The 135,788-nt window shown below is 47.6% G+C and overlaps 1 protein-coding gene across 4 annotated transcripts; it reads left to right on the forward strand.

Annotated features, from left to right (window-relative positions):
• The first annotated feature begins 12,941 nt into the window (after positions 1-12,941).
• CADM3 (cell adhesion molecule 3) lies at positions 12,942-112,653 on the forward strand. 4 transcript variants are annotated; one of them, XM_083716332.1, is made up of 10 exons: positions 12,942-13,370; positions 80,259-80,399; positions 84,228-84,380; positions 85,003-85,140; positions 85,379-85,549; positions 90,219-90,309; positions 92,020-92,189; positions 96,087-96,212; positions 97,452-104,744; positions 105,220-112,653. In XM_083716332.1, exons 1-9 carry the CDS (start codon positions 13,289-13,291, stop codon positions 97,598-97,600), a joined length of 1,221 nt encoding a protein of 406 aa, XP_083572458.1. In that variant the 5' UTR covers positions 12,942-13,288; the 3' UTR covers positions 97,601-104,744; positions 105,220-112,653. The 4 variants fall into 4 exon arrangements, with proteins under 4 accessions (XP_083572458.1, XP_083572459.1, XP_083572460.1 ...); XM_083716333.1 differs by having other exon boundaries at positions 97,482-104,744; XM_083716334.1 differs by lacking the exon at positions 96,087-96,212.
• Positions 112,654-135,788: the final 23,135 nt, after the last annotated feature.

Here is a 135,788-nt window from a genome sequence, read left to right on the forward strand (position 1 = left end):
GAGGTAACGTCTCTTGTCCTGATTTCTGGTTTGTTTCATTCCTAAGCTTTATCTTCTCCCACCCTATCTTCTGAGAACTATTTTTTCACCTAGTTTGTTTGTTTACAGAGTAAGCTCTCCACACTTTTGCCAGGCTGGTAAGTGGGTGTGGATTAGCCAGCGATGTCCTTCTACCCAGCTCTCCCGACCACCAAACATGTGGCTGAGTGGACCAACAGAAAGACCCCAAAGGGAATTTCTAAGAGTGGCAGTGATGGTGGGGGAGCAAGGTTGCATTGGTACTCTTTGCACAGTAGGCTAGTTTCTACCCTGACTCTCACACCCCTCTCCAGCCTCCATCCAGGCAACCAAAACACATGGCCAAGAGTTCAAGAACAAATTCCAGCTCAGGGAGCTTTTTAAAGTGAGGCCAGTGAGGAGGGCCACAGTCTGCCCCTGGGCTTGAGGTTCACAGCCCCTGATGCCGAGAGTCCACTTTGCAGCACTTCAAGCAGAAGAGAGAGCTTGAGGTCTTATCGTGGAGAGGACAGAAGGCTTGGTAATGGGCATGCCAGCTTGGAACAAGGTCCCATCGCTCAAAAGGCATGCTTGGGGCTTTGACACTGTGTGCATCTGACTCCTTCATCCTCCTGTCATAGATGTCTGCCCAGGGAATGATTATCACCAACAGCCATTAGGGCTGGGATGGAGGGAAAATTAAAAACAGTTTCAATCAAAGCCACCTGCAGAGCTCTGTCTTCCTCTCTCTCTCTCTCCCCTCCCCACTGGGCTTCCCTAACTGGGCTTCCTGCCAGCTCTCCCTCCCTCCCTCTCTCCCTCCCCCTGCAAATTCCCTGGCACCAGTTTCCAAGCAACAATATTTGAGATACGGCTATGAACACATGATGATTATTTTATTATATGTTTCTCCCGTCGCGTCACTGAGAGATCCCCGACGTGAAATCTGCCAAGTTAAGCACTCTGGAAATACATGCTGGGGTGGAAAGAGAGGATAATAGGTCCAGGAGCAGGGCGGGGGGTTCCTCTCCCTGCCAGCCCTCCTGCCTGAAGACTCTCCTTGGCATGTCTTGTATCCACAAGGGAGAGGAAGCATTGAAGAATGTAGCTTAGCAGATCTCTGCCTAGGGATTGTCTGAGGAACAGCAATCTCTGAGATCCTCACACCAGAAGACGGCAATGACCCTGAGGTTGTCCTTCCACATTTCTCAAAGGAGGACACTATTCACCGCTTCCTCCCACTTCACTCGTCTTGGAGCTTCCAGAAAAATGGGAAATCTAAAGATGACTCAGCAAAGCAGAACCTGCCCCTTTTAATTCCAGCTACCTGACAGACTTGGGATGCTCATCTGCTTCCCCACTCAATCAAACACAGAGCAACAACCTTCTTCCTTGGGAGCTGTCTGTGGTCCTGAACATCACCAGCCTGCACACCACAATAACTGTCCATGGTCCTGCACATCATTACCTGCTCCTGGCTGCTGGTGAACTCATATCCTGGATCAACCTCCTCCAGGTGTCTCCACTGCCCATCATCACAGCATGTTTTGGCAAGAGAGGAATCCGAGAGGAGCTGCGGTTTTGTCTTGTGACAGCCTCACAATACTTTCCTCAATGCAGATTTTAGCATGGGAGTCGGAGGTGACATCTTTGCATTGTGATCCAGTAAAAGGGCCTTGCAAACAACTGCAAACCAACCCCTTGCAGGAGCTCCAGGGGTAGAACCACAGAGCTGCATGCTACCTCTCAGGATACAGATTGGAGCATGTATCATACAGTAAAGGATTCCTAGGCTCCAGAGGGGCTCCAGATGCCCAGGCTGGAATTGCCTTGCCCTGATCCAGGAGAACTATAAAGGGTTGCTGCCTATGGTCCAGTTGTGATGCCTGCATACAAGGTTCCTTCAATACTTAAGGAACAGAAGACTGAGGTAGGTTTAGGGCAGGGGTGGAGAAACCTCAGGCTCAGCAGCCAAATGTGACCCCCCCCAGGACTCTGTAGCTGGTCCTTGGCTACACCTCCTACCAAAACACAGGCCTAACTAGCCCCACTCCTTCCCTCCTCAAGTGCTTTCAATTCGCTGGAATACAACCTTGAATGCCAATGATGACTCTTGCTGGCTTGTCTAGACGAAAAATTGTCAGGGTTCTGCTAGCGTGCAGAAACTAGCCTACTGTATGATAATATTATTAATAATAATAATAAGTTGTTGTTGTTATTTATTATTATTGTTGTTGTTGTTGTTGTTGTTGTTGTTATTAATACCCCACCCATCTGGCTGGGTTTCCCCAACCACTCTGGGAGGCTTCCAACAGAATATTAAAATACAATAGTCTATTAAACATTAAAAGCTTCCCTAAACAGGGATGCCTTCAGATATCTTCTAAAAGTCTGGTAGTTGTTTTTCTCTTTGACATCTGGTGGGAGGGCATTCCACAGGGTGGGTGCCACTACCGAGAAGGCCCTCTGCCTGGTTCCCTGTAACTTGGCTTCTCGCAGCGAGGGAACCGCCAGAAGGCCCTTGGCATTGGACCTACAAAGGTCACATTTATATCTGTTGCTCCATCTCCTTTTGCCTGTGACCCTGCACATCACAGGCATGCGGCCCTTGCTTGCCCAGATGAGAATGTGTCCCTCAGTCTGAGTTGGATATCTTTGAGAGACACTAGGCTAGCTAAAGTTGTTCAGCTGATGACATACCACCAGCAGAGAAACCCACAAGCATTGGCTTGTGAGATCAGAAGCCTTTGGATTTTTGTCGGGTGGGGTGGGTTGGGTTGACATCACTGGACCCCCATTGCACCAGGAGCTTTCAGTCATGCCATGATGTATGGCCTGTGAGCTGTGCCGGCCTGTGAGCTGTGCCGGCTAATCCAGCAACTTTCAAAATGACAACTCCCGAGGAATGTTATTTATTGTGCTCTCCTAGCGGAGGAACTGTACACATATTTACCAGGACAGCCAAGCAGAAGCAGCAAACACTCTCTTTGACTGTGCCAAGCGGACTGCTTCTGTTTGCCTCCCCCTCTCCTCTGGAAAGACTAAGCCTCAGCCTCCCTCTCCACTGTGGCTGCTTCAAAGGAGGATGGAGAGACAGGCACTTCCTAAACGCACCTGGCTGATCCAGCAGCCAGCTGCTCTTCTCCTAACAAGCTCTTCACCTTGGTAAGTACATGGATAGCTCCATGACGTTGTGCGTAAGAACAGCTCTGCTAGCTCAGGCCAATGGCCTTTCTAGTTTTCTCTGTGGCCAACCAGATCCCTCTCGGAAGCCCACAAGCAGGGCCAGAGTGCAACAGCAACTATCCCCTCCTGCAGTTTCAGAATCATGCTCCCTTTGGCAGTGGAGGTAGAGCATAACCATTGTGGCTAGCAGCCTTTGATAGCCTTATCTTTCCTGACTTTGTAAGAGAGATGCACACAAGGAAAAAAGAGTGGGGAGGGAGGAGGAAACATGAAAGCTCAGGCCTTCCCTTAAAGTCACAGTTCTTATAACGACCAGATGGTGGAATGGCTGCCACTATGTGACCGTCGAGGGAGGCCAAAGGTAGCTGGTGTCTCAGCAGAGCCAAAGGAGAGGTCCTGATTCCCTCCTCTCCATCTGCTTTGCAGCTTGCTTTAAAAACCACACACACACAACAGCTTTTTTATTGGAAAGAAAAGCATTTTCATATAACCTTTACAGGAAAGAAAAATGTTCTAAAATATAACAACTGAAACATGGTAGGGGAAACCCAGAGTCAGTATATCATTATAATAGGGCTTAAGTTACTTACCCTGCAAAGATATCTGATCAGAATGACATATGTCTCTTAGGAAAACATTTAACCAATGGCTCATTATTTACAATCGAGATGAATAGATAGCAATACTCCAAAATGCTTCTTCTACGGTGGTGCTCTCTAAATGCAGTTTCCAATAACGTAATCCAACCAATTTTTTCTCTTTTTTAAAGAGAAACTTAAAATCTGCCAACGGATTTAATTGGGTGCACTAAAGGAACGGCCTGCATTCAAATTAAATTTTCAGAAATGTAAAATCTGCCAGCAGATTTAATCAAGCACATTAAAAAAACCCTCGTAAAAATACGTCTAATCAATGAGTCAATGAGCAGCACAATCCTCAGCCACGTTGACTCAGGAGGAAGCCCCTTTGCTTTGTTTGGGCTCAGCTGAAGGTCTTTGGGTATGTGATTGCGCACTTCACAGGGCTGCCACAAAATGTTTTGTTCCCTGAGGTAAAGGGAAAGATGGTCCCTTTCTCATTCCACTGCGAGAGAGCCAGTGTGTTGTGGTTAGAGGGCTGGGCTAAGGCCAGGGTTCAAATCCCCACTCAGCCGTGAAGGTCAGGGGTGACCTTGGGCCAGACACTCACTCACGGCTTAACCTACCTCACAGGGTTGTTGTGAGAATAAAATGATGAGCAGGGAGAACCATATATTTTGCATTGAGCTCCTTGAAGGAAACATGGGATAGAAACAAAACAATACTCATCATCAACTTGCTCTGCTTCAAATGATGTATACATTTCATCTACTCACCTCAAAACTGGTAGGTATCCAGAAAAGGTGCAGAAAATGATAACGTTTTTAAAAAAACTTTCACTGACCGTTCAGATCAAACTCCAATAGAATATAGCCATAAACCAAAAGACGACTCTGCATTCACCATTTCGGCATAAGATTACCTCAATTGGGACTTATGACTGGTGAACAAACACTACATAATATTGTCCACCCAGAGTAGAAGCATATGCAACATGAGAGTGGGAGGGAAGTAGAATTGAATGTCCATACATGATCAATACCAAATAAAATCAGACTTAGTGCTGACCTGCCAGCCGTGGTTCTGTGTCTTGATATACATCAAGAATGGCAATCGCACGGCTGCATGGTCCATAGGTTCAGATCCTCCAAGTGACCCTGTTTTCCAGGGACACGCCCAGATTTGCAGAAGTACAGTGGTGCCCCGCAAGACGAATGCCTCGCTAAACGAAAAACCCGCAAGACGAAAAGACTTGCGGAACAAATTAATTTCGTCTTGCGAGGCACCACTGTAAATGATTTGATCCCGGAATGTCCTGCTTTTCCTGAGGATTTTCCTACTTTCATCTGAGAAATGTTGGAGGGTATGGAGTTATGCGACCCCTGAACCAAGGAGATAAGTGAATATGCAACCTTTAGAAGACATCTCAAGGCAGCTCTGTGCAGGGAGTTTTTAAATGTTCAATTATTTTTTATATATGTTGGAAGCCGCCCCAAGTGGCTGGGGCAACCCAGTCAGATGGGCAGGGTATAAAGAATGAAATGATGGTGATGGAATAGGACGCCCCATTTTCATCAGAGACATGTTGGTGGGTATGTAGGTTTAGGTTTGTCTCTTGGTACTCTTAATGAGTGGGTTAGCTTTCCAGAGCTGGTGGTGTGCAGGGTAACAAACGTGATATGGATTAGAGCATCTTCCTTCTAAGGAAAGGCTGAATGTAGGGGGAAGAAATGTATTTATAGTTTTCAATCCATAAAGCATTTCAAGTAGTTAGCTTCTTAACCAGTGGACATGTCCCTTCCCAAGTGCCATCATTTCTCTGCTCCAGATTATACCTAGCACTGCAATTTTTGGTATCTGTGGAACAGCACATAAATTGAAGTCAAAATCCGAAGCGAGGGAAATGGAAAACTACAAGGACAAAGGTTTGCTTCTGGGTAAATGGATGCAGATTCTCCAGCCACCTTCTGTGGCTTTGCCCTTCCCCTTTCTCACAACACTGGGTCAGGCCCAGTGGCATAGCATGGGGGGTGCAGGGGGGGGCCAGTCGCACCGGGCGCAACATCTGGGGGTTAGGGTTAGGGGGTGCAAATCCACGGGTTAGGGGGCGCAAATCCATGGGTTAGGGGGTGCAAATTACTTGCCTTGCCCCGGGTGCTGACAACCCACGTTACGCCACAGGTCAGGCCAATGGCCCATCTCGTCCAGCATCCTGTTCTCGCAGTGGCCAACCAGATGCCTGTGGAGAACCTGCAAACAGCATTCGGGCAAAAGAGTCCTCTCTCCTCCTGTGGCTTCCAGGAACTGGTATTCAGAAACATGGCTGCCTCAAACTATGGAATGCAGAGCATAGCTAGCGTGGCTAGTAAAACTGTTTGGAATGAGATGGCTAAGGAGCCCCCTGGCCACCCATGGGAAAACCTAGAAAAGGCAAAACTGCCCCATTGTTGGGATCCACCAGGCAAATGGCCTATCTTGCCCAGCATCCTAAGAAAAATCAGTGCTAAGATGGTCAATGAGATATCAGCCACCACAGAAGCCCACAAGTCAGGTCTGAAGTTCATAGGCTTGCCAGTACTTTTCCAGCAAATAAATATTCCCTTGTGTTGGTGCTGACCTTCAAAGCCCTAAATGGCCTTGGCCCAGTATACCTGAAGGAGCGTCTCCATCCCCATTGTTCAACACTAAGGTCCAGCTCTGAGGGCCTTCTGGTGGTTCCCTCCCTGTGAGAAGTGAGGTTACAGGGAACCAGGGCCTTCTTGGTGGTGGTGCCTGTCCTGTGGAACACCCTCCCAGCAGATGTCAATAAACAACTATTTTACTTTTAAAAGACAACTGAAGGCGGCCCTGTTTAGGAAGTTTTTAATGCCTGTTGCTGTGTTGTTTTTAATATTCAGTTGGAAGCCGCCCAGAGTGGCCTGGAAACCCAGCCAGATGAGCGGGGTATAAATAATAATTATTATTATTATTATTATTATTATTATTATTATTATTATTGTATAGAAATAGGGTAGAATGGCATTTAAATCAAAACGTCAGCCTTGGTAGTGGGGCAGTGTCCTATACTCCACTGGAGGGCAGCAGTAGGGGGTGCTGGCCAGACCAGCTCTTCAGATATTTGAAGACAGCAGTTACATCACATCTTCTTCAAGCTAAACACACCAAATTCCCTCCAAACTTCCTCGAGGGCTTACCTTCCAGGCCCTTGATCATCTTGGTCACCCTCCTCTGTACATGTCTCAGCTTGTTCTCAAACTCCAGTGCCCAGTTTACACACTTGCACACATAGGTGTGTATTAGGAGACGTTTGTTCTAAAATGCCGATGAATTTTCATGAGGATTTTTTATTATTAAAAAAAAAACAACACCTGCTAATTGCTGTGGAAAGGTGAGAAACTGAAGTTAAGATTGGGAAAAACGAGAAGCCAAAAGAAAGCAACCTCAAGAGATTCATAGACTTCTATCCTCAACTCACTTCCTCTCCTGCCCTTTGGAGCTTTGCAGGCAGCCCAACTGCATTTCTTCCTGTGATTGTATCTAGTGTAACTTCCATTTAACCTGATTCTATAGCCTATTTCCCCCCAAGGTCTGGCCTTTGGAAGGGGATATTGCGTGCAGACCTGAATCCACTCCACGGGGAATAGTTCTCGCATCAATCACCTGGCTGGACTTGCAGTCACTGGTTAAAGCAAGTCTGATGTCGGCAGACAGCGTTCTTGGACAGTTGTTAAGATCCCGTTGTGCGGATGCTGCTGGTCAAGGCTCTCTTTTCTGCCTCTCCAATGACTAATAGTTGGACACACATAAAACATGAAATTTTTAGTCTCAGGGTTGCGAGTTCGAGCCCCATGTTGGGCAAAAAGATTCGTACGTTGGACTAAATGACCCTTGTGGTCCTTCCCAACTTTATGGTTCTATGATTCAGGGCCCCACCATTCCCAGAGTGGCTTAACATTTCATTTCCCTTTCCAGGGAACTTGGGGAATTGTAGCTCTGCGAGAGGAGCCAGGATCTCCTGACCACTCTCAGCACCCTTAACAAACTACAGCTCCCAGGATTCTTTGGGGGTGTGGTGCTGCTTTGAATGTATAGTACAGATGGAGATTGAGCAGAGTTAGCCTTGGATGCAGCCCCCAGCCAGCATTCTGTGTTCACTGAGCATGCTCAGTCCTCACTGGGCTCTTTTTGCTTTGTAGAGATCCATACTCAAAGAACTGAGGTTGCTATTATTATAAATGATGTGTGCAGGGAAGTGGAGTGGGTAAGTTATCTTGGATTAACCAGGCCTGGCAAAACATATTTCAAATTCCGAAATATTGTCAAGCCTTCCCCCAAGACAGCCCCCTCCCCACCTGATTGCTAGAATCCTATATGCAAAATATTGGATGAGGATTGCTGAGATGAATTGATATATGTGGGTTCCTGCTTCCAAAGCAAAAAAATTACTGATTTCATCAGGTCCAGACACAATAGGAAAAACATTAGAGCCGTCAACTGCTCTTAAAGAATGTTGAGTTGATAAATCATCAGCTCCTTAGTTGGGGAATGGAAGTAATTAATTGATTGAATTTAAATGAACGTGTTGGCTGCCACAACTTCAATAGGCACGTGATATATAGGTTTATAGACACCTGGCAGGAGCAGGACCCTCTATATTTTGTTGGACTACAACTTCCATCATCCTTGACGATTGGTGATGCTGATGGGAGCTGACACTTGGAGGGCCAGTTGTAAGGAGAGGGGTCAGAGGAAAATGACATGCCCAGAGAAGAGAGCAACAATTCACATAGAAGGAATACATATGCAAAATATACACAGCGACCCATTACAATGGCAGCGACAGGTAATAACGAAATAATCAATCTCACAAGGTTAAGTTTAGCATCTGTAGTGGGAAAGGAAACCCATGTCCCCCTTTTTAAAAAATAACATTTTTATTGAAAGTTTTTTTTAACATATTAAACACTAAAATTCAAATTCATTTATAAGAAAATAATAAAAAGCAATATATCAAAATGGAGAAATATATATATATCTCCTTACAAAACACAATTGTATGAGAAAGAGAAAAAAATAGAGAAAGAATAACTAAAATAACCCTTTATCACATTTATATTGTGCATATCATATCATTTATCCACACTGGTAATGACCAAACAATCAGCCTGACAATGTTGAGTTTAGCATCAGTAGTGCGAAAGGAAACCCACGTCTCTCTTAAGGCCTTAATGAATAGCGTTCTCTTATTTTGCGTGCACCCTAGCTCTTAAAGGAATTGTGGCTGTTGGCACTTTATAGCATTTATCGGTAATTTCCCTCCGGCTCCAGTGCGTACATCAACAGCCCCGCTCTACCCACAAATGTGCCGATACTGGGTCTGACGATCAAGAAGGTGATTTCTGCATGTGCTGTAGAGGGAAGTGAGGGGCAGATGGGGCTTGTCAACCTGGGAAGGAATCCCATCTAGGAGAAGGAAAGCTCTGGTCCTAAACCTCTGTTGCCTTGCGGGAGAAGAAAAGACTAAGGAATGGAGTCCTTAAGATGGTTGGATGGTGCCTTGTACGCCTCCTTCCAGCAACTCCTGCAGCCCAGCTGGTGGCAAACATCTTGCTCTGCTTTTCTGTGGACCACATCAGTGAGGTCAAGAGGAGGGTCTTGTTGTCTAGGCATCCCAGGCCCACCCCCATACACACTGCCCAGGCTTGCACCCTGCGGAGTACACTTCGGTGATGCTAATGTTATGATTTGACCTCACCCCTTGAGGCACACTCCATTGTCTCTCAAGACAGATGGATGTCCACAGTTTTTACACAACACGCACACACCCCTCTGTGTTCTCCATCCAGGGAAGCAAGAGGCACTCTCTGAGTTCAAGGGCACCCACAGCCAGGTGGGAATGAAGCAGAGCCAATGAAGGGGCATGGCATGGGGGGGCGAGTTTCAAAGACCTCTGGGCCTGAGATTCCCCATCTTTGTTCCAGAGGATGCAAAACGTGTTGGCCAAGCTGTCAGTCAGAGGACTGGGAGATAAAGAAGCTGTTCTGTTGCCACAGCTGCCCCCACCCCAATAAACTGCTCAGAGAATTTCTCCACTCCCTGAGGGAATTCCATGCAACGGGTCCCTTCTTTACTCCTAAGCAAACTTCCAGGCAGTTTTCTCTGCTCCATAGTGGCGATATCTGTGTTTGCTTTCTCCCTGTCGTCTGGGGTTTGCCTGGAGGTGAGCATCCCTGCATCTTTTGAAGACTGATATGCACTGGTGTGTGTGTGTTTCTGCATGCTGGAAGATCTCCTGCTATTTATTGTTGTTTGTTATATCCTCACTCACCACCTCCTCCCACAGCTCCAGATGCTCTAGGGCTGAATCGCAGAGGTTTGTTGCAGTAAGATCATCTTCAGCAACCGCTGGGTGTGCTACTCTCCCCCCCATCCTGCCTCCCCCCTGCTGCTTTTAGAGTAGCAGTGTGGATTTGCAGGTGTAGAGACCAGCAAGGAAGATCTAGAAGGGGAAATCCTCTTTCCTGTGACCTTGTAGGAAAAGGAAAAGGGGAAACAGTAGTTTTTTTTGGGGGGGTTAGGGAACAGCTGTTTATAAAAGGCTTCCACTTGTGATGCAGAACAGCGCTTAGCTATATTAGGGAGGTGTGAATCCCGCCCTCCAAATTTTGTGAGTCTTACACATTTCTTTTTTTGTTCCCTCCCTTAAATTTCCCCAGTGATATTCTCAGGGAGAGAAATTCAGTTGATGGGGGACATGATGAGGTTTGTAACAAGATGGAGAACCCAGATAGGCAACAAATTTGTTTTCTTCCTCTCCCATTACACTCCAGGTAAGAATAACCCATTGAAATTGATGGGCAGTAAGTCTAAGACAGGAAGCTGGTGTCTAATGAGCTTACGGAACTGACTGCCACCGTATGTGGCGATGACTACTCTTAGATGGTTTTTCATTATTTTAAAAAGGGTTTTTAAAAAAATTAAATAAATAAAACTCCCAGTGCATAGGTCTAGTTGTTAATAACAGAAGTGGCTCACTGACTGGGACGGAGCTACTATGCCAGCTTCTCTGGGTCACTGTTGCTTGGCGCGAGGGATGTGGGCAGGCAGAAAGTGGGAGCATTCAGGAAGCATGGGCATAGCCAGGATTTTTGTCAGGGTGGGTCAGGACATTTTTTTGGGGGGGGGCAGAACTGACGTGATTGCTCACTTAAGAAATTCTATTGTTTTACTTGATCTAGGGTGGGGGCAGCTACCCCCACCTCTTTTTAGCGACACCCATGCCAGGAAGCTCTTTTGCTCAAGTGTGCATGAACTATTGAGAAAGAACATTACGACTCAGTAGTGAGAGGAAAGCACTTTGCACATGCTCAGAATACTCCCTTCATCCATCCAGGGGTTAGCCCTGGCAAAGATGGTGGTGAATAATACCCGTTACGCATTCTGAGCTGGTTGTTGTTAGTATTCATCCTTGTTTATCTTTTGGCCTGACTCTTTAGGACCGGGTTGGGGGGCATCGTCCTCTTAATGGATGCCTGAACTGAACCACATCTATCTTCTTCCACAAGCCCTCTATTCAGCCCTGTATAGGGAGGTTTTTAATATTAGATGTTTTACTGTGTTTGATGTTTTAATTTGCTCGAAGCCGCCCAGCGTGGCTGGTCAGATGGGTGGCAAATAAATAAATAAATAGTCAAAGTAGCAGTAGTAGAATTATTTTACAGCTCAGTTGAAGCCCCCAAACTCTTAAGGTCTGCATATAGTAGAGGCACCTCCTTCCTGATTTTTACATAGCCCTGCCCTGGTTCCTACTGTATTTCTTGGCCTGCATCTCCAGTGTAGGAGAAGGATGGAACAGGAAGACACTTAGAAAAACTGCAAGCTGCCTTATACTGAGCCAAACCACCGGTCCAATTGAGTTCAACAGTGTCTACATTGATGAGCAGCAGCTGTTCAGAGTTTCAGACTGATGTCTTTCCCCTCCAGCCCTACTACCTCTGATGCACTGTATGCCACACAGTGGGAGCTTACTTTCCAGCAAACACACTCAGGGTCAGGCTGTCGGTGTTCAAGGGCTGAATCCAGGCCTCTCAACCCAGTTCAGACTGAGCCTCGGTGAGTCCAGCTGCAGCTAATCTGGCAACAAGCCCTACTTGACTCTTGGTTTTGACACCTGGGACAAATAACCTCCTTGCCCTAAGGCAAGCCCGGCCCTGCTCCTGAAGGCAATGTTTTCTGCACCCGGGAATGAGGGACCTGTGGGCAGTCAGATCCTGCTAAACTCCAACTCCCAGCAGCCCCAGCCAGCATGGGCAATGGCCAGGGATGATGGGAATTGTAGTCCAACACACACACACACCCTTCCTCAGCTTGGCTTCAAATTAGTGGGTTCAATCTGGCCACACGTCGCACCTTCCAGCCTGAAGAGGGTCGGATCCAGGGTGCCAACCTGAATAAAATATTGGGGTGGGGGAGATAAACCCCACCCAGCATAATCGATTACATGGCACGGTGCACGCACTCACACTATCAACTTTGGGGGCCCGGGCCCCTTACATATTTTATTGGGGGGCGAAGACCCCTCGGCGCCTAGGAGTTGGCTCCTATGGTCAGATCTAAGTGGCTTTCTTTGTCCTTTGCCATCAAGGTGGCCAGCCGCCCAGGGGTCAGGCCAAGAGCTCCCCTCGGGCTCCCCCCACCCTTTTTGGACGACGGGGAGGGCTGCTTTTCCAATATCCAGCCCTGGAGGGGATCAGCAGCAGCAGCCCCGATATCAGCAACAGCATTCCACTCCCTCGGGGGAATGGAGCCATCTGGACTGCACCAACTCTCCTCTAAAAGGGGGGAGGGGGAACGGGGAGGACAACAAGAGAGAATGTGGGTACCCAGCTAGACCTGCCTGCAGGGAGGAAGCTCTGAAACTGGGAGGGGTGAAACCGGTGCAAAACATTGCAAGCTCCTGACCCCTCTCTCCAGTTCCATTCCAAGCCCCCCCCCAACCCCTCCTAAATTTGTACTGGTATAGGGGGTGGGGTAAGGGAGGGGAGGCTGGCGTCTCCCCTCCCCTCTCCTCTTTCCTACCTCTCCTCTCCTCTCTCTCCCTCCCGTCTTTCCTCGTCCTCCCCCCTCCTCCGAGGCCGAATGGTCTCGCCCTGGTGCTCTATTTAATCCCAGCTACTGCCGCATCCCTTCTCTCCCTCTTTAGTCAATACAGCAGCATCTATTTTGCCTGGCCCCTCGCTCGCCCGCCCGCCTCTCTCCGCGCCTGGGGTTTGTGCCACTGCGGTTTGGATCCAGAGAGAGAGCGAGACAGAGGGATCCACCGGGGAGAATTAAAGAGGCAGCGCGCCAGCGTTGATTTCCCCCCTTTTTCCCCCAGTGGGGAGGGGGAAGGACTTTAAGTTTGCTAGAAACCCAGGAAGAAGACGATTTCCCCTCCTCTCCCCCTTCGCCTTCCTGCCTTCCTCTTCCCTCTTCCTCCCCCTCCCTCCCCCCGAAGGCAACCACCGGGACCCCCCACCCTCCCCAAGATGCTCTCTCCGGCTTGCAACGTCTTAATCCTCCTGGGGTCTTTCCTGATCGCCGCCAGCCAAGGGAACCTGTCTCACGATCGTGAGTTTCTGCCTAGCAAGAGGCATCCCTTTTATTTTAAAAGGGGGGGGGGGAGAGCAGATTGAGGATGTGGTGGTGGGCGATAAGGCATCGATGTGTATTATTGTGTTGGATATATATATATATATATTTAAGGCGCGGGGAGAGAAACAAAGGAAGGTCCGGGATGGCAAGGGTTAAACAGCCAAGAGGGTCTTTGGGGATCGCGTTCCGTGGCTCGGGGCTGCGGTGGGAACCTATAGATGCGCATCATTTTTATTTATTTATCTCGAAAGCGCCGCACCGTCCGTTGTGGCTTGTGGGGCTGCGGGGTGTTTATTTATTTTATTTTTTTGTCACGGTGGGTTTCCGCGTTTAAGACAATCGAGGCTGCTGGTTTTCGCTATCCCACAAAAGACGGTCCCTCGTCCTTTTCTGGGAGCGTGCGATAAAATGTGCCAGTCTCCCGACTCCAGTGTGCCAAAATGTGCCAATCGCCTGGCTCTTTCGAGAGAAGGGGTGCCCCCCCCATCGAATGCAACCTGCCTGATTTCCTTCCTCCCTCTCTCGGTAAAAGGGATATTCTCGCACCATAAAAGCCAATCTCCTGGGATGAACGGATGGCCCGTTTAATGGGCGGCCCACCTGTTTTAAAAGGGCGTTGGAAGGGATGTCCCCATCCTTGTCCAATAACGGGGCAAAGCGGTTGGCCGGGACACCCTGGAAGCCAAAGGGGTCCCTAGTCTGTTTTTCGGGGGGGGGGAGAGAAGGGTGGCTGGGAGCTGTGTGGGGAATAAGAGGGGATGGCAGCCGCCCAGACTGCTGTGTTGATGTGTCTGGGGTGGGGTGGCAAAGCTGCAGGAACGCTGCCAGATCTAATGTATGCAAACACACCCACATTGGGAGTGAGCGGGCGCTTAAGAGCGGGGAGGGGCAGGTGGGTGGCGGAAGAAAGGAGGCGATGCTGGGTGGGTGGGTACTTCGCCTTGCCAGCAACATCAACAAGCCGAGTGGGGCTGGCTGCCTGGCTGGCTAGGGACGCTGCCGCAGCAACAGACGCAAGGCTGGCAAGGCGAGGGGCAGAGGGCGATGGCACCGGCTCCGCTAGCCTCCTCTTGCCAAGGCGGCGTGGGCTTGGCACCCGGCAGGGCCGCCTGCAGGTCGCGTCGCTGGCTTTGTTTGGGTGGGCGAGCAGCACATTCTTGTGCAAGGAGGTGGCTGAGCCAATTTCTCCATCATTTTTTTTTTTAATCACAATAACTACTCTGCCCCCTCCTTGAAGTCTGGCCGCAGTGGCGTCCACGGAGTTGGAAGCTCGGATATTGCAGTGACAGGGGACACTAGGGCGGGGGACCGGCCTGGGAGGGGCCAGGCAATAATAAATAAGAGCACATGGCTTCCATCCCACCCAGGCATCGATCGCGCCCGCCGCTGCTTCGCATCATCCGTGCATCTGGGAAAGTAGAGCCGTTGCCTTTGGAAGCTCTCGGGAAGGCAGTCGGTCTTGACTGGGCGGAGGCGGGAGCGCGGGGCGCTAACAAGGGCGTTTATCTATTGTCTTGTTGCCGTTCTGGGCAAAGGCAGCGATGGCATGTTGCAAAAGTAGGAGTAGGCATTAATGACCATAACAGTGGGACGTAGGAGTCTCCTTGCAAAGGTGCATATGGCTTCAGTTGGGCGGTTTGTTGTTTTGTAACATTACAAGCATTTTTTAAAAAAAACAACAACACCACACACACAAATACACTGGCAGTGAAGGCCGAGGCAGAACAGTACGGAAGCTTGGAGGAAAAAAAGAATATTCCACATTGCAACAACTAGGCAGCTGGAGAGCACGAGAGAACTGAGCTTCCCCTGTTGGATTCTGAGCTTGACCAACTTGGAAAAGCTGCCTGCACAGAGATGAAGAGCTATTTCTGCAGGTTCTTTGCTGGCTGTGTGGGTCGGGTGGTGGGGGATGAAGTGTTCGAGGGGCTGGTCTTTAGGAGGGGCTGCAAGCTGCACACCCACACCCCAGAAATGGGAGGGGAGAAGGCGCTTCATTTGTGGTGCTGCTGTGCTGAGCGGAGGGTGTTGCGGTTATGTAGGTCAGAGAGGGAGGGCCTCCCCCCCCACCTCTGAGTACATCCTTAATAGCTCCCTACTGGTTTGGACTGTGGGGGGTGGGGGGCGTCAGGTTGCTAAAAGCGGGAGCATCTGGCCAGCTTGCACTCTGGGACTGCAGAAGAGAACAGCCTGCTTCTGCTGTTGACTGATTTAGGTGATGCAGAGTGCCCGTTCGATGCCAACCGTCCCCTTCTCTCTCCAGCTGGTTGGGATGGATTGCCATCCATCATCTGCCCAGCAGTATGCTAGAAATGCTGATGGCCTTCAAAAATCAATTTTTTAAGGGAGGGGTGTCATGTTTGATGGGGCAGCTAGCAAGCCTACAATGTCCTCTTTGGGATGCAGTCCAAGATTTTCTGGCAGTGCAGGGTTCTTAGAACTGTTCCTTGTTTTTGCTCCCCCCAACCTCCTCCCAAGTACCCAATAAGAGCCCTGCTGGATTGGACCCAAGGCCTATCTAGTCCTGCAAACTATTGACCCACAGTGATCAGATCCCTCTGAGATGCCTACCACCAACCTTCAACTGCTGTTCTTCCCCAGGGACTGATCTTCAGAGACAACGCTGTCTCTGGTCCTGGAGACAGGACACTGCCCCACCATTGCTAGTAGCCACTGGGAGCTATATACTCCATGCATGCATCTAATCATCTCTTAAAGCCACCCAGGCCTGTTGTGGCCGTTGCCACATCTTGTTGCAGAAAGCTCCATAGTTGATCATAACTAGATGCCTGCCTGCCAGCCCAAACCAGTCCATCTTTAAGCATTCTTGGTCTGCCAGCATAGGAAGCTGCTTTATAGAATCATAGAATTGCAGAGTTGGAAGGAACCCTGAGAGTCATCTAGTCCAACCCCCTGCAATGCCGGTAGCTTTTGCCCAACATGGGGCTCAAACCCACAACCCTGAGAATAAGAGTCTCATGCTCTACTGACTGAGCTATCCAGGAAGCTAATGAAGCAGACCACTGGCCCATCTTGTTTAAGATTGTCAGGACAGACTGCTGTGAGTGCAGCTGAGTCCACTTTGCTGAATTAGGTTTGCGCAACAGGGAACCGACCCAACACAGAACACAGGGGTGGCCCACCAGTAGCTGAATAAAACTGTTCTGGGAAGCTAGTCTGGGACAAGGAAAGGGGGTGTAAGGGAGAGGAACATCTGGCAAGAATCAGTGTGTTGCTGGTGGACTCCATTTGTCATGGGTGGGATCCTTTTTATGCATAGGACATGGGAGTATAGGAAGCTACCGACTTGGTAGCTCTGTATTGCCTACATCAGGGTTTCTCAAAAATGGATCTCCAACTGTTTTTGGACCACAACTCCCACCATCCCTAGCTAGCAGGACCAGTGGTCAGGGATGATGAGAAAAACACCTGGAGACCCGTTTGGTCCACACCGACAGGCTACTGCTCTCCAGGATTTCAGACTAGGGGACTCTCCCAAGAGCCCTACCTGTAGAATGGCATGGATTGAACTCAGGACCTTCTGTGTGCAAAGGCACATGCCCTCCTACTGAGCTGCAGCCCTCCCTCAAGACTTGCTCTCATGTCACACACAGAGGTTGCAAGTGGAGGTGTCACCTGACTCATGGTGCTTTATGGCAAGGGTTCCCCTCCCAATGTGGTTAGACTCCCAACTCCCATCATCCATACTGGCTGAGGCTGATGGGAGCTGGAGTCCACATATGAAGGGTGACAGGTTCCCTGCCCCTGATACAGAGGAAAGGATGGGTAGAAAATAATAATATGATCACAGGTAGTTATCTGGGCACATGTTGTTATTTGCATTCAAAATATACAGTGATGGTATCAGTCCTTTAATCCTCACTGTTTTTGGAACATGCAGAGTGTACAACGTGGCCATTGGGAATTTTGTGTTGCATATGTATGTGGAAGTCTGAGGGCTGTATCTGCATTTGAACAGAGTGGACCCACTGAAATGAGTGGAGCCGCGTTAATCATTTCCATTAGGTCTACTCTGAGTAGGAGTACCACTTAATCCACTGCAGGGCAAGGGGCATGAAAGTGCAATGCACAAAATGTAGGTTGACCCAATAATTTTAAGACTACCTTCAGTATGATCTATACATGCCTACTCACAAGTAAGCCGTGCGGGGCCCAGTGGGACTTAACTCCTAAACCAAGTGGGTATCGTTTTATAGCTTTAACGTATTTAAAGCAGTTGACTAAAGGAGAATGAAATATTTGCCCAAGTATATGTCAATCACCCCAGTTTCTTTTTCCTCATTAGTGGAAATACTAGGAAGTGGGTTCAGGGACACTCCTTACCGGACTGGTTTGGTTAAACGCTACTGGTGCATGAAATGCATTTATATAAAATCACAGAACTGTAGAGTTGGAAGGGATCTAGTCCAACCACACAAATGTTACCGGTTATTCAAAACAGATCCCCCTTTGTCATTCCTTCCCAGCATGTTGCCCTTAGCGGTCATAGAATGAGCAGAAGTTAAACAGACCTGGCTTTCTGTGGTGTGGGACTGTAACAGAATGTCACCTGTTGATTTTCTGCCTGTTGTGCTGTTATTGTTTCCTGTCATCTAAGCTGAGGGAGCTTGAGAGTGGAAGACAACTTGGCAACATCACTTGTTTAATTTCTACACATAGGAAAGTTGTTTCTGCCTTTTCAGTCTAACCTACTTCACAGGGTTGTTGGGGAGGACCACATGAACCAACCTGAGCACCTTGGCGGACAGGTGAACTTAAATGCCTTAGAGCTCTGGAATCCATCTTGCATCAAGGCCACTGGGCTTAGCTCTGTTCTTAAGCACAGATGAAGGCGGACTGATGGGTTGGGCCAAAGATCTTTCTAGCCGAGTCTCCTGTTTATCCCCCGTGGCCTCTGGCAACCCCCCAGGGAAGACACAATAGCAACCTGCCTCCCTTTCTGTAACACAGCAGATAGAGCTGGGCAAATCCATCAATTTTGGTTTTTCATTTTGCTGCAGTTCAGTCATTTCCCCATCGGGTTGTGATTTCCCCCCCTTTTTCTTTAAAAAAGTTAGTAGTGAAAATTTAGCATTTTAGTGTGAATTTCTCCTTAGATACACACTTATTTATTTATTTATTGGTATGCAATTTTGCCTAATATATACAGTTTTTGCAAATCATGTTTCCCCCTAATATAAAACATTTCCTTGCCATTGTTTTCATTAATATATGCACCGTGACATACATGCACAAGTTGCTTTTGCACTTCGCCATAGAACAACACTGCAATATTTGCAGAAGCACAAATTTCAGAGGGTGCCTGGATTTTGGTCCTCATTATCCTTTTGGGAAATGAAAAATGAGGCAGGATTGATTTCAACTGCCAATGGAATTGAATTCCCCCTCATTGCTATTTAGGGTGGAAGAGCCTAGTGCTCTCCAGGAGTGGTTAGACTACAAGTCCCATCATCCCTGGTCAGAATGGCCAGTGGCCAGGCATCATGGTAACTGGAGTCCAACTGCACCCTAAGGCCATCAGATTGCCTCTCCTGTTCCACATAGCTTTTCCAGGCTAGATAGAAGGGTCTAGACTTCTGTAAAGCTGTGTCTCTCCCCACCCTCTGTTGCCGTTCTGTACTGTGGAATGTTCCAGCAAGTTCCTCTTGGCACGTCTCCAAAAGCCTTCAGGGGAAAAAACCCAAAAAACCCTAGAACAAAACATCTAAACCACCGAGGCAGAAAACAAAGCACTGGAGCCAATGGGATTCTGAAGGGCTCTTGTCCTTTCTGTGGGAGAAAGAACAAGGTCACATTCAGTCTGTATTGACTCTAGGAGAAGGATCTGAAACGAGGGAGAGAATAGCAGCGACATGGGCTTGTTTCTTGGCTAGGTCCTGAGGTTGAGGGCAATTGTGGATGAGACAGGCCTAGGATAGCTCTGTCCTCCAAAAGAGGACTGCCTCTTCCACTTCTATATCTATGTGATGGGGCCATGCTTTCTAAATCAGTCCAGAGTGAATGCTAATTTATGGGGGGGGGGAATGTCCCAACCCCTTTCCTGTTTGGTTGATGGCTGCTGCTTCTGCACCATTTTTAATTTGGAGGGGTGTGGTCATCTTCAGGCAGTGTGATTCCAGCCAATCAGGGATCACAGTGTGATTCCAGCCAATTGGGGGCCATGCAGACTGCTGCTTCCGTACCATTTTACTTGGAGGGGTGTGTACATCTTCCAGGGTTTGTGATTCCAGCCAATCGAGGATCGCAGTGTGATTTCAGCCAATCAGGGGCCACACCAACTGCTGCTTCCTCACCATTTTATTTTGAGGGGTGTGTGCATCTTCCAGGCAGTGTCATCTCAGCCAATCAGGGGCCACATGGACAGCACTTCTGCTCTGCAATGCCCTGCTTACTGACACCAGGCAGCCCCCCCCCCCAATTGTTTTAGAAAAGTTTTCAGGAGGTGGCATTTTCAACAAGCCTGTCCAGAGGACACACAATTTAGCTGCCTTGATTTGTTTCAAAGTTTTTATTGATGCTGCTGCTGTACTTAATGATGGTGGTTTTAATGCAGATTTATTTTTAATTGGTTTGTGAGGGGTTTGTTTCCAGCCACAGTAGGTTGTATCTAATTAAGCTCAGAGTAGATTGATTGAAAATGGTGGGTTGAAGTTGGCCAACTTTGTGAAAGACAATGAGTGCACTTGGAGCAGGACTAACATTCAGTATATTTCACACACCGCTTAGAGACCAAGTGGATCAAGCTATTTGTAAATATTAAAAATAAAATAAGATGATGCGGGACTACCAATTGACTTTGGCTATGTGATGAAGTCACATAGCCAGTAGAGAGAGAGAGAGAGAGAGAGAGAGAGAGAGAGAGAGAGGAAGTGGTTCTTCTTGGGTTAACACTGCCCTTACTCTGAATGGGCCAGCACTTACCCCTTTCCACAGCACCCCTTGAAAAATTGCTGAACGGGGGTTACTTTTCATGGAATATATAGCCCAGCTCTTGTCTCATCTCCACTGTCAGGTATGGATAAAGGCTGTGGACTTAGCAGTGAAGAGGTGCTTTCAGGACATCTCTTTTACTCTCTGTCAGGCTTGCTTATCGGGCTTCCGATGACTCCTTATTTGCCTCCCAACCCATATCGCTCCATTTGTCTCTCTCTCTTTGCTCCTTCTCTTGATCCATCTGCCTTTCCCATTAAGTCAGTACAGAGAGTGCCTCAATTAAGACAAGCTACCAAAGTTGCAAGAGGAGCAGCAGAAGGCTGTAAAGGGAGCCCAGAGGAAGGAGCAGCCAAGTTTTCCTTTTGCCAACGCCTGTGCCGCCAGGACTCCAATCCCGGGCTGCTCCTGGCCCCTTCCCAGTATTTAGCTTCCTTCCTTCCAGTTTCTAGACCTTTAAGTGCTTCAGAAAGCAGACCCCCTCCTCCTTCCCCTTTCAGGGGTCAACTTTGAGAAGTCGGCCATACTTGCTGGGAGTTGTAGTTCAGCAATGCCTGGAGGGCTGAAGATTCCCCGTACCTGATTTACAACACAGAATCGTAGGCGCTGGAAGAGGACCTCAAGAGTCATCTAGTCTAACCCCCTGCAATGCAGGAATCGCAGCACATCCCCAAACATGTAAAACCAATCGCATACCCTTGCAGTTCCAAATTTCAAGGGAGCTGCAGCCAATATCTATCAGCCACCAGGTAAAAAGAACTGTCTTTAAATCTCCCACTCCCAAAAGTCCATACATTTGCACTTTTGATTGTCCAAAAATTGGTATCCCCCACTCCTTGCAATGCCCTATCCCTGCTGATGGGCCTGAGCAAACATGCCTCTTTCTTCCTGCTGCAAATGTAGCTGGAATCTGTGCATCTTGCAGTGGCCAAATTGCTTATGAACTCCACCCTTCCGGCACTTCAGTATTCAGCGTGGTTTAGCAGGTGGGTCTGAAAACGGTCGGCTTTTCTGTTACCCACTTAACCCTCCAGACAGAAGAGTGTTTTTCAGCAATTGTATGACGATGTCAAGCCGCACACCACACAACAAGCCAACCTTTAATGAAATGATGCAGAGCAAATATCACTGGGATCAAGGAATCTGCAACGACAGCCCTCTCTTCTACCAGGCTTTCCACCCCCTCATCCCCTGCCTTTCCACAAACCATTGCAGAGCAAAGTTGCTGTTTGACAGTGACAGTCTGGCTTGGAGCCTGCCGGTTCTGAACGTCTGGGAGTGGTGACATTTCTTAATGTCTACCCGGACACTGAGGTCCAGCACCAAGGGCCTTCTAAGTTACAGGGAACCTAAGTTACAGGGAACCAGGCAGAGGTTTTCTTGGCAGTGGCACCTGCCCTGTGGAACGCCCTCCCACCCGATGTCAAAGAGAACAACAACTACCAGACTTTTAGAAGACATCTGAAGGCAGCCCTGTTTAGGGAAGCTTTTAATGTTTGATGCATTACTGTATTTTAATATTTTGATGGAAGCTGCCCAGAGTGGCTGGGGAAGCCCAGCCAGATGGGCGGGGTATAAATTATTATTATTATTATTATTATTCAGATAGTCTTGCTCTCTTTTTAAAAATTACCTCCAAATTCCAAGTGAGAAAATAGGAAGAGAATCCCTGCTGGATCAGGCCAAAGGGGCCCATCTAGTCCAGCATCCTGTTCTCACAGTGGCCAACCAGATGCCTATTTGAGAAGCCCACAAGCGGGACCAGGGTGCAACAGCAACTCTCCCCTCCTGCAGTTTACAGCAAGTGCATACCAGAGCATACCCTCCAACATTTCTTAATGAAAACAGGAACGTCCTATTCCATAATAACAGTAGTAGTAGTAGTAGTAGTAGTAGTGGTAGTAGTAGTAGTAGTAGTAGTAGTAGTGGGTGGCTTCCAACATATATGAAAACATAATTAAACATTATTATTATTTTTTAAAAAACCCTTCCCTATACAGGGCTGCCCTCAGATGTCTTCTAAAGGTTGTTTAGAAGTTACTCATCTCCTTGGCTCAGGAGTCGCATAACCCCATACTCTCCAACTTTTATTTCTCTGATTAAAATAAGGACGTGCTAAGTAAAAGCCAGATATTCCAGGATCAAATTGGGAGGGCTGCTGTAAATCTGAGACTGTCCCTGGAAAACAGGGGCACTTGGAGGATCTGTTCAGAGGCCTGCTGCCTTCAACCACGGAGGCCGGGCATAGCCATTGTGACGTGTGCAGAAGCATTAGGACAAACTAAAGGAAGTCCTTCTTCACACAGTTGAACTATGGAACGTGATCCCATAAGGTGTGCTGATGGCTGCTCATTTGGAGGATTTGACCAATTCATGGAGAATGAGGCTATGAGGCTCTGCCTTCACTGTCAGAGGCAGCATGGCTCTGAATATCTCTTGCTGGGAATTATGGGGAGAGTTACTGTTGGGCTTCGGCCCTGCTTGTGGGCTTCCCATTGGGGCCTCTATTTGGCCACTGCAAGAGAAGGATGCTGGACCAGATGGGCCTTCAGACTGATCCATCAGCCAGGTCCTCCTTACATTCTTACAGACCCTGATAGATGGCCACCCAACCTCTGCTTATAAACCTCCATTGAAGGAGCGTCCAGCGCCTTTCGAGGGAGTGTGTTCCACTGCCCAGCAGCTCTCTAAACACTGATCTCTTAACAGTGGTGCTGTGTGAAGGGGCACAGTCCTCTGAGAGGAAAACACTGCCCAATTCCCCTTTAAATGCAGACCTGTGACTTAGACTTCATTACCATCAGGCGGAGAGAGGGCAGTGGATTAAATCAAGACTTTGAATTCCCAGGTACACCCCTCCTCTCCCCATCATGACCCCCTGCTGGCTAATGTATTTTCTGCTCTTGATGAGATTTAAGCTGTCAGTTTTGCAAACCGGAATGGGCAAAGGAGATGAGGTGAGGGGGGGGCGGGCAGCTCCCTCCCCGGCCCCTAAACCCACGTTCCTCCAGGGGCATCAGGCAAGCGAAGGAGAGAGAGAGAGAGCAGACTGTGAGCGGTATGGCTGGATCTCTGCGTGTTTTTTCAGTTTAGAGAGAAGGCAGGTCAGAGGAGACCTGGTCGAGCTGTGTGAAATGGAATGGAGGAAAACAAACAGGGGGGAGTTTCTCCTGCTTTCTTTCGTCATGCTGGAACTCGGGGCCATCCAACGAAGCTGAACCTTTGAAGATTCAGGACTGAGGGAGAATTTTCTTCAGACGTTGCAAAGAGGAAACTGTACACTTTGTTCCCATGATGTATATTGATGGCTTTAAAAGGGGGCTGTGCCAATTTGTTGGAGGTCAATGGCTACTAGCCACAGGATGGCTACATTTTATTTGAGCTGTTGGAGGAAATATGCATCTAAATACAGTGGTACCTCAGGTTAAGGACTTAATTCGTTCTGGAGGTCTGTTCTGAACCTGAAACTGTTCTTAACCTGAGGTAACACTTTAGCTAATGGGGCCTCCCGCTGCCGCCATGCAATTTCTGTTCTCATCCTGAAGCGAAGTTCTTAACCCGAGGTACTATTTCTGGGTTAGTGGAGTCTGGAACCTGAAGCATCTGTAACCTAAAGCATCTGTAACCCGAGGTACCACTGTACCAGTATCTGGTTAGCCAGATTGATTCGTATGTTGTCAGCGGATTTTTGTTGTTGTCTTGTTGGGCTGTGTGTGTGATAAAGGGAAATCATACTGGGGTGAAGGCGTCGTCTTCTATTTGTCCCCAGGTCAGTTTCAGTTTATTGGTCAGTTTTTTTTTCTAATAAGGCTGTTTCCCATACTATTTGATACCATTGGTCCATGCTTACTCCTGACAGGTCTCTCCAGTGTCTGGCTATGATGCTTCTGGCTGCTGAGAGTAGGTGGGTTGTGAGCTCTCAAAAACAATTTTTACTACAGCCAGTCAAAGACAACCAACCACACTCTAGGCTACCTCCAGCCTCTCTCACCACCCAAGAAATACAACAAGTGAATAGTAAGAGAACACACACAAATGACGCTGACACAAAACTCCACACATACACTAAGTAGAAGAATAGAAGCATTGCCACCCAATCCCCCTCCCCCTTTTCTTCCTAACCTAACACTGTATGTAACACTGATGTCTCACAACAAATGAAACTGATCTGTAGAAAACACACCTTGAAAAAGGAGACAATGCACATGTTTTTGTAAACTAAGAAATCTTTAATAAAAATATATTTAAAAAATAAATAAATAAAAATAAACAGCAGTATCTGGGAATCTTAAGTGTGGAGAGTGGTTTTGCACTCAGGCTAACCTTATGGGCTTCCCATGGGTATCTGGCTGACTTCTGCAAGAGCAGTGGGCTGGATTAGATGGGCAGTGCTGTTAGGTTTTTCTACCTTCCAGATCTTCTTCCATTTTGTGGGAAGGATTTCAGACCCTCCAAGTGCCCCTATTATCCAGGGACAGTCCTGCATTTACAGCAGCCATTGTGGTTTCTGATCTGATCCCAGAATGTCCCGCTTTTCCTTAGGACATGCCTATTTTCATTGGAGAAATGTTGGAAGGTGTGGAGTTATCCGACCCCCAAGCCATAATGTTTAATGTTTTACAGTATTAGGTTTTTATATATGTTGGAAGCCGCCCAGAGTGGCTGAGGAAACCCAGTCAGATGGACAGGGTATAGATAATAACATTATTATTATTGCAAAGGATGTCCCTATTTTCATTGGAGAAATGTTGGAGGGTATGGGATGTTCATTGCCCAAATGTTGATTTTTATCTTTGTATGAAATGAGTTACATTTATAATGTTCCCTTCCTCTAAGAAGAACAGAGTGGGTTTTAAGCCTCACAACAACCTTGTGAGGTAGGTTAAATGGAGACCAGTGGTTCAGTCGGGCAGCTTGTTGCATCTCTGAATGGAGTTGCATCAGGGTCAGAGACCTTCTGTTTGCTTGTGATTAATTATTTTTATTTAGGAAGATCCGTAGAGTGCTAAATCAAAAACTAAAATCTCTAAACGGTTTATGTAAAATGGTTTATGTTTTTCATTAGAAGTAGCAAATCGAAGGAAACCTTTAAAAAGCAGCAAGCAGACTAACATGATCAACATGTAGATAAAATCAATGGATTTTAAAAACAGATAAATGTCACAAAACGACATGTCTGAGTAGGCTTACCTAAACAAGAGGTTTTCAGCAGACCTTGGAAACAGCCAAGTGAAGGCGCCTGCCTAAGTCAATAGGCGAGGAGTTCCAGAGAGAGTCCATAGCTGCTGCTTGCCAGGCTAAAATATTGATTATTGTTAATGCAAAATGAACATTATATGGCGCTTGTGAAAGTGCCAGTTCCACAGAGTGAAGCAGTCCAAGTGGGTGCACGTAGGGAAAGATGATTGTTCAAGTAAACGGGCCCTAAGCTGTTGTGGGTTTTGTATATTTAATAGTGACACTTTGAATATGGCCAGGGAACAAATTGGCAGCCATCGCAGATCTCTGAGCACAAGTGGAATATGCTGCCACGGCCTCCCTTCTGTCAGCAATCACGCTGCAGCATTCTACACTATATATCTATTTTATTTTAAGGTACTTATGCAGCAGTTATCTGGCAAGCCTCACAAAGCAGCTGTTTAATGCTATCTCCCATCAGCTTTATGGCTAGGGGGAACATTTAAACTTGAGTTTCTCGCAGGCAAACTAAATGCTTTGGCCGCTGCATCGCACCGTAGCTCGGGGCAGAGCATCTGCTGATGCGGAAGGTTCTGGGTTCAATCCCTGCCATCTCCAGTTAGAGCTGGAAAGGACTCATGCCTGGAGAGCTGCTGCTGCTGCCAGTCTGTGTAGACAGTACTGAGCTAGATGGAGCAATGCTCTGACTCTGTATAAGACAGCTTCCTGGGTCCTTACCAGCTGTCCTGTTGCATCACTTCCTCCTCCACTCGCACCCACATGCTTGCAGGGGGGAGAAAATGCTTGCAGGATAGTGTCCTGCAGTGTTCTTGATACTATGCAAGCCTCCCTAGAATCATGAGATCTAGAAGCTTAAAAAAAAGGCTAAGGAAAAGAATTCTTCACCAAGCATTCTGCACCAAACAGCATATTCTTCATGGCTTCTGGGAAGGACATCAACTTTTTTCTTTTCACCTTTACACAGGGGCAAAAAACCTGAGCTTCTCCAATTTTGGCTCAGCAGATTATGGCCAATCTTCTGTCTATTCTCTCCTCCCCCCCACCCTCTTTTTCAGTAGCAGCAAATCTCTATGTGGCTGGCTGGCAGCCACTGTGGGGAGCCTGACATGCAGTTAGCTGCTCATATTGAGGCTTTTGCAAAAGAGCTGTTATTCCATCAACAACACAGCAGCGCAGTAGATCTCTGGAGCAAGGATGGAGAGCATCCCTGTAGACATTTCTAAGAAATGGTTTTCTGGAATGAGAGGCCTATGTGGTGTATGTTTTGTGCTCCCCTTGTGCTTGGGTGGGCCTGCTGTGATAGAAGCTCCCACACCCACAGCCCACAAATTCATACATTGCGTTCTCTTGCCCCAAAAATGGGAAATGGTAGACTCATTTAGTGGTTAGGTGAATGGTGGTGGTGAATTTTGTGCTGCCTGTGGGCTGGCTTCTATGCCTCCCCCCCCCCCCGTACCTGCTAAACCTGTCGATCTGTCAGTGAAAAGATTATTGTATAAAGCTACTCACAAGCTGTTGGTATTCTTGCTGCAATTAAACTGCAGAGCGTGTTACTTTGCTGTTTCAACCTGGGCAGAGTTAAAGGGTGGAATATGCTCCCACAAAAGGCAGCGATGGCCGTAAACTTTGATGGCTTCAAAAAAGGATTAGACAAAACCACGGAGGACTGGACTATCAGTGGCTACTAGCCACAATGCCTATGCGCTACCTCCACTGTCGGAGACATTCTGCCTCTGAATAGCGGACACTGGGAATCAAAGTGGGGAGATTTTCTGTTGTGCTCAGGTCTTCCTATTGCAGACTTCCAAGAGGCATTTTTTTGGCCACTCTGAAAACAGGATGCTGGACTAGATGGGCCTTTGGCCTGATCCAGCAGCCAGTCTCTTCTTAATCATCTTATTTGTAGTGGAAGGTGAACTCATCCAAATCCACTGCACTTTTAAGCAGGAGTAAACTGGATCAGTTTCCTTTGCCTGTTTAGAAAATTGATCCAAACTCTGGGTTGGGTCTGTAGACCTTGCAATGGCCTTGTCACCATCCCCGTGACATCATCATTATGAGTCACCATCCAGAGTCTTTGAGAGGGGTGTTTGCACAGCAAACACTGCCTTCCTTGTTGCCCACCGCTCTGCCCAACATTCTGTAGTTGAGTAGGGGATAAAATACACAGGAAAGGGGTCCTTCGTTCCCTGTGGGAACACTGCAGAACTGGCTGAGGCCTTGGAGAACAGTTCCCAGGATCTCTGGGCTCCACAGCAAGCTTATAATGACATTCCTAGATGCAGTGCTTGAGAACAACGTGCGGGAGGCCAGCAAGAAGCATTTTTATTTATTTATTGCTAAATAGGCCCAAGCTAGCTGAAAGTGACCAGTCAGCTATCTTGGTAAGTCTCATTAGCATCAACGGGAAATCACCAATTTCCGGAAAGGAAAACAATCTCTCCCCAATCATGTTCACAGGGTATGTCTGCCTTCTTGTGCCAGAGTCTAGGCATCACTCTGGATTTGGGGTCTTTGGAAAGCACTGAGATATTTTGAGTGGTAAAGAAAGGCAAGGTTCTCCGGCTCATAGTGTGGTACGTTCTGGAGGAGAGACAGGGTGGGGTTGAGAGAGCTAACGTACAAGCATTTGTGGATTTGCTTGATGCTGAGCAGCACACAAGCGCATTGATATCATTGTGTCTCAGGTGACTGGGTTGTTTTGCCTGTGGTTTACGGCGCACTAGGGACAAGCGGATTACTTCCACCCCGTTTATTTTAATGTTTCTCCGGTACATTGTGCCATGTGTGCCACTCCTTTGTGGAATGCCCATTTTAACAAGGTGAGTTTCAGCCATGTAATTCCAGAAATTGAGCATGTGCAGTTGGCCTTGGCCCCCAGTTCATTCGCTTCCTGCACACACCACACACACACACACACGCACAAAAAGAATCTGGATGCAGACATGCGGACCATCACACCAAGGCTGGTTTTCTTTTGAAATCAGCATATGTGTGTTTGTGTGTGTGTGTGCAGCAAGACATGCCAGAACCAAATGCTGTAGCAGGCTACACCTGAAAACTCTGCACAAAATCCAGAAGTTAAATAAACAAGGCAATGGAAGACAATAGAGGATTCCTACTAGAGCCAAAAAAATATTGAAACAATTTCTGCACTTTTCTTTGCCAAATTTTCTCTGAATGTCATTCTTTGTGGGGGCTGGTTCCCCCATCCCCTACAGTGCCTTGGAATGCTGCTAGGCCCCCAGAGCATTGTGGGGGATGCAAAATGGCAGCCGTCCTCAGCCAACACAGTTGCTGTTTCCATTATGCAAAAACCCAACAACTGACCTGGCGGGGGCGGGGGGAGAGACCCAATGTGTGGCAAAGTGGTTAGAATTCTTCGATTAGGATCTTGGAGGCCAGGGTTTCAATTTCCACTTGTTCATTTTTCACATTGGGTGACCTTCGGCTAGTCACAGCCTCTTCTTCTCAGCCCAGCCTGAGATGAACCAACGCAGCTAAAAGCAAAATCCAAGGCAAATTTGTAGGGATTTTTGTTTGTGTGTGTGAGTGAAAACATACATGCTTTCGGATGTTTGGCATGTGTCTAAATACACCTGGGCTCTAAACCTGGGGGCAGAGCCTGCTTGGCTCAGACATGGCTCATTCCAAGTGGAAGTGCAATTTTGCTAGCTCCAGGCATTGCTTCCCTATCCTAGCTTGGAGTAATGACAGTCCGCTGAGATCTCCCCCCGCCCTTTCCCTGGAGTCATCAGTTTCCCAGCAGAACTTGTTTGCTGAAGAGATTGAGTTTTGTAGCGGCAGAACCTACACGCTCTGCCATTCATAGCTCTGCTGACGTTCACATTCCCTGGGTGGATAGGCGGGTGGATGAAGCAGCTGCTTTTATTTCCAGCCTGTCTCCCCCCACAAAAAAAAATTGAAATCCCTCCATGATTGAGTGATTGCACTGAAATATATTTTCCAGTCTTTTTCTGAGACAAATCACACAACCGTTGTGACTTAACCTTTGACTCCGTTTGCAAATGCATGGTGGTGTAGTAACATAGGAAGCTGCCTTATACAGAATTGGACCGTTGGTCCATTTGGCATGGTATGGTCTACACTGACTGGCAGCAGCTCTCCAAGGTTTGCGGGAGAGGCCATTTCCAGCTCTACCTGGAGATGCCAGGGGTTGAATTTGATCCTGGGACCTTCTACATGGAAGGCAGAGGCTCTTCCACCCAGCTAAGACCATTCCCCAAATAAGTTTCTGGCCCTCATGGTTCTGAATAAAGGACTGTATTAAATAGGAATGTGTCAGGGCTGGTTCAGTTGCAAGTCAGCACGGAGACTCAGAAACGAGCAGCAAAGTTTATTCTTTATTCAGGGAAATGGAATACAAACAGAGAAACTCAAGGTGAGACTGGCCCCAATGAAGAAGTTGCCAGAACTTATGGTCTAGGCCTCCCACTTTCCTCTAAGCCTCCTCCCCACCAAGCTGTTTTCCCTGTAGTTGTAAACTCCACCAGGTGGGGCCCCCTGAAACCTCTGGGCTTATTATTGTTCTGCTACATGCAAAAGTCTGAGGCTTTGGAGACAAGGTGGGGGGGGGAGCTGAATGCCTTAGGACCAGCAGACTCCTGTGAATCTGTCGCAGCCTCGGTCTCCACCTCCTCCTCAGCAGCCTTGCCTGTGTCCGCAGTGCTTTCTGCCCCTTCTTCCTCTCTCTCACCCAAGCCTGTTGCTTCTTCAGCATCCAACCATTCTGCTTCCCCTTCATTCTCTGACCTGTCTCCCATGTCCCACCACCCTCTCCCTGGCTCAGAGCCTTCCTCTGCTGAGGCTTCCCTAGGGGATTCTCATTGTCCAGCCAGTGCCCGACAGAATGTAGACCTTCTACTGAGTCACATCATTGGTCCATATGGTTCAGTATGGCCTATGCTGACTGACAGCAGTTCTCCAACCCTGGAGGCAGGGTTGGGTGGTCCGACCAGGAGATGCAAGGGATTAAACTTGGGATCTTCTGCCTGCAAACCAAATGCTCTCCCACTGATCTCCAGGCCACTCCCCTGAACTTCAGGGATCAAGCGCCACCACAGGCAGAGAGTCTGGGTGCTGGATTGCTTTTTTCCAGAGGCATGGCAGGTGCCATGACAGAGCTGTTGTCGTCTGTGGAGTACACACACATATTTATTGCCTGTGGTCAAAATATATATATGTGAAGGTTTCTTTTTTTAAAAAAAAAAACTTTACAAAAACAGTTATTTGACCAGTGAGGGTAGCAGGAGAAAACAAAACAAAGAGTCCACAGACTGCCACTAACAATGGATTTATTGCACCACGCTTGGTCTCTACTCAAAGATTTCAGACGTTGCCTCCAGAATATTGTAGAGCCAGGAAAAGCGGGAACTAAGCTGCCTTCGCACTGTACTTTTAAAGCACAATTGTGCCACTTTAAACAGTTGTGGTTTCCCCCCAAAGGATCCTGGGAGCTGCTAAGGGTGCTGAGCATTGTGAGGAGACCCCTGTTCCTCTGCCAGAACTACAATTTCCAGAGTGAATCCCTATTCACAGGGAACCCTGGGAACTGTAGCTCTGTGAGGTGAATAAAGGTCTCCTTAATAACTCCCAGTACCCTTAATAAATGACAGTTCCCAGAATTATTTGGGGGAAGCCATGACTGTTTAAATTGGTATCATAGTGCTTTAAATGTGGTATCACAGTGCTTTAAATGTATGGTGAGGTTATGGCCCAAATTGATGGTGTCGGAGTGTGTGTGTAAAATCTGAGGACAGGGTGGGGCAGGGCCTTCTGACTAATACATTTGCTGCTCCAGTGCCTCTTGCATGTGCTACTTACCAGAGCTTCTGAGCTGTGAGAGACAGAAGTGGTAGCAAACCAGTGAGTAAGCTCTGACCTCCGAGGACCTAATGTTTGAGCTACTTCAATGGCCAGTTCCAAGCCAGGAGATTCAGCTGCAGATTCAGCTTTTGCGACATTATAAAGTGTGGGGAGGAAACATGTACCTTTGCCCTGCCTTAACCCCTCTTGTCTATTTTATGGTGTGTAAAATGTGTTGGGCTGACTCCAGCCGAGGCTTGCTCTGAGTCGATCCATTGGGAGCAATGGGTGGGGAGTGGGTCTCCTCTGAGTAGGACAAGCATGGGATGCAACCCAGCTGCCTCGAGAAGTTCAGTTGGCAGGCATGGTATAAATATGCCACATAATTTTTTAAAAAAATAATATGGGGCATTGCAGTTTAGTGGAAAAGAAGCCTGAATACTGTGGTGTAGGCAATGATGGCTGCCGCATAGCAAGAGCCAGTATGGTGTAGTGGTTAGAGTGCTGGACTAGGACCTGGGAGACTAGGGTTCAAATCTCTATTTGGCCATGAAGCTCATTAGGTGACCATAGGCCAGTTGCTGCCTCTCAGCCTGACCTGGGTAAAGGCAAAGGGACCCCTGACCATTAAGTCCAGTCGTGACCGACTCTGGGGTTACGGCGCTCATCTCACTTTATTGGCCGAGGGAGCCGGTGTACAGCTTCCGGGTCATGTAGCCAGCATGACTAAGCCGCTTCTGGCAAACCAGAGCATCGCATGGAAACACCATTTACCTTCCTGCCAGAGCGGTACTTATTTATCTACTTGCAGTTTGACATGCTTTTGAACTGCTAGGTTGGCAAGAGCAGGGACCGAGCAACAGGAGCTCACCCTGTCACGGAGATTCGAACCATCGACCTTCTGATCAAGTCCTAGGCCCTGTGGTTTAACCCACAGCGCCACCCATGTCCCTTGCCAGCCTGACCTACCTAAGCTTATAAATATGTATTGTAAAAAAAAAAAAGTCTTATGCCTTAATAAGGTGTTGGAAATAACTTGCAGCTGCCATCTTTTATTTCGCTGTGTTGGAAATGGTGCTCTAAATGTAAAGCTTTGCTGTGAGGATTAAATGAGGAGGGGGGAGAACCAATGTATGCCACCTTGAAGAAAAAGTTGGGATATAAATGCAATAAATAAGTTAACAGATAATGGTTCCCATTTCTCTCTCCCTATCCCTCTCATAACACTACAAAAACCCCTCCCTGCATTTTTTGTGTGAAGGGGTATATCATACAATGACCTCACCAGCATCCCAATCTTGGGTGTTGAGCAACTCCGCATTATGTGTGGGAAATCTCTGGCCTACAGAGCTAGGGGCAGGGGTGGGTTCCCATAGGCCAGCTAAGAGGGTCACATTTGGCCCACAGGTCAGAGGTTCCCAACCCTTCCTATACACATTTATCTGGTAGGAAGTACCTTTAAGGGCTGTGGCTCAGTGACAGAGTATCTGCTCTGTAGGCAGGAGGTTCTAGGTTCAATCCCTGGTATCTGAGAACATCTTCCACCTTCTGAAACCCAAGGGAGCCACTTCCATTCAAGCCCTGTCTACACTGTACATCAATAGCAGTATCATATCACTTTGAACCGGGACTTCTTCTTTTTTCAGCCGGAGCTCACCAGAGCTCAGCTCCAGCACCTCTGAGGTGCTCAGTTCTTGAGTACTCTTAACAAACTACAGATCCCAGAATTCTTTGGGGGAATCCATGGCTGCTGAAAGCAATATCAGGCCACTTCAGTGTGGACAATGCTGATTTAGATGAACTAATGGTTTGGCTCTGTATTAGGTAACCTTGTGTGTTCCTATGAACTCGGTGGGACTTGCTTCTGAATAGACATTCCTAAGCTTGTACTCTAAGCTTTCAAACAACAAAAGAGAGGAAATTATGCTTCTCTCCCTCCACCCTTTCTAACTCACTCGGGGGGGGGGGGGAGTAATGCTTCCATTTGGATTCAGATAGGCACCCATCTCGTCTTGGTTTGCCAGCAGAAAGGTGCATGAGCTGAAACAGGTTTCCCAATCTCCAGTCAATTTCAGCCATCCGAGATGGATGGCAGTGCTGCGTCTGGTTTGCGGTAATGAGACTCACAATCCAGCACTTATCTGGGGGAGTGTCAGCAAAATCAGATTATAATGATGCATGGAAGGAAGTTCTTCTGCACAGTCGCTCTGATTTTGTTAACCCTCAGTGCTGCTTGAGAATTGTGCTTGGAGGTACCCCTCATCACTATCCCAATATACCAGCAAACACACACACACACACACACACACACAGAGAGAGAGAGAGAGAGAGAGAGAGAGAGATTTTCAGCTGTCCAAAGTATAGGCATTGCCTACAAATCCAATAAAACAGAGGTAAAGGTAAAGGTAAAGGGACTGCTGACCGTTAGGTCCAGTCACTGACGATTCTCGGTTTGTGGCGCTCATCTCGCTCTATAGGCCGAGGGAGCCGGCGTACAGCATGACTAAGTCACTTCTGGCGAAACCAAAGAAGCACACGGAAACGCCATTTACCTTCCTGTCGGAGCAGTATCTATTTATCTACTTGCACTTGACATGCTTTTGAACTGCTAGATTGGCAGGAAAAATAGAGGTATAGAACCTTTTTCAGCCTGAGGGCCGCATTCCATGCAGGGGAAGCTTCTGGGGGCCACACGTCCATGCTGAGTAGGGTCAGAGGACTGGATTGCTACTTTCTGAAGCTAACGAGGGAATGCAGTAGGGAATGGGGAACTTATGGGCCTCCAGATATTTCTGGACTCCATCTCCCATCATCCAGTGGTGGCTGGTGCCCATTGGGACTGGTGGGGCATCAAGCTGGGAGCCCCAGCAGTAAGTTGAGTCAGAGTCAATGACAGGCAGTGACCACGCATGCTACTTTAGTCCCCATCCACCTCCCCAATGAGATACACGAGGAAAACCCTGAGACAAAGTGGGTGGTGCCGGGTTGCAGACAGAGCTTCCCACTTGCCAGTCCAAACCCTGACATTGGCCTGAGTGCGTTTGCCGCAGGTGGTGCTGGCTTCCAGGTGGATGCCATGCCAGCTCCCCCCCCCCCCAGCACCACTGCCGCCATGGCTGGCTCCTTCCCTTGGATCAGCTTGCAACGCCGCTGTGTTTTGTTCAGCTAATTGGTGTAAAAAGAAGTGTAAACACAATAGGGACTCTCCGCCAGGATGTCTATCTGCCAAGCTACTGGCAGGGAAGTGTTGCTGGTGACAAGGGAAGCAGATCAGGTTTCTCCTTCTGCTTTTAACACGCTCTCTTGAAATCCAGAAAGAGGCAAGCTGGAGATCTTCTTGGGAGCTCTTGTGGAGATGAGTCAGATCATTTGTCTATCTAGCTTGGCATTGTCTACTCTGACTGGCAGCAACTCTCTGTGTTCTCAGGAAGAGAAAGCTTGTTCATGCCAGCTGTTTTTGGACCACAGCTCCTGTTATCCCTAGCTAGCAGGACCAGTGGTTGGGGATGATGGGAACTGTAGTCCAAAAACAGATTGGAGACCCAAGTTTGGGAAACCCTGTGTTACCTGCTACTTGTGAGCCCTTTTCTGTGGAGATGCTGGTGGGGCTTGAACCTGGGACCTTCTGCATGCAAAGCAGATGCTCTACCACTGAGCTACTGTCTCTCATTTGGAACCCAGGAGTTTGTCTTCCACTAAGTGAGGCCAGATGCCCATCTATCCCAGCACTGTTACTATAGTGGTTCTCCAGGGTCTTGGGCAGAAAAACAGCCTTTTCTGCCACCTTCTGTCTCAGGGGTAGTCCATGTAGTCTCCTCCAGATGATGCTGGACCACAGCTCCCATCATCCCTGTCTATTGGTCATGCTTGCTGGGGCTGATGGGAGTTGAAGTCCGGCAACACAGGGCAGCGATAGGCTTTGGCTTCCCTGCTGTACATGTAATACATGAAGCCTGATTGGCTGGGACATGCATCTACGAGAAGAGTGGAGCACCCATGGCTTTCCAGATTTGCTGGAGAACAACTCCCATCCTTGTCCAATGGCAGCACTGGTTGGGGCTGTTGGGAATTGGAGCCCAACAACATTGAGAGTTTTGGATACCCCTGTTTTATCTGATTCTTTTCTTTTTAAGAAACAAACAAAAACTCCAGTTCTTTCCCACTGAGCTCTGGACCTTTCCCCTATTTAGCATGGCATCCTTAAGAATATGCTTCGTAGCAATTTGTTTTTTAAAAAATTAAATTTGGCACCCCAACAACCCATGCTTCAGCAATTCGAGCAATGTGTGTGTTTAACTTATTCTGAGATATATAAACACTGTTTAACTGCTTCTGATGATTTTGCTTTCTGGATTCTAAGAGTTCAGCATGCAATGCTTATAGCTACAACACAGAATTTTACAGTTATGTCCCAAGAGGAATGCAGTCCTCAGGATGGAAAAGATTGCCCACCCCTGCTCTACAGGTCTCTCTCTCTCCCCCACACACTCACATATCAGACCCTCAAGTTTCTCCACAATATTACTGTGCAAATCAGAGCTGGCAGAACATTTCCTGTGATGGACTGGAGACTTCAGTACCCTGGATAGCTCTCTTCTTTGGCTGAGAGTAAAGATGAAAGTGGGGACGCAGGTGGCGCTGTGGGTTAAAGCCTCAGCGCCTAGGACTTGCCGATCGAAAGGTCGGCGGTTCGAATCCCTGCGGCGGGGTGCGCTCCCGCTGCTCGGTCCCAGCGCTTGCCAACCTAGCAGTTCGAAAGCACCTCCGGGTGCAAGTAGATAAATAGGGACCGCTTACCAGCGGGAAGGTAAACGGCGTTTCCGTGTGCGGCTCTGGCTCGCCAGAGCAGCGATGTCACGCTGGCCATGTGACCCGGAAGTGTCTCCGGACAGCGCTGGCCCCTGGCCTCTTGAGTGAGATGGGCGCACAACCCCAGAGTCTGTCAAGACTGGCCCGTACGGGCAGGGGTACCTTTACCTTTACCTTTAAAGATGAAAGTAACTTGTGAAAAATAACTTTCCCTTCTGTCCTTCCTTCCTTCTAAAAAGGAATAAATTAAACACAAGAAGAGCCATTCTGGAACAAATGGAAATAACAGCCTCACCTCTGATTTCCCTGTTCCTTCAAAATCCATAAGTGTTGCGCAAAGGCAACATCTCTCTCACTTTTTAAAGCCCCCAGCCTCAAGTGATATTCAATGGTAGACCACCTATGAAACTGAAGGTTTCTTGTAGCTATTATAGTTAATACCCATCAATGGACCTCACCACCTCTAGGCATCTATTTATTTTATAGATTTAGAAACCACTTCAGAGCCAGTAGCTATCAAAGGTGGGTTGCAATAAAATAAAATGTGGTAAAATACCTAAGTGACGGGATCTTTTTAAAACCAATTTCTACAACTGGGCAGTTCTTTATTTCCAAAAATGACTAGGTCACACTTCAGGGGAATCCTTAAAAAAACAACAACACACACTACAGTAGTTGCTGAAACATCAAGATCCTGGGCACCTGTTTAATTTCAACTGATTCCAGAGGGCTGGAGCTGTAACACTAAAAGCCCCCTTTTTAGTACAAACTGAAGTACACCTCAGGATCACATGGTGCTCTCAGCCACGACCCATCCCAGGAGCACAGTTGGTAGGCAGGGATATATGGGATGAGGTGGTCCTTTGATCAGGGGTGGCCAATTCCCAAGAGACTGTGATCTACTCAGAGTTGAAAACTGGCAGTGATCAAAGGGGGTTCAGATCAAAGTTGTTGAGCTTTTTTCAGGGAAGAAACCCTGTTTTGGGGGGTTCAGGTCAGAGTTTTGGAGCTTTTATAGGGAGGAAGAAAGCCCCATTTTGGGGGGTGCAGGGCTTCTTTGGGGGGGGAGCCAGTGATCTACCAGTGATCTACCACAGACGTTCAGTGATCTACCGACCTGTTGGACGTGCCTGCTCTAGATAAACTAGTCCCAAGTTGTTTAAGGCTCTAAATACTAAAAGGAAGCCCGGCTGCTGGTAGCGTAGTTGCGTATTTGCCAAATCCTCTTTAATAGCCTTGTAAGCCGGTGGCCGTCAATTCCCTTGTACTGCTGCAGTCAATTCCATGAATTAACAGCCAAGTTGCACGAGGAGGGTTTTTCTCTTTCCCGTTTCCTGAACGAGGCAGAGCTTTGGGGCTGAATCAACAAGGGAAGGACTGCGGAGTGGAGCTGGGGCCTCTTCCCACTCCCCTCCGCTTTCTCCTTCCAACACCTGCTATCTCTCTGCTCCTGTTAATTGCCTATCGATTGCTAATTACTAGGCATTTTCCAATCGTTTAGTTCTTGTTAGGCGTGGCACGGATCTGCCAGCTTGACTGCTCTCCTGGAACATGTCCCCTCCCGCCCGGCGGTCCGCCTGGGCGCTCTGCTCTTAACTCACGGGATGTGCAAAGATTTAGCCCCCGTCTTGAATCTTACAGCTCTTGCCTGTCTTTTATAGTGTGGATGAGGAGGGGGGGGGCGCGTTTTCTCTCTCTATGTGCAGGGACAATCAAATAAGCATGTCTCTGAGGGAAGTGCTTTTTATTTTTTGGGGAAAGACTGCTGTGCTTTCTAAAAAAAAAAAAAAATTTAAGGCCCCACTTACTCCAGTCTTTTATTCTGAAGTCACAGCAGGTGATCCTTGGCTGAAGTGATTCATCCATGAATTGGCTCAGTGCTTTATATTTAAACATGCCCCCACAAAAAAGGCTCACCCAATTTCAGTTCTTTGAAAGGAGTAATGTTTCTAGTCCATATGACTACAGATGGTTTTGTTTTTTATTTAAAGTGCACACTTGGAGGAGAGAGCAGCTGAAATTAAACATATGGTCCATGGTGAGAAGGGGGGGGGGAGAGGAAGAGACTCGCCAGTCCTCTGCCCACCCATCCCAGCCATCAACCACACGTTGAATCAAGGTTTTAAACCCTGTTTGAAAGAGTTCAGGTATATCTTAGTTGGTAGAACATGAAACTCTTAATCTCCAGGTTGTGGGTTTGAGTCCCATGTTGGGTGAAATATTCCTGTGCTGCAGGGTGGTGGGACTAGATCAGTGATGTCCAAACTTGGCCCTGTTGGCTATTTGCAGTATAGTAGCACTGCAGAGAGCTTGCTGGGGAGACCATGCATTAAAAAGGGACTCAAAAAGTACTTAAACAAGGTTTTAATAAGAAAAAGAAAAACTCCATTTACACTAAATACATCAACAAACATGACCCAACCACCAACCCATCCCCCAGGGTAATGGGGGAGCTAGATGCTGCTCCTTATACACTACACCCAATTGCTGACACAGCTTAATCAATACAACTCAGCAGTACCTGCTATGTTTCACAGCTGTAAAGCTGGGTCTCGTTATTTTGCTCTGGCCCCTTAAAGACATACACATCGGGTGGAACAATGATGAACCTTTACATTTAAAGAAACCATTCAACAGGCCCTCCAGCTGTTTTGGGACTACAGTTCCCATCATCCCTGACCACTGGTCCTGTTAGCTAGGGATGATGGGAGTTGTAGTCCCAAAACAGCTGGAGGGCCAAGTTTGGACATCACTGGACTAGATGATCCTCATGGTCACTTCCAATACAATTTTGTGATTCTATGCATTCAGGAGGAGGGGGAACTGCTGGCTGCATGTTTAACTGGAGTTTGAGAAGACAACATTCTTGTAGATGTAAAGGAGATAAGCTTCTTTTCAAAGAAATGATGTACCCCATCTGAGGTGCTCAATTAGCCCCAAAAATGTATTGGAGGGAGGAGGGCTTGAATAGCCCTAGCTTGTTGTGTCAATAAATTCTTTTGTATGTGCAGTCAAGAAGTCCACCTGTCTCGTAATTCGAACCCATTCAATTAGGTCGGGAGGAGACTTGCCCCTTTTTGCAGGAAACCTTACAAATCCTCCAGCTCTCCCCTCGCACAAGCTCCCAGTTGCTCTCCTCTCCCCGCAGCATCTGATGCTGTCTCTGGAGATCATCTGATGAAGGGCCCGCCAGCAAAAAAAACCAGAGAGCGGATGGCAGCGAGCAATTTGAATATCGCTGAACCACAAAATCAGCTGATACTGCAGTGTTCCAGAGAGAGCAGCTTGGCTCCTCTCCTCTGCCTTGGTCATCACGCACAAGCCTTGGCAGTGAACCTTTTCACGAACTTGCAGGAGGTGGCCAAAGCTGTAATTTTAAGGCGCTGCAATTAGGAGCTCTCTATTAACGACCTGGATGGTGGAGTAGAGGCGATGCGCCTCAAATCTGCAAATGAAACTGAACCAGGAGGGGCAGCTTACAAGAACCTTTTTGAGCTCGAAGGCTACATTTCCTTCCAGGCAAGTTTTTTGAGGGCCTCATGCCAAGCTTCCCCAGTAATTTGTTCATCTCTTTGCTGTGCATACAGAGCTACAAATAGGGGGCGGGCATACAAAAGGCTCTTTCTAAATAATCATTTAAAATGGGAGTAGCATTTACGGAGAAACTGAAATGTCAAGAGATGTATGGAGGGAAGAGGTGAGGCCTACAACACTGAGACTCGGTGCCGGCTTGGTCATTGGGGAGAGTGAGGCAACTGCTTCAGGTGGCATTTTTGCGGAAGATACAGGAAGTTGTGGCAAGATGTCTGACCAGCGGTAAGGGAACATTTTTTTACCCCAAGGCCCATGTTCTCTTCTTTTGAGGGATGTGGCTTGGAGAGAGTTCTGAGAGGCCTAGAGGGGCCACATTTGGCCCACAGTCCTGTGGTTTCTTACCCCTTGCCTTAGAAAGCAGATACAGGCTAATTTGGAAGGTGATCAACTCTCCTTTTTTGACGGTTTTTGCATTGGGGGCTCTATAGGCAACAGTGGGAGGCTGGAGTACCTGTGGGCAAACCTTTCCATTTTGATTTCTTTCAGTTTCTCATTTTTGCATCAGTTTGTGATTTATTCATTTTTAAGCCCACGTGAAAATTTGTATGCAATTGCATGCCCATTTTCCCTAATGTATGTATTTTTGTATGCAATTTTTCCCAGTGCACACACTTTTGCATGTTGTTTCCACTAATACATTTTTTTGCACACACTTTCCTCTAATATATGCATTTGGGGTTTTTAAGCACTGCGCCGCAAGATTAGGAGAAACGTGAATTTCAAAGGAGAGCTGGAGTTCACTTTGCATATGATTTATTCATTAAATTAATATCCCACTTTTCATTCCAAAGGAGCCCAGGCTGCATCAGGTAGTAGGGGTGTATGCACAAGCCCTGAGATTTACCTTATATCTCCTTTTATCTGCTCCATTTCTGATCCACTCTGTAATTCTTAGCTGCTCTATGGAAAAAGAAGCACACTTATGGGGACTCTTAAAAACAGCTATAACTCCCCCCCCCCCCTTTCTGGCAGAAGCAAATTAAATTTGCAGGCAGAGGAATCCCTCTGGAGTGAATTAAGCCTGTCAAATTGCAGACAAATAGGTCCAGAGGCTTTTTGACAAGGGCCCTATTGACCTCCCTGACCAACCATGTAGGCCTTAGCTGTTGGGGAGAAGGCTCCAAAGCAATCCTGCCTCTCTTTTACTTCTGGGTCCTCCTCTCCATTCGTAGCGGGACCTCAGGGGATCCCTCCTCATTTCATTTCCCCTTGTCCTTATATGCAGCTCTCAAAGTCACACACGCCTCCTTTCTCTGCCCTGAATTCCCATGTGTCTCCTTGCTCTTGTCCCTGTTGCCAGGGACACCGGCATGATGCACTTCACTCTGCCTCTTCACCATAGCCATAGCTGCTGGGCTTTCTCTTTGGCGAACTGGGAATGTTTGATCATAGCTTTTCCAGCCCAAGGGCCAAGTTCCCTTCTGGGCAGGCTTCTGAGGGCCAGCTGCCCATAGGGGATAGGGCCAGAGGCACAAGTGGGTGGAGCGATTAATGCGGATTGGACCTTTGTACAGTATTATAGGTTCTACAGACACAACACTCCTTTCTGTTCCCCGTCCAGCCAAGCAAGAGCCATTTTCAGAATCCATGTTCCAACCAGGTGAAAGGAGGGTGTGAGGCAGGTCCAATAAGAGGGTGTGGTCTGTGGATAGTCCCAAGGGCCTGTAGGACCTGAAGTTTTCCACCTGTTACTTAGATCCTGCTCCATCCCAAAGTCCTGCTCCATCTCTCTCGACCTCCACTTCTGTAGGCTTGCTAGGTCTATAGAACTCCAATGCTTGGGACTCGTGGCAAGGTGGCTCCTATTTTAGAATATTTTAAGCAGGGCTTTAGGTAATTTGATAGAGAAGGAGAGGTCTATCAGGCTCTAGCCTCAATGCCTTTGTAGAATTTCTAGGTTCAGGGGCAGACTGCCTCTGATTTCTGGCCACTAAGGGTCACAGATTTCCCTCCCCACCTCTCAAGCTCTGTGGGTTTTCCAGATGCATCTGGCAGTGTCCCTGTAGGAAACAGGTTCAAATCCCCCCTCAGCCATGAAGATCACGAAGTGACCTTAAGCCAGTCTCTGTCTCTCAGCCTAACCTACCTCACGAGGTTGTTGTGAGGTTAAAATGGAGAGATGTGAACCATGTTGCATGCTGTCTTGAGCTCCTCGGGGGGGGGGAAAGGCAGGATATAAAGGACAAGGATTAGAAATCCCACAAATAAATTAATGGGGGGGAGGGGTGTCCAAAAGAGACAGAAAGGTGAGAGCCAGTGTGGTGTAGTGGTTAAGAGTGGTGGACTCGTAATCTGGTGAACCGGGTTCGCTTCCCCGCTCCTCCACCTGCAGCTGCTGGGTGACCTTGGGCTAGTCACGCTTCTCTGAAGTCTCTCAGCCCCACTCACCTCACAGAGTGTTTGCTGTGGGGAAAGAAGGGAAAGGAGAATGTTAGCCGCTTTGAGACTCCTACAGGTAGTGATAAAGCGGGATATCAAATCCAAACTCTTCTTCTTCTGCTCCTCCTCCCTTGGGCTCTAACTTGACCCACTACTGTTAAGAATTTAAACAGCCTTCTGGACCAGGCCAGTAGCCCATCTAGTGCAGCATCCCTAATGGGCAACCTGTAAGCAGAGTCTGGGCACAACAGCAAGTCTCCCCTCCTGTGGTTTCTAGCAGCTGGTACTCAGAAGAAGACTGCCTCTGGCAGCAGAGTTGTACAGCCCCAGGCAGATCACACCCTGAGGAAAAGTGGCCCTAGAGCAGAAAAAAGCAAGTGTCACCACGCCTAACATACATAAAGCTTCTTAAGCACTGAAAATGACCAAATATCAACATCTGGACCAGTTTGGGCATGAAGGTGCCTGGAGATCTGTTTCATTTGGGCAATGCTCTGCTCCAGCTGCCACATGGGCCGCTGACCAGTGCTGCTGCTGCCAAGCCACTTTGAATCATCAGGCGCTGATGTGGCTGGAAGGACACCCTGTCAGCTCTTGCTGGAGAAGCAGCTGGTGAGTCACGCTGGAGGATCCGGGAGGAAGGGGAAGGCCAAAGACTAATCCTGTGGTGAAATACACACACGTGACCGTGCTTTTCAGCTCCCCCAGCTCCCTGGCATTACGTAGCCCACTTCTGTCCTGGCGCCGTGAGCCTGCTGAGCTGTTGTGTCATGCCAAAGTGGCTCCAAGCAAGGGCTCGCTGATGTTACAGGGGAAGGTGTCTCCCACTGGACAACGTGTGTGTGTTTTTCAGAAGGTGATACATGTTTCTTTTCCACATCGCCGTTGGCATCCTCCCCAGAGGGGATTGCACTTTGTAAAAACGAGGCAGAGATGCCACGGTGCTTTAGAGAGCTCTGAGAGCCTGGAAGTTGCTTGTAGACATGGTTGGGCCAAAATAAAGGGGTGTAACAGCGTCTCTTCCAACCTTGGTTTCCAGACATTGATGGGTTGAGAGCTCCCATCACCCCTGACCATTGGCTAGGCTGGCTGGAGATGATGGGAGTTGGAGTCCAGTAATAATCTGGGAGTGCAAGGTTGAAGGACCCTGGAATAGGATGGGATGTTGTTGGCTGACAATGTTGGGGCATAGGAGGCTGTCCCATCACTAGGGCAAGGCAGTTTGAGCATATAGCTCTGTCAGGGCTCTGGCGAGTGTGTGGAAGAGGTGAGGGGGCCAGTGATTTATGGTGTTTTGTGCCACCTGCAAGGCAGGAGGAAGGGGAGGAGCCCAAGCAGTCAGAGAGAGGGGAAGGGGCACAGGATGTGTCAGAAGCAGAGAAAGAGGCCCGTGGTGCACCCTCTCCCTATGGGCAGCTCGCCCTGCCCCTGGGACCCTGCCCCAGGTGCCCAAGCAGCTTCCCCCACCGCTGGGTGGCAAGACAGAGTCCTCTCACTGCCTGCCCAAGGCCTTGCTTCTAGCCTGAGTATCTATCCAGCCTTCTTCCTACATCAGTTTTTTGGGCCTCACACTACAGGGAAGCAGTGTGTCCGTTTCAGAGGTCACCCAGCACAGTCCAATTAAAGTAGCCTCTCCCTCACCCTCCTTTGGGCTTTCAAAAATTAAAAGCAGAAAAAAAGGATCAATGTTTTCTTAATTAAACCCCTGGCGCTCCTTTGCATCATTCACCCACCCTCTGAATATTCATGAGGGAAGCAGGCAGTGTGGTGATGCTCACCTCGCTTCAGACTGAGACACTGATGCATTGTCTCTTGAGCATGACTGCGGAGACCAGGAGCATTGGGGCAGGAGCATTGGCAACAAGACGAAACCTTCCAGAATGGGGCAACCATAAAGAGATTTGTTTTGAACTTCCTTATCTTCGCCTGTCTTCTCTCACACACTTCCCTCCGGGTATTTTCCACAGCACAGCTGAATTTTCTCGGGGGCATTTTTCTGAGAAATCCTTCCAGGTGTATCATTTTCTCTCACACACATACAGAGTAGCAGAAGATCACTTTGCAGAATTTTCTCCAGATATTCCCACCATTCCCCCTCCTCATGGCCACCATTTCCTCCACGACAACCACCATCATGATGCTCTGGAATGATGCCAGCTCTGGTAGTCACTGGAACTTAGGAAGCTGCCTTATACAGGGTCAGATAATCAGGCTCCATCTACCTGAGGACAGTCTACACAGCTCTCTGGGATAGGGTTGCCATATTTCAATTAAAAACCAGCCCAAAAGACCCCAAAATTGTTCATTTCAATGGGTCTGCTTTGGGTAGTTATTAATTGGAACAACCACATACAGAAAAAGAAAATGTTCTTTCAGTTGTAAGCACATACGGTAAATTGATATTAAATCTATAATAAATCATTTTAAATGGATAAAGCCTATGATAAAATCTCCATAAAAATAATGTAATTTTTATTTATACTTTATTTTTATCTATACAATTATGTTCCTTTTGTCCCATCTATATACATTTCTATTAAATCTGTAAAAAAGTGACTTTAAATGGATGAATAAATTGTTAAAGCCTTTGATAAGATCTATATCAAATAACAAATTATTGACGTAAAATTATATTATCTCGGTGTCAAATAATTCCAGTTTAAACATTTGCTTCCAGTAACTGACAAAGGGGAACCGTGTATCTTCAAATTGCTTTTTTATTTCTGTCTTGCATCTCTTAATTCCACTAACTGCAGAAATTTCTCCATCTTTGCGGCATTCCACACCTTGTTAAACTGTCCTCTTTTGGTGGGAAATTGAGCAGATCACCGTGTTGTTGCTAGCAGCAGTAGACAATTCCTACTGAAGTTAACAAACCTAACTTAGTCGTGTTCATTCAATATCAGTGGGTGTGCTCTGGGGTAAAACTAAGTTGAATATCACCCTAAGATTCCAGCAGAAGTTTTGAACCTTATTTCTCAAATTCCCAAACAATACTTACATGAAATTTAATGATATGGAATAACCTGTCTTGCGGGTTCTGTAGCTCTTACTAGTATGGTGCCTATGGACTGACTTCCAAGTTAATGTAACTCTGTTGTAACTGTCATGATCCTGGCACTGAACTCCCCTCTTTGGGGAATGAGCTGTGGATTTGGAGTGGGAGATGTATTGTAGGGGGTTGGACTAGATAGCCATTTGGGTTCCTTCCAGTTCTGTGAATCTATAGAACTGCCCTTGGGTCCAGCGCCGGATGTCCATTCTAAGACAGAAGCACTTGCAGCAGAGTAGCCCATTGTGCCAGTACCTCTCTAGTCCAGGGAGGTCATGTCTCACTCCCAGCTCAGAAGCCCTAGTGGAACTGAGATTTCCTCTGTTGCATCAGAGACTGACTGCTAAAGCAGGAAAACAGCGTTAGCTGCTCAGTAGAGCCTCATCTCCTGTTTTAAGGCTCAGTCTGGGGATTGCCAGTGTTGAAACAACATTTTAGCTCAGCTCTCATGGAGTCTCAAGCTGGAGCCTTCCTGGAGGTTTCCAAGATGCATGCAAAGCCTTGTCTCTTACCCTGATTGCCCAAACCTGAAGCCCCCGCCCCCCATGACTAATAACAGAACCGTAACATGTCAAAAATTAAAGTTGAACCAAAACAGGTATGTATACATGTGTGTTTCCTGCAGTGAGTGCCCCACACCTCAGGCATCCTCCTAAAGGGGTCCAAAGTGTTTGGCTCCTGAACTAGGAATCATTACCCTCAGTCTCAATTGAATGCCTTCTGCGATGTCATCACATAGCCAAATTTGATTGGTTACATGGCAGTGTGATGCTATCCTCTTCGCAACATGCTCCCTTATTGGCTAGGATGACTAATCCTAGTACAGAGACACAGCTTTTTAAAACAAAGATTAGGCTTGTGTGAGCTCTCTTTGGCTCACTTTCGAATTGGACTTGGCAAATTTGAGCCTGTTTTGAAAACAAAATGAGACAACAGCTCATTTCACCCCCTTCCTCTCGCAAGCCCCGTTCCAAATATTTGGATTCTGCTGTGCTCGCAACAACATTGTCAAGAGCCTGATGGGATCTGAATGCTTCTGTTTACACACACACACACACACACACACACACACACACACACACTGGTGAGACCATGTTCCTATTCTACTGCTCCCTTCCCTCTGGCCTAGACTTGCAGTGGTGGCAACATCACCAGCAACACTAAAGAGGTCATGGTGGGTGGGTGGAGCTGTATATATGCAGCCAATGCCACACGTGCATTTGCTGAATAAATGTTTGGTCTGCTAGGACTGGTAATAGTGAGTTATTTTGAGTTACCAAAATAGCTGTGAACCGTCCTGAGACCTCTGGGTATAGGACGGTATATAAATGCAAACAACAACAACAACAACATGCTGTTAGAATTGCAATTATATGTGGACTATATCAAAGGGAGGGACACTGGTGGCGCTGTGGGTTAAACCACAGAGCCTAGGACTTGAAGATCAGAAGGTCAGCGGTTCAAATCCCCGCAATGGGGTGAGCTCCCATTGCTTGGTCCCTGCTTCTGCCAACCTAGCAGTTCGAAAGCACGTCAAAGTGCAAGTAGGTAAATAGGTACTGCTCTGGCGGGAAGGTAAACGGTGTTTCCGTGCGCTGCTCTGGTTCGCCAGAAGCGGCTTAGTCATGCTGGCCACATGACCCGGAAGCTGTACGCCAGCTCCCTCAGCCAATAAAGCGAGATGAGCGCTGCAACCCCAGAGTCGGCCACGACTGGACCTAATGATCAGGGGTCCCTTTACCTTTACCTATATCAAAGGGAATGGTGGGTTGTCTTTTTCACTGCCACCACTTCTAGCCCACCTTTTAGGGTGCATACCACTTATGAAAATCAGAAGCCTGCCAGATGTTGTTGGATTTCAGCTTCAGTTATCCCTGATCATTGGGCACGCTGGCTGGGGGTTTGGAGTCCCATCAGCATCTGAGTGGCCACAGGTTCCTCCATCTCTGTGTTAGGTCTTTGCATTTGGGAGCTCCCAGATGAAAGGAGCTGTCCATGGTTCTGACAGTCTCAGCCACCTCAAGCAGCTGCCTGCCAACCTTGCTGCTTCTCTCCCTCCATCTACCGGTGCTCCATCTTTCCTTTTCTTTTTTTGTTCCATTCCTTTCATCACTCGGCTGATGCTCGCAACCCGGCATGTCCCATTTCTCTGCAATGCTGTTAGAGGCCGCTCATTGGAGAACTAATGAAGCCATTTTTCAGGTTCTTCTCCCTCCACTTCTTTGTCATCTCCATTGACAGCTCTGATTTGTAACCTCTGTCGGTCCATGACCTTCTCCCTCTGTTGGACACCTGATGGTGAAGAACATAAGAGCTGCCATGTTGGGTCAAAGCCATGGTCCATCTTAGCAGTGTGTTCCATCCTTCAGCAAAGGTGTGCTGGGTACCCTAGTGAAATTCACCAGCAGAACAGTGTTATGGGTTGAGAACCAGGACATAGGAGAAGCATCATTCAGACAACTGGATGGATTTAAACCAGAGAGTACTAAGGTGATGATAGGAACTATTATTATTATATAATAACAATATAATATCAGTGCTTTGGTGATGGTGCTCACCAGTACAGTGTACCATCCATGTTTTTTGCCACCTATGGCAGCCATTATTTGTGGCACCCATGACACTTTTACCAATATATGAGTACCAGCACTTTATTTTTTAAAAAAGTTGTTGTTGTTGTTAGCATTTGTATTAAATTTCTAACCTGACCTTCCTCCCGATGGAGCCCAGGGAGACAAATGCCAAAGTGGTTAAACAATGCCATTAAAAATAAAACAAAAACATATTTAAAACCTTTAAAACAATTCAAAGCAGCTAAAAATATTAAGAGCCTCTAAAAACATGTAAATGTTCTGCATCTAGGAATGCCACTCAGAGTTAAAGAAATGACTTGATTAGTAGTGTGAGTTTTAATTAAGTTGTTTTGCTATTAGTTAATAAATACGATGCAGACACACACACACAATTGCATTATTACAATTTCCGCCCAACCAGCGGGATAAAATTTCAGGTTTTCAGATCACAGATTTAAAGGGCAACTGAGATGTTTTAAGGGGTTGGAGCAATTTCCCTAAGAAGAAAGGTTACAACTTCGAGGGGAGGAGGGCTAGCTTGGTTTAGAAAAAACAGGGAAGTGTGTAAAGTAAAACTCTCCCCACAGCTCCCCTCCTACTGCATTTCCCCTCCTGAAAAAAATACTCCTTGTTTTGCAGAATATTTGGGGGGAACTGGGAGGCTTGGCGGAAACCTCAGTTCCTGGAAACCACAGGAGTGGGGAGAGGGCCCTTGGGCTCGAGTCCTGCTCGTGGGCTTCCAACAGGCATCTGGTTGGCCACCATAAGAACTGGCCAACCAGCCACCAGTATTGGCCACCAACCTGATCTAGCAGGTTCTTCTGTTCTTATGGGTGAGATTTTGGCCCAGTCTTAGGCTGCTCTTCTGACCTTGATATAGGTTGGGATAGGGAACCTCAGACCTGGAAGCTGGATGTGGCCCTTCCATCCTTTCCATCTGGCCCTCTCCCTGGGCCACACCCTACTGGACTTGCTTCATGCTCTGGGTGTTTTTGTTTGGCTGGGATGTGCCCTTGAGCTTCTTCCTTGCCTGGATGAAGGAGGTGTGTGTAGACTGTGCAACAAGTGACAGTTACATTACTTGCTCCATCCACTTTAGCCTCTGGTCTTGCCCACCACTGGCACATTGGCTGCTTGGCAAGGAGGGCTGCCTTCCAGCTGAACAATCCATGGTTTGGTTGGTACACAACCCAGTCTGGCAGGTGTTTCCCCATCCCCAGGAGATGGCAAGAAGGTGCCAGCAGCTCATCCCTGGCAACAGTTGCTGGCAAAACAGTGATGGTTGTTTCCCTGACTTATTTTTTTCAGCGCATCTCTAGAGCTTCCAGAGGTTACATCACAATCTGATTTCCACCCACCCACACCCTGTGCCTCATGGGAACTGGGGGAAGGGCTATGTCAGTTGCCCCCATTCTGCTCTTTTATTATTGGTTAGCATTGTTCTGAACACTGACCCACACCTCCCAAGTTCTGGTTACAGGTGTGACCTGTTTGTGTGTTTGTGATGAGGATCAAGATTCACAGACGTGTTGTTGATTTCCAAAAAGCGTTTGCTAGACTGGAATTAGTCATTACTGGCTGAAATCCCACTGCTTTCAACAGGGGTTGAGTTGCTACAAATCGTAGGTGGGTTAAGAAGGATTGGCCCTACCATTGTAGGCAGTGAAGGGGGCTGCCCTGTGGGGCAGGTGCTATGGGCTGCGGAACAGATGGAGCTGTGGGTGTCATGCAGCCTGCCCTGTCCTCTGACAGGACAGAGATGTCATCCGATTGCTAGAGCTGAAGTGTGATTCAATGGCCAGTCTGGATGGCTTTTGATGTTGTTGGTGTCTGTCTGTCTCAGGAGACAATGGAGGAGTACACCTTTGGGGGTGAGGTCAAGCTTTTGGATGGTTGCAGCACCTGCTGTGGCTGTAGAGACCGATCCAGGAGAGACATGTTTAGGGCAGATGAAGGCAACTGGTTGTGCTGCTGCAGATGCACCTGGGCAAGTCTTCTCTCTGCACTCCTCCCAGCGGCCATTCCTCCTTTGATCACACTATTGATGCACAACTTGACTGCCTGTCTCCAGGCACTTTGGTCGTCTGCAAGGGATTCCGACATGGCAGGGTTGATATTTCCAGGGTTGATTTTGCCAGCCTTCGTGTTTGCAGACATCTGGAGCGGAAAGGGTGTCATCTTGCCCTCGGCCTCTGCAGAGATTTGGCAGGTACCCTGAGAAGAGCTCTGTTGAATCAAGCCAATGGCTCATCTAGTCTAGCATCATATTCTTACAGGGGCCAAACACAGACCTGTGGGAAGCCTGCAAACAGAACATGAGCTCAAGAGCATTCTATGATTCCCAGTAACTGGTACTCAGCACCACAATGCCTCTGAAAGAGAAGACATCACCTGGGGACTTTTTTTAAAATGCCAAGAGACCTTGGCAGCCGTTAATTTTTTATTTTTCACTGGCAAGTCACCTTAATGATTCTCTGGACTTTTTTTGTTTTTCTTTAATTGTATTTTATGTTTTAACTTTGTAAAGGTAAAGGGTAAAGGGACCCCTGACCATTAGGTCCAGTCACGGACAACTCTGGGGTTGCGGTGCTCATCTTGCTTTGCTGGCCGAGGGAGCCGGCATACAGCTTCCGGGTCATGTGGCCAGCATGACGAAGCCGCTTCTGGCAAACCAGAGCAGCGCACGGAAACGCTGTTTACCTTCCCGCCGGAGCGATACCTTTTTATTTACTTGCACTTGGCTGTGCTTTTGAACTGCTAGGTTGGCAGGAGCAGGGACCGAGCAACAGGAGCTCACCCCGTTGCGGGGATTCGAACCACCGACCTTCTGATCGGCAGGCCCTAGGCTCTGTGGTTTAACCCACAGCGCCACCCGTGTCCCTATTTTAACTTTGTACATCACCCCAATATTTACTTGACACGGAATATTTCTACAAATATATAAAGGGGGAACTTTGGCTCCAGCAGCAGGTCTCACTTTGTTGCTGAGGGTCTTGGGTCTGCGTTTTCCCACCTTCTCTGTGCCCCTTCTGCTCCTTCGGCGCTGGAATCCCAGCGTGGCTGAAGCCCGCAGTTGCATTCGGAGGCGAGCTTACATCCCTGTCGCTGCCGTGACCCCATTCTGTCAAGGGCCAGTGGGTTACAGCCAGGGAGCTCTTTTAATTAAATCTAGCTGGCAAGTGGGGAAGGGAGCTTCAGCGCTCCCATCTGTTAGTTAAAGCTGTCAGCCTTGCGAGCTGCTCGAGGCCGAACAGCGGATTTGGGTCACGCCTGAGGGTGGCAGGCAGTTGGGCGCGCTCAGTGAAGACGAGGAGAGTATGGAGGGGAGGGAGGTTTTGAGCAGAGGCAGCCTCTCCCCACCCCACCCCACCCCCCATCAGTGTATGGAAACCTCAGAATCTCCCTGCACAAAATAGGGGGCAAGGGGGTGGGATCCCTGCACTCCAGCTGAAAGGTATTTGCTGCTCCAAAATGCCCTGCAGTGGTTTCTTCTCGCCGCATCCAATGCGCTCCGGTTTTATCCGTTCTGTGCCAACACTGATGTGGAGAGGAGCCAGGTTTGCAACAGTTTCATCAGAATACGAAGGGCTTGTGCCCCTTCCGATGATATTTTTTTGGGGGTGGGGGGGTGGAAATAGCATTGCAAACTGTTTGAGGAATTGCTCGATTCTCTGTAGCTACGATCGCCAAGCAGGAAGCGCTGTCTTTCCTCTGCTGGGCTTAATTTTCCCAGCTTATTTCATCAATGCACTCCGTGGTGGAGAGAAATTGAATTTCCCTGAAGTTTTGTGGGGGGTCTTTGTGTTTTGCTTCACCTTGGTTTTAAAGCAGGCCCAAATGGCCAAGAGGGTGTATTTTGTTTTGTGCTTTGAAATCATCCAGGTGTTGGCTGTAGGATTTGTGAGGTAGCCTCCAAGCAATGTTTCCTGGGTCCAGAGCGCCATGGGAACAACACTACAATACATAGCTTTTTTTTTTTAACACTACAAAAAAGGGGTGCTCAGCCACTTAGTCCAGTAAGCCAGCTCATTAAAAAGTGGGGTGGGTGTGGAATCCCTTCCTCTCCAAAAGCAGGTCCCAATTCCTCTTTTCTGGGGAGGGGGAGGCTGGGGACATGTCTTTAACATCAGCACACAGCAAATATGTCTGGCTACATGTATGTAACTGTTGGAACTCCATCATATCCAGTCTGTTGTCCCTGGTTGACTGGGATCATTTGACAAGGGATGAAATAGAGGAGAGTGAAATGACAGGCAAGGGTGTGTGGCAAATGAGAGATGCTGGATGCAAATAGTTTCAAAAAGACATGAAAATTGCAGAAGGACTTCTTCCCCCAACCCAGGGATTCCCTCTGGAAAATGTATTTACTATTATTACTATTATTATTAAATTTGTATACCACCCTCATCCAAAGACCACGGGGCAGTTCAGAAACATAAAAATACAAAAGGAAAACACAAAATACACAGGAAAACAAGAACAAAACAAGCCAATAACCCCCCTTCCCAAAGGCACAGTTAAAAGGCCACAGGATGTTAATCAGCCAAATGCTTGTTGGAAGAGAAATCTGCTGTCCTTGCTGCCATTTTGTGGGTGCTGCCACACAGTCCACGTAAAGGAGGCTTCTGCAGGGTGACATGTGATAGCTTTCCAAACTGTGTGTCAAGACACGTTAGTACGCTGGCTTCAGTGTGTGACGCTCCCTGTGCTCCTCCCAGGGCTGGAAAGGGGTTCGTTTAACCTCTGGGTTGCTAGTAAAACTGAATTACAGTGTTGCAAAATGATGCATGACTAAAAAGTGTATCATCAACATGAAAAGTTTGGAAAACTCTGCCCTGAGGGTTCATGAAGGACCATCTGATCCCATATGAACCCTCCTCAACCTCCTAAGAGCTTGGTCCAAGCTCTTCCTCATCACTTTTCCCCACCTTCTAAAGTGAGCTGACGGCAAGAATGAATAAAGCCTTTTGAAGATTCCTGCATTGCGGGGGGTTGGACTAGATGATCCTTGGGGTACCTTCCGACTGTACAATGCCATGATTCATAAAACCTGCTAATCATCTTCTTCTTCTTCTTCTTTGACGAGGTGGGTATGTGAATCTAAGGCTGGCGCAGCTTCTCCTGCTTTTCATGGGATATGCTGGAGCTGCTGTTTCTGAACTGCACATATTGATCACTTGATTTGTTATTGTTAAGCTTTCATTGTGATGCTATATTTTGTTAGCTGCCTCGGGAATTGCCAAGATGAAGAGGGTAGAAATATTCAAAATAAATCAATATGTCAGCGCCGTGATGTGAGCTTGCCTCTGCACCCGTTTTAATGGCTGCTCAAACAATACATTGGTAAACAACTCACTCATTTATTACAGTGACATTGTAAGCCCCCAATGCCTTCTCCTTCAAACGGGAATACCCTATTAAAGGGTGGGCTTGTACTTAGGGAAGAAGAGGCACCCACCAGCATTTCAGAACAGGGCCAGAATTCTTTTCTACTCATTTTTGTTTATCGCCTTTTTGAAACACCGCCTTTTCCTCCAAGCGGCTCAAGGCATTGTTCCCCCACGCTCCCCATTTGCTCCTCACAACCACCCTGGGAGTAGGTTAGGCTGAGAGGCTGTGACTGGCCCAAGGTCACCCAGCTGGAGCTGGTAGGAGTTGGAGTTCCAAGAACATTTGGAGGGCCACAGGTGAGCTAGCCTTGGAATAGACAACGCTGGCACAGGTGGACCCATAACAAGATAAAAGGAGCACCTGTAGGGCCAGGTCAGCATCCTGTTTGCTCCATGGCCAACCAGATGCCTATGGAAAGCCTGCAAGCAGGATCTGAGCACAAGAGCCCACCTTGGTTCTGTGGTTTCCAGCAACTGATATTCAGAAGCATTGCTGCCTCTGACAGTGGAGAGGGAACATAGCTTTCTCCTCCATCAATTTGTCTAAACCTCCTGTAAGGCCATCCAAATTTGTGTCTGTCATTCCATCTTTTGCGTTGACGAATTTCATAGTTTAGCTATGAGCTGCATGTCTGTCCTGAACCTTCCACCATTCAGCTTCGTTGGAAGCCCTTGCGTTCTAGTGCTGAGTGAGTGAGAGAGAATGCTTTCCTTTATCCACTTCCTCCAAACCATACATGGTTTTACACGCCTCCATCATGCCTGGCCTTGGTATGATGCAGCTATAGGGAAGGGATTGCCAAGGGGAAAACCAGAAAGCGGACTGGGGCAGAGTATAGCTTCCAGCTCAAGGGAAGTAATTGTATCTCCCTATTCTGCCTTGGTTATGTGGAGCTCCAGGGCAGGGAATTTAAAATTTCTATATAAGGGCAGGCACACCTTTGTTCTGGGTTCCTCCTCCTTTTCTGCATGTGAGGGGAGCACCCTGTTGCAATAGAGCAATAAAGATCAGGCTTACTAGCTGCTTTGCTTCTCAATATTCTCTGGTTGGCCTCTGTTATTTTCTCCTACCAATAGGGAACCTATATAAGGACTCTGTATGGGCTCTTGGATACCCCATAAGGGAAAAAGGGGCAGATTTTTTGTTTAGAAGAAGAAGAGTTTGGATTTGATATCCCGCTTTATCACTACCCGAAGGAGTCTCAAAGTGGCTAACATTCTCCTTTCCCTTCCTTCCCTACAACAAACACTCTGTGAGGTGAGTGAGGCTGAGAGACTTCAAAGAAGTGTGACTAGCCCAAGGTCACCCAGCAACTGCATGTGGAGGAGCGGAGACGTGAACCCGGTTCCCCAGATTACGAGTCTACCGCTCTTAACCACTACACCACACTGTAGTTAGAACCAAGCTAGAGCACTGCATCACAGTGCTGGGCACCTCAGGTTAAGAAGGATATTGACAAGCTGGAACGTGTTCAGAGGAAAGTGACCCAGATGGAATCATAGACTTGGGAGGGACCACAAGTGCCATCTAATTCAACCCCCTGCAAGGCAGGAAACCTTCACCCATTGTGGGGCTCAGACCCACAACCCTGAAATTAAGAGCCTTATGCTTTACTGATTGAGCTACCAAGGCATGAGGGAAGGGTCTGTAAAGCAAGCCTGATGAGGAACGGTTGAGGGAGTTTCATATGTTTAGCCTGGAGAAGAGGAGACTGAGAAGTGATATGATAGCCATCTTCAAATATCTCCAGTGGCGTAGCGTGGGGAGTGCAGGGGGGGCCGGCCGCACTGGGCGCAACATCTGGGGGTTAGGGGGCGCAAATCCATGGGTTAGGGGGCGCAAATCCGCGGGTTAGGGGGTGCAAATGACTTGTCTTGCCCCGGGTGCTGACAACCCACGCTACGCCACTGAATATCTCACATGGAAGTTGGAGCAAGCTTGTTTTCTGCTGCTCCGTGATGGTAGGGCTCAAGCCAATGGATTCAAGTTGCAAGAAAGAAGATTCCGATGACACATTAGAAAGCACTTTCTGGCAGCGAAAGTTGTTTTGACAGTGGAACAGACTCCCTTGGAAGGTGATGGACTCTCCTTCGCTGGGAGTTTATTTTTTTAAAGCAGAGGTGGGATGGCCACCTGTCAGGTAGCTGCGATTCCTGCATTGCAGGGCGTTGTGCTAGACTAGATGACCCTTAGTGTCCCTTCCAGCTCGGCAGTTCTATGATTCTATGAGAGTTAAGCAGCTCTCCAGCAAACACCTCCCACCTCGTCGCTTTGCACCTCGTAGTGTTAACTTCAGCACCTCTGGCAGCTGTGACGATTAAGCCGTGTGCTCGAACTGGAGGCATCTCTGGTCCTCTAACACTGCCTGGGCGCTGTGAAAAGCTTTGCCATTGTGGATGGCGCGGCGGCGGCACTTCCGCCCCCCTCCCGCTGGTGCCTGAATGGATTGTCTCCACTGGGCTCGTTTGATCTTGACGTGTGAACCGCTTCGGAGTGGCTGGGAGGACTGTGAAAGGAGTGTGTGTGACTCAGCGGAGTGGGAGGCGGTGGGTAGGATCATAACCGAAGGGGCGGAGGAGTCCTCGGGTCAGAAAGCGGTGATCTCATGGCAATTAGCTCAGAGTCCTTTATTCAGGGAGGCCGAGTCCTCTCGGGAAGGGCTGGGGGGGCGGGGGAAGTTTGCCAAGTTCCCGAACCTGCCAAAACAAAAAAAGGCCCTGCAAGGCGGTCAGGAAGCCATTCTAGCAGAGAACTGGTGAATGCAAAACACACAAAGCTGCACATGCTAAAGCAATTTTTGGTCACCTGCAGTACTATCCCTTTCTTTTTCCTGTAGGGCTAGCTGCAGTCGTCAACAGTCGTCAACAGGTTTACCATACCCATTGAGCCAATCACCCATCTCCTACTACCCTTCTGAGAAAAACCCCACCCCACCCTCCCACGATATATAAGGGTCTGGTGACTTCTGTTTCAGCGTATCTGAAGAAGTGTGCATGCACATGAAAGCTTATACCTAGAATAAACTTAGTTGGTCTCTAAGGTGCTACTGGACTATTTTTTAACATATATATATATTTACATATAGCTAGGGTTGCATTAGAGTCTCCGGAGAGCAGGGAGGCTGCGTCAGGACTGACATAAGGCAATGAACTCTCCTTCCTGGGAGGTTTTTAAGCAAAAGTGAGGTGGCCACTGTAATGGTTCTAGGGGTTGCTCATGCGTAAATCGGCGCCACACCTGGCTGGGTTGCCTGAGTGAACCCTTTCTGTCCGGACAGCCACTCGCCCGTGGCTGTCTCAATTGCTGGCAGAATCTGTCAGTGGGCGTTTCTTGAACTTCTTCCAGCAAAGAAGCTCTTTGACGCCTAGTCTCCGCCTAATCTCCCTGCGCGGAAGCCTTCTGCGCAGGGAGGGTGTGGGCAGCGGAGGACCCATGCTCTCCCCGCTGGTCTCCGGCGAGGAGTCCTGGAGCCCCCTCGCCGATTCCCCCATCTGCCCCCCTTCTCCACTGGTGCTACGCTGATTTCCTTCCCCAGAAGATGGGCTGCTTCTCTCCCTCCCGGGATGCTCTCTGGAATCCCTCTGGAGCCCTCCCTCTCCCTCTGGCTCTGATGGCAGTTCCCTGACAGCCACCTGTCAGGGATTCTTGAGATGCGATTCTCGGGTTGCAGGGTGTTGGGCTAGAGATGACCCGTTGGGTCCCTTCCAACTCTACAATTCTATGGAAAGGAAGTACTTCTTCAGGCAGCTATGGAATTACTGCAAGAGGTAATTTATTATTTGTACCCCAACCCACCCTGGGCGGCTTCCAACAAAGATTAAAAATACATTAAAATGTCACACATTAAAAACTTCCCTGAACAGGGCTGCCTTCAGATGTCTTCTAAATGTCAGGTAGTTGTTTATCTCTTTGACATCTGATGGGAGGGTGTTCCACGGGGCGGGTGCCACTACCGAGAAGGCCCTCTGCCTGGTTCCTTGTAGCTTTGCTTCTCGCAGTGAGGGAACCGCCAGAAGGCCCTCGGCGCAGGACCTCAGTGTCCGGGCAGAATGATGGGGGCAGAGACCCTCCTTCAGGTATACTGGGCCAAGGCCGTTTGGGCCTTTAAAGGTCAACACCAACACTTTGAATTGTGCTTTGAAACGAGGGTTAGACAAATGCAGGTGATCAGTGGCTACTAGCCAGGATGGCTAAATTCTCCATCTGCTGCTGGAGGCTGTATATGTTTCTGAAAGGCAGTTGCTGGGAGTCACAGGTGGGGAGAGTTACTCTTGCTCTCAGGCCCTCCCATGGGCATCTTCGTGGCCTCTACGAGGGCAGGACGCTGGGCTAAATGGGGTCTCACAAAGTCCAGCAGCAGCTTTTTGAACCCCTGCTCAGATGGTGAAGCTCACACAGGATGCTTGTTTGTCAGAATGTGTGTGTGTGTGTGTGTGTGTGTGTGTGTAGAAAGTAGCTGAATTAAAACCAACTTGCACTAAGCACAATCACTAACAACCTTTAAAACAAATACAAGACTGGCCCAGCTGATCTTGCCCCACCAAAAGAAGCCACAGATACTTAGAAACTCTTCAAACTTAAGGCCAAAAGCTTGGGGACAAAAATGGCCCTGAACCCAAAACCTGGCAGAGAGGGTGCCAGGTGAGCCTCTCTGGGGAAAGACTTCTGCATGAAGTTAAAGCTGACATTTGACTGCATCTCCCACTTTTGCCACTAGCTCTGCTCGGCACTGGCGTGTGACCCCAGAAAGGAACATGGCCCTCAGGTTGAAGAGGGCTCCCCACGCCTGCTTTGTATACAGGTCTATACCCCCATCTCTACCCACTCCCAAGATGTCAAGGGATGGCTGCTTGCTTCTTCTTTTCTCCCTGAGCTCCCAGTGAGATTCGATGACTTCCTTGAAGGTGGTGGACCTTCCTTCACTGGGTGTCCCTGTGTCAAGGATACTGTAGCTGTGATACTCTAGCATTGCAATGAGTTGGACTGGATGACTCTTGGGGCCCTTCCAACTCTACAATTCTTTTAAGGTATAAGGTATCCAGCAAAGTTTTGCTCAGAGAAGACTCACTGAAATGGATGAACCTAAGTTCAGCCTATTTATTAACTCCAGTGGGTCTTCTCTGACCAGGACTAGGGAGCTGGGTATGTTCAGCACCATTTTGCTAGAGAAAGAGGTGCCATAACTGAGTTCTGGCTGAAAAAAAATAATGCCCTGAGTATGTTTAACCGGGGCAAGAGGAGACTGAGAGGTGATATGATAGCCATCTTTAAATATCTGAAGTTCTCTTACATGGAAGAAGGAGAAAGCTTGTTTTCTGCTGCTCCAGAGGGGAGGATCCCCAACCAATGGATTTAAATCGCAAGAAAGGAAATTCTAACATCAGAAAGAACTTACCAGATAGTAAGAGCTGTTTGGCAGTGGAACAGACAAACTTGGAAGATGGTAGCCTCTCTTTCATTGATGGTTTCTAAGCAGAGGTTGGGTGGTCATCTGCCAGGGATTCTTTAGTTGTGATTCCTGCATTGTACAGGGTTGGACTAGACGATCCTTGGGAACCCCTCCAACTCTACAATTCGATGATTGGATGACTAGCACTGGATGCAACCCATAATCTGGGCTTGGAGCTAACCCTGCCTCTCCAAAGTCCCCGACCAACCCTTCCCAGCCAAATTGCATCTCATTAGGACTCTTAAGAAGCCAATAAGCATGAAAGGGTATGTGGGTTTTTTCTTCTTCCCCAGAACTCTTCCTTGGGATGATAACAATGCTGCCTCTTTGTTGACAAGCCCAAAGGAAGATGAAAGGAACAGAGATAGATGTGGGGCTCGCTGGGATTCTGTGCGTCGCATTTGCTATGGCACCTGTCAGATGCCCAGTGCTTATAATTAATTCAAATTGGCTGGGATGTGGGAGCTGTCATATCGGCACTAGACTAGCTGCAGGGCTATCAACAACAAACAAAAGAAAGAGGGGATGGGGAGAGAACGCCAGCCTCCGTGTGGGTGGGTGGGTGGGTTGGCAGGAATGGAAGATGTCTATAGTCAAGACTGTGGGAGTCGGCACCAGAGCTCTTTTGATGCTGCATTCCTCACTGACAAACCAGGACCGCAGAACTGGAGGTGGGAGGCAGGATGGATGGGCGAGAAAACCCTCATTACGCTGATCACCAAAATAGTACCTGGGCCAGATGGTTGGTGGAGGATGTCAGGGCCACCAGTAGGAGGAGCCTGTGAACCTTTCACTCATGGAAATAGGGATGGGCTGACAACCCACCAACCCCGGTGCTGATGCCAAGAGTCAAGGCCCCTCCCTCTCAATTATTCCACATCACTGAAGACTCTTATTCTCACACTGGTATGTCATTCTTCATTTACCAGCTGCAGAAGCCTGTCCTCCCTATTGATTAAAAGCCAACAAGCCAATGGAGGTGCTTTTTAATAATATTAATAATAATAATAATAATAATAATAATAATAGTAGTAGTAGTAGTAGTAGTAGTTTGTTTGTTTATGTTGCAAAGAGCAAACATGAACAATGTAGGAAAAAGAAGACCACAGCAGCAAAGCATTTCAGTTCATAATACTGTAAGGAAAAGAAGACATCTGTAATCTAAGCCAAAAATAAAAATAAACGAAGAAAAATGGATATAATGGACAGGATAAGCCTCAGAAGGTTTTTAGGGATGTCAAAGGTATCTTGGGGGAGTCGTTGATCTAGATCAGTGTTTCCAAAACTTGGGTCTCCAGCTGTTTTTGGACTACAACTCTCATCATCTCTGACCACGGGTCTTGCTAGCTAGGGATGATGGGAGTTGTGGTCCAAAAACAGCTGGAGACCCAAGCCTGGGAAACACTGATCTAGAATGAAGGTAGCCAATAGGGTGCTTTCCAGATGGCTCTGGCACCCTGGTTTGGCAGGATGAATCTCTGTTTTTGGTCCCTCACACCCCACATCTTCCCCAGCACTTCCAAGGGGCAGCTCCCAAACTCTGAGCCCCAGCACTCTCCTCCACCCCACAAGGTTTCAACAGAACCTCCCCGCAAAGAGAGACTGTGCCGTTTGTGTTCTTGGAGCAACATCTGGGCTGAGGATGGGGATTCCCAGAGAGATGCTGAGAATAGATTGACCTAAATGTGCAAATGGATGGAGCCTGGGGAATTAAGAGGACAGATTAAGGTCAGGGCTTCGTGCTGTGTGTGTGTGTGTTTGGCTCTGTGTTTTCTTTCACTTAATCTGGGCAATCCTTTACAAGCAAACCCCCACCTTCACTTCGGTGGGACAGTCCTCTGAGTCATAAGAAACAGCCTTCTGCTAAATCAGATGGTGGGTCCATCTGGAGCAAATTATCATCACCATCATCATCATCAACACATGTCTCAAGGCATTGTACAAAATTCAATAAAAGCATCTTAAAAACAATTCAAAGCAACACAGAAAATACATGCAGATAAACTTAAAACCAATGCAAAATAGGCACCCATGGCAGGGACCTTTTTATCCCTATGGAAAAGCTTGTGGGAATAAAAAGGTTTTCCGTTGTTTCTGGAAAGTGCACATAATGGGTGGGGTGCCTGTCCTATCTAAGAGCAGACCCCCCGGAAATTAACAAAGATGGCTTAGGTCCATTAATTTCAACCCACAGGATTGTGATGATAAAAGGGAGAGGTGAGCAGGAGAACCATATGTGCCAGCTTGAGCTCCTTGGAGGAACGGTGGGATATAAATGTGATAAATAATAGTAGACGGAAGGATAGCTCAGTCAGTAAGAGCAGAAGACTCTTAATCTCAGAGTCGTGGGTTTGAGCCCCATGTTGGGCAAAAGATTCCTACATTGCAAGGGGGGGTTGGACTAGATGAGCTTCATGGTCCCTTCCAGCTTTAAAATTCTGTGATTCCATGAAACGGGGCTAGGGGGTGCCAGGAATTTGGCAGTGGCCCAACAGGCCTTGGTGATTGCCTGACAATGCCAACCCTAGAAGATGGTCCTGCTTGGAGACCTTTGAATCGGAGGCTCAGCAAGGCATCAAATAATAAATTTTCTGGGGTCCGCATTACCCACCCACCCCCAATTCTATTCCTCCCTGGAAGGTCTTTCTTCTGCCTCAAGAACCCCAAGCCAAAATGGAGAATTTAACTGAGAATAAGGTTATGGTTTCCAAAGGAAAGCGAAGGGAACATTAAGATGCATAAGGGAGGTAGGGTGGGTGACGGAGAACAGTGGAGGAAATATTACAATGCCATTATGTAAATCGGCAGATTGCCCTTATCTAAGACTGCACCATGCTTTGCACCCGTCATGGCATCTAAAAAAGCAGCAGCAGCAGCTAATTGACAAATTGGGGTGAGTTCGGGGAATGGCAGCAGGGTAGATTAAGTGTCTGGAGAAACACCCAGACAATCATATTATTTACCATTTCAATAACGGCTTTCTGAGCAGTGCTGAAACAAACAGCATTTTCCAGTGTGTTTTTTCTTCTTCTTTTCATTATTATTTCAGATTCGAGGAATGCAATTTGCATTTTTCCCACTCGGCTTATTCACACAGTTGCTATTCTGAATAATGCTAGGATCCAAAAGGCAGTGCTGTCATTTTGCTGACTGAGGAGGGCTCAGAATGGCATGTCCTCCTTTCCACTTTTAGAATTAGCTCTGGGAGGAATGTAAGGACATAAGAAGAGCTTGCTGGATCATGCCCATGGCCCATCTAGTCCCGCATCCTGTTCTCACAGTGGCCAACCAGATGTCCCAGGCAGATGATTCAGTGGGGCAGGGCTCCCCTTATCTTCTTACATTCTCATTCTCCATTGGTCCCTTGAATAAATGTGCTTTACTGTGCTATAGAAGGGATGTGGGTGGTGCTGTGGGTTAAACCACAGAGCCTAGGGTTTGCCAATCAAGTCGGCGGTTCGAATCCGCGCAACGGGGTGAGCTCCCGTTGCCCGGTCCCTCCTCCTGTCAACCTAGTAATTCGAAAGCACAAAAGTGCAAGTAGATAAATAGGTACCGCTCTGGTGGGAAGGTAAGCGGCGTTTCTGTGTGCTGCTCTGGTTCACCAGAAGCGGCTTCGTCATGCTGGCCACATGACCTGGAAGCTGTACGCCGGCTCCCTCGGCCAGTAAAGCGAGATGCGTGCCACAACCCCAGAGTCGCTCACGACTGTACCTAATGGTCAGGGGCCCCTTTACCTTTACCTTTACTGTGTTAGGCTGCAGGTAGGGGGAAAGTTAGACCAGTCTGGCGGGATGGTTACCTTCACGAAGCCACTGAACAAGCTGGTGTCTCGATTTTTTCAGCCACCAGTTTGCAAGGATGTAAAAAGGCATTGCTTTCCGTTGCACCCCATATGTTCCGCACGCAGCAGCATTTCCGTTCTGCTTCAATTTGGATTCTGCAAAAGCAATGCTATTCGGCTCACCGTTCACTGTGACCAAATTTAATAACATAATGAATTGTGTGATTGCTATATGATTCCACACCACTCTTTTTATGTGAAGGGGAGAAAGGCATCAATGATGTACCGAAATAAATAACGACAGTGAATAGCGGATTTGGGGGGAGCGTGGGGGGAGGAAATGACAAGAGCCGATACCGATCACATCTGCCTACCTGATTTCCGTTCCTGTTTGCAGACAGACACGCAAGCTGATGCAATTTCCGGGACAGCTTCCCATTTTGATGGAATTCTCTGACAACCCTATCAGCTTGACAAGAGTCTGAATTGCTCTATACTGAAAAGAATAGTCCATGGTCCTAGTGCGGTGGCAGGGGAGACACCTTGGACCAGGAATTGCTTAAGTAGCAGAAAGCAGAGAGTTCTCTGAATGGAAAGATTGAGAAAGTGGAGTCCTCCAAGAATCAGTATTGGGACCCATGTTTTTTAACTTGTTCATAAACAATCTAAAGCAGGCATCCCCAAACTTGGCCCTCCAGCAGTTTTGGGACTACAATTCCTATCATCCCTGACCACTGGTCCTGTTAGCTAGGGATGATGGGAGTTGTAGTCCCAAAACAGCTGGAAGGCTGAGTTTGGGGATGCCTGATCTAGAATTTGGAGTGAGCAATGAAGTGGCCAGGTTTGCTGATGGTTGTCCAGGGTCCTTGGAACGAAAAGAGGATTGTGAAGAGCTCCAAAGTGACTTCTCCAAACTGAATGAATGGGCGGTAAAATGGCAAATGCATTTCAGTGTAAGTGTAGCATGATGCACATCGAGGAAAAATAAAATCTTAATTTTGTATATACAAGCCTGGATCCTGAACTGGCAGTGACTGACCAAGAACAAGCTCATGGGGTCATAGTGGTTAGGTTGGGGAATATGTTGGCCCAGTGGGCTTCAGTGGTGAAAAGGGAGAATTCCATGCAAGGAATCATTAGGAAAGGAATTGGAAATAAATTCTGCTGATATCCTAATGTCATTGTACAAATCTATGGTGCATCTGCATTTGGAATACTGTGTCCAGTTGTGGTCATAATTTATATCTAGGGCTGGGAAGAAAAATAAGCTAAAGAAATGGGTTAATTACCTTGACTTACATTTGCACTCTCATCCATTCCCAGGATCATCTGTTCCAAATATCCAGAGGTGCTGGATTTGATTTATTAGAATTAAAAGATATTAATTTCTATGGTCAGAAGCAATTATTTGTGAGTGGAAGTGATTTGCATATTTGCTTGCTTTGGGGTGTGTGTGTGTAGAACATTTGAATATTCATCGAGGTATGTTAGAATCCAATATTTTGTGGCTGCTTAAGAGCTGGGATAGCATTGTAGCGTAATGTGTAATTCTGTGCATGTTTACACACAGGTATAATTCACACTGAGTCCAATAGGGCTGATTCCCATGTGAGAATGCATAGGTGGTATAGCCTTACTTCCCAGCAAGCGCGCCTAGGCTTGCAACCTGAGCTATGACCAGAAAGTCCTGGGTTCAAATCTTTCTTCTCTACCCTGAACACCCTAGGTGGCCTAAGTAAGTGGTTTATATCAGCTTCCGCAATAGATGGAGCAATCGGTCCATTTCAGCTTTCCCCCATTTCTCTTCTTTCCTTGTCTTAAATTCCGTTCCTCACATTTTAAAAAATCGTTGTGAAAACTTGCCAGCATTGTAATGCCTACTTCTGCTAATAAGCCCATTTTTTCTGTAAGCAGCTTTGACTAATATACACCTTCTTATGAGCCATAGAGTAGGGCTTGTGCCTGCCCTGCCTGTAAACATCTGGTCATCCACTATGATTAGAGAGTGCTGGGCCTCCTAATTCTGCCCTCATTCTGATTTGTTCAGCATTCTAAATGCCATAACAAATTGCCTGGGGGGAGTGATTTCATTCAGCCTTAGGACCTACTTCGCAGGGTTCTTGTGCAGATGTGTGGGAAGTGCTTTGAACATCCGAAAGCAGAGGTGGGAGGGGAGCCTGTGACCCTCCAGATGTTTCTGGAGCACAGCATTCATTGTCCCAGGCCGCTTGTAATTATTTACTGAATTTATATCACACTTTTTCCTCCAAGGAGCTCAAGGTGGTGTAGATGGTTCTCCCCCTCCTCATTTAGTCCACACAACCCCCTGCATGGAAGGTTAGGCTGAGAATCCAACCCTCCACAATGCAGGCGTCTCAACAAGGGGTCCCCCATCCGATTTGTTAACCATACTGGACCCTGCTTAGCTTTGCAAATGCGCTAGCAGTTTTTAGTGCTGCACCACTCTCAGGAGCCATGGTCACCCAGTGAGCTTCATGGGGATTCAAACCCTGGTCTTTCCCAGGTCCTAATCCGACACCCTATGCTGGCTGGGGCAGATGGGAGTTGGAGTCTAGCAGCATTCGGAGGACCACAGATCCCACCAACCCTGCTCGAACACTATATATGTGCAAAATGTTATTGCTGAAACACAGAGGATTCAGCTGGATTGTAATTAAGGCGTTCATCGGAAGCTGTTAAGTGGGAACAACCGAGCTGCTGATTTAATCACAGTTTTTAAAAACATGGATTATTCCTTGGAAGTGATTGGGAGCTGACCCCTCTGAGAGGCTGCATGGAGCCGATAGCAGCATCTTGATTTAAGACTCCCCTCCCTCCGAAGACTAAATGATTTGTCTGTATTAATTAGTCAAGGAAAACTGTCATCTTAGATACCATCACCTATAGTGAGAGACTGTAATATTTATAGTAATTAGTTAATTAATTAATTTGCTAAAACAGAGACGGTTAATGGATGTGGGGGAAGAGGGGATCCTGCCGATGATTGACAGTCAGAATGAAGGCTCTCGTGCAGCATATCCGACAAGGCACAAGAGTTTTGGATGAATTCCGTACCACTGTGATGACTTGTGATTTGTTGAATGGGCTTGTTTTGAAAGCTGCAGTCAGGGTAAGATGGACAAATGGGCATGTCTGAGTTATGCTAGAGCAGCCGTCTAGGCAGTTTATGGAAATCAAGTCATTTGAAGACCTTTATAATGTATTTTTTAAAAATAAAATAAAATCCACAATCAAGTTTTTTGCAGCCTTGGGAGCTTTTGACTTTGGAACAGTGTTTTTAAGGCTGTTAATTGATGTGCCTTCCCCTTTTATTTTTTGATGTCGCTTTTATGGAACACTTGTAAGCTTCTTTGAAGGACTAGGAGGCAAAGTGATAATATTTGGATTACTGCAGTGGTGCACTCTGAGAGGGGCTCCCCTTGCTCCTGATCTGGAAGCTGCGGGTAGTGCAGAATGCTGCGGCACGATTGCTGACACCTTTGCTTGGAGGTCTGCGCTGGTTGCCGATTTGCTACAGGGCCAAGTTCAAGGTGTTATGTAGAAAGCCTTTTAACAACTTGGAACCAGTATACAGTGGTGCCTCGGGTTACATACGCTTCAGGTTACATACGCTTTAGGTTACAGACTCCACTAACCCAGAAATAGTACTTCAGGTTAAGAACTTTGCTTCAGGATCAGAACAGAAATCGTGCTCCGGCGGCGCAGCGGCAGCGGAAGGCCCCATTAGCTAAAGTGGTGCTTCAGGTTAAGAACAGTTTCAGGTTAAGAACGGATCTCCGGAATGAATTAAGTACTTAACCCAAGGTACCACTGTACCTGTGCGATCTCCTTAGCTGACCCAGTCACTTCAATGTGAGGAACTGGCACCATTGTAAGTGCCGCGTAATGCCCACTCCACATTTGTAAGAAAACAATCTTTTAGTGTTCCACTTTGGAACTCCCTGCCTATGGATATCAGGCAGGTGCCTTCACTGTACTTATTTCATAGCCAGCTAAAAACATTTTTGTTTAGACCAGCCTTCCTCAAACTTGGACTACCCAGATGTTGTTGGACTACAACCCCCATGATCCCTGGCCTCGGGTCCTGCTAGCTAGGGATGATGGGAGTTGTAGTCCAACCATATACAGGGACCCAAGTTTGAGAAAGGCTGACTTAGACAAACCTACCCAGATATTTGGGACGCGGGTGGCGCTGTGGGTTAAACCACAGAGCCTAGGACTTGACGATCAGAAGGTCAGTGGTTCAAATCCCCACGACGGGGTGAGCGCCCGTTGCTTGGTTCCAGCTCCTGCCAACCTAGCAGTTTGAAAGCACGTCAAAGTGCAAGTAGATAAATAGGTACCACTCCGGCGGGAAGGTAAACGGTGTTTCCGTGTGCTGCTCTGGTTTGCCAGAAGCGGCTTCGTCATGCTGGCCACATGACCCAGAAGCTGTACACCGGCTCCCTCGGCCAATAAAGTGAGATGAGTGCCGCAACCCCAGAGTCGGCCACGACTGGACTTAATTGTCAGGGGTCCCTTTACCTTTACCTACCCAGATATTTAGAGCACTGGTGTGTGTTTGCACCACGAATTGCTGCACATTTTTCTTGTGGGAAGTTCTTGGAGTTTTGTCCCAACATGTGCTTAACACCATAAACCAGGGAGTTGGAGAACTTGTGGTTCTCCAGATATTGCTGGACTTCAGCTTCCAGCAGGCCCTGCCAGTGTAGCTAATAGTCAGGAGTGATGGGAGCTGTCACAGATTCCTCATCCATGCCATAAAGCATAGGTGGGGAATCTTAGGACAGATGTCCAGATGTGGCCCTCCAGGCTTCTCTATCTGGCCCTTGAGACTCTCCTTGGGCCACACTCTTCACCAGCCCTGCTTTTCACCCTCTCTGGTTCCTTTAATTCTCCCCAGGGAGGCTCGCCTGGCGCCTTCATTACATATCTTTAGGCTCCAGGCAAAAACATTTATCTTCTCTCTGGCCTTTGGTTAATTAAATAATCTGTGGCCTTTAAAACTGTGTGTAAGGGGCGTTATTACAAGGGACGCGGGTGTCGCTGTGGGTTAAACCACAGAGCCTAGGACTTGCTGATCAGATCGGCGGTTCGAATCCCCGCGACGGGGTGAGCTCCCGTTGCTTGGTCCCTGCTCCTGCCAACCTAGCAGTTCTAAAGCACGTCAAAGTGCAAGTAGATAAATAGGTACTGCTCCAGCGGGAAGGTAAACGGCGTTTCCGTGTGCTGCTCTGGTTCGCCAGAAGCGGCTTAGTCTTGCTGGCCACATGACCCGGAAGCTGTACGCCTGCTCCCTCGGCCAAAAAAGCGAGATGAGCGCCACAACCCCAGAGTCGGTCACGACTAGACCTAATGGTCAGGGGTCTCTTTACCTTTACCTTAAGGGGCGTTATTGTTTTTGTTTGTGATTAAAGTATGTATTTTTGTGTTTTTATGTTGTAAACGGCCGTGTGGTCATCTGATGAAGGCCAGTATAGAAAACAAAACAAAACAAAACAAAACAATAATAATAATAATAATAATAATAATAATAATAATAATAATTTATTATTTATACCCCGCCCATCTGGCTGGGTTTCCCCAGCCACAGTGGGCGGCTTCCAACAAAACACTAAAATACAATAACCTATTAAACATTAAAAGCTTCCCTAAACAGGGCTGCTTTCAGATGTCTTCTAAAAGTTTGGTAGTTATTTTCCTCTTTGACATCTGGTGGGAGGGCATTCCACAGGGCAGGTGCCACTACCAAGAAGGCCCTCTGCCTAGTTCCCTGTAACTTGGCTTCTCGTAGCGAGGGAACCGGCAGTAGGCCCTCGGCGTTGGACCTCAGTGTCCGGGCAGAACGATGGAGAACAAACAAACAAACAAACAAACAAACAAACAAACAAACAAACGGATAATGCCTCTGGCTTTCCTGAATGAAGGGTAGAGAGCAATGAATGTGTCCACAAACTAATCTACTGTACAAAGGAGTTTTTCCGCCCATTTCCAGCTCATGCAAATTAAGTACCATTTGGGGGAAGCACCATAGCTCAATGGTAGAGCACCAGCTCTTAATGCAGAAGGCTCCGGGTTCAACCCCCAGCATCTCCAGTTACAGCACCTGCCAGTCAGAGTTAGCAATACTGGCCTCAGTAGACAAATAGCTTGACCTGATATAGCTAAGCAATGACCTCTAAGCGAAAATAGATCAAGTCCCTAATGTTCTTAACCTGTGTTATGAGTGGCAATGATTTTTTTTTTAAAAAAAAATGTATTCCCCCTCCCAACTTATTTTGTGTCATTATGGCATAAAATGTCACCTAACAACTCTAACATGAGTCTGGAGGGAAACTTTGTTCCAAAAAGGGAAATTCTTCTGTACGTGGAGGGAAACATTGATGAAGAAAATCGACAAAACGCTCTTCTTCAGCCTGAACTGTGTCACTCACCCAGGGAAGCCTCTCGGCTGATCCTGTCAGCTCCCTCCTCTGCTCATTTCCCCTTTATCCTGCCTGTTTCAGCCCATACAAAGCAGGAGCAAAGGAAGATATTGGTCCATCTAGCCTCATATTGTCTACACAGACCAGCAGCAGCTCTACAAGTTTTCAGACAGGAAACTGGAGATGCCCAGGATTTAGCCCATGACATTTTACATGCAAAGCATGTGCTGTACTACAAGGCTTGACCTTTCTACTAAAATTAAGTGAAGGTCCCAGTCCCCATTGTTTTGGATGAGGGGCTGATTTCAATAGGAATACAAAAAGCTGCCTTATCAGACCATTAGTCCTTCTAACTCAGCGCTATCAGCACCAGTCTTGGGGACCCTCAGGCTCAGGATCCAAATGCAACCCTCCAGGTCTCTCTGGCTGGTCCTCAGCACTCTCTGCTGGCTGCACCCTGAGAGTATTGTCTGGCTGGATTGTGTCCTTGAACTCTGATAATGCTTCTTGCCTGCCTGAACGGAGCCTAGAGAAAGAAACTCTAACATACTGGTACAGAAGTAAACACCTGTGTTGCGCCTCCCACCTTCCCCTCTGGCCGTGCCCACCGCTGGCATATGGCCCTTGGAAGGTTGCACAGAAGGTTATGTGGCCCTCCTAATGTACTACACTCATTGGAAGCATATTCGAGGATTTTAGACTGGCATATTTCCCTCCTGTTGCTCGTGCTCCTCCTTTAGCCAATTTGTGATTGGAGGAATTCCACACCATTCCTTTTGGTGGGTGTCAATAGTTGGATGTCTGAGGACACACCACGGTGCACAACAGTGGCGTAGCGTAGGAGGACCACAGGGGTGGTTGCTCAGGGTACAAAATGGTTAAAAAGGTAAAGGACCCCTGACAGTTAAGTCCAGTCGCAAATGACTCTGGGGTTGCAGCGTGCATCTCGCTTTACTGGCCGAGGGAGCTGGCGTTTGTCCACAGACAGTTTTTCCGGGTCATGTGGCCAGCATGACTAAGCCGCTTCTGGTAAAACAAGAGCAGCGCACGGAAACACCGTTTACCTTCCCACTGGAGTGGTACCTATTGATCTACTTGTGCTTTGACGTGCTTTAGAACTGCTAGGTTGGCAGGAGCAGGGACTGAGCAACGGGAGCTCATTCCATCGCGGGGATTCGAACCGCCGACCTTGCAATCGGCAAGCCCTAGGCTCAGTGGTTTAGACCATAGCACCACCTGCGTAACAAAATGGTTAGGAGCACAAAATGTCAACATCCGGTGCTACCTCAATACAGCTGCATGCTTCCGTCGCTGGGCTCCATTGAAAACAGCTTCTCCATGCGAACCAGGAAGTGACCTCTCCGAACAACAGAACAACTCTTCTTATGTTGTTTCTGTGGTTGTGATCTTCCAGGTGACACAGATGCTATTAGGCAGTTGAATGTGCATGCATACTCCATCTGTTTCCCTAACCACCCACCCTGCCGTCCGTGTGGCTCTAGACACTGGCAACCCATGCTACACACACACACACACACACACACACACATATACACACACTATATGTACAGTGGTACTTCGGGTTAAGTACTTAATTCGTTCCGGAGGTCCGTACTTAACCTGAAACTGTTCTTAACCTGAAGCACCACTTTAGCTAATGGGGCCTCCCCATGCAGCCGCGCCGCCAGAGCACGATTTCTGTTCTGATCCTGAAGCAAAGTTCTTAACCTGAAGCACTATTTCTGGGTTAGCGGCGTCTGTAACCTGAAGCGTATGTAACCTGAAGCATATGTAACCTGAGGTACCACTGTATATATGTTGGAAGCTACCAGAGTGTCTGGGGCAACCCTGTCAGATGGGCATGGTATAATAATAATAATAATAATTAATAATAATAATAATAATAATAGGGCATCCCTAATTTTCATTGGAGAAATTTTGGAAGGTATGTATACTGCAGCTACCTATGTTCTTAAGTAGGACACGCGGCCTATTTTCCAGCCTCCCCCTCCTTCCCTCCTGCTCCTTTGTCTCATGAGCAGGCGTCTGCTCCACTGCCCTTGGAGCGGAGCGAATCCATAGCATCTCGCCGCCTGCAGGGTGTCCACAGTTGCCTTGCAATCCCCAGGGAACAGCACTTGGACTGGCTCCAAAGCACTCTGCTTGCATTCCTTGTCAGGGGCAGCTGTTATCACATGCAAGCAGGTCCTGGCAGCCGTCGCCTCGGGCAGGACTCCGTTCCGGGCCTTGCCGGCATCTTAAGCCAAATGCTTTGTGATCCATTGCTCCATTCCCTTGGCATTTTTTCGTATGCTCTCCCCCCCCCCCCATGCCTCCAGTGCCAGACAGGCATGCAGTTTCCACAGGTCTCCAGTCGAAATCTCGTGACTGGGAGAAATGTAATCTGGAAGGGTTTGTTTTATTTTATTTTCTGAAGATATAATATTGGGTGGGGAGGGAAAGAAACATTATCAGATGACACTAACAGTGAAAACATTTGTTCAGTAAAAATATTCTATTCCTGACTAAAACCTATAAATTAATATAAGCAAACCCACAACCCTGAGATTATGAGTCTCATGCTCTTATCCTTCCGTCTACTATTTATCACATTCATATCCTGCCTTTCCTCCCAGGAGTTCAAGGTGGCATAAATGGTCTCCTGCTCACGTCTTTATTTTATCCTCACGACAACCCTGTGAGGTAGTTTAGGCTCAGAGACCATGGGTTGCATCCTGTGCTCAAACCCACAACCCTGAGATTAAGAGTCTCATGCTCTACCAACTGAGCTATCCATGGTAAAAAGGTCGCTAAAGGATCCCTGGATGGTTAAGTCCAGTCAAAGGCAACTATGGGGTTGTGGTGCTCATCTCGCTTTCAGGCTGAGGAAGCTGGCGTTTTTCCTCAGACCACTTTCTGGGTCATGTGGTCAGCATGACTAAACCACTTCTGGCGCAACGGGACACCGTGACGGAAACCAGAGTGCACGGAAACGCCGTTTACCTTCCCACCGCAGTGGTACCTATTTATCTACTTGCACTGGCGTGCTTTCGAACTGCTAGGTTGGCAGGAACTGGGACAGAGCAACGGGAGCTCAGTCTGTCTCAGGGATTCAAACTGCCGACCTTCCAACTGGCAAACCCAAGAGGCTCAGTGGTTTCGACCACATCCTGTATCCATGGTATCTTAACAGTGGCCAGGATAGACAACCAGATGGCCACAAGAAGCCTGCAGACAGGGCCATTTTGGTTGCAGAAAGGGCAAGAAGATGAAACCAGCTAACATGGGAGACTTTCTGAAGAAGGTCAATAGGGCCTGAGTGCTGGATCAGGCCAAAGGGGCCCCATCATAATGCAGATCCTGTTCTCCCAGTGGCTGACCAGATGCCACGATGAGGAGTCTGTGAGCAGGACACACACGCGTATCCTTGAGCCCAGGCCACTCAGCTACGCCCTCGGCTGCCGCATGTGTCTTTGTTTGCCTGTGACAGTTTCACCTCCCTTTGGGGCATCCTGCCTTTTGTTTTGTTTTATCTGTCCACGCTTGGTTGCTTTATGTCGCTATAGCAAAGAATAACAGCGATACAAATGGTGTTTTGTCGTGGTTTCAGACCATCAACCCCTGGGATTTTCTTGGCTGCCTGGGAAAAAAAATAAATTAAATCACAGTTGCTATTGTTCCTCCTCCTTTGCTATTTGCTGCATTGTTCCTCTCATTTGTTGCCTCCTTTTCTTCCTCTGGAGGTATTTTCCCAACCCACCCGCCCCACCAGCCCCCGGTTGTATTGATTTGGCCCCTCCCTCCTCCACATTGATTATGACTCCTCCACCCCTCCTTCTCTCCTTCTCTTTCACATTCTGCCCTTCCGGATCCGTGCTGGTCTTTTGCTGCTTCCCGGCATCATTAAAAAATCTCTCTCTCTGTTGTGCATGAGACACATTTTTGATCCAACCTCCAGTTGGTCAAGTTTATTCCAAGGGGGAAAGGCTGTTTCCATGCCTGACCCTCATTTAAAACCCACTAGGTTCTTATGTTCTTAAGCTCAGGATGTGAAATAAATAGAGGGTGAAACTTGGAGTGTGTTTTGGAAGAAAAAATCTGCTTATTTAAAATAACCATTTAAAGTTGTTGGTTATTGTTGTTTTCAAATGGCTTCTTTAAATAAGCTCCTTCTCTCTCTCCCACTCTACCCAGCCATTCCATAGTCCACCATCTATTTATTTCACATCCTGAGCTTAAGAATGTAAGACAAGCCCTGTTGGATCGGGGCAAAGGTGCCCCATCTCATCCAGTTTCCTGTTCTCACAGGGGCCAGCCAGGGGCCTATATGGGAAGCCCCCAAGCAGATCGTGAGCAGAAGAGCAACACTCTCCACTTGTGATTGTCGGCATGCAGAGGGCTGAGAGGCCAGCTGGCTAGCCCTGGCTGGGCCATCTCCTTCCAGCCGTCCTGCTGTGAAGACCATCACTTCTGCTCCGATGTAAATCAGCGACCCAGGCTTCAAAGCCAGGGCACACTATCAGCAGATCGAACTGCGCACACAGAATAGGCATGAGGCTTGTGGAAGCATACTATAACTACAGTTTTATTAATCATAAATCAGGACAAAGAAACATGTCGTCTCAGAGAGAACAGCTAAAAGCAAAAGCTATACTCACAACGGAAGTTCCCAGCATACTGTGCTGGAATGTAAACAGACATGTGACATGCAATAATTCCACACACCTGTTCCTTAAGGTGGAATGGAAATGTCAACAGTGATTCCCAGCAGCTGGTCTTCAGAGGCACATACTGCCTCCAACAGCCATATTGCCTGTACCCATTGATAGCAGCCTTATCCTCTCCAGTCCCAAGGACTGAAGGTGGGTGTAATTAATATATATCTGCACCAATATAATATATATTTTGGCTCCCCCTCCAAGCTATCCTGCTTTGGGGGAGTTACATTGAGCACTCCTTCCCTGTATAGATCCACATGTTCCTTATTGTTGGAAATAATTTATGATGATGTTGTTGTTGTTAACCTGCCTTTTCTTCCTACAAGAACTCAAGGCAGCTTACAGATGAAAATAACAACAGCTAAAACGATAAGGGGGAAATCATTAAAAACAATTACAGTTGTTCCTTAGTTCTGGAACACCTTGTGACTCGAACGTTTTGGCTCCCGAATGCCGCAAACCCGGGAGCGAGTGTTCGGGTTTGTGAATGTTTTTTGGGAAACCGAATGTCCGATGTGGCTTCTGTGGCTTCCAATTGAGTGCAGAAAGCTCCTGCAGCCAATCGGAAGCTACGCCTTGGTTTTTGAACATTTTCAGGACTTGAACTGACTTCCGGAACAGATTCTGTTCTAGAACCAAGGTATGACTGTAGTAGAATCATAGAGTCGGAAGGACCATGAGGATAAATCTTGCCCAACGCTCAACAATGCAGGGATATGCACCTGCCCCATCCGGGCAATGAACATGCAACCTTGGCATTATCAGCACTACGCTCCAACCCACTGAGATATCCAACTGAAGTGACTCCCAATGAATTCTATGGAACTAGAGTCAATGGGTAACCTCAGAATCTGCTTTACAGTGGTACCTCTGGTTGCGAACAGGCCCCATTTGCAACCTGAAAGGAACACAACCCACGTCTGTGCACGCACGGGTCACAATTCGCTGCTTCTGCACATGCGCATGATGTCATTTTGCGCGTCTGCACATGCGTGAGTGGCGAAACCCGGAAGCAACCCTTTCCAGCACTTCCGGGTTGCCACGGGACGCAACCTGAAAAAACGTATCATGAAGCAAATGTAACAAGAGGTATGACTGTATATGGAGTCAGATCCTTGGTCAGTCTAGCTCAGAGTTGTCTACACAATGACTGGCAGCAGCTAAGATCATGAGAAGAGCCTACTGGATCAAGCCAATGGCCCATCTGGTCCAGCATCCTGTTCTCACAGTGGCCAACCAGATGTCCCAGGCAGATGATTCAGTGGGGAACTCACAAGCAGGATCTGAGCACAAGAGCCTTCTCCCCTCTTGTGTTTTCTGGTATTCAGAAGCAACTGTGGAGCAGAGCATAGTCATCATGGCTTGGTATCCTTCGGTAGCCCTCTCCTCTGTGAGTTTGTCTAATCCTCTTTTAAAGCCATCTCGGTTGCTTGGTGGCCATCACTTCCTTCTGTGAGAGAGTTCCATAGTTTATGTGCTCCCTGGAGATGGAATCTGGGCCTTCTTGCATGGAAAGCAAATGCTCTGTCACTGAGCTTTTCCCTTTGCCATCAAAGATGCAGCAGCAAACAGCCAAAACCACCAAGGGAGCCATCCATTCTGTCCTATTGGGGGAAATAAAGCCCAGCATTATTCAACATGCTGGAACAGACCATCTGCTTGCTGCCCCCATTGCTGAGCAGCCCAGGTCCCCTCAGGCAGGCTGCTCACTGGAGGAGGTATAATGGGCTCCCTGCAATATATAGATATTCTCCATCCAAAGCACAGGCACTTTTTTTGGTCGTAAATAATAAAAACAGGTCCTGGGGCAGAGCACCTGAATGAGCTCTGCTCCTTTGCTCTGTCTCTCTCTGAAAACAAATGGTGCAGGTTTCCCCCCCACAATGCACCTGGGGTTTGGTTCATTTGCTCCCCCTTGACCCAGTTTCATACGGAACACGCTCCCCGGGTCCCCCTTGTCCCTTTTAGACGCAAGTCAAGAAGATTGACAGCCATGGGGCATTGGTGGCATCTTCCAAAGGGGGTGGAGAGGCACTGTTTTTCTTCGGAAGATGATATAAAGATCAATTCTTTTCCATGGCAACCAAAGAGCAGAGAAAAGGGGATGAGATTTGACAGCAGAAAATAGACTGGAGCCTGGTTGCATTTGGGCAAGGAGGATTAAACATTGGGCAGCAAAGATTCACTCAGCAGGGAGGAAGGGAAATCTGTCTATTTCAGTTTCTCTCTGTTCCCCATTTCTACAGTCCTAAGTTTAGTTCTCAACATCAGTTTATGATTTTTAAAAAAGTCATCGTGGAAATCCATCAGCGTTTTCATGCAAATTTCTCCATCACTTTACCCAACTTTGCCTATCTACACATTTTTGCAAAGGAAGTTCCACTGGTACAAAGCATTTGGGTACATTCTTCTTACTAGAGAGCGAGCATGGCATAGTGGTTAGTTTGTCGGTCTAGGACCTGGGTGACCAGAGTTCGAATCCCCACTCGGCCATGAATAGGGCTGCCATATTTCAAATACTGTAGTGTTTGAATTGGCAACCCTAGCCATGAAGCTCACTGGGTGGTCTTCAGCTAGTCACTTGCTCTCAGCCTCACCTACCTCCCATGGTTGTTGTGAGGATAAAATGGAGAGGAGAACTGTGCAAAAACCACACAGAGCTCCTTGGAGGAAGAGTAAACATAAATCATCATCCTGTGTGCATTCTGATGGGCCCAGGTACGCAGTGCTGAGCTGGAGAAGTGAATTGCAAAATTCGGAGAAGTGTGAATTTCAAAGAGGGGGTGCGTTTCAGTTTGTGTACTGTTTTGGGAAGTAGGGATTAGGTAGCTTTGCCTTTAAATGTGAACAGAATTGATTCTCTCTCCTTTCCCTACTGGGAGACGAGTTTATGGTTTCTAGTACAGGCTGTTTTCAAGGATTTAGGTGCTCTGTCTCGCTGTAGTTCCTCTGGCCCATCGCCCATAATTTACACATGGTTTATGAACCAGGCTGTCAAGAGTATGCTCATGTGTTGCAGCAGGGTAGAGAACTTTTGTTGGGCTGAGGGCCACCTTCCCTAGTGGACAGCCTTCCAGGGGCCATCTGCCCATGGTGGGCGGGGCCAGAGGTATAGATGGGCACAGGCACCGATCTGATTCTTACCTTCGTACAGAAAGTGACATTACACCCATGCAAAAGCCAGAGGTTTCTACAGACACACACACACACACCTCCAGCCTCCTTCCATATACTCCTCAACCCTCCTTATTTGAGCAGAAAACAACAACAACAATTATTTTATTATTTATACCCTGCCCATCTGACTGGGTGCACCAGCCACACATATAAACACCAAACGTCAAACATTAAAAAAGTCCCGATACAGATCTGCCATCAGATATCTTCTAAAAGCCAGATAGTTGTTTATTTCCTTGACATCTGATGGGAGGGCGTTCCACAAGGCGGGCACCACTACTGAGAAGGCCCTCTGCCTGGTTCCCTGTAATCTCACTTCTCGCATTGAGGGAAACACCAGAAGGCCCTCAGAGCTGGACCTTAGTTTTGAGCTGAATGAAAGGGGTGGAATGTATACAGGGCTGAAGCCATTTAGGGCTTTAAAGGTCAGCACCAACACTTTGAATTGTGCTTGGAAACATACCAGGAGTCAGTGTAGATCCTTTACGGCTAGTGTTATATGGAATTGACAAGAACACTACCTTGTCTCTGACGAGGTTCTGCTGCTGGGGTCATTGCCATGCTGGCTGGTTGCTTGACCATGAGCCAGTGAAGTCCACACTGGCAGGCCAGGCTCCAGGTTTTCCGAAACCCCAGACATGCTGTATCCAGGTCTGGGCACCACAGTTTAAAGAGGCTATTGACAAGCTGGAATGTGTGCAGAAGGAGATGACTGTGTGGAGAGGGCTGCAGAATTCATGTCCTGCTTGCCAGCCTCCAAAGAGGCATATGGCTGGCTGCTGGAGTGTGCCATGCCAACTTCTGAGGGAAGCAGTTTGATGGGGAAATGCTTTAGTGGTCAGAAGAACCTGTTTTGCATGCAGAAGGTCCCGGACACAATCCCTGGCATCAGTTGCCAGGGCTGGGGAAAGACCCCCGTCTAAAATCCTGGAGAGCTGCTGCCAGTCAGTGCTGCCAGGACTAAGCTAAATGGATCAAAGGCCTGACTGAATATAAGGCACCTTCCCGTGTTGGGAAGGGTCTGTAACTCAGTAGGCCATCTGCTTTGCGTGCAGAAGGGTGCCGGTTTCAATCGCCGAAATCTCCAAGTAAGGCTGGGAATGTTCCCTGCCTGAAACCCAGAGAGCTACTGCCAGCCAGTGTCAACAACACTGAGCTGGACAAACCAATAGCCCGGCTTGGGGTAAGGCAGCTTTCTGTGGGCTCCATGGGCTTTTTGGCATAGTTCAGCAGAGCTCTTGAGGCATCCTTACAAATCAGGATACCTGCTCAGGTACATTCCTGAATTGTTCCCAGGGCTGTATTAACCATTAAGCAAAATAAGCAGGTGCTCAGGGCATCAGAGGGAAGTGGGGGGGGGGCACCACAGAAATTTTCCATTGCCAGATTTTTAGCATTAATGGTCACCAGTGGCTCAGCTGAGCGTTCATTTTCTCAATTGAACTATATTTTTAAAATCCCAGCGGAGCAACTAGGCAACAAGGTGGGCTGGCTGCCTTATCACAACTAAGTATAGAAGCAGATGCATTGCATAAGATTAGTTTTGAGGACCTGATCAAAGACTATGTAATTGCGGGGGGGGGGGGGGGAATCAAATATAAATAAAGTGGAAGTCTACAAAAACAAACATTGTTTCCCACCTGACTGTAAGTTCCGTTTCATTTTGAAAAATAGAATTTTACTTTAGAATTTATTGTTGTTTATGTTTTGAATTAGATATACCGTACAGTATATGGGGGCTCCAAAATCTTTTAAGTGCTATGGGCCCTGAAAGGTCTTAATCCAGCCCTGACCGAAGTGATTTTGATGCTGCGGTCAATTGTGCCACAGCCATGTGCTGAAATGCCACTGCTGTGCATACTTTGGCTGCGTGGGGGAAGTGGACACAGGACAAGGGGCTGCTGTTTTGCCAGGCAGCTGAGGCTGTGCGCTAGGGGCAATTTTATTCTCCAGCCGTTTCTTGCCTGGGTTCTTTGGGCCGAGCAGAGGTGGGGAGGAACTTGGGGCCGTAACCCCGGCCAACCAGGCGGGATGGAATGTGCTTAGCGGAGACGCCCACAGAGCCCAGAGGCAACAGAGGCAACGAATTGAGAAGGGGAGCTGGCAACGAAAGCACATTCTTAAAATATGTTTTTTTACAGCTGCTGCTGATGGCTTAGCAAGGAAACTTCCAGTAAATTGCTCAAGGTCCTTCCCCCCCCCCCCAGGGAGGACCCAGCAGTGATGGGTCCTCAAAGAATCATAGAACTGTAGAATTGGAAGGGAACACAAGTCATCTAGTCTGCAGGAATCTTTTGCCTTGTGTGGGGCTGAAACCCACGACCCTGAGATTAAAAGTCTCCTGCTCCACTGACTGAGCCATCCCAACAGTATGCTGCTTAGCTGTTCTTCACTGGGGAATGTGCAGTGCAAGACAGGATATGCCATGGTGCAACTGCCAGAACCTGGACCTGGAGGCAGACATTGCTTCAGGTTTCTAGTCCTTAAGATGGTCAGGCAAGGCGTTAGAGTGGTTGGCCGGTGCATGGTGAAATCTTGGGAACTAAGTGGGGTTTCTTTCCATTGGAAAGGGGCCACTATTTATTTATTTGCAGCACTTACACACCATTGGCCCAGAGCAGCTTACAAAAATTGGCACTAAAAGAGTTCCCAGCCCATCAGGCTCGCAAATCTAAAAGAGACACAGCGCACAAGGAAGAAGGAATGGTGGGAAAGCAATCTCAAGCACAATTTTTGCCATCTGTCTGGGATTTTTGAGCTGTGGTTCCCTGCACTTCAGGGGGTTCGACTAGATGACTCTTGGGGTCCCATCCAACTCTACAATCCCATGATTGTGTGAGGAGGAGGAGGAGGAGGAGGAGGAGAAGAAGAAGAAGAAGAAGAAAAGGCGGAGGAGGAATAATCTGGCTTTGTTGCACACTATTCTGGCAACTAGCCCAGAGGCCCAAAGCCTCTAAAACAGGCTGCTGTTCTCCCTCTGCTTCGTGTTTCTTGACTGTTTGGCACCTTTGGGATCTTCCAAATGACCTGTTTACTGAGCATTCATCCTGACTTGCCGACACAAAGCTTGCAGGTGTGGTGAGGGGCTGGGAGGATGGTTGCTGTTTTAGTGAGCATTCATTCTGATTTCTGCATTTATTTCAACATCCTCTCTCTCTCTCTCTCTCTCTCTCTCTCTCTCTCTCTCTCTCTCTGTGTGTGTGTGTGTGTGTATAATCATTACCTCCACATTTGCTGGGTGTGGGTAGAACTGGCATGTGAAGGGAGATGGATTTTGTAAGCTTAGCTTTTCACTAACATGACAGTTTTCACTTGTGCAGGGGACTTAATTTGTATGGGGGAGACATTCTGTGATGTGAACTTTCTGCTGTAGCCCAAAGTGTTAGAGCCCCAGACACACCTCAGTGAGAACTAGGCTCTTGCATATGTTTATGTTGGTAGGTTGTTCAGCATCTCTCCCCCACCCCCCTTCTCTCCCCCCTTCTTATGTTCAACATCCCTCTTGATTTCCTGCAGGGAGCCAGCCGACGACGTCGGATGAAATTGTGGTCGCAGGCTCCAAGGTGCTCCTCCAGTGTGAAGTGGAAGACCCTGATGACTCCTCCCTACAGTGGTCCAATCCTGCTCAACAGACGCTCTACTTTGGGGAGAAACGAGGTAGAGAATCTGCATTCCATCAGGGTCTTGAGCTGGGCAGAAGGTGCCCGGAGCTGTCTTTGGCGATGGGTGCTGAATTTATTCATTGTTCTTGATTTGTGCTCTTTCTCAGTCCCCTTCCCACTAAAAGTCCCTATCCTTCCCTCTCCAAAGTGTTGCACAGTATTAAAACAGGCTACCTAATGGATAACAATTTAGGTCCCAAATATTCTCCATCCCTGCTGATGTTCCATCACCCTCAGAAGTGCAGGAAATGGGGATCTGGAAATTTGCTTCCCCCATAAGCAGTGATGCTCACCAACATGGATGGCCATTTTGAATACCCATGGCTGGGTGGAGTGTTATTGTGTTTGGGTTCTTATGCTCTTGCCGTGAGCATCCGGTTGACTACTGGGAGAACAGGATGATGCCCTAGTAGGACCATTGACCTGATCCTAGAACAAGGCTTTTCTTGCACTTCCCCACAGAGATGTACAGTTTTTAACATGCACATTTTGGGTTTTGTGACCCACCTGCTTTGCTGAATTCACATCACTCTGTTCCATTTTGGAGCGGTTTTGTGGGTTTTACAATTACACTTATTTTATCTGCCTTGAAATTGTATTTCCTACGTGCTGGAACCTACCCTGGGAGCTTGTGGCGGAGGGCGAGTAATAAATCTTTCAAATAAATAAATTTGAGAAACCACAATTAGTAATGAGCAAATGCCCCACTGGCTCGGTTTGAAATTAGACTATGCAAATAAAATGTTTATATATATATATATGTGGGTGGGTGGGTGGGCATATACTCTCCGCATCAGAAGGGACGCTGGTGGCGCTGTGGGTTAAACCACAGAGCCTAGGACTTGCTGATCAGAAGGTTGGCAGTTTGAATCCCCACCACGGGGTGAGCTCCCGTTGCTCGGTCCCTGCTCCTGCTAACCTAGCAGTTCGAAAGCACGTCAAAGTGCAAGTTGATAAATAGGTACCGCTCCGGCGGGAAGGTAAACGGCGTTTCCGTGCGCTGTTCTGGTTCGCCAGAAGCGGCTTAGTCATGCTGGCCACATGACCCAGAAGCTCAGCCAATAAAGCGAGATGAGCACTGTAACCCCAGAGTCGGGCACGACTGGACCTGATGGTCAGGGGTACCTTTACCTTTACCTTACTCTCCGCATCATCAGCCCAGTTCTGAGTTTGGACTCTGCTGCTGCCATAAGGAACCTGGCAAGGTCCTAATGCCTTCTTTGCAAAGCTTTCCCCCTCCCACAGCAGCAGGCAAGCTTGGAAATGTCATTTCCACTTAAGGCTGAGATTTGCAAGCATGAGGCCTCGGTAGTCAGGCAAGGCAGAAATTGTATTCATAACCTCTTAGCAAGGCATCCCCTGAAGGCGAAAACAGAGCTGGTGAATTACCAGAAACAGGAGGCAGAAAATAAGGACTGTCCTTGATAAGCAGGGAAGATTTTAGCTTATGTCCTTGGAACCTCAGTGAACCCAGGTAAATGATGCCGCACAGAGAACAGTGTTCCTCTAGAGCCCTCAAAGTCTGGGGAGAATCCATAAAACAGGCATGTGTATTTTCAGTCTCCTGCTCACCTGCGGCGATTCAGAATTGCCTCCAAATGACCAACACAGACACATATATTTTTTTTTTCCAGCTGGAAGGGAGTTGGTTCTCCCTGCCACAACTGAATATAAATTTTTCCGATAAAAATTTGGGTATTTCTCAGCCGAAAGAGCAGCACAAGCAGTCAAGAAGAGCAAGAGGAGATTTATCATATCAGCCTTTTTTCCTTCCTTTCCGAGCTGTCAATGTGTCACAAGCGCAACGCAATTTGTTTGCTTGTTTGCTGCTTATTGTTTTCCATAATTTATACCCTGCAACTTCAGCAGTCATTTTGTGCTAACCAATTCAGATAAAGCAAAAATACAGTATTTGGAATGTTAAATAAACACAAAAGGCCCAACTTGTTCCCCATGAGACTACAGCATTCACAATAAAAGTTTTTTTAAAAAGCAATTTTTTAAAGACCGAGAAAATGAAAATGCATTTGCTTAACACCTAAAAGATGATAATGTGAGTGCCAGGAGGAATAGGTCCATATATCTGATTCTCGTGATGAGCAAGCTGAAATTATATATTTAATGTCTAAGTAAGATAAATTTGCAACAGATCAAGTAGTCGGATTTGCTGTGGATGCCCCAGAGCTGAGGACAATGGAGCTAATCTGGTGAATTTTAGAGATGCTGTCATCTGAAATATGATTTATTGATTAAAAGCCCAGTCCTACATATCTGAGGGGGAAGTATATTGATTTTAATTCTGTAAATTGCAGGGCAGGAAAGCGCACATGCATGAACACGCTGCTAATAGTGTTTTAGTAGTAATTTTAAAACACTGTTGATAACTCACAATGTTAAAATGGAATTTTAAAACCGCTGGTCAGGACCATAAAAACAGAAGGGAGTAAAATGTGGAGATCAACAGGCTGTCTGGAAAAAAGAAACCTTTTGACTTGTTTTTTAAAAAGGGCAAAGAGTAAGGATTCTGTACCTCCCTGATTGGGAACCAGTGAACCTTCACATACCGTTGGACTACAACTCCCATCATGCCTGTGATCACTGGTTGATGGAAGTTGGAGTCCAACCATATTTGATGGCCACAGGTTCCCTGTCACATTATTGTCATTGAACAGCAGTATTGTGTAATGGTTAGAACGCTTTCATCTCTTAACATTTCAAAACTTGACTTCCTTCCCCCTCTTTCTGTGGTTCATTTCTTTAAAAAATAAAAATATTTTCTGCATATTCCAAAGAGGCACTTTCTTCCCTCCTCCAACTAAGTTGGAGTAGACCTACCTAGTGAAATTAATGCAGCCCATTGCCTCTGATGATAACCATTCTCAGTTATCTCATGTTATCGTGGTAGCTATGAAATTCTGTGGTGAGTAACTTAGAGACTACCATAGGCAATTATGACTACAACATTTCCAAGAGAGGAAGTTACTGAGAAACCACCTTTATAGCTTTTTTTCTGGATTTCATAGAAGCCTATTTGGGGCTTTAAATAGCTAATAATAATAATATATCAGGCTTTAAAAGTGTGGGAATGTTCAGGGATGCGGGAGAGGATATATTATTTAATTATAGTCTTTCCAACTTGTGTTAACAAGTTTCACAATTTAGCAGAGTAACATTCCCCTTTTAAACTTAAAGCGGATGCGTTTGCTCAGGCTCGCTAAAGCCTTTATAATAACTGTCCTGGTATTTTCCCCTTATTCCCTTATAAAAGATAAGACAAACCACAGTCTTTTATAAAAGTATAAAAAGAATTTACTCACGTTCTGTTCACAATCGGATCCCAGAAGGCAGACTTAGCTTAGAAAAGTAACATACACCTGGAAACTATCTCATAAGGAGACAGTTCCTGTCCTCTCTTGGCTGGAAGCCAAGAGAGAATCTTTGGCTAAGCAGATGTTGCTTCTTCGATCCATGTAGTCAAAAAAAGAGAAAGGTGGCTGCCCTGTGCTTTTGTCGTTACTTGCACAGGTGAGGCCACGCCCACCTCTAGTCACATGCAGAGGAAGTCTGTCCCAGCCCAGAAGGAAACAGGAAGTTTACCTGCTGGATGAACAAGCATTCCTCTCCATGTGTAAACATGTTCACCCTAGGAATGTTGTACTTGACTGCTCTTGTGTTTCACGTCCCACAAAAAGCAGAAAAAAGAAAGATAAGTTTCTCCAACAGGGCATCCTCAATTTCAGTATTAGAAACCATTACCATGTGCTTTTCTTAAAGCAACCTCACTCACCCATTTTGCAACGCTCCTTTTTCTCTGCTCTCCTAGCGCTGAGAGATCTCCGCATCCAGCTGGAGAGGTCCACGCCCAATGAGCTGACCATCAGTATCGACAATGCGACCCTGGCAGACGAGGGCGAGTACACCTGTTCCATTTTCACCATGCCTGTGAGGACCGCCAAGGCCATCGTCACTGTGCTGGGTGAGGCCAGGGGAGCAGGGAGGGGGTGGCAAGGCCGGTCAGTGCCAGAGGGTAGTGAAGGCAGGCAGGGGCCAGCATCCCCAAGCCTAGCAGAGGGCCTCCTACCCTAGCCGCACTCCTGCTTCCACTTCTCCCAGAGCATCCAGGAATTTCAGTGGCAGCATAAGGGAATTCTGAGTTTGCATGTCCTGTATCTTCCAGGTTAGGATGCCTCCTGGAGTGGGTGCTAAGTCTAGGGACACCCCCCAAAAATAATAATAATCATGGAGCTACTAAGGGACAGTGAAAAGAGAGCAGAGAGAGGAGGGTGGCTAGACCTGATGTGCAACCTCAAGGGTCCTTGGCTGAAAGGCTGCTGGGAGGTAGAAGCCAAAAGCACAGTCTGACTCTGGGAACTACAGAGGAGTTGCACCATAGAAATGCGAAATGATAGAGTGGTCCCGCTCCACTCCTGCAGAGAATTTCGGCCGTTGGTTGATTATGGTTTTTTTTTTTAACTAGACACTAAGCCTGTGTGTTACTGCCTTTCATCTCCAGTGTCTTGGAAGGTTGCTACATAGCTGAGGATTCTCCAACCAAGTCGCTAGTCCTCAGTGTCCCAGGTTTCTTTCCCTTCTCGCAGGAATCCCGCAGAAACCCCAGATCTCTGGCTACTCCGATCCTCTTAAAGAAGGAGACGTGGCCCAGCTGACGTGCTTCTCTTCCGGCAGCAAGCCGGCTGCTGAGCTCCGGTGGCATAAGGGGGACAAGCTGCTCTCAGGTATGAGGCCACGGGACAGCTCTGCCCCTCTGACAATTCGGGGTCCCCTGACCCCTGAATCAATCACTTAAAAGGTGGGTGGTTAATCACCCGTGGCGAGTCGAAAACTGCTTCCAGGCGACCTAGCCTGGATGAACCAAGGAACGATTCTTTCATTTGGTCGAGAATCCAAACTGTTCTCTTTGCCACAGTTCCCTGTGGCCACTGAGCCCTTCTTACTCCATCTTCCCCCAAACAGCTGAACCTTCAGAAGTGGAAGAAGATGCTAACGGGAAGACGTTCACGGTCACCAGCCGCGTAGAATTCACCGTCGGGAAAGAGGACAATGGCGTGGAGGTCACCTGCACAGTTGACCATGAGTCCCTGCAGAACTCCGACAAGTCCACCTCCCAGAAGCTAGCAGTCTTTTGTACGTGAGCTGTGGGCAATGGAGTGGGCGGGTGGGGGTCAAAGGAAATGAAGGTGGCCCAACCTGGTTGATGCTAGGACCCAGGAGTGGGGGACATAGCTCAGCGGGAGAGGATCTGCTTTGCGAGCAGCATGTCCCAGGTTCAATCCCTGGTACCTCAACAGTGTTGGGCAGTGGTTAGAGTGTTGGGCTTGTTGGGATACTGCCAGGGAGACAAAGGCCATCAGGCAGGCCTACGTTGTCTCCAGATGATCTCTCAGTCTCCTGTAGAACAGCATCAGTCAATTAGCGACACAAGCCTCAGACACATTCCAAGACTCATGCATGCCCTTTTCACACAGTTTCCACAACAGAAGATTCACCCAGAAGAGCATATTTACAGCTTTATTCAATGTTGGTCAGAACAAAAGAAAAGCATGACTGCTTGCATCCATGTCAAGGAAAACGCCAGAACAAAAGCTATATACAAAACAGAAACTCCCTGTGAGCACGAAGTAAGCAGGCTTGTGACACACAACAGCCTGTTCCCTTTTTATGGAGGAATGGAAATATTCTAACAGGGCTAAGATTAGATAAGATTAGAGTGGTTAAATTGCTGAGCTAAGATCTAGGGGACCAGGGTTCGAATCCCCACTTGCTGGTGAAGCTCTCTGGGTGATCTTGGGGGCCAGTCACTGCCTTTCAGCCTAACCTACTTCACAGGGTTGTTGATGGAGAGGGGGAGGAATGTGTGCACCGCTTGGAGAAAAGTTGGGGTGTAAAGGTATTAATAGATAACTAAAGAACAACAATCTGGGATGGGGAACCTGGTGTCCTTCAGAAGTTGTCGGACTCCAGCTTCCATCATTCTTAACCATCAATCCTCACCTTGCTGGCTGGGACTGATGGGAGCTGGAGTCCAGCAATATCTGGAGAGCCCAAAGGTACCCCAGCCCTGGCTTCTCCTGCCGCAACTATAGGAAACCTGGGGCCCTTTATACATTGCTGGACCACTGGCCATGCTGGTGAGGCAGATGGGAACTGGAGTCCTCTTCTGCCTTCTATACCAGAGAATTCAGTGCTTTTTCTTTTAGAAAAAAAAGGTGTGGTTACTCACCAGGAAGTAGTTACAGTTAAGCACCACGCTGGTGGAAAAAGGTGCCCATACCCTTGAGTACCCCCAGAAAAAAAGCACTGCCAGAGGTGGGAAATATTTTGCCCTCCAGATGTTTTTAGACTCCACAATGCTCATTTGTTTCTCTTGAGCATTGGTCATGCCAGCTGGGACTGTTGGGATTTGGGAGCCCGACAACATCTGAAGGTGTTCTGCGTTCCTCACCCCCAACTTGCAAAGATGTCAAGAAGCAGAGCTGGAAAAGGCCTTTTTCCTCACCCGAGATCTGGGCTACCAGCCTTGGTGGACCTAGAGAGCAAGGCCTTTTTTCAGATGGAACTTGACGGAACTCAATTCTTGCACGCCATTGCTACTCTAAGGAGGGAGGTGTTCAGGGTGAGTTCCGGCACCTCTTTTTCTGGAAAAACGGTACTGCTAGAAAGGGTTGAAGAGGATAATGAGGGACAAATGCATTTCTGTGAAAGGGGTCCCTTTTGCAGGCCAACCAGAAAGGTTATCAGCCTTCCTTGTACCAGAGAGAGAGAGAGAGAGAGAGAGAGAGAGAGAGAGAGAGAGACTTAATTGACTTTTGCAGCTCCTGTTCGTGCAGGGGCAGGGAGGACTACATTCCCCTCTAGGCAACCTTCAAGGTGTCACATGCCAGTGGTGGGCGGGGCCAGAGGGAAAACTAGGCGGAGCAATGAATGTAAGTTTCACCTTTGCACACTAGGCTAGTTTCTACACAAACACACCTCTCTGTCTTTCTTCTAGACCAATGTTTCCCAACCTTCGGGCTCCAGTTCCCATCATCCCTGACCACTGGTCTTACTAGCTAAGGATGATGGGAGTTGTAGTCCAGAAACAGCTGGAGACCCAAGGCTGGGAAACACTGTTCTAGACAAACAAGAGTGCAAGGAAGCGTTCCAGCCAGGGTTGTGCCTGGAGAGAGGGGTGCGGCTGGGGAGGGAGTGTGGCCTGCGGAGCGTCAAGAGGGCCCTCCTCTCTGTTGTTGTTGTTGTTACTATTATTATTATTTTCATATTTTATTGAAAGTATTACAGTGAGTTACCGGTAAATAGGAAAAGGAAAGGAAAGGGGGAAAGAAAAAGACTACATACAAAAAAATATATCAAAAAGCAGAGGAAAACAATAGCAATAAAATACAATTAAGGTTACAGAGCTATATAATATATATGTAAATGAATACGTTTATTGTTTCCCTCAGAAACATATTGATTCATGGGTCACTATGGTCCTCTCTATTAGTGGATCTGACTAAGCTTTTATTTGTGTTTTTGAGTTTCTTCATGGATTTAGGCCCTTGCTAGTTCCTCATCTCTGCTTCTGCTTTAAACGCCTTCTTCTCCTTGGGCCTTTTGCTCCTCAGATATTCATCTTCTTCTGAAATCTCATCTCTCATGCTCTAGTTATCTGTTCTGTCCTTATTATCTTGCTGCTCCATATGCCGGAAAGACTGTCATGCCATTGAGGCAACGGGCCTCTTCTATTTAGAGTATTAATCAAAACACTTTTCTCTCTCTCTCTAAAAACCCTTCCTTCATGGTCGTTCATGTATTTCCTCAGTTGGTATTTCCTCAATTGGTCTTTGGTGAATTGGAAGCTGTTCTGTTGCGCATATTAAGAACAGTAGGGTTTTTTAAAAAAATGTATTTGTGGTCAGTCTGGATGATGCTGTGATCCTGTATCCAGTGATGTTTAGAAACCAGCAGAAGAGTCTGATGAACCAGCCAAACCAGTTCCTTTGTTAAAGTAATGGCTTTGGCTGGCCAGAAGTACTGCCATTTACCATATCCAAAGTGGTTGCTCTGTTGCCATAGAGACAAATGGGTGGTTCTTTTCTCAGCTCACCTGGCTGGATGCTGCATCATCCTAGGATGGAGAGCATAGGCCAAGGGGGAGCTGTTTATGAGAAAGTTGTGTTTGAGAGCTGGGCTGATGCTAGAAGCTGGAGACACAGAGATACCCCCATGCTCTGTACTAGACCCAAGAGCTGGGACTTGGGGCTTCCCTGGAACGCTAATGGGGAAGAAAGCTCTGTTGGAGTGTTAATGCTGTGAGTCCCTCCATTCTATGCTCAGGTCGTATATATGTGTTAATAGAACCTTGTAGCAAAAAAGCAACACCATCTCTGTTGACTATCATTCCAAGGAACTGAACCCTAGGTAAGCAGAGGAACCCACAAAGTATCTTATCACTCAGAGACTGGGTTGTGCACTACAGTACTTTATATGTGTGTTTTTAATCTAGGTTTTACTGTGAAAACTCCCCGTTTTCACAATATTGCTCACCTAAACAGATAAATACCATTTTGGTCTGGATATAAGCCGCCCCCAGAGGAGGGCAACCAAAATGGTCAAAGGCCTGGAAACGATGCCTTATGAGGAACGGCTAAGGGAGCTGGGCATGTTTAGCCTGGAGAAGAGGAGGTTAAGGGGTGATATGATAGCCATGTTCAAATATATAAAAGAATGTCACATAGAGGAGGGAGAAAGGTTGTTTTCTGCTGCTCCAGAGAAGCGGACATGGAGCAATGGATCCAAACTACAAGAAAGAAGATTCCACCTAAACATTAGGAAGAACTTCCTGACAGTAAGAGCTGTTCGACAGTGGAATTTGCTTCCAAGGAGTGTGGTGGAGTCTCCTTCTTTGGAGGTCTTTAAGCAGAGGCTTGACAACCATATGTCAGGAGTGCTCTGATGGTGTTTCCTGCTTGGCAGGGGGTTGGACTCGATGGCCCTTGTGGTCTCTTCCAACTCTATGATTCTATGGTCCGCACTATACAGTGGTACCTCGGGTTACATACGCTTCAGGTTACAGACTCTGCTAACCCAGAAAAAGTGCTTCAGGTTAAGTACAGACCTCTGGAATGAATTAAGTACTTAACCCGAGGTACCACTGTATGTCTTCTCTATCTAGCAAAGCACAAGCAGTTGGTTAAACTCGGGTTTAATACAAGCCAGATTTGGGGGAGGAAATGCAGCCTATATTCAGACCAATATGGTAAAAATTAGAGGGCAACTGATTGGTAAAGGCTGAGCTAAGCATTTGGAAGTGGTAATGGCAGCCATCCCCTAGGAACAAGGGAAGCTGCCATAGAATAAGATAGACGGCTGGTCCATATAGCTTGATATTGTCTACAACACAGAGGGGGAACCTGTGGCCCTCCAGATGTTGAACTGCAACTCCCAGCATCCCTGGCCATGAAGGACCTGGGATAGCTCAGCCGCTGAAGCATGAGATGCAAAAGATTCCTGCATTGCAGGGGGTCGGCCTCGATGTCCCTCGTGGTCCCTTCCAACTCTACAACTCTGTGATTCTATGATGGTTGCTGGGGGGATCCTATAACATCTGGAGGGCCACAGGTTCCCCATCCCTGATCTACAATGACTGGTAGCAGTTCTCCAGGATTTCAGACAAGAGCCCTACCCGGGGATTGAACCTGGGACCTTCTGCATGCAAAACAGATGCTCCACCACCAAATCAAAGGTCAAAGGTGGATCTGGTTGTGACAATGACAGCGGTTTCCCTTCTTTCTTCCTCTGTCTCTCTCCCCAGACAAGCCAACAGCTGAAATCAAATCGTATCCCGACAGCCCACGAGAAGGACAAAATCTGAGGCTGCGCTGCGATGGACGAGGCAACCCAATGTTAGTCTCCTTCTCTCCTCTGATGCATAAACGGCAAAGAACCTCGTGTGCAGTGAAGGTTGGTCCATCAGGGCCTGTGTGCCAATGTCCCACCAACCTCAGTCTGCTCTGAGCCAGCCCCCACCTGCCTGCCTGTTTACTCACATCCAGTCCAGGGGTTGGCTTTGCCAGCCATCTTCCTCCTCCTTAGTCTGCTTTTATAGAACTCCGCAGAACCTCCAAGTGTCCCTATTTTCCAGGGACAGTCCTGGATTTACAGAAGCTTCTGATTTGATCCCGGAATGTCCCACTTCTCCTTAGGATGTCCCTATTTTCATCAGAGAAAAGTTGGCAGGTATGCAACCCCCAAGCCAAGGAGATAACTATACAACCTTCAGAAGACATTTGAAGGCAACCCTGTATAGGGAGGTTTGTTTAATGTCTTATTATGTTTTCCTATATGGTGGAAGCCACCAAGAGTGGCTGGGGCAACCCAGTCAGGGTGGTGGGGTATAATTATAATTATTGTTGAATAGGACATCCCTATTTTCATCAGAGAAATGTTGGAGGATATGACTCAGCAAGGGAAAAGGATTATAGGGGCAAAACCAAGGTGAGTTGGCTCCGCCTCTCCTTGGCTCTGGCTCCGCCTACTGTTGACCTCTTGGTCATACCAGTCCCAATGAATACTAGCCACTGCTCTTCACTTGATCACGTTATTCTGGCCCACCTCCTAGGTGGTTTACATCAGGGTCAAATGTGCTCTGCTTACTGATCATTAAACAATCAGTTAAATTTTATATCCCACCTTTTTGTCTGAGCAGCTCAAAGTGGCGTCAATGGTTCTCTCTCTCTCCTCTTTTAATCCCCACAACAACCTTGTGAGGTAGGTTAGGCCAGGAGGCAGTAACTGGCCCAGGCTCACCCAGTGAGCTCCATGGCTGAGTAGGGGATTCGAACCCTGGTCTCACAGGGCCACTCCAGCTTTTGCACCACACTTGCTCTCTAAATTGTCTTATCCTGTGTATACCACCCCATTAACAATGTCCTTTTGATCTTTTTAATGATTCAAAAAATTACTAAAAAGCAGACGAGAAGCTCTAAAATAAAATCATGAAAAACGACTCCAGCACAAAACTAGATAACTGAGCGGAAGCCACCAGGGAGAGCTGAAAACACCAGCAATGTTTAAATTATCTCAAGACGCCTAAGGTGGCACTGAGAAGAACAAAATGAGGCTACCTAGTGAGGCTGTTTCAAAGGGGCATCCCACACTGGGGGAGCTATTTCCAGAAAAGGTCCTTTTCTGGAGCCCATTGGGATTGGTAGAGCCAGAGCCAATGGCAGGCAGCACCAACTAGACTGTTTTGTCTCCATCCTCTTCCTCCCTGCTGAGTTTTTCAAGAGCAACCTGGAAACTGAGGGGGAGGAACCTTGCAGGCTGCGCCATCTCCTGATTGGTTGGAAGCAGAAAAGCAGACAGGTGGAGAGCAAACTGTGGTTGGTGGGGCAGTGTCCCCTCTGCCCGAATGGACCCGCCTCCACTGCTGGGCGCCAGTTGGTCCCAGCCAGACCTAGGCAAGAAGACGAGGCCTTGCTGTTTCACCGTGTGCCTAGAACAGCTTTGTATCCCCCAATAGACCGGGGCCTCCAGATCATTGAAGGGCGAAGTGCAACCCCTCTGATCTCAAGCTCTGCTGACTCTCACCAACTCTCTTCCCTCCCTCACAGCCCTCAGGAATACAAGTGGGAGAAGCAGGGAGCTCAGGCGCCCCTAGCTGAGGCCCAAGACAACATCCTCGTCTTCGACAGTTTGAACAAAAGCGACAGCGGGACCTACATCTGCTATGCCTCAAGCATTATGGGCATCTCCACGGCAATATACAACCTGAATGTTCATGGTGAGCATTGTTTCACGGCACCCTCTGCTGGTCGGAGGACTACATTCTTTGTGTTTCCCAGGATTGCTGGCCAGGGTGGGAACAGGTCTCATGGTCTCAGGAGGCTCTTCTTATATTTTTATAATAATACTCTTTTCTTCTCAGCCTAGAATGGGAAACAGCGTTAAATCATAGAATTGTAGGGTTGGGACCATGAGGATCATCTAGTCCAACCCCTGCAATGCAGGAACCTTTCGCCCAACATGGGGCTTGAACCCACGACCTGGAGATTAAGAGCCTCATGCTCTACCAAGCAAGCCTAGCTTATATATCTGAGTTTATAACACAGGGGGTCCATATATTTTTTACTGAACTTTTAAAACTATAAGAAAATGAAACATTTACAGAAGGCAAAATTAGAGAGAGGGGGATACTGGGGGTGGGGAGAAGTATTATGCAACATTAATGCAAGCATGGAGCACAAATATTCTTGAGGTCTAACAGCTACTTCTACATATTTTGAAAAGAAAATACCACAGTAATTGCCAACATGTTGAATTCGAAGGGAATCAAACGAAAATGTTAATCTCAATTTCCTTGCTGTCTTATCTTGTGCACACCATATGAATAGAGCATACCATGATAAGATAAAAATAAAGCATGGGTGTGTTGCATCTCGTGTGTGTGTGTGTGTGTGTGTGTGTGTACACACATACACATATGATTTGACATTATATAATCTCGAAATAAGCTTCATTAAAAATTCATCGGAAACAATGCAACGGCCATTAAAAATTAATCTGGAACAATGCAAAGGTACCTAATAAAATAACAAAACCACAACAGTTGACTCTGTTTGTCAGTTTGCTTAAAAGGCAGGAAAGCCTGATTCCTCGGAGGAAGGTGGGATACATAAAAAGTCTGTTGAAATGCAGTATTGATGGGGGGAATATGAGACAAGACTTTTTCTTTTTTGGAGCAAAGGGATTTGCGCATCTGGCATGTGTGTTTAGTGCCTCGACCAATTTCGCTCCATGCGACAATAACTGCTTGAGAGTGTGGCATCAGGAAGGAGGCCAAAGGTGGTTGTGCTCCCGAGGACGCATCAATCAAGTGCTCTCTGAAGTGTGTGTGTGTGTGTGTGTGTGTGTGTGTGATTTTTCTCCCTAAACGATTCCTGCACTATCAGACTCTGAACTGATTGCAGACTTCTTAGCAGCCCCAGCCCTGGTGTAGCATGGTGGCTAAATGGCTGTGCTAAGAATCAGGAAGTCCCTGGTTCAAATCCTGCCGTGGTATCTTAAGGCAAGCTGCAACCATTCGGACTCAGTCTCCCCATCTGCGTTATGGGCGGGGATCATAATGCTGACCAACCTTGTTGTAAGGAAGATGGCATGATTTCCACATTGCAGGAAGTTGGGCTAGATGACATTCGAGGTCCCTTCAAACTCTCTGCGATTCTATGATTCTGGGATAGCACGTGCAAAGTGCTTTGAACACATGGAAGCACCAAACTGTGCTGGCCCCCATATGCTGGAGCCAAATGTACTTTCTCTGCCTTGCCGGCACCTCGTCTGCTCACCCCACAGTTAGTCCTCCACCTTTAAAGGTCCACCGATTATGTCGCCATAGCAACCACTTAACCCCTTCACTCAGGCTGCTGTGTTGAGTGAGCATCTTCATTTCCAAATAATCCCCCATGGGTTCTGGGTGGGCACTTGATTGGCAGGAGCGGGGGGGGGGGAGGAGCCACCAGGGAGCCACCTGCTGAGGCATCTCAGCCGAGGATTTAGCTGTCTTATATTTAGGTCCATGGCCTGGCCTATCTTGCATCCATATCTTGCATGGCTGGTTTTCCAGATTCAGGAATAAGAATGGCTTTTCTTCTTCTTCTTCTACTTGGGTCACTTTATTGCTCTCTCCTGCAGGATGCTTGGTTGCTGCAGAAATAGTCATAGTTATTTACTTACTTATCATTGTTACTACTACTACTTTATTTAGGCAATTTATATACTACTGGCTACTACAGAAATATCACGTCAAACAAGTCATTGTTTTAATCACAATTATTTTAGGAAATTTATATGCTGCTTGCTATAGAAATATCACAAACTATTGTTGGTTATATATTTGTGTGTGTGTGTATATATGTTAATTATATATATATAATTAAATTTGTATACCACCCTTCGTCACAAGATCTCAGGGCACTTCACAGAATAAAATACAAGATAAAGAATTAAAGCAAAAACAACAAAACAATACTCCCCTGCTCCCATAGGTAAAGTAAGGTAAAGGTACCCCTGCCCGTACGGGCCAGTCTTGCCAGACTCTGGGGTTGTGCGCCCATCTCACTCAAGAGGCCAGGGGCCAGCGCTGTCCGGAGACACTTCCGGGTCACGTGGCCAGCGTGACATCGCTGCTCTGGCGAGCCAGAGCTGCACACGGAAACGCCATTTACCTTCCCGCTGGTAAGCGGTCCCTATTTATCTACTTGCACCCGAGGGTGCTTTCGAACTGCTAGGTTGGCAGGCGCTGGGACCGAGCAGCGGGAGCGCACCCCGCCGCAGGGATTCGAACCGCCGACCTTTCGATCGGCAAGTCCTAGGCGCTGAGGCTTTAACCCACAGCGCCACCTGCGTCCCCCTGCTCCCATAGACACATTTAAAAGGCTGTGGGATATTAATCAGCCAAAGGCCTGGTTGAAGAGGAATATTTTCACCTGGCACCTAAAAATATATAATGGAGGTGCCCGGTGAGCCTCCCAGGGGAGAGAATTCCACAAATGGGGAGCCACTACAGAAAAGGCCCCTTCTTATGTTGCCACCCTCCAGACCTCACATTCTTTAAGTACAAGTCCACCACAAACAAGGCGTTTTGGCAGAGTCTCCTGTTTTCATGTACTTGGGAGAAAACAGAGACCTATTGCTATGTGGGGCCTATTATTCAACTCAGTGGCGTAGCGTGGGTTGTCAGCACCCGGGGCAAGGCAAGTAATTTACGCCCCCTAACCCGTGGATTTGCGCCCCCTAACCCTAACCCCCAGATGTTGTGCCCGGTCCGGCCAGCCCCCCCTGCACCCCCCACGCTACGCCACTGATTCAACTACAGCTTTCAGTTGCCCTTCAACATGGTAATGATACATAAGAGAGAAAACATTAGGAACGTCAAACCAAAACCTTTCAAAAGCTTCAAGGTTATATGTGACGTTCATGGCTGAGTGGAGATTCGAACCCTTCTCTCCCAAGTCCTAGCCCTATGCTCTAAAGCACTACACGACACTGATACTGATTACATTGCATTGGTGTCTTATTTTTTAACCCCCACAAAAGTTACCAGATGCAATCCTGTATGTCTGGTGTTAGGGCAGGGATAGGCAACCTAAGGCCCGTGGGCCGGATGCAGCCCAATTGCCTTCTCAATCCGGCCCACAGACAGTCTGGGAATCAGCATGTTTTTACATGAGTAGAATGTGTCATTTTATTTAAAATGCATCTCTGGGTTATTAGTGGGGCATAGGAATTCGTTCATTTCCCCCCAAAAAAATATCGTCCGGCCCTTCCACATGGTCTGAGGGATGGTGGACCGGCCCACAGCTGAAAAAGGTTGCTGACCCCTGTGTTAGAGTAAAAAGGTGTGTCTTCAGCATCAGACAGAAACTATGTAATGAAGGTATGGAGGGCAGGGAATTTCCCTGTGGCCAGCATGGGGAGTATTTCATCTTCCCCTCTGTATATTCTGCTTTCTTCCTTTCTCCTGGCCTCATCCCTCTCCCGCTTCTGCCTCGACTGCTCTGGTTTGGGTGTTTGGAAGGAAAAGCCACTCAGTGAGATATGTGGATTTTCTCAGCCGCTTCTCAGCTAACTTTTTCTCAGCCAACTTTTTCTCCTTTCCCTTTTCTGCTTTCCCTCTGGATAGATGCAAGCCCCATGACCCACAGTGGGAGCACGTACCACGCCATCATTGGGGGAATAGTGGCTGTCATTGTCTTCCTGCTCCTTATCCTCCTCATTGTTCTGGGTCACTACCTGATCCGGCACAAAGGTAGGCTTCAACTCAAACCTGCACAAATGTTTTCTGGGTCTTGCAAACTGGGGCTGGGTAGACTGCAAGGGTTGACTGCGGCCCTCCAGGCATCTCTTATCTGGCCCTTGGGACTCCACATACCCTTCTCCAGCTGCATGCACACTCTGCTCAGGCTGCTCCCCTCGCCAGCCCTGCTTCACACCTTCCATGAGGGCTTTTGGAAATGTCTGAAATGTTGGCCTGGATAGGCAATAGAGAGGTGTGTTTGTTTGTGCGGAAACTAACCTACAGTACAAAGATTTTAAAAATTGCATTCGTTGCTCTGCCTACTTTGGCCTCTGACCCTGCCCACCAGTTGCATATGGCCCTCAAAGAGTTCTCCAGAAGGAAACGTGGCCCTTGGGCTCCAAATCTAGCTGGAGTTATTGGGAAAGGGGGTATTGAATGTGGGCGTAGCCAGGATTTATGTTGGGGCAGCAAGACACCCACCTGTCCTGTTCCAGAACCGAGCTACCTGTGACGCGATTGGTCAGTTCGTGGAAGCCACGCCTATCGCTCTGTCAGGTCACTAGAATGCGCCACAACATCATCAGAGTGACCTTGGCGAGCATTTCCATTTCAAATATTGTGATCATTTCTAATTTTGGTTAGGTAAAGGGACCCCTGACCATTAGGTCCAGTCGTGGCCGACTCTGGGGTTGCGGCGCTCATCTCGCTTTATTGGCCGAGGGAGCTGGTGTACAGCTTCCAGGTCATGTGGCCAGCATGACTAAGCTGCTTCTGGCGAACCAGAGCAGTGCACGGAAACGCCGTTTACCTTCCTGCCAGAGCGGTACCTATTTATCCACTTGCACTTTGACGTGCTTTCGAACTGCTAGGTTGGCAGGAGCAGGGACCGAGCAATGGGAGCTCACCCCGTCACAGGGATTCAAACCGGCGACCTTCTGATCAGCAAGTCCTAGGCTCTGTGGTTTAACCCACAGCACCACCTGCATCCCAAGTACTTAACCAAATACTTTTGGTTAAGTATTTTTTATTTACTTACTTGATTTAGGGGGGGGGCAGTTGCTGCCCGTGACTATGCCCATGGTGCTGAACCTCTGATCTTCTGCATGTAAGCCATGTCTTTTGGAGGTGTGGTTGGGTGAACCATGCAAGACCCATGTTCCCTTGTGGTGGTACAGACCCTTCCCACTTTACTTAGCCATCCTATATAAGCTCCACTTTTGCTCCAAGCCAAATGACCCCATCCGGTAGCTTCCTCTCTTTTTCTGTGTCCCTATGCAGGTACCTACCTGACCCACGAGGCCAAAGGCTCGGACGATGCCCCAGACGCAGACACAGCCATTATCAACGCCGAGGGCGGTCAAACTGGTGGGGATGACAAGAAGGAGTATTTCATCTGAGTGGGGAGGGTGGGGCCTGGCGGCCGGGCAGCAGGGGGGAGGAGGAGGAGGAGGAGGAGGAAGTGGCGGATCGGAACCCAACCTCGACTGAATGACAACAGAACCCACCCAACCAATATGTCAAAGGAATTTCTCTCGCGCCCAGGAAGGAATGGACGGACAGACAGAGGGATGATGGTGGGGGACGGAGATCGGCGATGGGACAGAGGAGGAACGAGAGAGAGAAAGAAGATCAGCTTGGCTCACAATGCTTCTTTGAACTTGTATAAAACATTGTTACTAAATGGGGGGGACACGCACCCGAACATTGAGAACCCCTCAAAACCCCTTGTTCCTGCTTGCTTGTACCTACATATCTGCGGCTGCCAAAATCGCACTAAACACAGACCTGGAGAGTGAGTGATGATACCTTTCTTCCTTCCTTCCTTCCTTCCTTCCTTCCTTCCTTCCTTCATTCCTTCTTTCCCTCCTTCCTTCCTTCCTTCCTTCCGGCTCCTTTTGAGGCTGTTTTATCTTCTTTTTCGATGGCGTACTCTTGTTTTTGACTCTTTTTTTTTCTTTTCTTTTTACAAAAAAAGAGAAAAACCTCTGTTCTCGTTCCCTTATGTTTGGAATGTCTTGAAGTGGGGGCACTGTAGGGGTTTGTTGGGGGGGTTCGGATGGTGTATCTCTTGCTTTCCTTTAGAGTTGTTCTGCTTTTTCTGTTTTGATGTCGAAGGATCAAATCCGCTTGTGTTTGGGGTGGGGAGAACGGACATTGGGAGGAGATCCCTTAATCCTGCATCTTAGGGGTCAAGCAAGGTGGGCTGAACTCTGAGCAAGGGATTGCTGGGCTTATCAAAATCGGGGGCCCGGCTTGAGGGCCTGGAAAGCCCTCCCTTTCCTACTGGAAGAGGAGGTGGACACAGCAAAGGGAACTTTCCTCCATGCTGCCTCCAACTTCCTCAGGCCTTCCTCTGTGATGGTCTTCATTTGGGAAGGTTTTGGGAGCCAGGCTGATGAAGGAAAGGCTCAAATTTGGGGGGCAGGTTTGCTATGAAAAGCTCTGCCGATTTTATCCTTCGACGAGATTTCGTTCCTCCGGTTGCGTCTCTTTGTTTGGAGAGGAGAATGTCGTTGTGTGGTCCGTGTACCAAGGGATGCCAGCTAGCCGGTTGCAGTCCCGACCCAAACCCATGGCAAAAAAAGAAGAAGAAAGGGGGAGTTTGCTTTGAGGCTTCCCTGGTGTCCTTTATGCTTCCCAGTCAAGGGGGGGGGATTCGAGAGCCAAGTGCTTCTAAGGGGGCCACTCAAAGAGAGAGGACTCCCATCGCTGGGGTTTTCTCTTGGTTTGGAGCCCCGGTTTCTCAGTGCAAAAGGGTACCCGCTACCCTCCTGTGTCTTCCTTGGGTTAGAGAAGAAGCAAGACATTCCAGGGGGGTGCCCCATAGCTGAAGGGCAGCTTCTAGTGCCATCAGCCCATTGGTGGGGAGAGTTGAATGAGCAAGATTTATTGAGTGATGCAATTACAGTTCCCCAATCTCCAGTGTTTGCTACTGATTAGACCACAGGGTGAGGGGGGGGGGGAGCGTCAGCTGCGGTTATTTCAACATGCACACAAATACACACCCTGCCAAATTAATTCAAGCCTGGATCCAACACTGCAATCAGAAACAGTGTTTCTTCCTCACAGGCATACATCTGAAGGTTGCACTTGTTGCGAATGATTCAGATGCCCTGTTCACCACCGCCACAGAGGGATAAACTAAGGCCTTTCCACTGTCAATAAAAACTTGAGGGTGGGGGTCCACCACTGTCCCCCCCCCCATTCCCCAAATCATGAAATCTTGCTTTGTGATCTCTAAAAAAGAACAACCGCCTCTGGTTCTTTCTTCCACTTTGCCTTCTGTCACAATAGCCTCTCCTCCCTCCCAACTCACACACAGACACAATTGTCACACACAACTACTGCCATGGTTTTTGGAGATTTCCTCAAAAACCTCAGGGAGGGCCAGAAACTGGATGGATTGTGAAATGAAACAAAAGCAGACTTTGAGGAGAGGACAGTTGTTCTCGCCATGAAAATGGTAGGCCTTTCGAATTTTAAGGCGCCTGCTTTTTTCTTTTCTTTTGTTTTCTTGGAAATAGTGTAGCGGCTGAACACTTAACACAACAATTGGCATGGATAGGTGAAATATTTTGCCTTAGCTCTGTGAGTTCACATCTGTCTATTTTTCAAAGTATTTAGTGCAATGAACGTGCATGCAGAGAACATGTCCCAGCGATGGCTTCTTTTACTGCTCTTTTGTGGTTCTGTGACGTTCACACATTTCATCTCAAACACAGAGCCAAACGCCACTTTCCAGCTTGCGATGTCGTGTCTTGAAGATACTGTTGGTCCAGGTTTCACCTAAGATAGGCTAAGTAGCTGGTGATTGTCCTTGGCAACTGGGCTGGCTGGAGAAAAGGGCTTCTGAGCATGTGCAGAGAACTTTCTGTTGTCAGAGTCGTTGCAGACATTCCTGGGAACTGCAACTCTTCCAGTGGAGTGAGCATATGTATTCTCCTCTTGATAGCTTGGCAATATGGATTGGCAACATACTCAGGACAAAGCAAATGCAACAGAACTTCTGGCATGGTGTAGCGATGATGGCTGTGAAAGAGGGGATTAGACAAAATTCATGGAGGATAAAACAACCAACAGGTACCAGTCCTGATGACTATATGCTACTCCTAGGATCGGAGTCAGGGTTGGTTGGGAGCAGCAGCAAGAGAGAGCTGTTGACCTCATGACCTACTTGTGGCCTTCCTAAAACACCTGGTTGGCCACTGTAGGAACAGATTTATGGACTAGATGCACATCTGGCCTGACTCAAGAGGACTCCTCTTTTGTTCTTACCGGCCACAGAGGTTAGGAATGGTTCCTTCATCTTCAGATGCAGGCTACCTCTAAATATCCAGTTGCTGGGGATCTGTGGCAAATGAGGGTTACTGCCTTCAAGCCCTGGTGGTTGATGGTGGACTTTTCAGACTGAGGCATCTGATTGGCCACTGTGGCAAACAGGAAACAGAAACTAGAGGATGCTGGAGCTGATGGACTGGTGCTCAGTTTGAGGAGAGTTCTCAAGTTTGTTACATCGGTGTTGTCAGGTGTTAAGAGGTCAGCAGGTTGGCCCAGATCCTGCTCTGGCTGAGGGTCCCTTGAAGGTCAGAACTAGCGTCTCAGGCAGTTTGGTCTTGGGCAGCGATGGGATCCTTTGGCCCCATGGGCTTATTTGAGTTTGCAAGCATTTCTCATTTGGCCTGCAAGGCTGTTCTGACCAGACTAAGCCCACCTATCCTACACCCAATATCAGGTTTTGGACAGGTAAAGATGGGCCTAGTCCAAGAAGGAGGCAGGGAATTTGTGCTATGAGCTGTGTTTTGAAAATCCTGGCAACCAGCTGATCACCGGGGCTTCAAAGCACCCTGGTCATCAGTGCTTGCAGCAAGAGCTGCGTGCAATCTTCTGAAGTCGCCAACGATCAGCTGGTTGCATTTGCACCTGTATGGTTTGATTTCAAAACCCTGCAGGCAGAAATGGGTCTCACCTGTGATGTCAGGTGTGGCAGGGAAGATAGGTAAAGAGCTGGATCCAGTTTCCTACTCCTGGTGTAAGAGGACCTTCTTATGTGCCTATGGAAAGTGGGGCTCAGGGAGAAGGAAGGCAGGAGAATGCAAGGCTAGGCAAACTTTATCACCTGATTGTTGGGGGCTTAAAGAAAACCACACATTGCTCTGCAAGCACTGATGGGTGCTTTGAAGCACCAACAATCAGCTGATTGTTGGGACTTCAAAGCACAGTCCACAGCACAACCTTCCCCCGCCTTTTATGGACCACGTCCACCTTCACCTGCTCAAAAGCTGACATCAGGTGGGAACTTCCCAGGGTTCCTGCAGTGAATCATAAAATCACAAGCTTGTAGAGTTGGAAGGGTCACCTAGTCCAACCTCCTGCAAGTGCATTACTTTGAAGTGGTGGGAATCTTGCTCCTGCCTCTGCCAGTCTCTGAACTGATTGGAAATTTGATGCAAGTGTTGGCTCTTCGATTTGATCAAGCCAATGACTGATACCTCCCCACCACCACCAAAACCTCCGCTCCGTCGGACCCCAGCCATGGATGGATCCCTGTAGATGTTGTTGGACCCCCAGTTCCCATCAGCCCCAGCCAGCAGGGGATGATGGGAGCAGGAGTCCAACAACATCCACAGAGCCATAGTGTGCTGTGGGATCTCCCCTGCTCCCTTCTTTCGCCTAGTGACTGAACAGATTACCAGTACCTCTGCAGATGGAATCAAGGCTGTATCAATGTCAGTGGCCTTCAGGGAGCCTACAAGACAGTAGACTCCCCTCTATTCTTCCCTATCCTCCCCATATCTGCTCTTTAGAGCTAGACTGCCCCTGGACATGGAGGTTCTAACACAAGGTCTGCCTTTCTATAACTGCTGGGCATCTTGAGTTTTCAGCACGGGGTGGGATCTATTTATTTATTTGGGGTTGCAGCCGATGTTTGTCCTACTCAGAGGAAACCCATGGAAATTAATGGACATGGCTCACTTAAGTCCATTAATGTCAACGGGTCTATTCTAGACAATATTTAGTTGGATACCACCCCATAGATCATGGATTAGGTTGGATTACAATCCATGTGAGAAGATTTGTCTGGCTGGGGGAAATTTCCCTTGTGCACGTGAGAAGGAAAGCAGAGTAACCTGACCAAGTCAGCCCATTGATGCATCTAACTCAGTGCTGTCTACACTGACCAGCAGCAGCAGCAGGTAACTCTCTGGCATTTAAGGCAGGTGTGTCTCTGCCAGCCCTACCTGGAGATGCTGGGGATTGAACTGGGGACATTCTGGATGCAAAGCAAATTCTCTGCCCCTGAGCTGCGGCCATTTTCTAAATACGATTCTAGTCCTCATGTTTCCAGAGAAAGGACTGTATTAAATAGGAACAAGAGAAGCTGCCTTATACTGTCTTCATCAAGCTCAGTATTGCCTACACAGACTGGCAGGGTTTCAGAGGGGATATTCTGAGCCCCACCGGGAGATGCTGTGGGTGTTTGAGCCTGGGGCAAGGCAGTATGCGCTGTAGCAATGAGCCGTGATGGAGAGAAAGCGAGAGAGAAGGAATTTTATCTCTGTGTGTGTAAGAGAGAGAGAGAGAGAGATGGGGCTCTTACGTTGCACTAATTAAAGGTGATATCTTCAGCTCAGCAGGGTTAACAACAGTTTTAAAGCCCTTGTTGTCTCTTCCAGCACGAAACAATTACTTGTCGTTTGAAGCTTTGCCTGCCAACATGCATGTTGACAAAACCTTTAGCATTTTTTTCCCTTTTAACCTGGCACTTGGCAAGCAGTCACCTCTTTGAACTGACAACGGAGTCATGCCTTCACGTTTAACCCTCCAATGTTCTTTTCTCTCCCCTCCCAATTCCCCTGGGTGACTAAGCCGCCTCGATTTCTGTCCTCCTGCCAGGCAAACTGGAATATTATTTCGACAAAGCCTCGGCGACTTGACTGCCCCTCGTGCACCATTTAAAATGGGCTGCATGGACACAGGGTTGTGTCCAACAAAGTCCTGCTCAGAGTAGGCCCATTAAAACGAACAAGCCTAAGTGAACCATGCCTATTAGTTTCCATGGGTCTACTCTGAGTAGGATTGGAGGCACCCTGCTGTTGCTGCTGCTTTAATGCAACAGCATTTGTCAAGCTGGTGCCCTGCAGATGTTTTGAACTGGGGCTGATGGGAGTTATAATCAAAAATATCTGGAGGGCACCAGCTTGGCAAACCTTGTTTTGATAAAACAGGCCTGCCCAGGGAGGTTGTCTCAGGCAGGTCTTTGTAACAGATGGAAAATGAACTGAAATCTTTTTGTTAGGGGCGTTCAAATCAAAAGTGTGCCGTCTAAATTTTTAAAACACACAGGTGCCTTGTGTTTCTTTCACATAGAAAACATTGGAATGAGCCAATGAAAAGAAACCAGGCAGGTAACTCCTGTTGTATAAACTTTTCTATAACTGCACTCATATGAACTAGTACCAAGGTTATTTCAGATTTGTAAAGATATAGCTTGTGGGGAACTGTGATACTGTGGAATTCATGTGTCCTGCCCTCCAAGAAACAGAGTCAAAGGTTCTAATTCATGCAGCAGCTACAGGAGTGGACTGAAATGTAAAACTGAACAGTGATCATAGCACAGAGCCATATAATTGTAGAGTTGGAAGGGAGCAGCCCTGTGCAATGAAGGAATCGCAGCTAAAGAGCCCCTGACAGCCAACCTCTGTTTATAAACCTCCATTGAAAGATAGTCTGCCCCCTTCCGGGGGAGTCTCTTCCACTGTCAAACAGCTCTTACCTTCAGAAAGTTCTTCCAGATGTTTCATTGGAATCTCCTTTTTTGCCATTTGAATCCATTGGTTTTGGTCCTAATACCCTCTGGAAGAGGAGAAAACAAGCTTGCTCCATCTTCCACTGGACAGCCCTTCAGATATCGTATCACCTTTCAGTCTTCTCCAGGCTAAACATTGCCCAACTCCCTCAACCGTTCTTCATAAGCTTGGTTTCCAAACCCTTGATTATCTTGGTCTCCCTCCTCTGCACACATTCCAGCTTGTCAATATCCTTCTTAAACTGTGCTGAGCAGAACTGGACATAATACTCCAGAAGGGGTCTGGCCAATGCAGAACAACAAAGTTGTCCTATTATTTCCCTTGCTGTGGGCAGTGGGGTAATGCTTGTTCTTCAGACATTTTAAACACTTAGGAAGCTGCCTTATACAGAGTCAGACCATTGGTCCACCTTTCTCGGTTAGCCTACAGGCATTCCTAGCCTTACCTTGAGATGCCAGAGGTTGAACCAGGCCCTTCCTCAAATCACTGTACAGAAATATTTATTGGTGAAAAGGAGGGCATAGAAATTAAGTTTGGTTGATCTCGCAAGGGTGCAGCAACAACTTAAAAGTGTCCCTGGCTATGACTAACCTTACTTTTTTTATTATTGTGATTTATCACATTTTTATTCCCCCAGATTTATTTCCTCACAAGAACTCTGTGAGGTGTGATAGGCCTTACTGTGTCATTCACAGGAGAATATATATATATATATATATATATATATATGCAGGTTTTGGTGTCCTCGGGTGTCTTCCCGTGTAAAAGTTGGGGTGTCTAGGCGACGTTTCGACGAGGTCTCACTCGTCATCTTCAGGCTGGTGCTTTCGGCTTCTTGTTACTGGAACAGAGCGGGATCTCAATGTTTGAGTTCCTATAAATACTGTAGAGGGGGTGTGGTGTCTAGCCTCCAATGTTCTGGGCAGAGAGGAAGTTCCCAGGCTAGTGTGCCTTTTCTTCTTTTGTTCCTTAATTACTTGAGAGATACCGTGAGTGATTTCTTGAGTGATATCCTGAGTACCACTTAGGTGGGTCATTAGGTGTGGATTAGTTGCTAAAGTCTTTGTGTCTTGACCTCTTGAACTTTGTGAAGAGTCTTCACAAAGACACCCGAGGACACCAAAACCTGCATTCCTGTACCCGTGAAAATCTACGAAAGCAAATATATATATATATATATATATATATATATATATATATACAGAAAGACATGCCAATATTGTCTCTGTTTTGACATATCATTCAAACACAGGGACGAGATCGTTCCTTAGAGACAAGCCGTTAAATTGCAAACCTACAAAGATTTATTGACCATTTTATTAGCTGAGCGTGGAAAGATTCAGCTCAATGGTGTTTCCCGGCCTGTTGTCCAATAACTTTAAAAAAATTATGTTGGTGTCATTTTTGGAGATACACGATTCATTCTCCAGGAGCTGAAATGGATTTGCCCACCTTCAAATAATCTTGTGTCAAATATTCACTGGATATTCTCTGAATATTCACCAAATACCAGCCTTGACACCTGACAAGGTTTGAGGGGTCTCTTCTGCTCTCTCCCAAGGCTAGGGGACCTGTGGCCTTCCAGATGTTGCTGGTCTACAGCTCTCATCATCCCTGACCATTGACCATGCTGGGTGGAGCTGATGAGAGCTAGAGCTCAACAGCATCTGGAGGACCAAAGGTTCCTCATTCCTGATCTACCTAACCTATCTTCTCCAGTTCCCAGCATGCATTCTGACACAGCCTTAAAGCCCAAGATTCCACCACATGCTGGGATCACACCTAGAAACAGAATGTGGGCAGAGCTATGCAGATTTGAGGGTGGGGCTAAGCCATCTGAGAGGTGGGGCTATTCAGATCAGGGGTGTGGCATTCAGTGGTTTCCATCCACAGGCTAACTGTACATCTGTATCTGGCTTGCTTTGGAGAAACTGGACAGGCATTTTACATATGGCGGAAGTTTCTTTTTGTGTCCCCTTTTTCCTTTCATCATTCTTCTCTATCTGCTTTCTCATTTCCAAAAAAAGGAAATTGGATCAGAGCTCACTTATGCTTAGCCCCTGAACTTTTTCTTCAGCTCCATACTTACTTCCGGAGTATATAAAATCATTTTCTTTATAATCTAGTTCCTCAATCCTTTCCCTTTGTTATATGTTGGGTGTGGCCAAGAAATGGAGCCTGGGTGGAGCCGTACAGATTAAAAAGTGGAGCTATTATGTAGATCAGGAATGGGGAAATTCAGTCCCATTGGCCCGATTAGCAATCCCATTGGGGGGACTCCAAACCCAGCTGCAGCAGCTGATTTAGGGCAGTGTGACCAGTTCTACCACACTGGGCACTGAGCTTGGGGGGTGTCACAGGGCATCAGAAGTTTGACATAGTGAATTGATCAGAATGGAAGGTGAGAGGTGGAAGTGCTGGGTTTTGGCATCGCACACGTCACGGCTGAAATTTGACAGACCAAAGTTCGCTCCTGCCAGCTGTCAGTAGGGATAGGATAAATTTGGTTCAATTAGCATTTAAGGGAAACCTACCTAATTCACATAATACATTCACATAATGCAAAAACTGAAAAATAGCCATCCTTTGAAATTCACACTTCTCTGGATTTATGCAGTGCAGTTTTCTGGCCAAGTAGTGTGTACAAAAATGCATTTTCTCAAGTAAAGTGTGCACATATATTAGTGAAAATAATATACCAAAATGCATAATATTATGGAACTTTGCTTTACAAAAATGTGTCTATTGTTTAAAATTGCGTACAAACGTGTATATTAGGGAAAACTTGCATTAAAATGCTGTTAACTTTTCAGGAGGACCTTTTCAATTTTTAAAAAATTGGCGACATTTTTCCACCTTCGCCGCATCAAGCAGTTGGTCCCTTACCTTTCCCGCCTTGACCTGGCCACAGTGATCCATGCGACGGTCACCTCCAGGCTTGACTACTGTAATTCGCTCTGCCTTTGAAGCTGTCCCAGAAACTCCAGAGGGTGCAGAATGCTGCAGCGAGGCTCCTCACGGGGTCTCTGCCATGGGAGCATATTCACCCAGTGCTTTTCCAGCTGCACTGGCACCCGGTGGAGTACAGGGTCAGATTTAAGGTGCTAGTTTCGACCTTTAAAGCCCTTCACGGCCTAGGACCCTTGTACCTACGGGACCGACTCCCCCGGTATGCCCCACTGAGAGCCTCAAGGTCCATAAATAGCAACACCCTAGTGGTCCCAGGCTCTAAGGAAGTTAGATTAGCTTCAACCAGAGCCAGGGCCTTTTCAACACTGGCTCCGGTCTGTTGGAACGCTCTGCTTCATGAGACCAGGGCCCTGCGGGATCTGATTTCTTTCCGCAGGGGCTGTAAGACAGAGTTGTTCCACCTGGCCTTTGGCTTGGAGCCAATTTGATTCCCTCCCTCTCTTTCTTTTTCCTTTTCCTTTCTCCTCCTGTGATGAGGCTGCATTTTAATATTTTAATGTTTCAATATTTTAATGTTGTATTTTAATCTTGTTTTTAAGTTGTATTCATTCAACTTGTTTTTATTATTGCTTGTTAGCCGCCCTGAGCCTGGCCTTGGCTGGGGAGGGCATGGTATAAATAAAAATTATTATTATTATTATTATTATTATTATTAAAGCAATGTGGAAATGTGGAAAACTGCACTTAAGATCAGGAAAATGAGAAACGGAAGGCTTACCCACACTTCCTCTTGTACTCTACTTTCCCTGGGGAACACCACTCTTTAGCACTCAATCAGAGCAAATGGCAATTTGGGTTTTCTCCTAATTGATGTCTGCTCCGATTTAGAGATGAAGAGTGGGTTTTCCCTGGGAGAGGAGCAGAGGGAAAACTGCTCAGACTCTGTGCTTTCTAGGTACAGGACAAGCAGAAGTGTGGATGAGGTCTGAGAAAAACCAGAATTGACAGATTCACCCATCCCTACCTGTCAGATATCTGTCATCTTATGATGCCAGGCACAAAGATCTCTGATCTTAGCATTAAGCACCAGAGCACTAGGATCTACCTGCTCTTTGACAGTATTTCTTTTTCTGAATGGCCGCCTTCAGATGTCTTCTAAAAGTCAAATAGTTGTTTATTTCCTTGACATCTGATGGGAGAGTGTTCCACAGGGCAGGCGCCACTACCGAGAAGGCCCTCTGCCTGGTTTATTTCTAGATGGGAGGTGAGATCGGAGATAAATCTGTGCCTGCGCTTGACTTGAAATTTGAACAGCCTGGCATCAGAGGACATAAGATGATTGACAGGTCAGTGGCACTACCAAACTGGGCCAGTTGTGGACCCAACCCTTAGACTGAAAAAGTTCCCCGACTCCTGATGTTGATAGTAGCAGGCCCAAGACTTCAGGGAGGGCAAACCCTGGCAGTGGGTGATTCAGTTTGTAATGGGAGGCAATTCATTATATGTTGAAATACGTTTGTGTAACCCTCTTCTGGGATCTCTGCAACATTCTCATATTCTCCACCCATCATCCATGACAGAGCATTTTGCTAGTATTTGACGTTTGGCAGTATTTGATAGCTGACACACGTTGGCATTTAGACCTTGGCAGCTGACGGCTTATGAGATTTTATATCAAACCGAAACACCCGGGAGATTCCAGGAAGCCACTAAACTCCCTCTTGAACTATTTTGAGGTTAAGCACATCCCCGTCGAAAATTAAAATCCCGGTGTCAAATCTTGAAAACAGCAGATTCCATGCTTGTGCGACAGAAGTGGGAGATGTTGCTGGATTTTGAATGTGGCTGGGTTTCGTTGCTAGACAGAGTCAGCAAACAGACCAAAGGACTCCCCACTGATGGACCACTGAAGATTTTGTCCCTTCCTGCACTTGTGGAGCATAGATTAACCATAAAGCAACAGTGATAGAGTGGCCTTCTGCCTTGACTGTAGAATACCGCCATAGAGATGAAAAGGGCCTGGCAGGCTATCTAGTAGCCCAACTTCCTGTTCTAAGCAGGAACTCCGATGGTAGAACTTCTCAAGAGGCTCGTTGGTCATTGGTTCCATGGTGGAACTGCTCTTACCATTAAGAAATCTCTCTTAAATGTTCATCTGAAACCTACCTCCTTGCATCTTAAACCCATTAGCCCATGTTCTGCCCTTTGGAGCAGTAGAGAACAAATCTTTGCCTTCTTCTGCATAACAGCCCTTCTGGTTTTTGAGGAGTGCTGTCTCCCCTTATCTTCTCTGTGTGAAAATCATGCCCAGCTTCTTCTCTCTTTCCTCATACAGCTTATTTTCTCCATCCTGCTGAGCCCTCCTTGTGCCCCTCCTGTCAACCACTTTTTCTATATGTCCTCCTTAAAGAGTGGTGCAACATTTGGAGGTGCCCAGAGAAGCAACTGGTCTGTCTAGCTCAGTATTGTCCACACTGACAAGTAGCAGCTTTCTGTGATTTCAGACAAGAAATCTTCCCCAGTCAGGGATTGAACCTGGGACCTTTGCATAGGAAGCAGATGCTCTAACACTGAACTACAACCCTTCAAACAGCTGGAAAGATACCTCCAAACAAGGATGGCTAGTGAAGAACAAAGTGCAATGACTTACTTCCTACAGTCTCCCTCTGTAGGACCATGCGACAAACTCCATCCTTAGCCACCAGGTGGCTCTTTTACCTGGTGGTTGTCAAATCCCTGTGCTACCAGCCAGTCCACAATTTTGAACCTCAACATCAGGTAGTCCTACAGCCTGGGAATCTGTCACTCATGGGAATGAGCACAATGATTCACTAGTCATGCACAAGCCTTCAAGAATATGAGACACGGCTCTCTGGATTGCATCCTACAATGAACGAATAGCCTACAGGCAAAACGGAGTTTTCTCCTACCTCATCTCTTTTAAATATTGGGTTGCCAGGCCTACTCAGAGTAGACCTGTTGAAATTAATGGCCATGGCTAACTTAGACTTATTAATTGCAATGTGTCTACTCTGAGTAAACGTTAGTTGAACACAGCCCATTGTTTTGAATGTTCAGAGGAAGAAAATCACTGATCGATAACATTCACATGGCAAAAAGACAACATATGGGGAAGGATCCTGCCATTTCTATATGATGGATTTGCAAAGTCCACAAAACGGTGGTTCCTGCATTTCAGGGGGTTGGACCAGATGACTCCTGGGTGCCTTCCAACCCTACAAGTCTATGGTTCGATGAAAACAGTACTATTTTTCTAGTCATCGGAATAACATTTCCCTTTCTTGAATATATATATATATATATATTTTAAAGTATGCATAATTAGTAGTAGTAGCAGTATTATATTTATAGTTTACCTATCTTCCAAGAAGCTCAAGGTGGCAAATGAGGTTCTCCCTCTTCCCCATTTTATCCTCACAACAACCCTGTGAGGTAGCTTAAGCTGAGAGATTCTGACTGGCCTCTTAAGATCACACAGTGAGGTTCATGGCTGGGTGAGGATTTGGACCCTGATTTCCCAGGTCCTAGTCCAACACCACCATTGGCTCTCATAATCATTGTATTATCACACTTTCTGGAGCCGATCTGCTTTTGGCACTTTTTAGTAGTCTAGGAACATGTAGAACTACCCACCCGAGTTATTCCAATGGCCCCAGGGCTGGCATCACAGATTGGCACAGTTGGGCACCTTCCAAGGCCCCCGTCAAAGCGCAGGGCCCACTAACAACCAGACATCTCCCCACATCACTACTGTTCCTAAAATCTGCTGTTGTTACCTAGTCACCCGCTTTCTTTATTCTACTTCATTCTCATTATGGCATCCCTATTCTACATCTCCTCCAAGCGGCTCAAGGTTCTCCCCTACCAAGTTCATCCTCACAATAACCCTGTGAAGTGGGTCAGGCTGAGAGGCTGTGAATGGCTCATTGGCACTCAGCAAGTTACATGGCCAAGTGGAGATTGGAACTCTGGTCTTCCAGGTCCTGGTCCAACACCCTAACTACTACACCGCACTGTCAAGTAGCAAGCAGTATCTGGAGTGAGGAGAAGGACCTCCATTCACCTCTCCATCTAGGTGTGAGGAACCTGCAGCCCTCCAGGTGTTGCTAAACCAGAATTGACCTCTTACTACTGGTCATCCCAGTTGGGGCTGATGGGAGTTGGAGTTCATCAGTAGCTGGAGGACCACAGGTTCCCTATCCCTGGTCTACAGAGCTGAATCAGTTGGACTCAGGCCACATTCCCACCAAACATTTCAAGCCTTACGCTACCTCTTTCAACAGCCATGGCTTCCACCCACAAAGAATTCTGGGAGCTGCAGTGTGTTGAAGGTGCTAAGAGTTGTTTGGAGACCCCATTCCCCTCACGGGGCTACAATTTGCAGAGTTCCCTGGGAAGAGGGACTGACTGTTAAACCACTCTGGGATTCATAGCTCTAGGGAGTTTCCAAACAATTCTGAGCACCGTTAACAAACTACAGCTCCCAGAATTCTGTGGGGGTTGAAGTCCTGACTCTTTAAAGTGGTATCATAGTTCTTTAAATACATGGTGCGAATGTGGCCTTAGAAGAAAAAGGCAGGTGACCTGGAGGTGGTGACTGCAAGGAGGAAGAGTTGGGCCACTCTAGAAGGGAACCCACAGAAGACCTTTTGCCCAAGGGTCCCCCAAAACTCAATTAGCTTCACCCAAACTCACTTGGCTGTTTTGTGTCGCAACTGGAGCCCCCCAGTATCCTTCACTTTTGACAGTAGTTTAGGAGCAGATGGCCAAAGCCACAGTGATGGGTGAACAGAAGCAGGCCTAGACACACAACTCTCTGGATCACAACGGGGAGATCTGTCTGCCCTTGTACCTTAATGGTCAATGTCCATGCCGTATGTCTAACAGAGGGGTGGGGAACCTCAGGTCCAGGGGCCAAATGCAGCCCCCCAGAACTTATCCCAGGCCACGTCCCCTTTCTCTGGGCCACACCCCTCTGGCCCAGCTTTGTACCTGAGTGTTTTTGCCTGGCTGGGATGTGTCTTTGGACTCTGATGATGCTTCCTGCTTGCCTGGAAGGAGGATAGAGAGAAGGGGTGTGTGAGTTGTGCGTGTGCAGAATCTTGCCTACTGTAAAATGCACGGTGCATGTTGTTGCTCTGGCCACTTTTGCCTTTGGCCACGCCCACCACTGGCATTTGGTCCTCACTGCCTGGAAGGATTGGCAGCCCTCAGGCTAGAAGTCCACCCTTGGCTTATGACTCGAATTCCTTGGGGGGTGTCACTTGAGCAGGGCTCTTCACATTGACCTCTTTACTACAAGGTGGTCATGTGTCCTACTTTACAGAGGGTGGTCCTCTCTTTGAAGGAGTCATCTGGCAGAGCAGGTGTCTGGTCTTAAGTCCAGCTTGTAGATAAAAGGTGGTGCCCAACGAAGTTCTGCTCAGAGTAGAGCCATCAGAATTAAGAAACCTAAGTTAGCCATCTCTATTGATGCCAGTGGGTCTACTCTGAGTAGGGCTAACATTGGCGACAACCCAAAGCAATTTAAGAAGGGGGAGGTCTTGTAGTTGTGCCTCAACATTGAACACCTAGACTGCAAACTGAGCTGTCACAGAAGCTACCTGGTCCAATTCTTGTTCCCCACTAAGTTAAGATGTATTTTCTTTCTGTTTGAATTATAGTGATTCTTTCTAAATTTGCATAAGTACACATAAATTAACATATGCAAATTGGTGTCCTCTTTTGTCCATTTTTTTGGGAGGGGCAATGCATTTCCTACTCTCTTCTCATCTTTTGGGGGAACTCTTGGTACACAGTTGACCTCTCTTTTCTAATGGTGTCTCTTTTGGGGAAGTAGGAGGAGACGGAAGGGTTGCTTCATGGAAATCATTGATTCCCAAACTTGGGTCTTCTGCTGTTTTTCGACCACAATTCCCATCATCCCTGACCACTGGTCCTGCTAGCTAGGGATGATGGGAGTTGTAGTCCCAAAACAGCGGAAGACCCAAGTTTGGGAAGCCCTCATGCAGATCAAAACCCACTCAACAAAAAATCATATTCATCTGGATATAAATGTCATGATGGATCTTCCTTCAGAGCTGAAATCTCTATGATCCGCCTCAACGCCAGTGCAATATATGCATCATTGCTCACCCATGAACACAAGACGCCTCATGCCCTCTCCCCATATTCAGGTGGTGGATGTGCATGTGAATGTGTTTGCAGTTCTAATAAGAAGTGTCGTGGGATTTCAAGCTTCCAGTAAACATTTGCAAACTGGAGAGGCTATTCCAACCACTTTACTAGCACTCCAGAAGCCCACAGTGGAGACTGGTCCACTGCAGCTAATGGAGCATCGCCTCACCAACCTCAGTCTGCCCTTGGCCAGACTGAGCTGGCTGCCTTCTTCCTTATAACCAGTACAGGTGGGGGGGAGGAGCTGCTTGTCTCCTTTCTCCTCCTGAGTCTGAATGTTGCCTTTGCAAAACTCAGCAGAGAGGAGCTGGGGGCAAGACATGGAATGAATTGGCTCTGCCTGTCCTTCACTCTGGCGCCCCCTACTGTTGTACTCCCTGCCTTCTGCCCTACCAGTCTCAAAGGGCACCAGCCATACAGGGCAAGCTGTTGATGTGTGTGCGCATGGGCCTGCAGCCATGGGCTTTGATATGAGAATCAGGCTGTTTTGGGGACACAACCGTGTTTCTTTCTTCATCCACAACCTGCCAGAGGCTATGAACTCGTTTGTGTCGAGTCTGCTTTGGCCCAGCCTGTGGTGCATTGATTTTATATCAAGCATGCCTCTTGTTTGTATGTATTTCTGCAACACACACACACACACACACACACACACACACACACAAAAAAAATAATATCCACTGCAGTTTCTCAGCTGGGGAGATTTGCAAGCTAGGAGTGGAGATTCCAGACTTTGGTTATAAAACTAGGGGAGGCGGGCAGCTGAGGGGGAATTGGAGCCAGTGACACTCCAATGGAGCGAGGCTTCTGTTTCACGGATAACAGGCCCCATCATCAAGGAAGATGGAACCCGCCGTGTGACAGCAGGAGAAAGGAAATGCTTAGGTTGGGGAAAACGAAGGCTGGCGGCCATACCGTGGCTGTTGTTTTTTTCCATCGGTTCTCTTGTCACTGTTTGCTCAAAGCCCATTGTTGAGGGTGTTGTTTTTTCCCTGTAAACCTCCCAGCCTGGCTGGATAACTAGAAGAGCTTTAGAAAGTCTACATAGGCTCGGTGACTCGAAGGCAAATGGCAAGAACCCAACTTTGATTGAATAGAAAGCCAGTCCCAGCGATGTTGAGCCAGATAAGCTACATGCATCAGCAGTCCTTCTCAGAGTAGACCCATCAAAATGAATGGACAGGACTAACTTTGGTCCATGAATTTCAATGGGTCTACTCTGAGTAGGGCTGACAGTGCAGATTACCCGAAGTCTGAGTATGTGTTCTATTTTCTTCTGCTCAGTGGGTGGTGGTTGTGGTTTTATTTAAGCAACAGGGTGGCGATTATTGTGATGGATGCAGAAGAACATTAAGTGGATGAGGAGGCCTTTCTCTCTCTTTCACATCATCCCAGAACTTGGGGATACCTTGTTGGGAGAGTCAGGACAGGCACACAGTACATGGTTCAGTGACGTGATCCGCTCCCAGAAGAGGTGATGATGGCCGTCAACCTGGATGGTTTTCAAAAGGGGTTAGACAAATTCATGGAGGAGAAGGCTATCAATGACCACTAGCCGTGATGGCTATGTCCTCCCTCCACTGTCAGAGGCAGTATACTTCTGAATGCCAGCTGCTATGGATCACAAGTTGGGCAGTGTGTTCATGTACTGCTTGCACGTTTTCTAGAATTACCTGGTTGGCCACTGAGAAGAGGACACTGAAGTCCCCTTTAGCTCGATCCAGCAACAAGACTCTTCTTAAGGTGCACCTGGTTCAGCTTTTCCCAACTTGGTGTCTTTCAAAGGTTTTGCGCTGCAACTCCCACTACCCCTGACCCTCAGCCATGCAAGCTGGGGCTGATGGATGTTAGAGGGTACCTGTTGAGGGAGGGGGAGCAAATCCATTTTTATCCAACAGAGATCAACCAGAGAAATTTGCAAGTAGGACACAAAGGGGATGGTAGTGAACGTCCATTGTGATCTTTGTTCTGGATCCATGGTGTCCTAGTAGGCAGTCCTCGCACCCTGTTCCAATCATGTAGCTTCCATAAGCCCCCACAGCCCAAAAAAGTTGGTCTGATTCCAAGGTTGTGCCTCCCTACTAAGATCCCCTTCGCTTGAATCCTGCAATATTTGCAAGTTTGGATATTGGAACTTTTTCATGATCACAAACATTTTGCCATCAGTTGTGCATGCCCTTAGGCAGGTACATATTATGAACATTGCCAGGTGTGATGGGAGCAGGGGTACATTACTTGGGGGGTCCACTCTTCTTTTTGAAACATACAAGCAGGGACTCATTCTTGGAACCGGGGAGCAATGCCCATGGATGTGTTTGTTCTTCAGACTGAAGGTCTGCACATCATTTTACACTAGGTATTTTTCTCGCCCTGACTTAGCACCAAAGCTAAGCTTGCTTGGCCACCTTAGGATGCTTTGTAGTCTTTGATACACCCTTTGAGCAAGTACATCAGAGATGGGGAGTCTGCGGTCCTCCAGATGTTGCTGGACTACAGCTCCTGTGATCATCCCTGACCAGTGGCCAGGCTGATGGGAGTTGGGAGTCCAACAACAGCACAAAGCTCCCCATTCCTGAGGTGCATCGACCAGAGATTTTTCAGGGTGTGCTATCCCAAAGCAAAGGGAAGACACACCATGTCTTATTATTGACCAGTAAACATGCTCCAATGTTTGCTTGTTTTCTGGAGGGGGGATGTTGGACCAGATGCCACCAGGAGGAGCAAGGCAAAAGGAAACACCACATTTTCTCCTTCCTCTTTTTCGGAGAGTGGACAGGAAGTGGTGGCGGCGGCAGGGTTGGGAGGTTCTGCGATGGAGGTGGCAGTGGGCACCCCTTGCTTTGGCTGGGGCTTCAGCGGATACCCAATAATGTCAAGCACTAGCGCCAACCATGGAATGCCCATCTCTATGCGGCAAACATGGAAGGGATCTTTGCATGTTTCAAGGACTCCTGGGGGGGGGGGTTGTGGGGAGGCAATGTATGCACCACACCTATGCTCAGAGATGCATTGCATCCCTCCTGCTTTGCCATGAGATCTGTCAGTCAGTGCCAGAAGTTCCACAATCTCCACCTCATTTGTTTTCTAGCGTCGGCCAAAAAAATAGCAGGCCATTTTTATTTTTTTTCCAGGGAGAGGGAAATAAAAAGACACCATTTGGTTATGTTTGCTGTGGGGAGCAGACAGACTACCAGCCCGAGGACTTTGCTGATGAGAATCAGGCCTGCTCTTTTGCATAAATCTCTTTTCAGTTTCTGTTTCTTATTCACACCAGGTTGTGTCCAAAGGCAGGGCTGACATCTGTATGGCTGCAGTGCTATAATTGCTAAAAGAAAAACATGCACACCCTAGAATAATTTTTCTTAGGGCTGATGAGAGGCAAGATGGGTCAGAGGAAGAGCCTAATAACTTACTTATGCTTCACATCTAGGTCTTCCCTTTTCTCCCAGAGAAGCAGAGGCAGGCTGGAGGGTGGAAATGAGAAAGAGGACTAGTTTAAAACATCGTCTTGTCCTCTACCTGTGGCAACTGGCGCCCCCTACTGGAACAGGCTCTCTATGCTTCCTAGTTGGAGAGACTCTCCCAATATTTACACAAAAGCCATATTTGTACTGAGCTAAAACGAAAAAGAAAACACACCGAAACACAAAATCTTCTTCTGGGTGGGCAGTGGGGACAAGAGAGGATGGCGGTCTTGGATTGTTGTGTTGTGATCTTGTATGTACATAAAACTTTCAGGGGTGTGGGGAGGAGAACAAATGAATTACAACAAATGTCAATGTTACTTTATAACCTTTCTAAATATCCTGTGCTAATCTCAGAAGATAAAACCTATAAATATATCTGGATTATACATGTTACCCTGCCGTCTTCTTTGACTGCTTTCCCTGCCTCAAAGGGCAGAGCGAGTTGTGACGGGACAACTGGTTTCCTTACAAGTCTTTCTTCCTCTCTCATAACACTAGAACTCGTGACCATCCCATGAAGCTGAACGTTGGAAGTGTCACGACAGGTAACAGAAGTGGCCTCGGCCCAGTATACCTGAAGAAGCGTCTCCACCCCCATCGTTCAGCCCAGACCCTGAGGTCCAGCGCCGAGGGCCTTCTGGTGGTTCCCTCACTACAAGAAGTGAGGTTACAGGGAACCAGGCAGAGGGCCTTCTCAGTAGTAGCGCCCGCCCTGTGGAACACCCTCCCACCAGATGCCAAAGAGAACAACAACTACCAGACTTTTAGAAGACATCTGAAGGCAGCTCTGTTTAGGGAAGTTTTTTATTTTTGATGCATTATCGTGTTTTTAATATTCTGTTGGGAGCCGCCCAGAGTGGCTGGGCAAACTCAGCCAGATGGGTGGGGTATAAATAATAAATTATTATTATTATTATTACTTCTTCACACAGCACACAGTTGAACTATGGAACTCGCTCCCAGTGAGAGCCACCAACCTGGATGGCTTTAAAAGAGGAATAGACAAATTCATGGAGGAGATGACTATTGCAGCTGCCCCCGTGATGGCTAAGCTCTGTCTCCACAGCTGGAGACAGCAACACTTCTGAATTCCAGTTGGTGAAAACCACAGGAGAGGAGAGGGCTCTTGTGCCCGAATCCTGCTTGTGGGTTTCCCACAGGTGTTTGGTTGGCCACTGTGAGAACCGGATGCTGAACTAGGTGGGCCACTGACATGAACCAGCAGGTTTATCCCTACTCTTCTTCTGCCTCTGAGATAGAGATGGTCTCACCAAGGAATAAGGGGTAGGCGGTCACTCTGGCCATGGAACTGGGGCAGAGGATGACATCCAAGTAAATCCTATTCAATAGCCACAACTCAAGCCCATTGATTTATCCCCCTGCTTCAAGATTTTTACTGATTATAACAAATGTGCAAGAATTGATCATAAGCAAAATGGCTATTTCTTTATTTCTCACACAATATGCAAGAAGGTTGCAATTTCCATTCCATCCCGTATTCGTCACAATCGGCGCCTTTTCCATTCTGCTGCAGTTCAGCTTTGGTCAGATACTATGTTATTCTTCTCCCTGCCCACTATGATGTAAGTATTTACAATAGTCTGCATTCATTTCAGTGTAAAGGAAACACTGAAACAATGTAAAGAAAGTCGTTAATTATGTATCATCCATGGACTTAAAAACCACCTGAACAAATACTGATCATATCGGCAGGACTGTATTTCCACAGCTGACCACAAAGATGCAAAACCGCAGCAATTCCTTTTCCAGCGGAATTCTCTGACATCCGTGCAAAAATAAAAAGGGAGGAGGAATAAAATCCGTGACTGAGCGGGTAAAAAGAGCAATATTAAGTTGACTTGAGTTAAGTGATGACTGTATTACGTCTAGCAAAAAGGTATGGTTGAACGTGGTCTGAATTTTTTGCAAAAACAAATGTCTCCTGGGAAATTGTGGGTCAGCTCTAACTCCAGCTCCAGGCCTTCCTCCACACAAAAAAATGTATTGCACTGGAAAGTTATCCTGTACAGATCCAAGGTGAAATCACAGAATCATAGAACTGTGAAGTTGAAAGGGACCCCCAAGGGTCATCTAGTCTAACCGCCTGCAATGCAGGAATCACAACTAAAGGATCCCTGACATGTGGCTCTCCAACATCTGTTTAAAACCTCAAATGAAAAAGAGTTCACCATGTTCAAGAATGGTAGTAGGGCTGTGCATCAGATCTGGCCAAATCCCATATCCTGAACCAAATCAGGCCAACGTGGTCTTCTCCTCTTCTTTGGCAATCACTCATAGTCGAGTAAGATTGCCTTCCATAAACACGGTTTTAACAATGAGTCCGTAAGTGACTGTGGAGGCCAATTCTGGATCCACACATCCTTCCACAGTGGGGACATTGGTTTCCAGACGGGAGTTGATCATGGTGTGGATTTGCCAAGCGTGCCTTCCTCTTAGCACGTTTCTCCCTTGCGTCCTGAGTTTGAGTGACTCTTCAACATCAACTTCGTTGGGCTGGCCATGTTGTGCGGATGCCTGATGATCGTCTTCCAAAGCAACTACTCTATTCCGAACTTAAAAATGGAAAGCATAATGCTGGTGGTCAACAAAAGAGGTTTAAAGACTGTCTCAAGGCAAATCTAAAAAAAATGTAGTATAAACACTAACAACTGGGAAACACTGGTTCTGTGAGTGCTCCAATTGGAGAACAGCCTTTACCAAAGGTGTCATGGGCTTTGAAGACACTCGAACTCAGGACGCAAGGGAGAAACGTGCTAAGAGGAAGACACACTTGGCACCTGAGATCTGGCCACATCAGGATGAGGAAGCCCCGGATCACCTCAGATCTGCCCAGAGTGATCCAGTGCTGCAAAGTAACTGAGCAGGGGGCGGATTTAGGCTGCAAGGAAAGGGGAGAGAAGGAGATACACACAGGCTACTTCCCTCGACCACATATCTAATTAACCCTGATTAAACTCAGTTCATGGCTCAGATCCAGTTCAGGGTGGGTATGTCAAAGTGGAGTCACTCTGGATCAGGCCCTGAACTGGATTGAGCACCCCTGTGCACTCCACTAAATGGTAGCTGTGCAAGAGGCCGGTTATTCCCCCCACCCATTCAGCTCAATGGGGCGTCTGCAGATTGTGCTCCATGTTTGCTAGCGGGAAGGGGTGAATTTTCCAACTCATGAACACGGATGTCTTTGCTGACCGTGCCAAAGCAAAACAAGGTCAACACTTCTCAGTTGCATCATCTAAGTGCCTATTTGTGCAGCAAAGACATTGCTATCCTCCTGAGGCTGGGGCTGAACACACCATCTGATACAGAGACCAGGCATTCAAGGTACTTTACACCAGAGATGCTCAAGCGCTTTGCTGCCTGTGAATTCCAATGCAAACTGACCTGATCTGCTCCTCCTGGACCAAGGTGTGGATTCGAAGGTAATTTGCAAGGCATCTCTCAGCTCCAAAAACATGCCCAAACCTGTAGATGCTGGTCTGTTAAGGGAAATGGTCACACTGATGTAACAAGCTCCCTCATGTAGGGATGGGTGCTAGGGTGTGTGATTGGCTAAATCCCAGCAGAGGTTTGGTATTAACTGTTCATGGTAGTGTGATCGTTTAGCGGGATGTTACAAATGGGAGAAGGGGAGCCTGTGACTCCTCGCTCCTCACCCAGAGGGTCTAAGTAAGGACGAGGCACTTTTAAAAGGAACTTCATTTGTTTACGCCCGAGGAGGGTGTAGCTTAGCCATTACTTTTGAAATTCTTTCAAACAGACTCTCTTGACAGAGCTCTTTAATCTCTTTCCACCTGTCGCTGGACAGAGGACTTGCTTCAAGGACAGCGATTGTTTCAACCTACCAACAACAACAACAACAACAACAGTCATCATCATTGTTTATATGTCGCCCATCTGAGAGGGTTGCCACACTGGGAGACTTCCAACAAACCTTAAAAACTTCCCTATACAGTGGTACCTCGGGTTAAGAACTTAATTTGTTCCGGAGGTCCGTACTTAACCTGAAACTGTTCTTAACCTGAAGCACCACTTTAGCTAATGGGGCCTCCTGCTGCCGCTGCGCCGCCAGAGCACGATTTCTGTTCTCATCCTGAAGCAAAGTTCTTAACCTGAAGCACTATTTCTGGGTTAGCGGAGTCTTTAACCTGAAGCGTATGTAACCTGAGGTACCACTGTATAGGGGTGCCTTCAGACGTCTTCTAAAAGTCTGTCAAGCAAAGGAGATCTCAATCTCTCTCTCTCTCTCTCTCTCTCTCTCTCTCTCTCTCTCTCTCACACACACACACACACACACACACACACACCCCTCCTGAGGCAGCCTCTTCTACTGTCCAACAGAAGTCCTTAAATCATAGAATTTTAGAGTTGAGAGGCATCTCAGTCACTGGCGAAGGAAGGCAGGTGTGGGAGTACGGTGCGCACCGGGTGTCAGCCATAAGAGTGGGTGACATTGCTGCGCCACCCCCACCCCACCCGGCTCACTGTGCAGGCGGCGGGCCACTAGGGACGATGCTGCCGGGGGCAGCTAGCCGTGCCCCCAACACTCACAGTGCAGGCAGCAGGCGGCTAGGGACACTCGTTGTGTGGATGGCCAGCCCCGCCCCTGTGGGCCAGCTAGCCCCGCCCCTGCACCACTCTGGGTGCCAGTAGCTCCGCCTCTGATCTCAGTGTGCCCCCACCCCCAGCAGAGGACCAGCTAGCCAGCCAGCCAGCCAGTCCCAAGCAGGACTTCTAAGCAGAAATGCCAAAGTTTGTGCCATCAGTTGATGAGGATGGACTAAGTTAAATAATCAATTAGGTTTGCATCTGATTGCAGACAAGAATGCTGAAGCATAAAGCAGGCTGGTGAACTGTGCGTTGGCCTTGCGGTTGTCGCAGGAGGCTCTGCAAATGTACCTGTGCAAGAGATGGCATGTCTAGGGTCCCTTGCTAGGAGCTGTGTCAGCACCCCCACCCACCCCCAAAACTTTGCTGCAAGCCTTTGTGCCACAGTATGGGAAGAATGGGAAGCTTCTCCTACATTTGATCTTGCCACAATGGTGGCAGTGCTCCATCACACACGTAAACGTCACACACACCATAGTCTGATAGGTGGTTTTTGTGCCCCTATCAAGGGTTGGTTTCGCAAACCCCCAGGGACGCCTCTGCTGCTCGTTGGCGTTTACTCTCTGGCCTTTTTGTAAGGACTTGTGTCGTTAATAAGGTTCAAAAGCAAGCAAACAAGCAAAACTAATTGGGGGCAGCTTTTTAGCTGATCGAGATGTTTCTGATCAATTCATCTAAATCGATTAAGTGTCGCAGCCGTACCTATAACTCTTTGCAACCTCAGATTCACCCCTTGACTGTGTAAGTCAATCAGAAGTTAAAATAAGTTCAGGGATTGTTAACCAAAGGCAGATGTTGCTAAATCATCATCATCATCATGTTAATTTACAAATTGGTTTCCTTCCCCATGACTCTCAAGGTCTTTTACCTTAAATACAACAACCCTAAAAATACTGGTAGCTTTATAAACAGTTTAAAGAATATAGCTTTTAAAGCAATGAACACAAACACCTTTTCCTTTTTCTCTCTCCTGGGAAAGTGTGTTGAAATATAAATGTCTTCATTTCCCCCCCCCCCACCAAAAAAAAATACAACTAGGGCCACTCATATCACATCTTGACAGTGATGCTGTTCCACAGAAAGGGGCAGCCACATTGAAAGCTCTGCCCCAAGTTCCTGTGAACTGGAGTCAGTTATTTCATTCCTGAACTAATGTGGTGCAGGAATTAGAGAGTTGGGCTAGGACCTCGGAGACCAGGGTTCGAATCCCCACTTCACCATGAGACTCACTGCAAGGTCAGTCACTAGCACTCAGCCTAAACTACCTCACAGGGTGGTTGTGGGGATTAAATGAGAAGGGAGAGAACCTTGGAGTGAAAGGCGGTGTATAAATGCAACATATAGGTAAGTAAAATTGTTTTGACCCACACTGGGACCTGATGGGGAAGCGTGGGCCAAATATAATAATAATAATAATAATAATAATAATAATAATAATAATAATAATAATACAGTCGTACCTTGGTTTTCGAACAGCTTAGTTCTCGAACGTTTTGGCTCCTGAATGCCACAAACCCAGAAGTGACTGTTCCGGTTTGCAAACTATTTTTGGAAGCCAAACATCTGATGGAGCTTCTGCAGCTTCCAATTGGCTGCAGGAGCTTCCTGCAGCCAATCAGAAGCCTCGCTTCAGTTTCCAAACATTTTGGAACCCAAACGGACTTCCAGAATGGATTCCGTTCAACTTCCAAGGTACGACTTGGGAGTAATAATGCCACCTCTGGTAGTGGCAGATTTCACCCTGTCAAACTTGTGGGAGTTCTCCTTGGATTCTGCCGCCTGAGGCAGTTGCCTCCCTCTGCCTCGTGGACAGGCCGGCCCCTCAGCTAGGCCAAAACATTCAAAGAGGGTGTGGCGCAGGACTAGGGAGAGGTGTGGCGAGTCCCGAGGGCCAGGTAGAGAGGCTTGGGGTGATGCTAGGGTCTCCCCACCCCTGTGCCAATTTATCCAGCCTTCTAAGCTTGCTAAGAAGGTTGTGGGTGCTGAGGGAAGGGTGCAAGGGAGAGAGGAAAAGGCATCGCGTTGCAAAGAGGGAAGGCTGGTTGGGAGGGGACGAAGATGCCGACCTGTCAAAGCAGCCGGGGAAACGGCACGTGCCGAACCATCACGTTCCAGAGCACAGAGGCAGAGACCGCATCTCTCTGCAGCTGAACCACACCTGGGAGAGAGGCAGGGATGTGTGTGTGTGTGTGTGTGTGTGAGAGAGAGAGAGAGAGAGAGAGAGAGAGAGAGAGAGAGCGCGCATCACACTGTGCATAGTGTGTTCTGGGCATCTCATTATTGGCAACGACTGACAGGATGGAGGCAGTTCAAAGAGAGAGAGGAAGAGAGAGAGACTGCAGCAGGGGGAAGGGAGTGTGGGGAGACCTACCGAAATAATAAGGGCTCTGGAGGGACTTGGTTCTGGGGGGAAAGATTAAGAGAAGCAAATCTGGCTTAGTGCAGTGAAGGGAGCCAACGGTGGGAAAAAGGACTAAAAAGGAAGGCCCAATTCCAAGCAGCCAGGAGAGCCTCAGGCTAAGTTAGGATTAAGGCTGAGAAATAGTTCCCCCTCTCCAGAGCAAAAGAATAAATCAAATTGGTAAGGAAGGAGGGAGCCAACTGCATCTGGCTGGGAGTTTATAGAATCGCGGAGTTGGAAGAGACCACGACCCCACAGGGATCCCCGTACAAACATTTGGGTCAAGCTAAAAGGGGCAAAGGGAAAGAAATCCCATTCAGTTTGCATGCAAAGGGAAGCCTGCCCGATTTGCACTTTGCAAAATGATATGAACTGCAGCCATCCTTCGAAATCTGCACATCTCCGAATTTTGCAATGCAGCTCTAAAGTCAAGATATGTGTGCAAAAATGCACATGCACAGGTAATGCGGGCATAAAAATGCATACACATTCATTAAACTATGACAAGATCCATTATATTAGGGGGAATTGCTTTCCAAAACTGTGCATCTTAGATAACATTGCCTCCAAAAGTGGGTCTACCACAATACATTCATGCTAAAATATTGCTGGCAAATTCTCACGGGGACTTTTCTATCCACCAATCAATCACAAACGGATTGAACATTAGGAGAAGGAGCTGCTGTCACCGCTGCCCCTGCCCTGAAGGCCAGACCCAGCTTCCCCTGCCATGGGGGCACCTAGTTGCGCCCCCTCAAAAAAACGCACCTGGAGCAACACCCCCCAGCCCCTCCCCCCAGCTAGGCCACTGGTGGGATGTGTGCTTTTTAACTTGCTCACAAATGGTCTGGAGTTAGGAGTGAGCAGTGTGGCCCCCAAGTTTGCTGCCGATACCAGTTTTGTTCAGGAACATTGAAACAAGATGGGATTGTGAAAGGCTCCAAAAGGATCTCTCCAGCAGAATGGGCAGTAAAATGGTGAATACAATTCAGCCTGGGCATATAGTGAGGTACAATGGGGCGTAACATCATATATCCATTAGTCGAGTCTGAACTGGAGGTGACTGATGAGGACTGAGACCTTGGGGTCAAGGGGTCAAGCTTGCTAAAAATGTCAGCCCACAATGCAGCAGCTGTGAACAAGGTCCATTCCATGTTGGGGATCATTAGAAATGGGACCAAAAAACTAAACTGCTGATTTCATCAAGTCTTTATACCAGTCTATGGAATATCGTGTACGGTTCTGGCCGCCTCTGGGTATTGTAGAGTTGGAAAACATTCAGAAAAGGGCAAGAAAATTATTAAAGGGTGAGGAAAAGTTACAACATTGGGGCTCTTTAGAAAAATGGCGAGAAAGAGGTGCCTTAAAATCTTGCATACTGTGGTGAAAGTGAACAGAGCTAGGTTTTTCTTCTTCTTCCATGAGACTAGAATCTGAGGTCATCCAGCGAAGCTGAAAGTTGGGAAATTCAGAAGAGACCAAAGGAAGGACTTATTCAAGCAGGGCTTAGTTAAACTATGGAACTCGCTCCCACTAGATGTGGCCAACAATGTGGAGGGCTTTGAAAGAGGATTGGACCGATTCAGGAAGCAGGGGAAGGCTATGAACAATTTCCAGGCACAATGGCTGTGATTTCCACTGTCATGCTGGAAATCACAAGTGGGGAAATTGCTGTTCCCCTCAGGGTTTGCTTGGGGGTTCCCATTGGGGTACTTGGGTGGCCACTGTGAGGAGAAGAAGAAGAAGAAGAGTTTGGATTTGATATCCCGCCTTTCACTCCCCTTCAGGAGTCTCAAAGCGGCTAACAATCTCCTTTCCCTTCCTCCCCCACAACAAACACTCTGTGAGGTGAGTGGGGCTGAGGGACTTCAAAGAAGTGTGACTGGCCCAAGGTCACCCAGCAGCTGCTTGTGGAGGAGCAGAGACACGAACCCAGGTCCCCAGATTACGTGACTCTTAACCACTACACGACACTGGCTCTCAATCCTGAGAACAGGATGCTAGACCTCATGAGTCTTTGGTCTGATCCAGAAGTCTCTCCAGCACAAGTTTTCTAGTACACAATAAACACCACATCCTAAGAAGTTGAGATTTGTTCGTTCACAGAAACACTTGAACGCAGGCAAATCTGAATTCTAGAATTTCAAATTGGGATGGTGACGCCGAGACCCCTTCCCATTCAAAATCGAAATGCACAATGTCTGCAAAATGCTGATGCGCTACTAGAGAACCGCTCCTGTTTCCTTATAAAGAAATCTAATTGATCCAGGCATTTACGATGGGCAAGATATTGAAGCAATAAGCAAAACTTCTCTTCGCTTAATCTGGCAACTGGGGATGTTCAGAACCAAGAGCCAGGCAGGAACGAAGGCCAAATATCTATCGGCCGGGGTCCAGTGCTCCCAAAAAGAGCTCATCAGCAAATATTAAGAATGTACAGTGAGTTAGACTATTGGTCTACCTAGTTTGGTAACTGGCAGAGACTCTCCAGGGTGTCAGACAAGGGGACGGTCCCTGTCCTACCTGGAGATGCCTTGGATTGAACCAGGGACTTTCTGCATACAAAGCAGGTGTTTTTCCGCTCAGCTGAGCCCCCTCCCCTGTTTGATTTTGTGATCAAAGAGGCATCCAAGGACAGCCTCTGCACCGGCCTCTGCACAACAAGCATCAACCGTGCACGGTATTCTGCAGAGATGGACGGGGGTGCCCATTTTCAGCTCACTTGCCTGCCACCACCTCCTTAATCTCTTCCCCTCCTTGGGGTGAGGAGGAACCGCCAGCCTTGGCGTAGCTCTTTATCTCTGCGCTTTTGGTGTTTTGAATTTCTGGCTGTGACTGCGCCCATGCGTGTGTGCGTGTGTGCGTGCATTTTCTTCTTCTTCTTCTTCTCCTTCCCTTTGCAAAAGCAATTTCCCGCCTGGACCTTGAGGATCCCATTCACGGCTGACAAAAGAAAAGCGAGGGTGCTCTATTAAACTCCAGACCTCTATCAATCTCGGCTGCGCAGCATTAGCGTCTGGCGTGCTCCGGCTGCACTCTCGGCTGCGCTCCGCTGCTCAACATGAATTTCAATAGTGCCCATAATAAAATGCTGGCTCAGGGAAGGCCCAGGCCAAGGCCCGAGGGGGGTGGGGGTGGCGGAGCAGAGGAGCCAAAGGTACCACTAAGATCACCCGGGCATGGGGGGACCACACGTCCAGTGCTCTAGGGCAGGTGTGGGCAACTATTGAGCAGCAAGACAGAGGCACAGACCCAAGCGTGGTCAAAGGTACCCACTTTTCCTTTCTTTTTTTAGGGGTGCAAAAGTTCAATACATGGGCATTCGATTGCAGCAATTGGCTACTATTGGGAAGCTATCATGAGGGCTCCTAGCTAGTGTGAAATTGTTGTTGTTTAGTCGTTTAGTCATGTCCGACTCTTCATGACCCCATGGACCAGAGCACGCCAGGCACTCCTGTCTTCCACTGCCTCCCGCAGTTTGGTCAAACTCATGCTGGTAGCTTCGAGAGCACTGTCCAGCCATCTCGTCCTCTGTCGTCCCCTTCTCCTTGTGCCCTCCATCTTTCCCAACATCAGGGTCTTTTCTAGGGAGTCTTCTCTTCTCATGAGGTGGCCAAAGTATTGGAGCCTCAGCTTCACGATCTGTCCTTCCAGTGAGCACTCAGGGCTGACTTCCTTAAGAATGGATAGGTTTGTTCTTCTTGCAGTCCATGGGACTCTCAAGAGTCTCCTCCGGCACCAGAATTCAAAAGCATCGATTCTTCAGCAATGAAAATACTCGAACCTTTTTCGGGTTAACTCTATGTCTCCTGTATCGAGGAAGAGGAATGAAAATCAGTATTCCTTTCTTGACACATTTCCTAATGTTTCCTGCATTGCAGAGGTTTGGACTAGATGATCCTTGTGGGTCATCTATGATTCTATACTCTTCCCCCCCCCTCATTTTCTGCCACACCCTTCCTCACCCTTTCTGCCACTCCACTCTCTCTAGCATTTTCTGCCACCCTGTCTCTTTCTCCCTCTGTTTCTTCCACATCCTCCTTCCTCCCTCCCTTCTCACTCCTTCCTCCACCTCCTTCCTCGCTTGCATGCTCTCTCTGCCTCCCCTTTCTTGCTGCCTCTCTTTTTTCGCTCTTCTCCCTTGCCCTCGCTCTCTCCTCTTCCCCACCCAGTGGGCTGCCAGGGGAGGGAAATGTTCCCCTTTCCCTAAAGTCTGAACTGACAGCTTTGGAAATTGGGCAGAGAGCTTTGCATAATGAGGCTGAGGGGCTGCACATGGCCTTTGGGCTGCAAGTTGCCCACCACCTGCTCTGAGTAAATCACAAGCACATACAAGCCTGCCCTTTTAGTTGTTTGGCACAGACTTCCACCTGCTCTCGGTCAAAATGCCTCCCTTTCCTGCCTGAGAAATCGTCTGAGGGTTTTCCTTGTCAGGCTCTCGTGGACTGCTGGGAGAGTTCAGTCATCGTCCCCCACTCCCCCACAGGTGGAGGGAGGATGTTTTGCGAAATGCCCCATAATGCTTCTTCAACCACAAAGAATAGGGTGGGAAGTTTGGGGCTGTGGATCCCACCCAACACTGCCCAGTTCAACCCTCCCGTCTTCCCTTCTGCCATTCCTGGTGATAATAACCAGAAACATGCTGCCTGTTTGCGGCATTTACCCATGACAATGTGGTGGCATTTTAATTTTTTTTTATTTATTGCATTTCTATCCCACCTTTTTCCTCCAAGGAGCTCAAGGTGGCATACATTTAATTCCCACAACAACCCTGTGAGGTAGGTTAGGCCGAGAGGCAGTGGCTGGCCCAAGGGCGCCCAGTGAGCTTCATGGCCAAGCAGGATTCGAACTCTGGTCTCCCAGGTCCCAGCTTAATACTCTTAACCACTACATCTTGGGGGTACTATATACTGTTGCATGCCACCCCAATCTCTGAGTGGTGTAAGATTCCAGGGGTTCCAGGCGTTTACCCTTTGGAATGAGGGACGGTGGAGACTCTGCTATCTTTAGGATATGTGGTTTATTTACACCTACAGTGGTACCTCAGGTTACATACGCTTCAGGTTACAGACTCCGCTAACCCAGAAATAGTACCTCGGGTTAAGAACTTTGCTTCAGGATGAGAACAGAAATCGTGCTCTGGAAGCACAGCGGCAGCAGGAGGCCCCATTAGCTAAAGTGGTGCTTCAGGTTAAGAACAGTTTCAGGTTAAGAACGGACCTCCAGAACAAATGAAGTACTTAACTCGAGGTACCACTGTAAATACAACCTGAGCCTGTGATGAAGGAACTCCCAGCATTAACATCTTAAGAAGGCATTGCTTCTCCCATAGCCACAGCCTTCGATCCCAGCAGAAATGAGACGTGTCTCTCTCTCTCTCTCTCTCTTTCTTTCTCTCTCTCTCTCTCTCTCTCTCTCTCTCTCTCTCTCTCTCTGAGTCTTTCCAATCTGCAGCCTTTGCTTCTAGTTCACATCACAGTCATAACCTCACTACTATAAACCCTCACTTTTTCTGTTGAGGGAGGAGGGCCACACCCATTTGCCATCTGGCACAACCCTCCTGATCCTTTGTCCTCTTCTTGGCCAGGCAATCACCTCAACACAGGAAACTAGCCTGGCTTAATTTGCCTTTAACACTTGCTGGATCCAAGGATTGGAAGTGTCTGGTGCACAGTTTAGCACCCCCAAGCCTTAACTTAAATTCTAACACTTGCTGGATCCAGGGATTATAGGAGTCTGGTGCACACAAACTCAGAACAATCCTCTGCTAAAATGGGGGGGAGGGGGTTTAGGGCTGGACGATATCTGATTTTCAACACCATGATATCATATATTCCACCAGCTAAACATCGCGATATACAGATATATCACGATGTCTGAAATAAAGATGGAGCTACATAGAGGCACTTGCTGACTTCACTGTTTTTCCTGCATCGTGTTTTTTGCTGGCACCTGATCTTGTGATTCGCTGCCCCCCTGCGTGAGGCAGGAGAGACCTGCGCCAGCAGAGTTAACAGGGGCTGCAGGAATCGAGAGAAGCATCGGCTCGGCTGGCTTCAAGGTTATTCTCACACTGTGATTTCTGCATGGCGCACACACATCCATCATGATTTGTGATAAATGCCTCCTAGGGTTAGGCAATATATTGATATATCATCCAAAACTGGTTTGAAGTCCATATTGTGATATCATTTTCATAATTTCTGACCTGACAATATATGTTAAAAGGGTTTCCCATGCAAACTACCTCCTGAATCAGGAAAGAATTTGTACAGAATCTGTCTGAACTAAGCAGGATTTAACCCCCACTCATCAGCTGACGATTGGGGGTTAAACCCAGCCCCTGTTCCCCTGCTGGGAAATAGCTATGGGTAGCCAAGGCATCAGAATTTAACCCTGCCCATCTGCCTGTCCGATGACATCACAAGTGATGTCAGTCAGTGGGTGGGTGTGGTTTGGGGGAAATGGCCTCATAAGCTAGCTTGAACTCCCCTGGCACCCCAAAATCAGCCTGTGGGCCAGAGGTCCTCCATCCCTGGTTTACACTGACTGGCAGCCGTTCTTCAGAGATTCAGGCAAGGGACTTTCTGATCCTTTCCGGGAGATGCTGGGAATTGCGACCTTCTGCATGCAAAGGAGATGCTGTACAACCGAGCAGCGGCCCTTCCCTACATATAATATCCATTCATTCGTGACATCCCTCCTGCAGCTTCCTCCCTCCACCTCCCTTAAGCAGATGGATAGATGGAATTTAGGAAAGGGGAAAAGAGAGAGCGTGAAAGTGGAAGCAGATGGAGTGAAGTTGAGGGTGCAGGCAGACAGGCCTTGGGAAATTATTTGCAAAGCTGGAGTAGTCTTTAAAACACGGGGAAAGGGGGGTGAGAAAGGGACTGTGAAAGTGCTTGAGAAGCCCAATTAATCCATGCACACACACATTGATCTGCTCTGCCTTTCCAGGAGATTTGTATCTGGTAGCAGGCAGCTGATTGGCGGGCTTCGAAACTGTGGTTCTCCTGAATGTGGTTGCAAACAGAGAGAAGCCACCACTGGACCAGATTATGCACCACTGAGTTGTGCAACCGTAGGCTGATTCATTGTGGCACTGCCCCACCAACTGCAGCCTCACTTACCTTCTTACCTAACTACCTGCCAATCAATCGATCGATCGATCAGGGGCTAAGGCTACCTGTTAATGGATCTGGTGGTTTTACCTCCTTTTGGTCTCCTCCTCGCCTTCTGCCCTGCCAGTGGGCACCAGCCACCATGGAGCCCAAACGTCACACTAGGTACAGAGTGAGATGGTTGGATAAGATTTCCAGGCGAGCAGGGGGAGAGTCTCCTATGACTGCACACACACTGTGCGTTTAAAGAACATCGAAGCACATGTCTTCCTGCAAAGAATTCTGGGGAATGTGGTTTACCCCTCACAAATCTACAATTCTCAGGACCCTTAACAAACTACAGTTCCCAAGTTTCTTTTTTGGGGGGGGGGGAGAGGAGCCATGCACTTTAACTGTGCTTTCAACATAAGGTGTATATGCCACCTTCGACCTTCATGATACACCTTTAGGCACCAGGCAAATACATTCCTCTTTAACCAAGCCTTTGGTTGACTGACATTCAATGCCCTTTAAAAATGTGAGTTTTTTGCAGGGAACGTTATTGGGTTGTTCTGTGTTTTATTATGTATTTTGTGTTTTTATATGGTTATTTTATCCTGTGAACTGACCTGACACCTGCGGGTATAGGGCGGTATACAAATTTAATAAAGAAGAAGAAGAGGACTCATAAACCAGGAAAAACAACACACTATCATGCAGTGAAAGCTATGCAAATGTTATTTCTTTATCTAGAACATTTGTAGCACCTCTTACCAGCCATAAAGGCTCCCAGAACGGCTTGCATATGATCAGTTAAAACAAGGCAGTCCCTGTCTACAGGCTTACAATCTAAAAAAGGCACAACTTACAAGGGGAAAGGGAGAGGGTGGGAAGAGGAAAACCAAAAACTCAGGCACCAGTTTCTAAACAATTGTTCCTGTAATGACCAGCCAACACAGTTCAGGAGCTGGAGGTGCTTGGTGCAGTGGGAGAGGAAGGTAGGTGCGGGGTGTGCAGGCCGTCCCAGTTGTCATTGCTGAGGGGGTGGTGACAAAATGACAAAAATATGAGTTTTTAAAAGTTTTTTTTTTAAAAAAATGGGCTCACGAAACTTTTTAGTTCAGTCAACAAACGTAACAAAACGCAGCTGGCACTGGGAGCCACACCGTAGGGGCTGGCACTTACCAAGGGGCCTGCAGCGTGCCCGAGCCATGCGTCTCTCCTGGGAGTGACGTGGTGGCTTGGGCGCCCGCAGGCTCCGTACTGCCTCAACCTCAATACAGCTGCACGCTTCCATCACTGGGCTTTGTTGAAAATGGCTTCTCCATGTGAACCAGGAAGTTACCTTTCCAGACAACAGAACGACTCTTCTTTTCTTATCTCTGCAGCTGCGGTCTCCTGGATGACATGGACACCGTTAGGCCCTGGATGCTGGCAACCCACGCTATGCCACTGGCTGCAGTCATTTTCAGCAGATGAAGTGTAGTGGGTTAGGAGGGCTATTTAATCCCTCCATCCTCCTTTGATACTGAGTTAAAGGGCTGTTCCTCCCTTGACAGAGGCAGTATACTGGGTTGGAGGAGAGCAATTCAGCCTCCCCTTGACAGAGATAATATATACTGTCTGGTTCAGAGGGCTCTATTTAATCCCTAACTGACAGAGGCAGCCTACTGGGATAGAGGAGAGTGATTCAGTCCTCCCATGAAAGAGGCGATATACTGAGTTAAGAGGGCTGTTTAATGCCTCCCTTGACAGAGACAGGATACTGGGTTGGGCGGCGCTCCTTCCCGGCTGCCCTCCTTCCCTCCCGCGTGTCATCTCCTCCCCTCGTCACACGCGCTCCGCCACGGGCTCCACGCCGAGGCGACAGCCACGTCCCGGCTCTCTGTGTGACGAGGTTCCGAATGAGCCTGGAGCCCGTCAGGAGCAGCCGCCGCTCCCCGATAGCGGCTCTTTGATCTCTCCGAATTAGCACTCGCCTCCAAATGGGCCGCGATTGTTTTTTAATTAAGTTCCATTCAAACAGCTGCCACCGAGGCCGTTAGTATTCGGGGGAGGAGAGCGAGCCGCAATAACACTCGGGGATTATAAATCAGCCACGGGGGCTCCGGCTGCACGTTGTGACTGCAAACAGAGAGAAAACGCCACCCGTGGGGCGTGCATGGCGGTTGGCTGCATCCCTCCCTGGTCTGGAGAAGGGAGCCGGCTGGGATGGCAGGGGAGCCACACAAAAGGCTTCTCACAGAGCCGGCTCGACCAAACACACAAATTGCAATAGTTTCTAGCAGCTTCAAAAACTCATTTTTGTTTCTAGTTTCTAGCAGCTTCAAAAACTCCCAATTTTCCCCATCCCTCCCCAAAATGTCTATTTTGTTGGAATGCTAGGAGAGGATATATTTATTAGATATTATATTTCCTTCCTCGTGTTTGTGAGCTCAGCAGAGTGCATCCCTTTGTGTATTAAAAGGGAAACTTTTACTTTAAGCAATCCAGGTTGTCTTAAGGCAGACTGGATTTCCCCAATATTTCCCCCTTTTCTCCCCCTTAAAAAACAACAATTTTCTTATTTATACCCCTCCCACTTGGAAATAAATAATCATGCAATCCGTCTTGGAAAAAGTAAAAATAACATTTCCTCACTCAAAATACTTGTTGAAGAGTAACAGATGCAGCAGCTTTGTTCAGGCAGACTTAAAATGGTAATTCAGTTACAGGGACATACTTAAAGGTAAAGGTAAAGGTACCCCTGCCCGTACGGGCCAGTCTTGACAGACTCTGGGTTTGTGCGCCCATCTCACTTAAGAGGCCAGGGGCCAGCGCTGTCCGGAGACACTTCCAGGTCACGTGGCCAGCGTGACATCGCTGCTCAGGCAAGCCAGAGCCGCACACGGAAACGCCGTTTACCTTCCCGCTGGTAAGCGGTCCCTATTTATCTACTTGCACCCGGAGGTGCTTTCGAACTGCTAGGTTGGCAGGTGCTGGGACCGAGCAGCGGGAGCGCACCCCGCCACAGGGATTCGAACCGCCGACCTTTCGATCGGCAAGTCCTAGGCGCTGAGGCTTTAACCCACAGCACCTTAGGCCTAGCTTAAAATGCAGTCTGAGATAGGAGCTCAGACAGGCAGACGTTCTCACATTGCTGAGGGGATGGAAGGAGATGGGGAAAGAAGTAAGAGAGTGTATCCAGGCAGGTAGGAGAATATATACCGGTAGCTATTCCCTCGCCCTGTTGGGGTACAGTGGGAGTGTCTCTCACAGAGTCCTCTCTAGCAAACTTACAGGAAATAGTCTGTGAGCTTCAGCTTCAGCACCTGTCATGTCCTGTCAGCTCCTCTAGCAAAACCCACATGTTGGTTTGACTGCTTTTTAAATAGCCCACATATTTTGGTGTAGCCAACGCCATACAGATGCTGTTGGACTCCATCACCCATCATCCCTGACCACCATCAATGGAGAGCATCATGTTAGCTGCCCTGGTTGCACTGCCCTTGCATGCTCTCGCGTTCCAAAAGGTAAAGGTAAAGAAAGGGACCCCTGATAGTTAAGTCCAGTCGCGAACGACTCTGGGGTTGCGGCACTTATCTCGCTTTAGTGGCCAAGGGAGCTGGTGTTTGTCTACAGACAGCTTCCAGGTCATGTGGCCAGCATGACTAAGCTGCTTCTGGTGAACCAGAGCAGCACACGGAAATGCCATTTACCTTCCCGCTGGAGGGGTACCTATTTATCTACTTGCACTTTGATGTGCTTTCAAACTGCTAGGTGGGCAGGAGCAGGGACCGAGCAACCGGAGCTCACCTGGTCACGGAGACTCAAACCGCCGACCTTCTGATCGGCAAGCCCAAGAAGCTCAGTGGTTTAGACCAGTGTTTCCCAACCTTGGACCTCCAGCTGTTTTTGAACTACAACTCCCATCATCCCTGACTAGCAAGACCAGTGGCAAGGGATGATGGGAATTGTAGTCCAAAAACAGCTGGAGGCCCAAGGTTGGGAAACACTGGTTTAGACCACAGCACCACCCGCATCCCCTCACATTCCAAACTTCTGTTCAAAAGGGTCCAGGGTCCCTGTCCAATATGAGGCTAGAGCTTCCCTTGTCTTGTTTACTTAGCCATCGAATTCTCTGTCTTCCTCCATTGCTTTCATTCCTCCCTTGGCCATCTCTGCATCTGCAGAGTCCTCAGAGAAGGCTTCGTCAATTTCTTCTTGAAGGTTGGGTCTTGCTTCATGGACCCCGGAGTCAATGTAGCATTACTCTGCCAGAGCAGGGATCAAGCCTTAAAATTGTATGCATTTAGAGTCCACTCAGCACCAAAGTAACCCTGAGGCAATTAGAGACCATAAACGATGCCACCATTTAGGTCCTCGGCTAGCTACATCCTCATGCTCTCACTTTCCATTGACTTCAGTGGCCCCTCATGACATTCATTCCCCCCCCCCCCCCAATATTTCCTGGGGATTCATGCTTCCCAGACCCCACTCTCACCCCCCAATGATTGCTATTGAACCAACCCCCAAATAATAAAGTCTGCCCTTGTGGGAGAACCAATTGCAGCTATCATTCTGAAATTTGGCAACCGGCTTCGTCACCTCAGAATGGTGACTATGTCTGCAAATTTCATTCTGTTTGGGCAGAAAATGAAAGAAAAAACCCTTTTTTTAAAAAGCAAGCCAACAAAATTTAAACCTAATCCTTAAAAACTGCATGAAACCCTGGCTACTTGCACCTGCAATTTGGCAAGCTTAATCCACCCTTGAGGGGTTGACCTGCCTGCAAAGTGCATCCACTTCTGTGGAAAGGGAAAAACATTATAAACATGCTTAGATTCCCCATTACAGCGAATGGGAAAGAACATAGCATCATTTTTATCACATTGAACTGAGAATGGAATAAATGGATCAGGCTGGTTTCCAATGCTACAGATTCAGAAATGAGTCAAATCTCAGGACCAGTGCCCATCCAAAAGATGTCCCATGTTGGCCAAGGTTTCCTGCATTGCATTGGGTTGTACCAGATGACCCTTGTGGTCTCTTCCAACTCTACTGTTCTACAATTCTCTTCCTTTCCCCCAACATAC

Source organism: Podarcis gaigeae (assembly GCF_964106915.1).
Source record: "Podarcis gaigeae genome assembly, chromosome: 16".
NCBI lineage: Eukaryota > Metazoa > Chordata > Lepidosauria > Squamata > Lacertidae > Podarcis > Podarcis gaigeae.

Coding starts and splice junctions, on each gene's coding strand:
- CADM3 (XM_083716332.1), top strand. CDS start 13,289: ATGCTCTCTCCGGCTTGCAACGTCTTAATCCTCCTGGGGTCTTTCCTG. Junction 13,371..80,258: donor AGGGAACCTGTCTCACGATC/GTGAGTTTCTGC, acceptor GATTTCCTGCAG/GGAGCCAGCCGACGACGTCG. Junction 92,190..96,086: donor ATACAACCTGAATGTTCATG/GTGAGCATTGTT, acceptor CCCTCTGGATAG/ATGCAAGCCCCATGACCCAC.